The sequence below is a fragment of the Archocentrus centrarchus genome, chromosome 19 (genome assembly GCF_007364275.1).
Source record: "Archocentrus centrarchus isolate MPI-CPG fArcCen1 chromosome 19, fArcCen1, whole genome shotgun sequence".
Classification (NCBI taxonomy): Eukaryota; Metazoa; Chordata; class Actinopteri; order Cichliformes; family Cichlidae; genus Archocentrus; species Archocentrus centrarchus.
Genome location: NC_044364.1, coordinates 22,666,974 through 22,797,775, shown reverse-complemented (window position 1 = coordinate 22,797,775; position 130,802 = coordinate 22,666,974). Strand labels below are relative to the sequence as shown.

The following is a 130,802-nucleotide window of genomic DNA, read 5'->3' as shown; positions in this document are numbered from 1 at the left end:
AGTACCTGCTTTAAGGACCATGGTATCCCTGTTCTTAATTGGCCAGCAAACTCGCCTGACCTTAACCTCATAGAAAATCTATGGGCTATTATGAAGAGTAAGATGTGATACGCCAGACCCAACAATTCAGAAGAGCTGAAGGCCACTATCAGAGCAACCTGGGCTCTCATAACACCTGAGCACTGCCACAGACTGATCGACTCCATGTCACGCCACATTACTGCAGTAATCCAGGCAAAAGGAGCCCCAACTAAGTATTCAGTGCTGTACATGCTCATACTTTTCATGTTCATAGTTTTCAATTGGCCAGCATTTCTAAAAAATCCTGTTTTTGTATTGGTCTTAAGTAATATTCTAATTTTCTGAGATACTGAATTTGGTGTTTTCATTAGTTGTCAGTTATAATCATCAAAATTAAAAGAAATAAACATTTGAAATATATCAGTCTGTGCGTAATGAATGAATGTAATATACAAGTTTCACTTTTGAATGGAATTACTGAAATAAATCAACTTTTTCATGATATTCTAATTTTATGACCAGCACCTTTATTCTGAGTACAGTGGCTTGCACAAGTATTCATGCACCTTGAACTTTTCCATATTTTGTCACATTACAACAACAAACATAAGTATATTTCACTGGAATTTAATGTGAAAGACCAACACAAAGTGCTATACAATTGTGAAGTGGAAAGAAAATTATACATGATTCAAAACATTTTTTATGAATAAAAAACTGAAAAGTGCAGTGTGCAAAAGTATTCAGCCCCCTTTTCTCTGAGTGCAACCAATTGCATTCAGAAGTTGCCTGATGACTGCTAATGACTAAAAAGAGTCCACCTGTGTGTAATCTAATCTCAGTACAAATACAGCTGCTCCGTGACGGCCTCAGAGGTTGGTTAGAAGAATATTGGGGAGTAAACAGCATCATGAAATCCAAAGAACACAGCAGACAGGTCAGGAATAAGGTTGTGGAGAAGTTTAAAGCAGGCTTAGGCTATAAAAAGATTTCCCAAGCTTTGAACATCTCACGGAGCACCGTTCAATCCATTATCCAGAAATGGAAAGAGTATGGCACAACTGTAAACCTACCAAGACAAGGCCGTCCACCTAAACTTACAGGCCAAACAAGGAGAGCACTGATCAGAGATGCAGCCAAGAGATCCATGGTGACTCTGGACGAAATGCAGAGATCCACAGCTCAGGTGGGGGAATCTGTCCACAGGACAACTATTAGTCTTGCACTGCACAACTGTGGTCTTTATGGAAGAGTGGCAAGAAGAAAGCCATTGTTAAAAGAAAACCATTAAAAAGTCCCATTTGCAGTTTGCCAGAAGCCATGTTGGGGACACAGCAAACATGTGGAACAAGGTGCTTTGGTCAGATGAGACCAAAGTTGAACTTTTTGGCCAAAGTGCAAAATGCTGTGTGGCAGAGAATTAACACTGCACATCACTCTGAAGAGAGATTATTGACGAAAGATTGTGAAAACTACCTGCCAAAATTAACTTTGACCACTGGCAACCAACTTCCACATTCCTGTGGTATTACCAAGTTAGATTCCCCACGGACTTACCAGTGGCATTCGTGCGCGTGAAGCAGGTGTAGCCTCCTTTCCTAGATTGCAGATCTGGATAGAGATAATACAGTGAGTAACAATTATCAGTTGGTGCACTGTCTTTTGGAATAGAGAACAATTTAATCATACATCTAAGGCCTTCAGGATTATTAGTCAGGTTTAAAGGGAAGGGCGCAATAACCATATGAGGTCTAGCCACAGAACAAGCCACAAAGTTGGTTTTCTTCAGACGTTCAGCAGAGTAAAGCATCCATTCTAGCCATCTATTCCCTGGTGCCATGCCTGTTTCTAGAACAATACGGTCCTCTGAGGTCTGCAGATCTACATACTGAACCACATCTTTCCCCACAAGTGCAGTACTCTGGTTTGCTACAGTTCTAGACACTGGTGTACCTATTCTGGTGTTTCTCTTTGACACAATTACAGTAAACCTTCTCATCATATCAGCTTCAATTAGGTTTGTTCCTATATAATAGGTTCCTGAATCTGAACTTTTAAGGTTCCGTATGGTTACAGTTACATAGGCACATGAGGCTTGAAAACCAAATTCCACCACCGGCACATTTAGAGCTTCTAATTATGGAAAACCTGCTGTGTTTGGGATGTCGCAGCTAGGTCCATCCCAAGTCAAAGCGTGCAAACACATTTGTCCATTCGGGGTGGCTGTAGCTCAGGTAGTAGAGCAGGTCACCTACTGATCGGCAGGTCAGCGGTTCGAGTCCTGGCTACTCCAGGCTGCATGCCAGTGTATCCTTGGCAAGATACTTAACCCCAAGCTCTTCTCTGATGCAACTGTTGGAGTTTGAATGTTAGGTAATAAAAAGCACTTAGCTTAGATGGAAGTGCTTGTATGAATGGGGTAAATGTAAACATGTTGTGTAAGCGCTTTGAGTGCTCAGAAAGAGTAGAAAAGCGCTATATAAGAACTAGTCCATTTACCATTTGCAGGGTGGGTGACAGCGATACCAAGGTGTCTGATGTTTGTGTATGGGTTACTGTCAATTGCGCAAGCATCCATAGGTTTGAACTGAAATGTCACAGTTTCTCTTTTGGTTCTGAACAAGCTGACTGCTTTTTCACAATCTGAGCTGGTCTCTGTTGGAAAGTACATGAAAAGCAGGACACAAAGAAAAATTCCACGCCATTGTCCCTAACCGGTTCCCTAAAAGGCTTTTGGTATTGTGTACAATCTTCACTGGGTTGAGATGACTAGTCCCTATTGATTCTGACCCCCTTTGTCTCCAGACTTCTACCTCAGCCTAAGTGGGACCTTTTAACTCTCCCTGTCAGTGTGCGATTTTACAATGTGGCAGGTGTATCCAGGTGTTGTGCTCTGCTCCTACTAGGTGTTAAGAGAAGTACCTTGCCACCAGAAATCTGTCCAACCTTTCCTCTTTAGGATCTTGATGAAGACCCACTCTCCTGGTTTCACTGTGGTGGTTCTGGTTATCAAATCCTGCTGTGGAATAAGGTGACATGCAGCTACTTCTTTATTTGTCAACACCTTTTTCAGGTATTCCACAAGTTTTCCTTGAGTTTCTTAAACATCAGGATTTAAATCTCCTGACTGTGGAATCCTGTATGGTCTTTCCAAACACTATTTCAAAAGGGGTTAACTCTTTATGAGTTGGAGTGATTCTCATGTGCAGCATCATTAATGGAACACAGTCGACCCAAGGTTTTCCTGTTTCAGCCATAGTTTTCCACAGTTTTGCTTTTCCACAAGACCTGCCACCTGGGGGTGATAAGCACAATGATTTTTTAAATTTATTTTTAAATGTGCAGCCATGGGCTTTATTATTTCATTCACAAAATGTGTACCATTATCTGATTAAATATACTGTGAGATTCCAAATCTGGGAATATAACTCCCTATTGATATTTTTGCTACTGTCAATGCATCAAGGTGAGTGCATGGAAACGTTTCCACCCACTTAGAGTAAGCATCTATGATCACTAAACAGTGTTTCTTTCCTTGACATGCATTCAACTTAATGAAGTCCATGTGTATTTCAGACCATCCTTCTGCCACTGCGGTTTTCTCTATTTCTGATGCTTATTTTTTTGCATCTCGCAAAATGTTTTTGTTTAGTGCTAATTCTGTGAATGTGTTTAAATAATGACTGTGTGTGTGCTGTCTCTTCCTGTTGAGCTGCTGCCTTGGCTGCAACATCTGCTTTTCTATTTCCTGTGCTGACTGCTTCAGTTGCCATGGTGTGTGCAGTGCAGCCTTTTCTTTTATGAATAAAAAACATTTTACACCTCACATGTCAGAGACTTTGTTTTTTAGCTGATTATTAGGCTGTATACTATACAGGTAATACTATTCTTGAACTGTGATGTTTTAAAGGTGTTTTACTTTATGTTCTGACTTTATTGACTCAAACTTATAACGCACTTAGAAAAGGACGTGAAGGACATTTTTCTCAGAATGGTGGCTCAAATTCAGAGCAATCACACGGTCTCTCCAAACATGAACTCTGCTAACATTAGTGTACTTCTTAAACCAGGCAAAGACCCCACACTCCCATCCAGCTACAGGCCAATCTCTCTTATTAATATAGACCTTAAAATAATTTGATATGATCTTATTTCCCAAAGCTTCAGTCTGCAGAGAGGCACCAGACAGGGCTGCCCGCTTTCTTCTTCACTCTGTCATTTTCATTGAGCCACTAGCAGCAACAATCCGACAAAATGTAGATATTAAAGGAATTCAAACAGAAAACACAGACTATAAGATAAGCCTTTATGCTGATGATGTATTACTTTTCCTTGGGAACCCACAAACCTCTCTTCTAAAAACAATCACAATTATAGATAAGTTCTCATCTCTATCAGACTACTCCATTAATTGGATGGGGGAATCTGTCCACAGGACAACTATTAGTCGTGCACTGTACAACTGTGGTCTTTATGGAAGAGTGGCAAGAAGAAAGCCATTGTTAAAAGAAAACCATAAAAAGTCCCATTTGCAGTTTGCAAATTTCAGTTTTATATTTGCAGATGGTTGACAGAACACTATTAAAAGCCTAACTTAAATAATTTCTTAATACTTTACATAGTCACACTGAACATAATAATGTTAATGTCTAATGTTTCTTTAGGATAGAAACATTAGAGATAGTAGCTGTAGTCAAATGTTCTCAGTAGTTAATATGAGGTGGTCGTGGTGTTCTGAAAATTACAATTCAGAGGTAAAACGGTTGATTTACTCCAATTGATGGAGTAGTCTGATATAGATGAAAACCAAATCCAAATTTCATATATGTGATATAAATAAACATTGATGGAAGTTTTGTGTTTTGCCTCATTTGAATACCAAGGTATGACATTTGTATATTTATTATTAACCAATCATTTTTATCAGAAAATGTAACTCAGTTAAAAGTGTCATGTCTTGGGCCGTTGGCCCAGCGTTTTGTGTTGAGTTCATATTTCCTGAGTCTGTTTTCCCAGTATGTTTTGATCCTTGTTCCCTTTGTCCTTTTCTTCCCCTGTATTTAAGGTCTGCGTCTCTGTCCTGAGTCTGTGTGCCAGTTCCCCATGTTAAGTCAACGTGTACCTTGGTTTGTCACTTCCTGTTTTATTTTGACAGTTGGTTTTCCCTGTGCTTTGTGTTTGGTTTTGCTTCCCCTGTGTCATTAGTTTAATTTGTCTCACCTGCTGTGCCCTGCTGTTTCCTCTTACCCTGATTACCTGTTGTGTATTTAAGCCCTCAGTTTCCATGTGTTCTTTGTCGCGTCATTGATGTTACTGCCTCAAGTGTTCCCGTGTTCTGTGTGTCCCTGCACCCTGGGTTTTGTTATTAGTCCTGGCACCTGTCCAGCCCCAGTATATTTGAGTTTGGTTTTTCCTTTGTAAATAAATCCACCGTTTTTCATTACTACCTCTATCCGAGTCTGCATTTTGGGGTCCTCTCCTGCCACACACACCTCAGACATGACAAAGTCAGCTTCAGCTCCAGCTCCCGTCGCTCTGCCCCGCTCTCAGTCAGCTTCAGCTCCAGTCGCTCTCCCCTCAGTCCGCACTGTGTTTCAGTTAGCTCCTTAACCCCCTTGGTTCCTCCGGTCAGTTCAGTTTCAGTCCCAGTGCCCTCAGCTCCTCCTCCCTCTGTAGTTTTGGTCTCCTCATCTTCAGTCTCAGCTCCCTCTGTAATTTTGGTTCCCTTAGTTCCCCCAGGGTTAGCTTTCTCTCCACTTCAGTCAATGTTGTCAGCTTCCCCGCAGTCTGAGTCAGTTCCAGCAGCTCCCAAGCAAACTCAGTCAGAACCCACAGCGTCAGCCCCGGTAGCTCTGCCTCGCTCCACAGTGTCAGCTCCTGGTCAAGTCGCTGTGCCTCGCTCCTCAGTGTCAGCTCCTGGTCAAGTCGCTCTGCCTCGCTCCACAGTGTCAGCTCCTGGTCAAGTCGCTCTGCCTCGCTCCACAGTGTCAGCTCCTGGTCAAGTCCCTCTGCCCTCGCTCCACAGTGTCAGCTCCTGGTCAAGTCGCTCTGCCTTGCACTCAGTCAGCTCCTGCTCCTTCTGTACCTCTGGTCACGTCAGCTTCCCCAGTGTCAGCTCTCCCTAGATCTCAGTTAGCTTCCACGCAGTCAGAGTCCCCAGTGTCAGCATTACCAGGTACCTCACAGTCTTCAGCGTTAGCTGTTGCAGTCTCCCCTCAGTCTCGGTCAGCTGCAGCTACCCCTCAGCTTCTGCCAGCACCTCTTGTATCAGTCTCAGTAGCTTCCCTGTCTCAGCCCCAGTCTCTCTCCCGTCGGCTGCTGTAGAGTCTCTAGTCTCCCAGTCAGAGTCCCAGTCAGCTCCCCTGTCACCTTCATCCTCACCATCGGACTCACCCAAACAATGCCCTAAGCAGCCCCAGCCATCGGAGGAGACGACTGCGCGCCCTGCAAAGCAGCCCCAGCCTGCGCATCCAGAGCCCACGCTGGAGGGTCCCCGCTCAGTCCGAGCCTCCTCTCTTGTCTGTTCGTCACCGCCGCCATTGGAAGCACGGCCGGCCTCCAGTCCTGTCTCTTTCGTTGCCCCTGCCATTGGAAGCGCGGCCGGCCTCCAGTCCTGTCTCTTCGCCGCCGCCGCTGGGAGCGCGGTCGGCCTCCAGTCCTGTCTCTTCAAACGCCGCCGCTGGGTTTTGTTTTGATTTGGTTGGGGACGTCCGGGGCCGTCCCTTGAGGGGGAGGTACTGTCATGGACCCCGTGTGGTGTTGTTTGGCTTCATCTTGTCTGTTCTGTTTTGGGTTTCTTTTGGTTGTGAGGTTAATTGTTATTTCTAGTTTCTGGTGTTCTCTCTGTGTTCTGTGTCAGGTCTGCGTCTCTGTTCCATTGTCTTACTTCCTGTTTTATTTGATAGTCGTCCAGTCTCGGTCTCTTGTGTTTAGTTTTGCTTCCCCTGGTCTCATCATTATTATCAGCGTCACCTGTGTTACCACCTGTTTCCACCTCCCTCATTAGCCCTCCTGTGTATTTAAGTCTTGTGTTTCCAGTGCCTGTTGTTGCGTCGTGGTCCCGTATTCATCTCCCGCTGTGTGTCTTGTTCAGCCTTCGTATTTTTGGTCCGAATTTTGCCACTAGCTCTGCTAGTTTGGCCTTTTTGTTAAACACCTAAAAATAAATGAAGAGTTACTTTTTACCTGTGCCTGACGTGTCCTGCATTTGGGGTCCTCCTTCCTGTCTGCCACACAGACGATACATGACTATATATATATATATATATATATATATATATATATATATATATATATGTGTATGTGTGTGTATGTGTGTATATGTGTGTATATATATGTGTATGTGTGTATATATATATGTATATGTGTGTGTATCTCTCTATGTCTCTGTGTGTGTCTCTCTCTCTGTCTCTGTGTGTCTCTCTCTGTCTCTGTGTGTCTCTCTCTCTGTCTCTGTGTGTGTCTCTGTGTGTGTCTCTCTGTGTGTCTGTCTCTGTCTCTGTCTCTGTCTCTGTCTCTCTATCTCTCTGTCTCTCTCTCTCTCTGTCTCTCTGTGTCTGTCTCTCTCTGTGTCTGTCCATTCAGGTGTCCGTGGCCTCGTGGCCTTTGAGATATTAAGTGTTACAGATTTATGACATCCATGAAAACTGCAGGTGCAAAAACTGATGACAGAATGCTAAAAACATCAACTTTCTGGAGGCTGCGGTGAACGTTGCTGAGGATCATCTGGCAGTTCACCCATGGGAACTGCAACCAGGGACCCAAGCGGCCCATGTACAGGCTCCTCAATGATAACACCTCTCTGCACCAAGGTTATTATTCTTAACAAAAACAAACAAAATAACGAAAACTGAAATTGAAAAAACATTTTCGTTGACTGAAATAAATAAAAATGATAATTAAAAGGTTAACATAAAGATGCAGCTGGATTTGAGCTTTGACTCCTTCAAAGAGTTCAGTTTGCTTTTGTCAAACAATCTACTGCACTGACACTGAAGTTTATTATATAGTTTATTATAGGGTTTATTGGGTTTGGGAATTTCTGTTTTTCTTTGTTTCTCCCTTGTGAACAGGTTGTTGAATACAGTTTTTTTAAACAGTATCTTTTGTCAAGTTCTGATTACACAATTGTCACTCTTGAACCTTGAATCTTGCACTTGACAAAGTATGAAAAACTAAAACGTATACTAAAACTAACAAAAACTAAACTAAAACTAAGCATTAAACCAAAATAAAAAACTAACAAAAACAAGCAAAATGGGATTTCCGATTATGGCTACCTACAGTAGAAGCCACTCAAAGTTGCTGCTCCCAGCCGGCTGACCGCTGGTTGCCAGCCGGCTGGAAGTCCACCTCCTTCTTCTGGGCATATCTACTTCCCAGCATGACCACAGCCCTTTCCCTCAATTGCAGAGTGTCACCAAGAGATGGCGCTTTCTTCACAAAAACTTTGACTTCTGTCATTCACAAATGTTTTGTTAACATTTCATGCTGAAGTATTTTCACTGTCTAAAAACAAAGCTGCAACAAGTGGTGGAACAAGTTTGGAAAATCTAAAATAGATTGGTGAATTTTTAGTCAGTATGACCTTTCACACATTTTCCACTGCAAATCACCAAACATTCTTTTGATCAAATTATTTTTGTGAATCTAATAAATAAGTAAATAAATAAATTGGTTTTTTTTTCTTAAGTAGAGCTGCACTGAGCAATCTAAGCTTTCTCCCTTATCAGTCTCCTGTTAGACGTTCGGCACGAAGTTCCATGTTTATCAATTATAAAATTATTTTATAAGTTACCTACTAAAGGTAGCTTATAATATGCCATGGGTATTAATATGAACACCCACCGCTTCCTCCCGCTTCTGCTCCCTGGTGTCAAACCTGATTTGCATGACAGTATTGTCCCAGCTGTGATTTTTGGAATTTTTTTAAATGGCTCTTTAAAATAAACTATGAATTACTCAAAAATAGCACTTAACAATGGGTTTTATAGAGTTATGGGTTTTAGATATTGGTTTATAGAGAATGGGTTTTATTATTCAAATTATAATCGACATGTATGGGGGAGATCAGGAGTGAGGTGCAACAGTGAGCGTCTTCAGCTGTCTTTGAAACACAGTGGAGGTTTTCTCATGGTTTGGGGCTGCATTTCATCCACTGTTGCTGAGATCTTGTTAAAAAACTTTTATCAGAACAGAAAAGTCTCAGACATGCTGGCACTGAAGTAAAAGCATGCCTGAATAGAAAAACACACAATGGCTTTGACACGATGGATCACAACATTCTTTGGTTGAGACTTGAACATGTTGTTGGTCTTAAAGGCACAGTTTTGTCATGGTTCAGATCTTATCTGTCTTAGAGGTCTTTTTCTGTAGCCCTGGGGGAATATTCCTCTTTCTCAGCCAATATTTGTTGTGGTGTGCCTCAGGGGTTCATTTTGGGTCCAGTCTTGTTTTCATTTTATATGCTGCCTTTGGGAGAGATATTTAGGAAGTACAATATTCCCTTTCATTGTTATGCAGATGACATCCAAATTCATCTCCCCATTAAATTGGATGCTTCTGTCCTGCTGCAGCCTCTGTTTAACTGTCTTCATGATGTTAAAGACTGGTTAACAGAGAACTTTCTTAATTTAAATGAAAACAGGACAGAAACTATTGTGTTTGGAAGTCGTATCCCTGTGGATAAGCTAACTGATATCCTTGGCCCTTTTGCGTCTTACTGCTCCTTGGCTGTCAGAAACCTTGGAGTGTTTTTTGATAGTTCATTTAAATTAGATTGGACTACTGTAATTCTCTGTATTTGGGTCTCGAACTTTCATCTCTCCATCGTTTGCAGGTAGTCCAAAATGCTTCTGCACGTCTTTTAACAGGTACTAGAAAGCATGAACACATCACTGCAGTTTTAGCAGGTTTACACTGGCTCCCTGTCCAATCTCGTATTGATTTTAAGATTCTTTTACTTACTTTTAAAGTCTTAAATGGAACGGCCCCCAGCTATTTGGCTAAACTGTTCATACTTTATAACCCCAAGAGAGCACTGAGCTCATCTAGCCAGATGCTCTTAGTGCAACCGAGGTCTCATTTTAAACTTAGAGGGGATTGGGCTTTTGCAGTCGCAGCCTCTAGACTGTGGAATAATTTGCCACTTTATATTCGTACTGCAGAGTCCATACAGTCTTTTAAATCCTCTCTAAAAACTCACCTTTTTACCTTGGCTTTTAATTTGAGTTCAGTTTGAGTCCCATCAGGTTTTATGTTGTGGTGTCTCTTGTTTTAGTGTGTCAGTTTTAGTTTGTTTTATCGCATCATGTTTATTTTATTCCTTGTTTTTTATGTTCGTGTTTTATTCTATTTTATTCATCCATGGAAATTTCTTGCTTACTTTGTAGTTGATCTTGTAAAGCACTTTGGTCAACAATGTTGTTTTTAAATGTGCTCAAGAAATAAAATTGACACTGACATTGGAAAACTATCAGTCATGGATTGGCCTCCCCAGAGCCCAGACTTCAACATTACTGTAGCAGTGTGGGAGCATCCTGACAGCAAATGGAACAATAGGAAGAAACATCCAAAGAAGAGCTTTGGATGACCTTCAAGAAGCCTGAAGAACTGCTCCTGAAGACTACTTCAGAAATTACAGAAAGCTGCCTCAGAGAGATCAGACTGTGCTGAAGAATAAGGAGGTCATTATGACCTTATTCTTCAGCACAGTATCGGTATCTGATGGCTTTATGTCACCCATCACATACTGTTCCCCCTATAATAAAGTGGGGGAACAGTAACTGATGACCCAATGACAGCCATCACATGCCGCTTTTTGGCGCGTGGGCGGCGCGGCGTGGAGACCGTGGGGAAACAGTATCTGATGGGGAAACGCGACTCGACGGAACACCGGCCGCAGCGGTCCACGGTGGGGTGGGAGAGAGGGAGAATTCCTTCCACAGAAGAATCCTCTATAATGCTAATGACAGTCTGGGCTCTTACTTGTCTGCAAAGGTAGTTTCTGCGGACACTCTTTTGAGCGCCTCTGTCATGATGTTCAGGAAAAGGAAGGACCCAACTGCAGAGGCAGACGTAAAATGTTTCCAGTTTTTATTTTCACAAATCCAACAAAGTTTTGAGTGAGGAGGTCCGGGATTAAACAGGCTTGTCTCCAACACTCCGTCGGTCTGGCAGCACGTTTACTGACCCACAAAATTCTTGACTCACACCCCAACAGACCCCGGCTCAGCTCTGCACACAAACAGCAATTAATCCAGAAGGCAAAAAGAACGTTGGAACAACACCAAAATAAAGTGCTTAGTTTGGCTACCTGATAGAGGCAACGATCCGGCAAGGACTGAAGACTTCCTTTGGCTTAAATACCCAGCGAGTGAGCCTCAGGGAAAACAGGTGAGTAAACAGTGATTGAGATCAGGTGTGCCACACACGAGAGGGCGGACCATGACAGTACCCCCCCCTCAACGTGAGCCTCCCGGCGACCGCCCAGGCCTGTCTGGGTGCCCCCGACGGAACTCCCGGACCATGGAAGGGTCCAGGATCGCAGAACGAGGCACCCAAGTACGCTCTTCCGGACCATAACCCTCCCAATCCACCAGGTACTGAAGGCCACGACCCCGCCGGCGGACATCCAACAACCGACGGACGGTGTAAACAGGCTGGCCACCAACGACCCGGGTGGGCGGAGGGGGTTCGCCCGAAGGGCACAGGCGGCTAGATCTGACTGGCTTGATCTGCGAGACATGGAAAGAATTACAAATCCTCATGTGGCGAGGTAGGTTCAACCGGACGGAGACAGGATTAATGACAGAGCTGATCACAAAAGGGCCAATAAATGAAGGAGATAGTTTTTTTGATTCCGATCGGAGATTGATATGCTTAGTAGACAGCCAAACCTTCTGCCCGGGGGCATACGTGGGTGCAGGACGGCGGCGCCGGTCAGCCAGTCGTTTATTCCGGGCAGAAGTGCGAAGAAGGGCAGCTCGGGTAGATTTCCACGTCCGTCGACAACGACGAAGATGGTGCTGGACTGAGGGTACATTCAAGTCGATCTCCTGATTCGGGAACAAAGGGGGTTGATAACCCAAACTGGCTTCAAAGGGAGACAATCCGGTAGCCGAGGACGTCATGGTGTTATGGGCATATTCCACCCATGCCAGCTGAGTACTCCAAGTGGTCTGATTAGAGGAGGTCACACAACGGAGAGCCGCCTCCAGTTCCTGGTTCATACGTTCAGTCTGGCCGTTGGTTTGAGGATGAAAACCTGAAGATAGACTAACCCGAGCGCCAATGGCAGTACAGAACTCCCTCCAAACGTGAGACGTGAACTGGGGGCCGCGATCTGAAACGACATCCTGAGGAATCCCATGAAGACGGAAAACATGGTCCGTGAGCAGGCGGGCTGTTTCCAGGGCTGTCGGAAGCTTAGGCAGAGCAACAAGGTGAGCTGCTTTTGAGAAACGATCAATTATAGTCATGATAACAGTGTTACCTGAGGATGGGGGCAAGCCTGTGACAAAATCGAGGGAGATGTGGCTCCAAGGACGTCCAGGTACGGGCAAAGGTCTTAATAAGCCAGTGGAGGGAGACGAGGAGACCTTATTCCGGGCACAGACGGTGCAGGCGCCAATGTAGTCGCGGACATCTCGGGTTAATGAGGGCCACCAGAATGAGCGCTGAAGAAACGTGATTGTTCGGAACACACCAGGATGGCAGGTAAAGCGGGCAGTGTGAGCCCAATGCAGCACCTTGGACCGGACTGAGGTGGGTACGTACATTCGGTTGGCAGGACCGGTCCCGGGATCCGGTTCGTCCCTTTGCGCAGCTCGGATCAAAGACTCCAGTTCCCAGGTCAAAGCCCCAATCACCCGGGACACTGGAAGGATAGGTTCTTCTGGCCGAGGGAGCTCAGGATCAGAAAACAGACGAGAAAGGGCGTCAGGTTTGCCGTTACGGGAGCCAGGGCGGTAAGAGATGGTGAAGTTAAACCTGGTGAAGAACAGTGACCACCTAGCTTGGCGTGCATTTAATCTCTTGGCCTTTTGAATGTATGAGAGATTTTTATGGTCCGTCCAGACAATAAAGGGTTGTTCAGCTCCCTCCAATGACGCCATTCCTCCAGTGCTAGCTTCACAGCCAGGAGCTCCCGGTCACCAATATCATAGTTCCGCTCTGCAGGAGAAAGACGGCGAGAGAAGAAAGCACATGGATGCAATTTATCATTCTTTCGCTGGGATATTACAGCTCCTACCCCAGCATCTGAGGCATCCACCTCCACAATGAACGGTTGTGACAAATCCGGTTGTATCAGAATAGGGGCGGTAGCAAAGAGATCCTTGAGGTGGTCAAACGTCTCCTGAGCATGAGTCGTCCAGAGAAAGGGCTGCTTAGGGGAAGTGAGAGCGGTTAATGGGGACACAACACGACTATAGTCTCTGATGAATCGACGATAGAAATTGGCAAACCCTAAAAAACTCTGCAACTGTTTCCGGGTGGAAGGCGTGGGCCAGTCCACCACAGTTTTTACCTTAGTTGGGTCTGGTTGAATGCTGTCAGGCGCAATGACAACTCCCAGGAAAGACACCGTTTGGACATGGAACTCACATTTCTCCCCTTTAATGAATAACCGATTTTCCAGCAGTCTCTGCAGGACTTGGCGAACGTGTTCCTGGTGCTCTTGCGGGGTTCTTGAAAAAATTAAAATGTCATCCAGATATACAAATACAAAACGGTTCAGAAAATCTCGAAGAACATCATTTACCAATGCCTGAAAGACAGCTGGGGCATTGGTCAGACCAAACGGCATCACCAAATATTCAAAATGGCCGAGATGGGTGTTAAACGCCGTTTTCCACTCATCCCCCTCACGGATGCGGACTAGGTGGTAGGCATTTCGGAGATCTAGTTTTGTAAATACAGAGGCCCCCTGCAACAGTTCAAAGGCTGAGGAGAGTAGCGGTAAAGGATATTTGTTCCGCACCGTGATCTGGTTAAGCCCCCGAAAATCAATGCAAGGCCTAAGAGTCTTGTCCTTTTTCTCCACAAAAAAAAACCTGCAGCTAATGGAGAGGAGGAAGGACGGATTATCCCAGCTTTTAGAGAGTCATGAATATATGTCTCCATCGCTTCTCTTTCAGGTTTAGACAAACTGTATAGTCGACTCGCTGGGAGTGGAGCTCCAGGAAACAACTCTATCGCACAGTCGTAAGGGCGATGGGGAGGGAAGGATAATGCTAAGTCTTTGCGGAAAACATCTGCCAGATCATGGTAACAAACAGGTATATTAGAGAGATTGGGAACCTCAGAACCAGGGGTTTCAGACGGGGCAGAGGATGGAGGCTGGGCTGACAGAAGACACTGTTTGTGACAATCCTGGCTCCAGGTGGAAATTTTGTTGTGTGACCAATCGATCACGGGGTTGTGTTTTTGTAACCAGGGATGTCCCAGGACCAGAGGGCTCTGAGGAGAGTGGATGATGAAAAAGGAGAGGTACTCACGGTGATTGCCAGAAATGAGTAGTGAAATGGGTTCAGTTTGACACGTAACTTCCGCCAGCCAGCGACCATCAAGAGCTTTGACCTGCAGAGGATGTGGGAGGTGAATAAGAGGTAGTTTTAATTGTTGAGCAAGAGCTGAATCCAGAAAGTTTTGTTCAGCACCGGAGTCCACCAATGCCTGCAGGGTGAAATCATCATCATTAACAGACAGATTAACTGGCACCATTAGACGTGGTAGGGAGGAGGACTCACCCGCCAGCACCCCTACTTGGACTGACGGGCCCTGCCTTTTGGCCGCCGTGGGCAGGAGAAAAGAAAATGACCCATCTCACCACAGTAAAGGCACTCACCAGCTGCCAACCTGTGACTACGTTCTTCTGGGGTGAGGTGTGTGCGGCCCAGTTGCATGGCTTCCACTTCATTCCCAAAAGACGGGCCTGCGCCCATCAATTCATCAGAAGGAACAGGCTGAGCGTGAGGATTCTTGGGTCTGGGGCGAAATTGTTTGCGTCGCTCATGGACACGGTCATCTAATTTGGTGCACATTGCTACTAACTGATTCAGAGAAGATGGGAGCTCTTTAGTTGCCAGTTCATCATGGATGTAGTTCGCGAGACCGTTGAGGAAGGCCCCCTGTAAGGCTTTCACCCCCATCCTGTCTCCTCAGCAAGAATCCAGAAGTCAATGGCATAATCCGACACATGCCGTTTGCCCTGTCGTAGGTTAAACATGCACTGGGCTGCTTGGTCACAGCTATCCCTTTTTACAAACACGCACTTAAACTTGTTCAAAAACTCAGCATAAGAAAGATCATCATTAGCATTAATAACCGTCTGTGCCCAATGTAATGCCCTTCCTCTCATTAGTGTAGACATGTATGCAATCTTTGCACTGTCCGCAGCATATGTCCTCTGGAGCTGTTTAAACACAAGTGAACACTGCATCAGGAAGCCTGGAGCCTCTTCTAACTCACCGGAGAAGAGAGCAGGAGAGGGAAGAGCTCGTTCCGGGGGCTCCGGGGAACTTGAGGAAGCGGCAGCGCCCTCCGGGGAATGCACAGTGCCAGACTGCGAAGTGCTCTCTTCCAGAGGAGAAGCTGTAGGGGAGGCACGACTGGGTGAGCATAGCATTTGCAACACATTTCCAATTTCGTCCATCTTACGAGTCACCGCTGCTTGATCTGCCATCAGATGCCGGAGTACTTGATCGTGTTTCTGCAGCTGCTCTCCGAGAGATGAGAGCACTCCCTGCAGTGACGCTGCTTCTGCTGGGTCCAGCTGGCCGGATCGTTCTGTCATGATGTTCAGGAAAAGGAAGGACCCAACTGCAGAGGCAGACGTAAAATGTTTCCAGTTTTTATTTTCACAAATCCAACAAAGTTTTGAGTGAGAAGGTCCGGGATTAAACAGGCTTGTCTCCAACACTCCGTCGGTCTGGCAGCACGTTTACTGACCCACAAAATTCTTGACTCACACCCCAACAGCCCCCGGCTCAGCTCTGCACACAAACAGCAATTAATCCAGAAGGCAAAAAGAACGTTGGAACAACACCAAAATAAAGTGCTTAGTTTGGCTACCTGATAGAGGCAACGATCCGGCAAGGACTGAAGACTTCCTTTGGCTTAAATACCCAGCGAGTGAGCCTCAGGGAAAACAGGTGAGTAAACAGTGATTGAGATCAGGTGTGCCACACACGGCTGGAGGAGGCCGGCCAGAGGGTGGAGCAACTGTCGAGCCTGCCCAAAGAACAAAACACACCCATACAACACACTGCCGGCCCGGAGAGGGCGGGGACCATGACAGCCGCTTTCAGGGCGCGTGACTTTAATTTACAGAAAAAGACAAAGTGGTTTGTGGCAGGCAGTCTACTACATTTTAAAATTATGCAGTCTATAAATTATTTTTAAAACTGGTGATAGAACATCATGTAATTAGTGTGCTCATTTAGTGTGCCCTGTTCACTCTCTCCTACCTGTCAGCATACGCAGTTTTCGTACCTATAAATAAATACTGCACACTGTTGCGGAACATATGGCTGTTGTTGCATTTGGTCACTTTCACAGCGGCGTGACTGCAATCGTTGCCGCTGTGACTGTTAATTTGGAAAGCAGATTATAGGTCAACAAGTCATTTACAGCCGTTTAAATACAGGCAATAATTTTCTGGCAAATATCAGAAATAGATTTTTGGCAGACGATCACTTTTTGGCACAACACCCAACACTGCCCGAAAAGTGGGGTTTTCGACAGTTTCTTGCATGTAATATTGCCGCGCGCCTTGAGCTTTAGGGCTCTCAGCAGGAGGCTTTGGCCAGAACAGTAAACTGTAGGGAAACTGCCGTGGACTCTCTGTGTCAGTGCTCCCTCAGCTCCCCCCTCCTCAGGTCTAGGGCAGGCTCTCATATGTAAAGGAGGTTTCTGGGAGTCATAAAAATGCAAATCAAGTACTCACCAGTGGTCACCAATACTCGCCAGTGGTCTACCCCTCCCAACAGTTGTAAGCAGCATATTTTTATTTTGAGATATATATAATCAAATTTACATTATCATCTTTTAAGCCTTTTTCCATTTCAATGTGACTACACATAAATTATACAGTGAAACATTCAAACAAGACTAAACTCAGAAGAAATCATTCTAATTTATAAATCAGTATTATCTAGTTGGAAATATACTTTTGGACGTTTTCAGCTTTTGTCCCTTTTTCCAATAAGGCTGTGAGCTTCTGTCTGTGAGTTTCTGTCCGTGAGCCTTTGTCATGGTGTTTTTTGTGAACCCTGAACTTTAGTAGACTGAAGGAGATAAACAAAGGCTATAACTTGATTTTGGTGACACTACAAGCATTATTTTCATTGAAAAACATACTCAGTTTTCAGTCTAATTCACTGTAACAAAAAGTCTGTCACACCATCATCCTCTTCTGTGCAGTGGCTTCCCAGCTAGCATTGAACATTCAGACAACATCCCATGAACACTGCCATAAACGTTCAGTGAATGTTCACATGCATTAATGACATTAAAGACTACCAAGGCAGATGGAATAATAAAACATATAAACTTTTATTTTGCTATACATGGATGTACATAAGAGATATCAGCAAAACCTTCATGAGAAAAATGTAAAAAAAAAAAAAACGGACAGTGGATGTGTGTCTTCAATTCAATTCAATTCAATTCAATTTTATTTATATAGCGCCAAATCACAACAAACAGTCGCCTCAAGGCGCTTTAGGGGGTCGTCTTGATTGTTGGGTTTCTCTGTATTATTGTTGGGTCTTTCCCCACAATACAAAGCGCCTTGAGGCGACTGTTTGTTGTGATTTGGTGCTATATAAATAAAATTTAATTGAATTGAACTGAAATGAATTGAATTCCATGTGGCAGCTTCCTCGCCTGTGATTGGACAATACAGATCACGTGCAGGATCATGCTGAAGGTCTCGCAAGACCAAAGGAAATCAGTGCTTGCGTTCTCTTCCATTCAAACTGAATGGCGGTCTTTGTCTACGCTGCTTTCCTGGTACGACAATGGAGGTCGTCTATATTTTTAAACACCCCAGAAGCTCCTCGTGAAAGCGGGCCTCTCTACCCGGCCAGCTTCAGCCAGCCCCGCTGCAGACGAGAAGACACTGCTGGCTGCAATGAGTGGGTTATCTCGTCAGTTATTCAAGTTTCTACTAGCGCAGCTGAAAGACAAGATGGCGTCTATTGTGTAGAGACTCGATGCTCTGGACTCTAACAAAGCCTCACCTACAGAAGGACTCCAGAGGAAAGACGGCAGCACAATCCGAAAACTGCGGTAAGACTTGATCGTTTCTAAAACAAAAATACTAAGAGTGGCGGAATGGTCACAGTAAGCTGACAGACGTATTGTGATTTGGTTTCTTATTTTTATTTGGTTTCATCTTATAGGAAGCAGTTCGCGGCCTGCACAACTCCGAATCCAATAAAAGCCGGTATGATCCTCTGCAGAGTTAAGAATCAGAAACAAAGCAGCAGTATTCAATGTGTGGAGGAGAGAAGAACTTAAAATGTTTTTACTGTTATTTATTTTCACCTTTATTTTCCACAGACTGTGTTTGCCTCAGAACGCGAGTGTGAGTGTTCCTAATGTGTGGACCGTGATATAATTGTGTGTAAGTATCTATTGGTGTTGTTTGTGTGTTTTTTGCCTGGATATGTTTATGTATGCACTGTGTTTACACTCTTTATTTACAAAACGCATGTGTAAGGAAAAGGAAAAAGAAAATTTATACATTTCTTGATGAAAACGTGTGTGTAAAGAAAAGGAAAAACACTATATTTACATTTCTTGATGAAAACGCATGTATAAGGAAAAGGAAAAACAAGATATATACACTATATATATATTTCTGCTTTATTTCTGATTATGTCAGTTTTGGTCCTCCATAGCACACTGCGCTCTGGCATTACGTCCTTACGCATTACACACTTACCAGGTGGAAGACAAAGTAGTTCCCATCATCCCGTCTCATTTAAGCAAGATCTCAATAATTTAGTTACTTTCTAACATTTTCTTAATAAGATACATTATCTCAAATGACTGAAGTATTGAAAGTATTGATACTTGGATCTGAGAATCGATTTTAAAATATAAAGGTCAGGTATCGAAGTATCGATATTTCAGGATCGATCCGCACATCACTAGTGACAACCAAGTACGGCTCACAGTCACCTCCCACAAAGAGACAGCATGGGTATATTATACATTTCCTGAATCCTTAGAGTCCTGTGAGTACTGCAGTGGGTTGACTTTTGTGTCCCTGATGTCCCTGGATGCCACAGGGCTAAAAGAAGGTATTTAGTTTAGGTGAAAATTATGGGAAAATTTGTATTATTTGTGCCATGAGGGGTTCCCTTTAAAATGATACCAAACACTATATTCTAGACCTTTTTTTTTTTTTTTTTCCCCACTTTATTTATAAAAATTTTTCAAGATATCACAAAGTACACAAAGACATTAAACACACTGAACAATAACCAAACATAGGAACAGCTGACAAAAAAAGGAAACAAGGAGAGAAAGAGTAAAAAAAAAAAAAAAAAAAACTGGGGGCAAAATCCACCTTTACTGGAAAACTTTTAGGTAAACTGGTCAAATAACGGGAGCATCACTGGTTCTTCATATGCTCTAACACTGGGTTCCATATCCTAAAAAACTTGTGAGTGTTACCAGAAAGTTCATATCTCAGTCTTTCCACATGAAGGATACTTATGAGTTCGGTCAGCCAGGTTTCGAAACCCAGGGGGTAAGTCAGATTTCCACAGTTTCAAAATACACCTCTTTGCAATCATCATACAAAGATTAGAGCAATATGTGTGTTACAATCCAGGTTTTTCAGAGTATTAGAATATCCCAACAGAGCAATTCCAGGATCAGGCACAACAATGATATTAAAGACAGTAGAAACCATTGAAAAATAAGAGACCAAAAGTTATGTAATTTTGGGCAAACCAAAAAGATGTGCTAGTGTTCCTTCCGCTGCCTGACATCTGTTGCACAGTGAAGAGAGATTAGGGAAGATTTTACTTAATCTAATTTTTGAATAATGTAACCTATGAACTACCTTGTACTGAATCAGTTGAAGCCTAGCATTAATTGAACAGTGCTTGATGTTCGTTAATATTTCATCCCACGTTTCCTCATCGATCTTGATAGTAAGCTCACCTTCCCAGGCTAGTTTTATTTTAATCGTAGATGAGTCCAAGGTTTTTGAGAAAAAGCGGACCATCGTTGAGATCAAATGTTTTGCTTCAGGGGGACCTAGGAGGGATTTTAACAATGCATTAATTCTCCGACGGCAATTTGTACGACTTCATAGTCTGACGGATATAGTGTCTCAGTTTAAATACCTAAAAAACTGAGATTTTGAAATGGAGAATTTGGACTGCAACTGCTCAAAGAGCCCAGTTGTCCATCGATATAAAGGTCCACTAAGCTGACAACACCTGCACGGCTCCACTCCAAAAAGGCTGTGTCTGTAAGTGATGGTAAGAAATCATGGTTCTGCCAGATTGGAGCTTGAACCGACGTGTGTGGGAGTGCACAGTGTTTCCTAATTTGATCCAGATCCTCTGGGTGCTTGACAGAATGAAATGGTCCTTCCTATAGACCGCAGGGGGCCTTGGGGTCGAGAAGAGAAGCGCGGGGAGGGAAGTGTTATGGGCTAGCCCTTTTCGATGATTAGCCAAGGAGGCGGAGTGTGCCCATCTCCCCTCTCAAAGCCATATTGCCAGTACGTCAGAACTCTGACATTGGCAGCCCAGTAGTAATGCAAAAAACATGGCAAACCCAAACCCCCACTGTCTCTTGGTTTTTGGAGGTGGCTTTTGGCAATCTATGTATTTGTACCCCCAAACAAATGGCATGATAATAGAGTCTAAAAGCTTAAAAAAAGATTTAGGAATAAAGACAGGAATGTTCTGAAATAAATACAAAAATTGTGGCAATGAAACCATCTTAATAGCATTTACACGTCCAATCAGGGATAAAGGTAGTGTTCTCCATTTTTCTATATTCTCCTTGAGTTTGGTCAGTTTCTCTGTGAAATTTAATTTAAAAAGGTCACTTGCCTTTTTTGAAATTTTTATGCCCAAATATTTCACATAATCAGAAGTTATTTTAAAGGGTGTAGTTGTCATAAATAGTGGATCCAAGTCATTCGCCACTGGTATAAGTTCACTCTTCTGCCAATTAATGGTATAACCGGATACCTTTCCAAAGGAATTAACAAGCTGGAGCAAATGTGGTATTGACTTCTCTGGGTCAGAGACAAAAAGGGCCACATCATCTGCATATAAAGAAATTTTGTGATCAGCTCCCCCTAAAGTTATAGGTTTAATGAGGGCATGCTCTCTCACGCTAATTGCCAACGGTTCAATAGATAAAGCAAAAAGAAGTGGCGAGAGGGGGCACCCCTGTCGAGTCCCTCTTTTTAAAAAAAAGGAGGGAGACCTGTCTGAGTTTGTAATAACTGATGCTGTAGGCTGAGAATATACCATGCGCACCCAGGAGACAAAAGACGAACCAAGTCCAAATTTCTCCAATACCCTCAAAAGATACCGCCATTCCACCTGGTCGAAAGCCTTCTCTGCGTCCAAACACAGGATGGCTTGCTTAGAGGTTTTATCAAAGGGATAATACATAATATCCATCACACGTCTAACATTAAAAAAAGAAAATCGCTTTGGGATGAAGCCTGTCTGGTCAGTGTGAATAACCGATTCTATACATTTATTAACCTTTTTGCAAGTATTTTAGTGAATATCTTAAAATCTAAGTTAAGCATGGAAATTGGACGATATGATGAGGGCTCTGTTTCAATCCCTATCCGGTTTGAGTAGGAGCGAGATATTTGCATCATATAGGGTTGGAGGGAGATTTTCAGATCCCATTGAGTGTAAAAACATCCTGTGTACAATTGGGGTTAATTGATTTGCAAATTTCTTATAAAATTCAATGCCAATTCCGTCTGGTCCAGGGCTTTTTCCGCTTTGCAGTGATCTGATAGAATTCAGAACTTCTGTTGGGGATATTTCCGCATTGAGGGCTTCACGAGAAGCTTCATCTAGCTTCGGTATATTTAGATTTTTTAACCAGTTATCCACATCACCCGAGGAATTAGATCTGTAAAGCTCTTCATAATATTCTTTAAAGCGGGCATTTATCAGTTTTGGGTCCGTTAGGATTTCTCCTGAGCGAGACTTTATTTGTGGATGGCTCTACTGGCCTGTTGTCCCCTCAGTTGGCGAGCTAAGAGTGTATGAGGTTTGTCCCCAAGTTCAAAATACTGTCTCCTAAGTCGCAGGATCTGATCACTAACCTGGCGTGATAAAATTTTGTTATACTCGTATTTAAGGTTGAGAATATTTTGTAGTGTTTGAGAGTTGCCTGTGCTTCTATATAAAGGTTCTAGTGTGAGATCTGAGAGTTGATTTCCTCTAAAGGCGAATTTTGCTTGATTTTTTCAAAGCCGCCTCATATGCAATAATTTGGCCCCTCATAACAGCTTTAAGCGCTTCCCACAAGACTGAATCTGAGACATCTGAAGTATCATTAATCTCAAGATATTCTGTAATTTTTTTAGACATATGTCTACAAAATTTTCATCTGCCAAGAGAGATGGGCGGAAATGCCACGAGAAGTGCTGTCTGGGTTTGTTGAAATTGAGAGTCATGGCTGTGGGGGCGTGGGTCGGAGATCAAAATATTATGATATTTGGTATCTATAACATTTGGGTATAAGTTTGGCATCTAATAAGAAAAAATCAATACGAGAGTATGATTTGTGTTTACTAGAAAAAAAAGAGTATTCTCTGTCTGTTGGATGTTGGAGCCGCCAAATGTCAACTAAATTAGTAGTGGCGATAAGATTATTTAAAACCTTAGAAGCATTAGAGGGACTGAATGTTTACTAGCTGATCTGTCAAGATGGGGGTCGAGTATTACATTATGATCCCCGGCAACTATTAAGTTAGTAGCTGAAAGATCAAAAAGCCTTCCAAAGGTTTTTCTGAAAAATGTTGGGTCATCAATATTAGGCCCGTAGATATTCAACAGTGTTACATGAATCGAATAAAGATAACCTGTAACAATGATATACCGGCCGTTCGGGTCCGCTGATGTAGAAATGTGTTTAAAAGGTATGTTTTTCCGAATAACAATCGCAACCCCGCGAGCCTTGCTAGAAAATGTAGATTGATATATTTTGTCTGCCCAGCTGCAACGCAGAGACTTCTGTTCAGAAGGTCTAATGTGGGTCTCTTGAAGGAACAACACATCGGCTGTCAGAGATTTGAGGTGTGCAAAAACCTTAGCACGTTTAATTGAATGGCCTAGGCCACGAACATTCCAGCTGACCAAGTTGATGCCCCTATCCCTACCTATAAGTGACATAAGAAATTGAAAGTTGAATTATATGAGCGGTGACACAATGAATTGCCCAAGATATGAGTACAAGTACATAAAAAAAAAAATTAAAAAAAAAAAAAAATTAAAAAAAAAAAATTTAAAAAAAGAGAGGATTTAAGGAAAACACATAAAGCGAACTTACATTTACCCACCCCAATCTCCCACTTTCCAAAACGAAGCGAGAGACAGAGTCCTAACATTCTGTCCACAGGGGTCATATACTGGTTAAACCTAACCAGTGGTATCGCTAGTTATCCAACTTCTAACAAAACAAACCAAACAACAACAAAAAGTATATATAGCGTCCCTCCTGGTGACTGACCATAAGCGTTATTATTTCAACATTGCAGTGATGAAAATCAGGAGAATCCTGGTTTTGTTATAAGAACTAAAAAGAATAGTACAAATTGATTAACACCATACACATCTGACAATTATTATTATACCACACTAAAGAGGTAGGCATCTAAACAAATTAACCTCTGGCAGAGAAGGATAAAAAACGAAAGAAAAAAGAAAAAAAAAAAAAAAAAAAAAAAAAATGCTGGAGAGAAACCAATAACTTAATAACCCAGAACTCAACACCCCCAACAGTGCTATGCCTCTATAGTCGTAGCCAAGTGAAGGTCTATTAATCAAATTGTCTTACTAACATTTGGCCGATGCATACCAGACAGACCGGTGCTCAGCGATCATCACTCCCGGGTGGCCCGGTAACTGAGCAGAAAGCGATCAGCATCCTCTGGGGTGTTGAAAACCTTATCAATGTCGGCACCTTTGGTGACTCGGAGTCGCGCCGGGTAGAGGAAACCAGTACGCATCCCGGCTTCCTTGAATTTTTTCCTCACCTCTTCAAACGGTTGGCGCCGCTTCAGGGTCTCAGCCGGAAAGTCTGGAAATATGTGGATCCGTCTCCCGTCATATGTCAGAGGTGTGTTCTCACGTGCCAGCCGCAGTATTTTTTCCTTGACTCGAAAACTATGAATTCGGGCTATCATGACACGGGGACGCCCTCCGACATCAGATGGCTGTCCCAGTCTGTGAGCTCTGTCGACCTCTATCGGGGTAGGAAAGTGAGCAGGGCCCAGCAAATCACGCAGAAAACTGACACAAAAGTCTACAGGGTTGTTACCCTCAGCTTTTCTGGCAAGCCCACCACTTTTATATTTTGTCGCCGAGAGCGCGCCTCGAGGTCGATAACCTTGTGTTGGAGTAGTTTGTGGTTCTCCTCCAACTGCCGCCATTGTTGTTTTAGCTGGGTGAGCTTAGCATCATGGTTGCTGCCAGCTGCCTCCAAAGTAGAGATCCGATCATCGTGATCAGTCAGAGTAGCTTGCATAGTTTGCAGGGATGTCTCCAAGTTGTTGAATCGATCATCCATCTTCTTACTCAAATCGGTTATAGCGGCAAGTATGGCGGATGTTTCCGTGTTTGCCTCCATCTGCGGTGTCGGCTCTGGGGAGTTATCTGTGTCTTCGATGCTAATGCTAGCTTTAGCCTCTCGCCCCGAGTTTGCACAGAGAGCTTTCTTGTAGTTATTCTGCTGTTTTTGTTCTCTCCTGGTAGCCATAAGTGCATAAACACAATATGGACGTAATGCCCAACTTTCTAGCAGGTACAACTTAAACAGAAATGTTGTATTGCTTGAATAATAACGAACCAGGAGGGAGCTCAGAAAAAATGCGTCTATACCATAGCGTGCACTCTAGCGCCCCCCTATATTCTAGACCTTTGATAAATGTCTGTACCACAACCTTAAATTAGACATACACGGTGTCAAAAAATTACATTTTTCTTAAGGGGCTGTTAACTTCATGAGCTGATAACGGTGACTGAGCTACCACTTTGGAAGGGCTATCATACCAAAATATCCTCTACAGACATGTAGATGATATTTCAAAAATTATGATCAAGTTTGCAAACCCTGAGATGGACCAAAAAGTGGTCTGGCCCATGGACTAATAGAGATGGTGCCTGCTCCCAGACCACCAAAAAACAAACCATTTAAACATAAAAATTCAAGAACAAAAAATAATACAGCTTCATCAACTGCACCAAAGAATTAAACAGTTAAATGTGGATTATTAAACATTAGGTGTCTGTCTTCCAAGTCCCTGTTAGTAAATGATTTAATAATTGATCAACATATTGATTTATTGTGCCTTACAGAAACCTGGTTAGAGCAGGATGAATATGTTAATTTAAATGAAGCAACACCGCCGAGTCACATCAACTGTCAGAAAGCTCGAAGCACAGGTCGAGGAGGAGGATTAGCTGCAATCTTCCATTCCAGCTTAGTAATTATTAAAGACCCAGACAAAGTTTTAATTCTTTTGAAAGCCTGACTCTTAGTCTTGTCCATCCTAATTCAGAAATTCAAAAACCTGTTTTATTTGTTATTGTCTATCATCCACCTGGTCCTTACTCAGAGTTTCTGTCTGACTTTTTATCAGTTCAGATAAAATAATTATAGTGGGTAATTTCAACATGTAGATGCTGAAAATGACAGCCTCAACACTGCTTTTAATCTATTATTAGATTCAATTGGTTTCTCTCAAAATGTAAAAGAGCCCACCCACCATTTTAATCAAACTCTGGATCTTGTCCTGACATATGGCATTGAAACTGAAGACTTAACAGAGTAGTTGTAAAACAGCTAACTGCAGAGGAACGGTTTATTTGAAGAGTTTCAGTCAGGTTTCAGAATTCATCACAGTACAGAAACAGCATTAGTGAAGGTTACAAATGATCTTCTTACAGCCTCTGACAGTGGACTCATCTCTGTGCTTGTCCTGTTGGACCTCAGTGCAGCTTTTGATACTGTTGACCATAACATTTTATTACAGAGATTAGAGCTTGCTATAGGTATTAAAGCTACTGCACTGCAGTGGTTTGAATCATATTTATCTAATAGACTCCAATTTGTTCATGTAAATGGAGAGTCTTCTTCACATACTAAGGTTAATTATGGAGTTCCACAGGGTTCTGTGCTAGGACCAATTTTATTTACATTATACATGCTTCCCTTAGGCAGTATTATTAGAAAGCATTGCATCAATTTTCATTATGCAGATGATACTCAGCTTTACCTTTCAATTAGTTAAACTGTAGGAATGTCTTAAAGACATTAAGGCCTGGATGACCTCTAATTTCCTGCTTCTAAATTCAGATAAAACTGAAATTCTTGTTCTCGGCCCCACAAATCTTAGAAACATGGTGTCAAACCAGACACTTACTTAGTCTGATCTTGTCCTGACATATGGCATAGAAACTGAAACTGATCCCTCCCTTTTATTATTTTTAATATTTAAAATGGGTGTGGCAAATTAAAATGATGAATCTAGAGCACAACTGGAAGCCAGACAGTGGAATATTTAATCTTAGATCACCACTTAACATGATTGCATTAAATGCTGAGTGTCTTTATATTGTGTTACTGCAGAAGCCACACCCAGTTTAATGACTCAGCCTTATAGGCGTGATGTCACCGCATTCGAAATCACTCAACTCCAGTCCAAGAACCATCAGTTCACTAATGTTTTAATTCCATAGACTTTCTTACCTTCAGGCAGTGAGGAGCAGCTGTAGGTTCAGTCTCACTGTACAAACTTAGGGAACAAGAGAGGAAAAGAAGAAGGAGCCCGCTTCTGTCTGTGTGTCTCCCAGAACGAAGCTGCAGAAAAACTCGGGGAAAGAATGAAGGGAGGTGGTTATGAAAGTGAAAGTAAGAGAGATTTTGCTCCACTGCTATTGATGAGCAATGCAGGTCATATCACATAGCATTGCAGCCCATGAATAGGTTTAAAGTAAAAAATAAAATATTGTATAAACATTTCTATACTATAATAGAAATATATATGTATAATATATTATATAAAACTAGAGAATGCAATTCCTGAAGAAAATACGAGGTGAATGCTTTCACATGAAAAATGGTTTGAGTTGAATTGTTGTAATTGCTGAAATATTTAGGAAACCTGTTGAAGGTGCTGAAATACACTGAATCATTCTCCTAAAAATGAAGGAGAATGAAACTTCAGAATGTTTTAGGCAGAATGAATATAATACAATCAAATATTACAAATATTAAAAGCTTCAAAGTAGAAAACGAGATGAAAATCTTCAAATGTACATTAGAAGACAGCTCATTAATGTAAACATAAAATTCAGACAGGAGGATGCTGAATGTGTTGAAATTGTTGTATGTAACTTTATTTTGGTTGCTATGAATTGTCATAGCTTCTGTTTTTACAAGTTATTTGTTTTCTATGTTATATCGTTGTCCCTTTTATATTGATGGACACACACACACACATACGTGATTTATTCGTGTGAGCGAGTGATGTTGCAGCCTGAGCCTTGTGTAAACATATGTGATTTAATCATGTGAGTGAGTGAAATCAAACAGCTGCGAAGGAGGCCGTCCTTCGGAGATCTTTTCCTCTCTGTTCGGAGTGAGCTTAGAGGACGGTTTTCCCCTTGCTGCAAGTGAAAATAAGAGTTGTGTGCTTTGTTCCAAGTTTATAAAATGATCTGAACCTATCAGAATGAATAGTGTGTCACCGGCGGCTGCATGTGGCTGTGTGTCCTTGTGTGAGCTGCCTGACTGCCATCAACTGAGACCAACAGCACAGCTTCTCTTGCATGCTCAAGAGAAATCTACCAATCAGTTTAAGTTTAACCTGCTAATCAGAATGCTCCTATATATTTAAATCCACAACTGAAAACAAGTGCCCAAAGCTGTCGGGTGCACTGCATAACAGTTGAAATGCAATCACTCTGGACCATACCTGTCAAGTTTTGTATTTAAAAATACGGGAAATTTTCCGCTGCTTAAAATAGAGGTCACTATATGACGTCATCGCCTAATTTGCATCATTTGGATGTACTGTAGTTGCAATCGAGGCTGCAGGAGAGAGGAAAATCATCTTTGGATGACATCTGTGTGTCTCCCAGAATGAAGCAGCAGAAAAACTCGGGTAAAGAAAAGATTTAACATAAAAAAAGAAAAGTATGTTGATAGGTTCAGATCATTTTACTAAACTCAAGGAGCAAACACACAACTCTTTTTAACTTCCACTCAGCCGAGAGGCGGAAGTGATCTGTCTTTCACAGTAAAATCACGTGGGTTACACAGAACTCAGTTTACAACATGTAATAAACAACATTCTCTGCACCCTCCTTACCATATGGTAATAAGCGTACCATGGAATGCACATACGTAACATGGCGTATGTGAGATACGTATCTTATGTGTGTTCTGTATGGGATTAAATTTGTCTCAATATTATTCAAACAAAAAACTAATCTCAATCAAAAAAAAAAATTGTGGTCAAAACTTTCAGAATTGTAATGAAATATTTTTTTTGTAAAACTTTTTTTTATTCAAATTACAAAAGTTTTCTCTTAAAACTATTTTTTTTTTAATTTAAATGACTCCTTTTTTTCCATTAAAAAAAATTTATTTGCAAAACCTAAACTTTTATTTGCATGTCAGAAATCTTTGGTTACGATTCTCTAACTTTTGACGCTCCCTTTTTTTCGGTGAGGTGAGTGTTTTTTTAACTCTCGGAACGTGAACATCCTGGGGCGGGGCCTGAAGATGAACGATGTAACACATGTCGCTATTGGTTAGCGCTGACTAAAGCGGTAGACTCTGATCCCTCCCACCTGCCGAGAACTGCAGGGCCGTTTCTCAAACATCAAGTACGTACGAACTTGCGGACTTGACAAGTACGGGGGATTATTTCTCAATTGGAACACCAGTGTACTTGATGACATCACCTTCCAGCTTAAATTTACTGACTGCTTGGTTTTAAAAACTTCATCTCTGAATAAAAACATGTATACACAGCTCTGCTGCTTACTTTACAAAAACAGGTCAAATATTAAAATTATATTATTTTTATTCCAGAGCACTTCCACCACTTACATCAGACATTTGTTTAGAATACAGTCAAATAAATATTAACACTTTAAAACATCTAATTTGATCATTTCTGGAGCAGACTTGTCATCAGTCTTCACGATCTCCATGAACAGCATCAGCATGCCCATGCGATGTTCCATTCCTGGTGAAAAGGCTCTTGTGTTCCTTCCTGAGTAAAATATGACACCGTCCCAGAAGGCAACCTCCTCCGCTGCCCTGATCCTGAAATACGTTGACCCTCTGACCAGCTCTGTAACGTACTACACCCCCAGAGGGCGCTTCCTGCACACCCCCCCCCCCCCCCCCCCCCCCCCCCCCCCCCACCGGCCCTCGCTCCGACTGGGACAGCAACATCGGACACCCATGGTGGAAGGACCGCCACCGCGAGGTGGGCCTGCTGTCTGCTAAAACCAGGTGGATACGAGTCGTCAACACGCTGACATCGCAGGAGCAGCGGCTGGAGGTGAGCACATCACCCCAGGTGTACTGTGGGTAACTGTGCCCTCAGAATGTGGATACTGGTCCCAAAGGTGTTTTGTTACCCAGCAGTGTGCTTCCTGCTGCTCTCAGGTGTGCTCAGAGGAGAATCTGAATGAGATCCTCCAGCGTCACCTGCGCTGCAACTCCCATGCCCGCAGCATGGGAGTTGCAGCGCAGGTGACGCTGGAGGATCTACACCTGGAAATACCACGGCGCCATCCTGGACATGAACAAGACGTTGAGCGAGAACAACATCCCCGATGACGACCTCAAGCTCGAGCAGCTGCTCCTGGACTGAGACGCGCTCACCCCCACCATCCTCCTCCACTACAACGACGACCTCACTGAGGGCTGACCTTCGACCTCTGATCCTGAACCGCAGACTCCAGCATGGCAGATATTTTATTAAAGCTGTGCTAACAGCAAGTGGAGCTCACCGGAGTTTTAGAGCTTTGATCTGAGCGGCAGGTCAGTGTGGGCGGAGTCTCAGACACTGAGCCTGCCTCTTTCTTTGGCCTTTGTGCAGCTTTGACCTCCTGGTTGGTTTAAGCTCCTATCACCCAGAAAGTCATTGGTGACCCAACAGTTTTTTTTGTCACAGCCATGTCCTAATAAAGGAAACCCTGACTACAAGGTGTTACCATGACAATGGCTATTTTACTGCATAATGAGATTTGATGTTGGATTGTTGGTGTTGGTTGTGTTGTTAAGTAAAGTTGTTTTTAACCCCTTTCAAGTCATTTGTGTTTTGTTGCTTTTTCCAATCTGTTTCTGGTTGTTTTTTAAACTTTATTTTACACAGTCTTTATGGTCACTGAGCCCATGACCATATCAGTGTGGCCCCTCACATCTATAAACAAGCCTTTATCTAAGTTAGCATGTGTGGTAAAATAAGCTGCGGGGGCTAATTCTCAGGCTAAGTACTTAGGAATCACTCTGCTCTATTATGTATTGGTGGATGTTCTTAGCAACAAGGGAGAGATCGCTTACATGGTTTGAGTGCGTATTACATTTTTCATATGCAAATCTAATAATGACATCACTGCAAACTAATTTTAGTAGTGACATCACTGGTAGCCAATAAGACTCAATAATAAAACAGCAGCCCCTCTAATGTCCGGTTGAGGCTCCAGCAGTGAGTCCGTCCCATGTTAAAGTGTTACAACGTTACAGCAGAAATAACCATGTTTACCGTTGTTTAAATTAATAGCAGTCCAACATGACTAACAGATCCATAACTGTCTTTGGTAGAAATCATATTACTACATGAAAAATTATTTAGCTCCTGAGGCTGTGTAATGGAATAATTAATTACAGGGGCATGTTCAGAATAATAGCAGTGTGGAGGCCAATCAGTGAGGTCATTCACTATGAAAAAACAGCTGTCAATCAGGAGGTCCTTATTCAAAGATGAAGCCACACATGATATACAAAACTGAGTTGATTCAGACACTGTTCAGTTCTCTCTTCTAGACATACTGTTCTAACCATTACTTGATTTTTGCCACTTCCTGTACCTGTTGATGGTACCCATTAGTCAGTCAGAAACCCCTTTCTGTCTAGGAGTTAGATTTATTTTTGTTCTTTAATTTTAGTTTTTTAAATTTTTAAAAAAAAAATCCAAGTTACCCATTATTATGCATTCATTATGCATGAAAAAGAACAAGGAATCTTTGTCAGCATTTTGTTTCCTCATTGGCAGAATTCGTGACTGACAGCTTAGATGTCTGAGATGATAAGTGAGCTTTTGTGTCACCTGCCGAGATGCAGGAGGATCACTGTTGTCCCTCTGTCTTTCCATCTGACAGGTCATGTGATTTGTTTGTGACACCTGAAATACTTTAATTAAAAAATTGTGCCTATTCTATTAAAGAATCAGAGGAAATCACATGTAAATGTGGGCAAATCTTGTTGAGGGAGACACAGGCCTTCCCAGCCAGCTGCCTGTGCTCCCTCCACAGAATAGCACTGCTCTAGGCTAAAAAAACAATTTTATAGTACAAGCTCTATCAGTTCAAAAACAGATGGAGAGAGCTGTGGTTTAGACTTGGCCTTCGCAGATTGGTTCATTCAGTAGTTGGTTCTGGCATCATGGCACAAGCTTCTCCAATCAGCAATAAAAACTCCATAAAACTCCATAAAAACTCCATAAAAGACACACACACCTTCCCCTCTCACATGTTGCTAATCATGACTTGGCAATTTTATTCTCCTTAGCAACAGAGTATGTGACCTACACACACAGTTCCCTCTTTAGAAAATGATGCACATGTTTTGGCAAAACCTTTGTGGATAAGATAAACATATTCTTCTCTGAGACTGAGAAGGTCATAAATAAGATAAACATATCACTCGAAGCCCGTGAAGTTGGTCTGGAACTATCTATTTGTTGCTCTCTGTCTAATGTATTATTTAATTGTCTATTATGGTTTATTTAATTTATTTATGGTCTAATTGGTTCGCCCACTGGAGTTTACTTTCATTTTATTCATTGGGTAAAAAAAATCCCAAACAACTCCTTCCTTTTTCACACCAGCACACACTCTTATTATATAAATTCCTTCAATTGGTGACCCCGATGTAAATAAGGAGTGATTTTGGCCACCGATAATCGCCGCTTCGAGGTTCCGCGCAACAGTGCGGACTTCCAGACGCTATCAGTGACCAGGAGATCTCCACCTAAAGGTTGGCAGAGACCTTTTCTAAATATCTGCATATTGAATTGTATCAAATTATAATGGCCACTGGTGGTATGACAGGAGGAAGGTGTAATTCGAGCCATTTCACACAGGTGTAAAAGTTTGAATGAAAAAAAAAGTTTAAGAGAAAAAAAGAGTTAAAAAGAATAAAAGAGTTTAAAAGAGTAAAGAAAAATAGGCAAAACGAATGGCAGGTGATGAGTCCGGGTGGGATACTGGCCAACCCACTGAAAATACCTATTCATGGGTTTTTTTTTAGGTTTAGAGACCCTTTGGTTTTTCTGAAATCTAAAGCAGAACATTTGTCTTTTACTTATATCCTTTGGAAAGTTGAGCGGCGTAAACAGTAAACAGTGAAAAGTTGATAGAGTAAACACTTGTGGTCTTCGCGGTTCTTTTCACGAACCTTGATCTCAGAAATCCATAAACGCAACTAAAACCCTTTAAAAGCCTTAAAAGATAGTGAAAAATAAAGAGAATAAAGAAAAAGTAAAAGAATACAGAGAAATGAAGAAATAAAGAATAAAGAGAAAAAAAGAGTTTTTGTAATGAAAAATAAAATCCCTAAAAAATCCCTAAAAAATGGTATCTTGTTAACATTGTTTTTGTCAAGTAATCCCAAAATCTGATCACATGGGGGGGAAAAAAGGGTTTATAATAATAATCTCTAGAGAGAAATTGATAAATGTTGGTCGTTCTGTGTTTGTATTTGTTTGTTGTTTATGCTGGTGTGCGAAACTCAGACCTGCTGTCTGTGTTTGTGTGTAAGGAGGCCTCCATGTGTGTGTGTGACTCTGAGTACTGTTCTGTATTTGTATTGCCAAGTCTCAGTGAAGAACCAGAGCATATTAGAGGGTCAAAGGTCAAAGAACTCGCAGGCAGAAAGCAATTGATTTCAATGTTTTAATTTCAGTTATGCTATATTCAGTAGTATTACTCAACTACTATTGTAAGGCCACCCCTACAGGGGCCAGAATATTGTGGTTTCAAGAGTATAAGTTGTTTAATGCTTCCTCCAACACTAAATATTGTTCTCTTATAAATTCCCATGAGGCCTCAGGGGGACACGCCCTGATTTCAGTTTAGACGACCAAAGATGGCAAACCTGCAGTGAGCTGCATGTAAGGTCAACAAACGATGGTGTTGTGAGTATGACCTCTGACCCAAAACTATCTACGTTTTGACTAAAGACTGTCCATAACATTTTTATTTCTATTTTTGTTTGTTTTGTGGTGAAAATCCCACTGCAGGGGTTTAGATTTAAAAGTATAGAATTACACAAAATGAAAAGGAAAAAAAAATAGTTAAAGCCTTTATTTCACTGCCAAACGAGTAACAACTGCTGATGTTATTTTAGGTCAAAGTTATGCATTTTTCCCTTCACAATTTAGTAACTTGAGGTTTATGAAGCCATATTTTGTCTGACATAATTATGCTTTTTTGGGGGGTACAGACCCTTACAGAATAAATATAATTTTGAGTACAGTATAATACTTTTAAATGATTTTGATTTTTAATCCTTCTAAGATATTTTATTTCCCCAGATTTTCATGCCAAAGGAGTCAGAGTTGAACAGTAATTTTACAGGTACAGACAAACTTATCCAAGAGCTGTTTAAAACTAGAGAACATTAAAATAATTATTTTAGATATTTTGAGATTCATCCCATGTTTTGTTTTTTGTTTTCTTGTGTTCTTTTTGTTCCACTCTAGCTCACATAGAAGGTGTGTCAAATTTTAATTTAAGGACATTCATTTTGTATTTTGAATTTTGTGATGAGTTTGAGACCAAAATGCAAAAGTTAAGTGAAAAATGAGACAGCTAACACTGACCTTATAAAAAAAAAAACACAAACACTTGCAGTGAAGAAGCAGCTTACACACACTCACCCACTCATAGACAGACAGAAGCTCATATCAGTTTTTTGCTTAATCTGACATTTAACTCTAGGTGCATTAAATCAGGTTCACTTTTGGTGGATTGAAACCACTTAGTAAACTAGTGGTATACTAAAACTGTAGAATCATTTTCTCAGGTTGATAAACAAAAGAAAAGATTTATAACTAAAAGCCAATGAATAAATAGATCTTTAGAATATTTATGGGCATTTTGATGTCCTGTCTTAGTTTGTGCAAATTTAATTATTGACCCACAAGACCTGCAGTTCATGGTATTTTGTTTAATTGAAAAATTGGAACTTTCTTCACTGGACTTTTTCCACAGGTACCTGAGATCATACCTGAGACATTATGCGCCTTTAACAGGAAACTAACCAGGATGACGGTCATATGTGAACAGCTGATGTCTAAAGAGGTGCAGGAATGCATCTCAGGGGACGAGTGCTGATTACTGTGGTTTGAACATCCATGGCTTTGGTGAATATGAGCAGGCTATGCTGAAGGCTGAAAGAAGGCTGCATATATAACTATTACCTGTGCACTGATCAGTGATCATTTCTTTATGTTTGCAGTAAGATTTTCATCGACTGGAACTGGATTTGATCCTGAAGGGATGTAATCCACATTTTTTAAATGAATTTGAGGAAAATTATTACACAGTGACTGTTTCATGTTACTGTTTGTCATGTGGGCCAATTTATATGCAGAATTTACTTTGGACTGATTAAATTTAAATGCTAATCCACTTCACTAAACAACATTGACTTATGAAAGACTAATGCTTGTTGTCTTTTGTTTTTCAGGCCATAAGAAAGTATAGAAAGTAGGTACATCCATTATAAGTATGAGCATTAAACCCTGTCTTAATTCTGTGCTAAATTCACAATCACAATAGTATAAGATTAGTGGTGAAGTTGAGCTCAGAAATGTCTGAGATCAAAAGGGGGATTGTTGGAATATTCATGATATATGCCACATATATACCGTATTTTCCGGAGTATAAGTCGCACTTTTTTTCATAGTTTGGCTGGGGGTGCGACCTATACTCCGGAGCGACGTACGCTCGTCTACGGAGTGTACGGAATTGTTTAGAAGTGACACCGAGGATGAAGAATTCAATGGATTGATGGTTTGGTTAACTTGTTAGTATGTTCTTTATGCTATGGTTATCTGAATAACTTAATGTTACGTTAACATACCGAACACGTGTTCGTTGTGCGTCATGTAGCTGAATGTGCTACGTTAGCATAACGTAGGCGTAACCATGTTCGTCCTGTTCTTTAATCCATTATTATTTAAATTGCCGTTCAAGATGGAATTTCTGCTCTGGGTCTCGGATTATATCACACCCCCCCCTAAAAAAAAAGTGCGACTTATAGTCCAGTGCGACCTATATATGTTTTTTTCTTCTTTATTATGCATTTTTTGGCTGGTGCGACCTATACTCCGGAGCGACGTATAGTCCGAAAAATACGGTATCTTATGTACATTTACTTCTGACAGGTAAACAGGTTTTTTGTGAAGAAAGACACCTGAAACACTTTAATTAAAAAGTAAAACATTTAATATATTAAAGACTCACGAAAAATACACACATGCATGTGGGGACTCAGAAGAGACAGGCCTGGGTGTGCTCTCTCTCTGAGCCCGTTGTCCTGTCTAACCAAAACATTTTTATACTGTCAGCCTGTCTATACATAAACAATCTCTGGGCACTATGAGTTGACCTTCGTCACTCAGTCTTTTCCAAGCTGGTTTTCATGACTCATGATTCCTCAGCTGTGCAGTCATGAAGCACATCATCTTCCTGATGTTTTAATTGTGCGTCCTTGTGGCCGGACCTCAAGATAAGATGCACTGAAAGAGAGAAGTTAGTCTACTACTTTCTGATCAGTTGCTCTCTGTCTAATGTATTATTTAATTATTTATTATTCGGTTGATCCACTATTAATTAATTTACTGGAGTTTACCTTTAAACATCTGTTCTTTATTCACTGAGTAAAAAATAATCCCTAACAACTCCCTCCTTTTTTCACACCATCCATGGTGTGAAAATTTAACACCCCTATGGTCAATATCGTATTGATTAAAACTAAAAACATGATTATAATATATGTTAAAGCACAACAAATCATTACAAGCCAGAGTTGCCCTCAAATGATTTCTGTGAGCCACTGAGTTCTGTAATCACTGTTTATACTAAACAAGGTCACACACACACACACACACACACACACACACACACACACACACACACACACACACACACACACACACACACACACACACACACACACACACATTTGTTAGAGACAGAGGGAGAGAGCAGCTCTCTTTTTCAGCAAAGAATGGAAAAGCATATGAAAAGCATTCTAAGACATAATTATTATTAGCACTCTCATTTCCTAACATCACCCTCCTTTTCTATAAAGTAAGACCAAACAAACAAAAATGCCAAACAAGTGGACTAAAGACCCTTATGATCGTAACAGCAAGGGAACAGTTTACCCTGCCCAGGATAGGGTTACCTGGGCCCCACCCTGGAGCCAGGCCTGGGGAGGGAGCTCGAGGGAGAGTGTCTGGTGGCCGGGCATTAGCCCATGGTGCTCGGCCAGGCGCAGCCCGAAGAGGTTACATGGGCCCACCCTGCTGTAGGCCCACCACCCGCAGGAGGCGTCGTAGGGGTCAGGTGCAGTGTGTGTCGGGCGGTGGCCGATCGAAACTGGCTATTGGGACATGGAATGTCACCTCTCTGGTGGGGAAGGAGCCTGAGCTAGTGTGTGAGGTTGAAAGATACCAGCTAGATATAGTTGGGCTCACCTCAACGCATGGCCTGGGCTCTGGAACCAGTCTCCTGGAGAAGGGCTGGACTCTGTTCCAGTCTGGAGTTGCACTCGGTGAGAGGCGGCGAGCTGGGGTGGGTATTCTTGTATCCCCCCGGCTTGCTGCCTGTACGTCGGAGTTTACACCAGTGGACGAGAGGGTAGTTTCCCTGCACCTTCAGGCTGGGGAACAGGTCCTGACTGTTGTTTGCGCTTATGCGCCGAATGACAGTTCAGAGTACCCACCCTTTTTGGAGTCGCTGGGCGGGGTGCTGGAGAGTGCTCCATCTGGTGACTCCATATTCTTGCTGGGAGACTTCAACGCTCACGTGGGCAATGACAGTGAGACCTGGAGGGGCGTGATTGGGAGGAACGGCCTGCCCGATCTGAACCCGAATGGTGTTTTGTTATTGGACTTCTGTGCAAACCACAGTTTGTCCATAATGAACTTCATGTTCGAACATAAGGATGTCCATAAGTGCACATGGCACCAGGACACCCTAGGTCGCAGGTCGATGATCGATTTTGTAATCGTATCATCAGATCTGCAGCCGTATGTTCTGGACACTCGGGTGAAGAGAGGAGCTGAGCTGGCAACTGATCACCACCTGGTGGTGAGTTGGATCAGGTGGCAGGGGAAGATGCTGGACAGACCTGGCACACCTAAACGTATTGTGAGGGTGTGCTGGGAACGCCTGGCAGAAGCCCCAGTCCGGGAGATCTTCAACTCCCACCTCCGGCAGAACTTCGACAGCATTCCAAGGGAGGCTAAGGACATTGAGTCCGAATGGACCATGTTCCGCACCTCCATTGTTGAGGCTGCTGCTCAGAGCTGTGGCTGCAAGGTGGTTGGTGCCTGTCGTGGTGCTAACCCCCGAACCAGGTGTGGTCACCGGAGGTGAAGGGAGCCATCAAGCTGAAGAAAGAGTCCTATCAGGCTTGGTTAGCCTGTGGGACTCTACAGGCAGCTGACAGGTATCGGCAGGCCAAGCGGAATGCAGCTCGGGCAGTGGCCGAAGCAAAAACTCAGGTGTGGGAGACTTTCGGACTTTATAGTGTGGGTGGGGTGCTGCTGACTTCAACTGAGACTGTAGTTGAACGGTGGAAGGAATACTTCGAGGACCTCCTGAATCCCACTGACACGCCTTCTGTAGTGGAAGCAGAGTCTGGGGACGAGGGAGATGACTTGACCATCACTGGGGGTGAGGTCACTGAGGCAGTTAAACAACTCCTTGGTGGCAAGGCCCCTGGGGTGGACGAGATTCGCCCTGAGTTCCTGAAGGCTCTGGATGTTGTAGGGCTGTCTTGGTTGACATGCCTCTGCAACATGGAGATCTGGGGCAGTGCCATTGGATTGGCAGACCGGGGTGGTGGTCCCCATCTTTAAGAAGGGAGACCGGAGGGTGTACTCCAACTTTTGGGGGATCACACTCCTCAGCCTCCCCAGTAAGGTCTATGCCAGGGTGCTGGAAAGGAGGGTCCGTCCGTTAGTCAAACCTCAGATCCAGGAGGAACAATGTGGTTTTCGTCCTGGTCGTGGAACGCTGGACCAGCTCTTTATCCTCTCAAGGATATTCGAGTGTGCGTGGGAATTTGCCCAACGAGTCTACATGTGTTTTGTGGACTTGGAGAAGACTGTGTCCATCAGGGTGTCCTTTGGGAGGTCCTGCGGGAGTATGGGGTGTCTGGCCCGTTGTTGCGGGCCATTCAGTCTCTGTACAACCGCAGTGAGAGCTTGGTCCGTATAGCCGGTAATAAGTCGGATTCATTTCCTGTGGGTGTTGGGCTCTGTCAGGGCTGCCCTTTGTCACCGATTCTGTTCATAATTTTTATGGACAGAATTTCTAGGCATAGCCAGGTGGCGGAAGGCTTCTTCCTTGGTGGCCTCAGAGTCTCATATCTGCTTGTTGCAGATGATGCGGTCCTGTTGGCTTCATCAGGGGGTGGCCTCCAGCTCACAGTGGAACGGTTCGCAGCCGAGTGTGAAGCGGCCGGCATGAGAATCAGCACCTCTAAGTCTGAGGCCATGGTCCTCAGCCGGAAAAGGGTGGAGTGCCCTCTCCGGCTAAGGAACGAGTTCTTGCCCCAAGTGGAGGAGTTCAAGTATCTCGGGGTCTTGTTCACGAGTGACGGGAGAAGGGAGCGGGAGATCGACAGACGGATCGGGGCTGCTTCTGCAGTGATGTGGACGCTGCACCGGTCTGTCGTGGTGAAGAGAGAGCTTAGTGTAAAAGCGAAGCTCTCAATTTACTGGTCGATCTATGTTCCTACCCTCACCTATGGTCACGAGCTTTGGGTAGGCAGAAATGAGTTTCCTTCGAAGGGTGGCTGGCCTCTCCCTTAGAGATAAGGTGAGGAGTGCGGCCATCCGGGAGGGGCTCAGAGTAGAGCCGCTGCTCCTCCACATCGAAAGGAGCCAGTTGAGGTGGCTCGAGCATCTGATTAGGATGCCTCCTGGCCGCCTATTGGGTGAGGTGTTCCGGGCATGTCCCACCGGGAGGAGGCCCCGTGGTAGACCCAGGACATGCTGGAGGGATTATATCTCTCGGCTGGCCTGGGAACGCCTTGGGGTCCCTCTGGATGAACTGGAGGAGGTGGCTGGGGAGATGGAAGCCTGGGCTTCTTTCCTTAGGCTCCTGCCCCCACGACCCGGCCCCGGATAAGCGGGAGAGAATGGATGGATGGATGGATGGAAGTGGACTAAAGCACGAGACACAAGATCATGATCATTCTACAAACATATCCTCAGAATATATCTGCACATCACATAAACAAATATTTATTTTCACACTTTCATCAATTAGTATTTATTTGCCAAATAATTGATTCTGTCGTTACAGGTTCAGACCCCTTTTTTATGTCTTTTGGCAGGTGACTGATCCCTAGAAAAGGAGGAAAAGTTAGAATTTGTCCAACTGATTTCCCAAACCATTTTCCCATCATTAAAGATACAGGATTTATTTATTTATTTGAGTTCTCTACTAATTTTGACAATGCTCTGGAGAATTGAACTGCTATGGTTAAATATTGTTTAGACTGAGTAAACCACACAAGTAACATCTGTGTCATTTTATTCTGGTGTTAATGATGTTCAGGTCTGTCACTAAGTTTTCCAATCAGTCTCTGTAAGGTTAATCAACATCCCTGATTTAATATTATAATTAACCCAATCCAAGTTTTGTTTAATTTTGACCCAAAGGGATACAGTGACACAAACTGTGCTGCTGCTTAAATTTGTTAAGAACGCCACCAGGAACTCTTAGGCATAAAGAAGCCTTTCAGGCTGATTGTTTTATTACAACCTGGACTAATTCAGACACCATTCCATTTTCCCAAGGCTCCCATCCTCCACACGTCAGTCCTCTGTTTGGCAAACCAGGAATTTTTAATGCCATTTTATACTCGGATAATAGGCCATCACACTGAGATGTTCCCATCCACAGTGTGACGGACAGGTGTTTTAGTCCGAGGCAAAACATTCTCTGTAAAAAGCCACATTTCCTTATCAGGACACAACGGAGAGCAGTCATTGGCATCTATGAAAAACTAGTCCAGTTGTATTGTATTGATTTTTCCTACTGTCTTTAGTTTGAAAAATTGAGTCTTGAATTGCAGGCCTTTGGGGTCAACGTCTAAATCTGAATAGAACCTGTGGTCTGATCAGGTCTAACTAGTCAACACAATTCATTTTTCCCACTAAATGTAACACCCTGACTCAAAGACTATCAAATTAAAATTCACACACTACAATTTGCCAAGAGACATATTTAACAGCAGAAGTGTATGTTTGAAAGATCTATTATTCAGTGTCTTCATATTACAGATCTCTTGATTAGTTTAACCCAGTCTAAATTTTTCTATTCAAATAAAAAATAAAAAGGAATTAATGCTCTGAAATCAACACTTAACACAGATTTAGGTCAGAAACCAGGCAAAATAAATACATATGCTGAAGCTCACACAGTCTATGATTAGTCATCCTAGAATCCTACAGTTTAAATTTGCACATGGGTACATGTGTTATACCTATGGAATAAAATGAAAACAAAAACACTAAAGACTAAAGGTAGAAGCAAACATGAAGAAAAACAAACATATATAAAATTGTGACACCAAGATCCAACAACATTGCCTTTGGCACTTCAACAGGGAGTTTTTTGGAAAGGATCCAGTTTTGGATCTATTCTTTTCTTTTTCACTTAATTGATAAAATTATAAAGTTTTAGAGTAACTCCCTCCTTTTGGCCTCCAGAAACACCCAGTCAGCCAGGTTTAAGACTTTACTGGCCAATTCCGGCCCCCAAACCTTATATTTGACATTTCTGAATTCAGTCATTTATTTTCTCTTTTTTGTTGTTAAAATTGATTAAAAATAAAATACAAAAAAAAAAATCAAATAAAAATAAAACCAAAAGGCATTGCAAATGATATTTGTTTTCATTCACTCATTATTCGGTTATATTTCAATGAAAGCATTAGAATTTGAGTTCTCATTAAGCATGTTATTAAATGTCATTATAATGGAAAATTTGCCAAAATTAAAGATATTATTCTTGTCCTAATTGTTAAAAAGAAAAGGAAAACTAATTGGACTTAATTCTGTCTTACATCATACACAAACAGTCTGCCTTCTATTTTCTTTTCTCTCCTTTCATCCAGTGAACAAAGTTGTAATCAAGTGATTAATTCAATGTTGAATCAACTCAAAGGGTGGACTCACACCCAAAACATGAACCAGGGGTGCTGTTGGGACTTGCGTTTACTCCCTGGTTTTTAATCTTCTCACTTAATAAAGATTACAATGTTGCAAAGTGAAATCATTCAAATTATTTTGTAGTAAATCAATCAGTTGATCACTTTAAAAAACTGAATCAAGCAAGTGATTAAATTAAATGCATTTAGTAGCAAATAATAATTCAGCAGCTGACTCAAAACTCTAAAGGGCAGAGGGGAATTAAAAACCTGACCCAAACAACGATTGAACCAAATAACTAAGTAGTGTCTGAAGCAGTGGGTTAAAGAATTAAAATAAATTAGATAGAGACACAGAGAGCAGATAAAATGTGAAACCAAAAGTCAGAGTGTTCTCACAGCTATAAAAAGATGCATTAATCTCAGTGATCAGCCGTGAAAATATGTCCTGTATAAGAACCTTGATAAATTCAGACTTCAATGATGTAATAATCTTGTTGTTCACCTGTCATGATTTAAGAAACATCCTTGGTATGTAAGTCCCTGATAATTTTAGTGTTAGTGCGAGAACCCTTGATTATTTATTTGACAGGGGTGGCTGTAGCTCAGGAGGTAGTGCAGGTCACCCACTGATCATAAGGTTGGCGGTTCAATTCCTGGCTACTCCATACTGCAGGCCAATGTATCCTTGGGCAAGATACTTAACCCCAAGTTGCTCTCCGATGCATGCATTGGAGTGTGAATGTGTGTGAATGTTAGATAATAAAAAAAGCACTTAGCTTAGTTAATCATGGAAGTGTTTGTGTGAATAGGGTAAATGTAAAGGTGTTGCATAAGCACTTTGAGTTCTCAGACAGAGTAGAAAAGCACTATATAAGAACTAGTCCATTTACCATTTTACTTCCATAACTTCATTCATTTATTTATTTTGTATTTTGTGTATCTTTATTGGTATCTTTATTGGTCTTGCTCTGAATATAACACCATGTAGTGGTCAAAATCAAAGTCAGGTGAGTCTGAAATCTTGTAATTTCTCGGGTCAGAGGTCATACTCACACTTCCCTCCTTTGTCCATGTTTTACACAGAGCTCACAGCAAAATTGTTTTCTGTGATCATCTAAATGAAATCAGGACGTGTCCCTCCTTAGACCTCATGTCAAGAAAAAACAATAATTAGTGCTACAAGAAACAAAGCAGATTATATTCCTGTGGCCTTCCAATGATAAATTATCCAAACAAATTATGAGTCAGACTACCGAGAATGTTCAGACTGGAATTGAAACATTGCAGTCAGTTGTTATTTTTCCTGCAGTTCCTTGACCTTTGACCACTAACGCTCCCCATGTCGAAGAGATCTCCTGTTGATGACCCTCCTCCTGGGCTCAGACTTTACACAGAGGTCATGGGTCAAGGAACTTACAGTTCACCTGTTTGTCTGAAGTTGGGCCTTCTTATTGAGGGTCATGTGGAACCAGGAGCCTTTTCCTGAGTCTTTAGAGCTGTCAGTCTGTTCAGGAGAGCTTGGTATGATCTTGAACACCTCGATCTGCACCAGTTTCTTTATTGGTAGCTGATCAGTCCAGTCTCCTGCAGAACCCAGTGATGATGTTGTTCAGGCTCCTGTTACAATGAAACTGAGAAATCTTTATTAGTTAAATCTTTACTCTTCTCCCTCGTTTGAGACATAAACTCAATTTTTTGTCTCAATAATTTACCTTAATTTACCTTATTTATCTAAAGGGCATACTGATTTTAATATTATTAGCCTTTTGGATTTTCCCTAATGCTTGATTTAATATCAAATTGTTTAGACATTCAAAATTCAAATATTCTCTGCTTATCTCTTATAATAATAATAATAATATAATAATCATAGCTTTAAACAAATCTGCCAAATAAATAAATGTAAATGCACAAAAGAGTAATTATATGTTTTTAGAATGATTTTATTTTATCCTAAATTTTAATAAATAGGTTTTTTTAGTTCTCTATGATTTTGCTTTGTAACAGAGCGGCAGCTCAAGGTTTGGCACTTTGCTTTGTGTCTTTGATTCAACTGTGTCACAAAATATTCACACAGACTGTTTTATTTTCTCTAACTTTTCTTTTTAAGGTTTCACCAAAACTGTGTTCCTCATGGAAACTTTTTCTTGAAATTTAACTACAATTTAACATAATTTGTGATGATCAAGGCATTTGTCTGTTATATTGGCTTTTATTTTAGAAAAATCAATTAAGTTTAGCTTTTTTCCACTAATTGTCTCTAATCTGATAGTGTCAGGGACCCATGAGTGGGCTCCCCTTTAAAATAAAGAAATAAAATTTAAAGTGGAAAATTGAAGTCAAATAAAACAATCAAGAAGAAATAATTCAATAAATAAAATAAAAATATCTGCTTCTCAATGTTTCTAAGGGGTTTATCCCCTCCCCAAATTTCTCCCAAGATATTCAGGATTATTTATCAAACCACTCTGTTAAGCATGTGCAAATAAATAAATAAGAAGAAAAGAAATGAGGATGAAATAAAAATATTTTGCTCCCCAGGGCAACAAAAGAACTAAGCAAAACCCTAGACAACCCAAGAATTAAGAGAGAAAAAATAATGAAGGATGAAAATAAAACCAAAAATGCATTTTTTATTTTTTAATAAAATACATATGATGCCCTTATTATTTTCTGGATGTGGTAATGACACATAATTAAAATCAATTGAAAGCAATGAACTCCTGACTTTTTTTTTTATATTCAATTTTATCTAAAATAGCCCTGAGTCTATTCTACAAGCAAGTCATTATTTTAAGTCTAATCTGATTACAATGCCACCAGTCAGGCTTGACCTCTAGAACAGCTCTAATTACCGTAAATTCCAGACTACAGAGCGCACCTGATTAAAAGCCACATGCTCTAATTTTAGAAAGAAAATCAATTTTGTACTTGTACAGGCCGCACCGGATTTTAAGCCACAGGTGTCCCACCTTGTAATATGAGATAATTACACAGAAAGATATTACACATGAGGATTTTAAAATTTTTTTTGGTACCATAAATAAATACATACCGCAAATGCTTTTTTTTGAATAGTGCCTGTAACACGGCTAACTTTAAAAATGTAACACAAATTACGTTGCTTATGCTTTTTTACTGAACAGTGCACGAACAACATTCCAATATCTCCTCCTCTGGGATCTCGTCACTCACTTCAGCCTCTTCGTTGTCATTTGAGGGCATCCGGTCCTCTTCATCACGCAGAAGTCCAGCCTTTCAGAACCCGCTGGTGATGTTGGATGTTTTGACACGGCTCCACGCATTTAGGATCCACTGGCAGGCTTGAGTGAAAGATGCTCTTCGCATGCGGCCTGTTTTGGTGAAGGATTTCTCGCCGCTCGTCATCCAATCCTCCCACTCAAGGTGCAGTGCCACTTTAAATGCCTGGTTCACGCTGATGTCCAGTGGCTGCAAATACTTAGTGGTGCCCCCAGGAATCACAGCTGGAATTGAGTTTGTACTCTGATGGCAGCTTTCACTGAATCTGTTATATGGGCCCTCATGCTGTCCATAACGAGCAATGCTTTTTTTTGTGAAAAAATCCTCCAGGTCACTTGGCGTAGCACTCTCTGAGCCAATCCTTCATTAGGCTCTCCATCATTAAACCTTTCTTATTGACTTTCACCACGATTCCTTTGAGGAATTTTTCCTTTGGCATTGTCAGCTTCTTAAAAATCCCCATCGGTTGAAGCTTTAGTCCGGATGCTGTGCAGCTCAGAACACAGGTAAAATGCGTTCTCTCATGGCCACTTGTTTTCAGTGTGATGGACGAGTCACCTTTTTTATTAACAGTGCGAGTGAGAGGCAGGTCAAAGGTCAAAGGTACTTCATCCATATTTATATCATCTGGCCCGATGGAATTCTCTAACTTTGTTTGAGTGAACGTGCGAAAGTTAGCAAGTTTTTCGTCGTAGTCGGGAGGGAGCTGCTGACACAAAGTCGTGCGTGCCCTGACGGACAGGTGTTTTTGTCTCATAAATCTAAAACACCACGATGGCCCACCTCTGAAATCTTTGATTTTCATTTCGGTGGCGATTGCTTTAGCCTTCAGTCTGATCTGCACGGTGGAAACACCGCAGCCTCTTGCTCTCTGTGTATTAACCCAGTCTTCAAGAAAGTTTTCAAGTTCGGGCCATAAACTATGGTTACCTCTGAAAGCTTTTGTCATCTTTTTGCATTGACTCAGTTCTTCATGCTGGTGTCTCCACCATCTCACCATCGATTCATTTATGCCAAGATTACGTGCAGCAGCTCGATTTCCTTCTTCAACCACCAGATTGATCACCTTTAGCTTAAAAGATGCATCATATGCTTTTTTTCGAGTGTTTTTCCATGTTGATCAGGGTGAATACAAATGACAGATTTACAATACATTAAATTCTTTAAGTGCTCTTGTTTTATCGCACAATTTCATTGGACCGCTGTGACCTACTCATCAATTTGATTGGTCTACTGTTACGAGGCAAAATGTTTTTGGGGGCATGAAAAAAAAAGCATTAGCCACACCTCACTATAGGCCGCAGTGTTCAAAGTGTGGGAAAAAAGTAACAGCTTATAGTCCGAAATTTATGGTAATGTGATTTCAGCACGCCACCACTATGGCGCGACGTTAGCTATTGAGTCTTTAATCTGGTTACTCAAGCCACCGGTCGGGGCCCAAACATTTAGATTAGCTCTATTAATGTCCTAGTGATTCAAAAAATCAACAATACCCTCTAGAGTTTTCTGCACACACGTCACCACTCGTCATTTTTCATGTATAAAAGCCAATTCTCACACACCATTCTTCACGCTGTGGATATTAAGAGTTATCTCTATTGAGATACTGAGAAATTTGTTTTTGATTGGAAGAATAACATAACTGATTAAAAATACAGAAGCTTGTAATGTTCCAAGAACAATAACGGCATGATTATAATATATTTTAGAGCACAATAAGTAATTTCAACACAGACCTGCTCCAAACTGTGAACCACTGTGTTCTTGTTATCTGCAGTACAGTATGTTTATCCTACCAAGGTCAGCACACGTCACAGGGGGCAAACAGAGAATTTTACAGTTCTCCGTCTTTCTTTCTTTTTTTTTTTTTTGCAGTAAAGAATGTCAAAGCATATAAAAGCATTTAATAGCATAATTTTTATAAGCACTCACATTTTCCAAAATCACCCTTCTTCTCTATAAATTAAAACCAAAAAAACAAAAATGCCATCATTCGCCCCAGTTTTCCAGCTCCTTCTGGGGGATTCTGAGGTGTTCCCAGGCCAGATATAATCTCTCCAGCAGATTCTGAATCTGAGCCAGATTTTCTTCCCAAGGAGGGGAAACCTTCAAAGGGAGGTGTCCAGCGGCCATCCTAACCAGGTCCCTGAACCACCACAGTTGGTAAAAGCTCTACTCTGATCTCTCTTCAAATGTCTGATGTCAAACGTCCTCTCTCTAAGGCTGAGCCCAGCCACCCTTCAGAGGAAGCTAATTTCATCCTCTTGTATTTGCAGGTCATTACCCAGATTTCATATCGATAGTTGAGGGCTAGAATGGGCTGGTGAACTGAAATCTTCCCCTTTGACCTCAGCTCTGTGATCAGCTGTGTCCAGTACAATAAATTGCTGCATGTATTTCCTGTAAAACATAAAGAAATTAGAGATTTAGGCACTGTACTGTATAATGAGTGAACCACCAAATGAATGCGTATACGACCAGTGCTACCTTTATGGACATGGGGCAGGGAACAGGTAAATGTGACTGAGGCAGCAAACCTCATGGTGCTTTCCAGAAAACTGGAGAAGACTACCAATAAAATGGTGGTTAGACTACTGTGTGAATCCCTTAAATGTAAGGTTTTCCAATTTGATATTTGATTTTTGTTGGTGTATTTTTTGCTGTTGAAACAATTTTTCCTGAGGAGAGTCCATCCTCTCACTATCGCCCAAGTTAAGAAGAATGGTCTGAGTGTTGGAGGTTTCATGAATGCAGTCTGGAAATAGTTCTCAGAGCGGAGCCAAACTAAACAGGCATATTCTGACTTATCAGCAGGTGGAAATGATTTCTGCATATTTTTAAGTCACACTTTTTTATGAATTCAAAATGATGCCACAGAGTTTACAGATGTCTTAACACCAGTTTTATTAATATACTTTGGGTTGCATACTTTTTAAAACCAGATTTTAACAGTCATATTAATTCAGAAATTTCTACAGACATGCAAATATGGGAGGGGTGCTTCTTGTCTGGAGGAGGTTTCTTATTTCACACCTAATCACTGAGAGGTGAAAAAGTTTCACTGTGGTGCAAAATGATGTGTGACAGCTTAACAACAAGCACTAAAACAAAAAAAGCAAAAATCTCTCATTTTAATGTCATCCTGCAGTTTTAAAAAAATACAAACTGGACTGTTTTTTGACAGTGTTCTGTAAATACTGTCAGTTCCTACAAAGATGGACGTGTCCTCTGGCAGTGAATGATATCTGTCTTTCTGCAGAGGTGGGTGAGATGGAGAGCGCCTCACCTGCCACAGAAGAATCCTCTGTAATGCTAATAATAGTCTGGGCTCTCTTACCTGTGTGCAAAGGTAGTTTTTGCCTTCAAAATTACTGCAGCAATTTTACCAGAGATGTGCAGAAATAACTTACTTTTTTTTTTTTCAGATTTTTTTTTTCTGTGTAAAAGAATCACACAAAGTGGTTCGAGGCAGGCAGTTTACTGTATTTTAAAATTACACAGTCCATAAATTATTTGTAAAATTTGTGTTAACCTCTGTGTAACCCTTCATAAATCATGTTATTAATGTACTTATTTATGTATTCATTTATCGTTAGTCTTAAGAAAAACATTAAAAGCATCAGGAGGTTTCTGCATTTTAAGACTCACACACACTGTAATTAAAAATACCATAGAGTGATGTCCATTCTCATGTACTACTGGGAGGAGGCCCCAGGGCAGACCCAGAACACACTGGAGATGTTATACCTCTCAGCTGGCCTGGCAATGCCTTGCGGTCCCCCCCGGATATGCTAATGGAGGTGGCTGGGGAGAAGGAGGTCTGGGCTTTTCTGCTTCTGCTGCTGCCCCCACGATGCAGCCCCAAATAAGTGGAAGAAAATGAATGGATGGATGGATGGACATTTCTGAGGATTGCAATATTTCAAGGTGTGTTTTTTGAAAATGTGCCTAACACTGGCAGTGAGGTACTGCCTGCAACTACCAGTAATGTGAAGCTTCAAGCTTCAAAGTGAGGTGTGCTTGTGGGTGATTAATAGTGGTTTTAAAAGCCTTAACATGATATGAGGAAAAGAGAGGGTTTTATGCATTTGGTGAAAAAGGGGGAAGATCTTTTTAACAATGGGAAATATATCAGAAGAACCAGAAATAATTTTTTTTATTATTAAATGGATTAGTATTTACCTCACAGACACCAAATATAATGGGTCTAATTACGGACTGAGTATGCTGGAAATGTAAAACAGAACTCATGATGATGATAAATGCACAGGAATGTTTGAATGGCTGGATTGGTCTCCTTTTGGGGACAAAACTGTAGAGAAACAGTTTAGGTTCAGAGTATCAACATCTGGCTCATGAACCTGTACCCAGGTGGCTCTTAGATGATGGAGAGAGCTTCAGACTACCCTAAACATGTGGTGGGAACAAAAACCATGTGAAACAAAAAAAGGGGAAGAATGAAAACTTCTGGACACTAGTTTTTAACTCAGTAATGCCTCAGTGTTTGTTAGCCTGAAGGAGCATTTGGACCTGGAAATGGTTACTTCACCACCAAATGCCCACAATATTATTGTCATAAAATTCCTGCCCTTTATATGTCAGTATCTCTTTGATTCATTATTAAAAGTTTGATGTAACCTCCATGATGTCATTTGCATATGATTTGACTATGACCATGTTGGCTTTCTGGCCAGCCAGAAGTGATATTTGACATTTGAAGCTGAACCTAGCTAGCTTGGTTATAATCTGCATCCATAGACTGACTGTACCCGTGCACAAGTACCTGCTAATTAGTGCTAACATCCAAATAAAATTGTTGAATTTCACTCAGCAAAACTGGAGCTCAGTTAGCTGAGGTGAAGCCTAGCAGACAGCTAGCAGCTGCAGCTGCCTGTGTTGCCATCCACTTGTCAAAGAGGCCTTGCCCTCCAATAATGCCCCCCACCCCCCCACCCCCATACACACACCCCAATACCACCAACTGTTATGAAGAGGGAAATTTGCAACAGGGACCAAATCAGTTTATGTATCAGGCTGGAACGTGCTTATTTCTGCTGTAACATTTTAACATGGGTGCCTGTTGGACTGCAGAGGAACTGCAAGTTTTGAGACCTCATTGATGTTCTTTGTTGTTTTATTTCAGTTATTATATATCAAAATTGGAAAACATAAAAAAAATTGTATAAAAATGAAGCACAAGACAGAACTGACCCTATAACTGTGTGTGAAACATGTTTTACAGAAATATGAAAAGCTCGACAGAAAATATATACAGTCATGTAAATTTGAGATATATTTACATGGAGAGGCAACAGATTTTCAGATTCATCCAAAAAACAAGCCAAAAATGCAACTTTATGTAAAATGATACCAAAATCAAGCAAATCAGAGCAGGAATAATGTGTTTCACTGCTGGGTCCAGTCATTATTATTGAGGAACAACTAACTATGAAGCCTCACTTCTTCTGTCAGGCCTCATGGTTTTCAGCTCTTCCTGGTTGGTTGACTGAGTTCCCGAAGAAGACGTGCTCTCCTCAGCATCCTGTCCACAGCGCAATGCACGGGGTAACGCATCTACCAGAGCCTTCCTGAACATGGAGCTGGAGAAGACGTAAACAATGGGGTCCAGGGCTGAGTTCAAGAAGTTCAACCCCAGAGACACAATAGTGAGCTGAGTGAATGTGTAGAAGGCAGTACAGTCCCATGGGCGGTACGAGCGGATGACCCATACCCCGATGGTTGTCACTGTGGTAGGTAGGAAGCAGACCATGAATACCATGACGATGGCGGCACACACTCGCATTGCCTTGCGCATCTTGCCAGGTTTGCCCATCCGTCGCTCCTTCAGGAACATGGAGATCCGGATGGAGCAGAACAGCAGCATAGCCATGGGGAGGATGAACTCCATCACGGTGAGGATGCGGTGCATGCCTACCAGGATGATGATAGCTCGTGACGCCTCTTTGTAAGATGTGAAGAAGAAGCACTGGGTTTTGTTTTTACTGCCCTTGATGTGATTGTAAGCCAGCATGGGAACCCGGGGGGTGATCACCAGCAGCCAGACAAACACCGACACAAACACTGCCTGTCGCTTGGTCATGCGGTTGAAGCGGTGGTGAGGATGGACCACCTGGAATAAGAAAACATTGATGATGCAGTTCCTGTTTCATAAACTTCTACTTAAATACATTTATCTGGATAAAGTATTAACTATAGTTTATGGACAGAGTCTTAAACCTCTACTTCACCTTTTGGTCTCCAAGAATGCCTGCATACCAGCAAAAATGGTTTCATTCTTCCATCCTTCATTTGCATTTTTAAATTTATTTATAGAATGTAAATAAAGCTATTTATCAATTTACCTACCCTAGGCCCACCACCTGCAGGAGGCATCGTAGGGGCCAGGTGCAATGTGTGTTGGGTGGCAACCAAGGGCAGAGGCCCTGGCGGACCAATCCCCAGCTATTGAAGCTGGCTATGCTGGATATGAAATGTCACTTCTCCAGTGGAGAAGGAGTCTGAGCTTGCAGAACCACTCTCCTGGAGAGGGGCTGGAGTCTGTTCAATTCTGGAGTTGCCCTCAGTGAGAGGTGGTGAACTAGAGTGGGTATTCCTGTATCCCTTCAGCTTACAGCTATGCATTGCAATTTTCACCTATGGATGAGAGGATTGCTTCCCTGTACCTTCGGGCCAGGAAATGGGTCCTGACTGTCGTTTGCACTTACACGCAAAATGACAGTTCAGAGTAATTTCACGTATTGTGAAGGTGCATTGGGAATGCCTGGCAGAGGCCCTGTCAAGAACTCCCACCTCCAGCAAAACTTTGACAGCATTCTGAGGGAGGCTGAGGACACTGAATCCAAATGGAATATGTTCTGCACCTCAGTTTTTGAGGCTGCTGCTCAGAGCTGTGGCTCTTAGGTGGTTTGTGCCTGTCTTGGTGGTAATCCCTGAACCAGATGGTGGACACTGGTGGTGAAGGGACTCAACAAACTGAAGAAGGAGCCCCATTGGGTTTGGTTACCCTGTGGGACTACAGAAGCAAGCCAAGCGGACCTTGGCTCGGGCAATGGTCTGAGCAAAAACTTGGGTGTGGGCAGAGTGAAGCGAGGCCATGGAAAAAACTTTCAGGTGGCCTTAAGCAATTCTGCCAAACCATCAGGCAACTCAGGAGAGCTCTGGTGTGGTGCCACTGGATTGGCATACTGGGAAATGGACTAGTTCTTATATAGAGCTTTTCTATTCTATAGCATGCCTCATTCACGCACATTCATACAAGCACTTCTTTCTTTCAAAGTGTTTTCTATCTACCATTCACAGACATTCATACTCCTACAGTTGCATTGGAGAGCAACTCGGGGTTCAGTACCTTGCCCAAGGATACTTTGGTTTGCAGACTGGAGCAGCCAGGGATCGAACCACCAACCTTCCAATTATGAGGGGACCTACTCTACCTCCTGAGTTACAGCCACCCCACACTGGAGTGGTGGTCTGCCTTTGAGAAAGGAGAGTAGAGGGTGTGCTCCAACTACCGTGAAAACACACTCCTCAGTCTCCTCAGGACCCCAGAAGGTCTATGACAGGTTGCTGGAAAGGAGGGTACATCCATTAGATGAACAGAACAAGGCAGTTTTAGTAGTGGTCGTGGAACACTGGACCAGCTCATTATTCTCTCTAAGGTATTCAAGTGTACGTGGGAGTTTGCCCATCCAGTCTACATGTGTTTTGTGGACTTGGCAAAAGCATTTGACCCCATCCCTCGGGGTCCCTTGTGTGGGAGTATGGCGTGTCTGGCCCATTGTTACAGGCCATTCAGTCCATGTAAGAGCTTGGTCCATGTTGCCAGCAATAAGACAGACTTCTTTCCTGTGGTTGTTGGACTCCACCAGGGCTTGTCACCAATTATGTTCATAATTTTTTATGGACAGAATTTAGGTGGCTTTGTATTTGTTGGCTAGTATTGTTCTGTGTCCTGGGAATGGCCCACCGAGGTGTAAAAAAAAGTTTGGCATGTTAAGTGCTTTTACAAGTTCATCATCATAAGGATTCACTCACCTTAAAGTAGCGATAAATTGCCACCACAGTCATGAGTGCGATGCTCGCCGTGCGGTTGGAAAACATCAGGAACAGGTTGATTCGGCACATGCCATCTCCAAACACCCAGTGGCCCCTGAGCAATGCGTCAATCCTCAGCGGCAGACTCACTAGAGCAAGGAAATCTGCAATAACCAGGTTGAAGAGGAAGATGATGTTGGGGTTCCATGCCTTCAGTTTGAAGCAGAAGATCCACAGGGCCACCAGGTTTCCCACCAGCCCCAGAATGACATCAATGGTGAGGACCGGGGGCAGGATCACGCCTTCTAGCTGAATACCAACAGGTGGGCAGCCACCACCAGGAGAGGGGGTTGTGAAGTTTGGCTCTGAGACCATTTTTGTAAATGTAAATTAGGTAGAATAACCCTGAAAGTTTTGTGAGGACTATTTTTAAGTGCTGATGTAAAAAATATCTGTGGTTTTGGTGGTTGAATCAGGGAGAGGGGGAAAAATCTATGTGACCACACCAAGGAAAGTTTCCAAACTCTTGAAATTTGAAGCTTCCTCTTTTCACCTTGTTCCTCTTTGCTGCAGGAAGAAATCTGTTTTAAAAAAATAACAGAACTTTGATGTTTATTGATGACAACGTGTATCACTTTTCACTCTTTCACAAGTCTTCCGCTGAGGCATTTTGAAACACATTAAAACACAAAGCTAAAACAGAAGCAACACCACAAAAATGTTATAACTGAATAGAAATAGCTGATATTATTATACCACAGGATATTCATTTAATGTGAAGTTTTTATGCTAGGTTACAACTGAAGCTGAATATTTGTGACAAAGATATTCTGAGGTATAGAATTCAGTTATTAAATTGAAACAAAACAGACAACTCTATCATAATATCAGAGCCGTATCAGCAAAAATAAATCTTTTGTAAATGTGTCTAGTTAAAAATATTTTTAAAAACATGCATGGAAATATATATTTCTAAGCCTGTTTGTACATTTAAAAGAGTTTATATTGAAAATATATGTCAGCCTGCACAGATGAAACAGGACAGTGTATGTTTCCACATCTGAGACAGAGAATCAGATGAGATTAGATTCATCCAGTACTCACCAGTCAAAACAGAAGCCTTCCATTCATAAAATGCTTGAAGATGAATGACCTTTGTCGGGGTATTTATGTCTCCTATGGGAGGATGTTCCTCGTCAGGCTGTTGCCACACAGAGACTGGTACAGACTGCAAACGTGCAAAAGTGAGTGAAATCAGAGTAAAAATCCATTTCGCAACACACTTCACAAAGGGGCGGCCCAGAGGAAAACTACTCAGCCTGAATTCAGATACAGGCAAAAGTGCTGCCAGTAACATGAATTGCAACATAAAATAAGGAATCTTCTATTGAACAGCAACATTTAATTCAATATTTAATTAAATATTCTCGTTGTGATTTTAGTGTGAATCCTTTCAAGGCACCCAAGTCGCTTAAAACTTTACAACCTGTTTTACGGCTTTACTGCTCTTTACGGTTCTCTGGGATCCAACAGATCAGCTTTGCATGACACTGACCTCATAATAATGTCATTTAAAAAAGGTTTCTTTATAGGATAGTTTTATCAGTGTTTTGTACTCATAAACAGTGCAGGTTTGTTAATAATTTGTTTGGTTACCATGAAAGCAGGTAATGAACAAACCTCTGTGGTTTTAATTTGCATGTTTCTGGGTCAGAGGTTGTCACATTTACTGATATTCTCGCCAGCCGCCGCTTTGATGCGTCATTGCTGAGGACCTGCTAAAACTGGTGCTGGCACAGGAGTTATGAAATGTGGTTCCTTCTGTGGGGAAAACATGATGAAGAATGAGGAAGTGTTGACATCGTGGTATTACCGTTGTTTCTGTTGAGCTGCAGATTGTCAGACTCCACAGGTGTGGAGTTTTTCTAAAAATTTTTATTCTGGATTAAATTTCCTCTGACTCACAGAGATGAATATTAGAATTTATACATATCAAATAGAGCTAAAAATTTATGAATCAAACTACAAATACTCACGACTACTCAGATTCAAATGAAGAAAACCCTGAAAGATCAGGTCCATGCTGGCAGAACTGCAAATATTTTATACTGCATTAAACAAGCAACTGAATAAGACTCAGACTTTAACTGAAAGCGCTGATGATGCTGATCCACCCTGAGTCAGTCCAACAGCTCAGCTGCTGCTTAGACAAAAACATTAATGTTAATAAAACTATAAGATCACATATACATCAGGATGCTGATAGTTAAATCATTTGAAAGCCTCACGATTGAATCAAAGTGTCTACATAATAATAATAATAATAATACCTTTAATTTATAATGCACTTTATATTTTAAAAAACCTCAAAGTGCTACAAAACAAAAAACATAACAATCAGTAAAAGTATAAAACAAACTAAATAACAAACCATGGCGTAAATTAAAATACACCAGGGTGTAGATAAAATAGCTAAAGATTATGGACAAAGATTAAAAGCTCTTATAAAAAGAAAAGTCTTTAAGCCCTTTCTAAAACTGTCCAAAGTTTGAGGCGCTCTCAGTTCAGATGGAAGCGAGTTCCATAGACGAGGGGCAACCACACAGAAAGCCCGGTCACCCATAGTCCGTAAATTTGTCCTTGGTACGATGAGGAAGTTTGTGTGAGCCGATCTGGAAGAGCGTGGCGTACATTTTAAAGAAAGAAGTTCTTTAAGGTAGGAAGGGGCATTGCCATAAACGCATTGATAGGTAAGAAGAGCGACCTTATAGTCAATCCTGTAAGAAACAGGAAGCCAGTGGAGGGACTGAAGAGTTGGTGTAATATGATCATATTTGCGAACTCCCTTCAGTATCTGGGCCGCAGCGTTTTGAATGTACTGGAGTTTCTGAAGACTCTTGTTGGGGATGCTGACAAAGAGTGCATTACAGTAATCCAGTCTGGAAGAGACAAATGCATGGACCAGTTTCTCTGCATCTTGGAGAGTTAAGACAGGGCGGAGTTTTGCAATATTGCGAAGGTGGTAAAATGAGATTTTACTAAGGTGGTTTATATGGAGTTCCATGTTGAGTTGGGGATCCATCCTAACACCAAGATTGGTAACTGATGAGGAGAGAGGAATACTGTGTCCAAGAAAAGATAAACTAACGATGGGTGATGATTTGATCTGGTGGGGAGTACCAATCATGATTGCTTCTGTTTTAGAGCTGTTAAGCTGGAGAAAATTATCTTCCATCCGTCCCTTGACCTCCTCCAGACATTTAACAAGCCTTGGCAACGATGGAGACGGAGATAACAAAGGTGCAGGTGGAAGAGGCTCGTCAGCAGTGGCTTTAACATATAACTGCATGTCGTCAGCATAGCAGTGAAACGAAACACCATGTTTGTTTATGATCTGACCCAGAGGAAGCAGATAAAGGTTAAACAAAGCTGGTCCAAGCACAGATCCCTGGGGCACCCCACAGGTGACAATGTGGGGTTCCGATTTGGCATCGCCCAATGCAACACATTCAGATCGATTTGTGAGGTAGGAACTGAACCAATCAAGGGCTGGGCCGGAAAACCCAGCGGTGTATTGAAGCCTGTGTAATAGGATGTCATGATCAACCGTGTCGAATGTCGCTGATAGGTCCAGGAGGATGAGAACGGAGGGGGAACCATTATCGGCTGCCATCAACAGGTCATTCTTGATTCTCATGAGTGCTGTTTCTGTGCTGTGGGCAGTGCGAAATCCAGATTTAAATTTTTCGTAGAGATTATTGCAGCTAAGATGATTTTGGAGATGCGTTGCAACAACTTTTTCCAGAACTTTAGAAATAAATGAGAGGTTTGAGATTGAGAAATCTCAGATACAAACACCACAGACACAGAGGTCCTGAATTTAAATTAAGATTGTGAAGCTGTAAAACACTCATGTCTGTCCTTGATGAGCCAGGAAACAGCTCAGTCAGAAAGCAACGTTGGCCAAAATCCACTATAAGAACAAAGTTTAGGAAACTTTTACAACAGGAAATGCAAAGAAGGCCTGGCAAGAGCTGAACACCATGAGAAACATATTGGGCAGAAACCAGAGGCCAGCCTAAATTGCCTAAACTGCTCTGAGGTGGGATCAGAGCAGTTAAACATATTCTGTAGCACATTCAGCAACTCACAGCAGCCACTGAGAGACTGTAATCCCAGCAGCCCTGGCCCCTCACACACTCCAGTCACGATAGAGCATCCATGCCCAGATAAGTTGAATGGCATTCCTGAGGGAATGTGCCACTCAACTTGGAGATGTCGTAACCCAAATCTTCCAGCTGCTCCTGGACTCTGGCATTGTCCCACGTGCATGGAAAGAGTCCACCATCAACCCATACCTAAAATACAGACCAGCAGCACTGACATCTGTTCTTTGTAAATGCATGGAGCGGGTGGTGCGTGACCTGTTAACGTCACCGATGGTGGAACCACTCCAGTTTGCTTAAAAAGCTAAACACTGGGTCGAAGATGCTTGCCTGACATTTCTGGACACTGTAAGCACAAACTTGGACCACCCACACTCATGTGTTAGGATTTTATTTATGGACTTCTCTGCTTTCAGCACAGTCAACATAAACACTCTGCTTAACTGCCTCACTGAACTACACATCAACTCAGCGCTGGTTAAATGGATCACAGGTTTCCTACAGGAAAGAGCACATGTAACAGTCAACAGTAATAAATCCACTAACACTGATCTAAACACGGGGGTTCCACAGTGTTTTATCTCCTGTTTTAGTCTATGTTTACACAAACATAACCTATAATATGGATAATACGACACTCCTCAATACGGCCAACAAGTGGACTCACTCATCACCCTCATCGATGAGTGCTCCTTAGAGCTAAATGTTTCTAAAACCAAGGAGCTGTAAGAGAGTCACACCTGATGATGTGACCCACGCACTGTTTCATCCAGTGGAGATCAAAACGCAGATGGTGGAGCAGGTACTTCTGCACATTGAAGGCACAGCAGTGCCTCTTTCTGCAAAGAAAACTCAGGAGATTTAATGTAATGTTAAGAGTAATCTACAAATCAGTCAGAGTCCGTTCTTACAGCATCAAAGCAAATCAAACTGTCACATCAAAAGGACAAACTAACTAACTGGCACCACACCATCATCACTGTCAGATCTTCATACTTGGGCAGCTAGATGCTAAGACTAAAGTCATTAGCCAATGAGCTTAATATTTAAAAACCTATTTTTGAATCATGACAAAAATAGACTTTTTTATCCAACATGACTCAGAATGACTGAGCTCATAAACTCACCCAGAAAGACTTTCTGTCTGCAGAGAAACTCTTCAACTTCTACAGGACTGGAAGTCTTTTTCCACCCACAGCTATCACCATTTGTGGCCTTCAGATAGAGTGCAGTTTGAAACCACCTGGAAGCTAAGTCCATCTTTAATATTGTCAGTGCTTGGGCTATTCATCTGGGTAAGAGGAGGTCAAGGATCACGTCCTAAACTGGAGGTATGATTCACATGAGGATTTTATGGGCGGTGAATCATGCAGAGTTAGTTTTCTGGAGTTCAGCAAAAGAGACACAGAGCTGGAAATGAGACAATAAGTATCTCAGCATGCTGATAGCATGAATGTGCTCTGATCGATAGCTGCGGTTAGACGCTAAAGTCAGCAGGTTTTGGCATAAATTTGAGGTGTAACTTCAGGTGCACTGGTGTAGATACTTGAAACTCTTTGATAACATATGAACCAAATTAATGAGGAGACTTTGGTCAGCCCCTTTCTCTTTTGTCTTTCTTACAGTCTCAGGAGGTTAAATGTGAGTTTTAATGTCTGTGCTTACAGGTGATCTTTCCCCACAGAGGCTACATTTCAACACATTTAATCTCCTTTCCGTGTTTTTAACGCTCTCATCCTGCAGGGAAACGCAGCTTTTAAAGTTTAAAGTTTGGTGTGTGTGTGTGTGTGTGTGTGAGGGACGGGTATCAGCCCGGATTAGTGAGTAAAGGTAAGCGTGTCTCTCCCTGTCTAGGCGGATTTCCATTCCTCTCCTCTCTGCGCGGTCACACACACACCGACCTGGTTTGAACCACCGCCGCCGTCTCTTCTCATCCCATCTCCTCCTCTAAACCACCCGCTGCCGTCTCACTGCTGTTTTTCTCTTTGTGTGTGAGTGGTGTGTGTGTGTGTTTGTGTGAGATCTTCATTTTTTTGTCTGAGGCCATCGTGCGATGCCATTCCTTCCCCAGGAAGCTGAGCGGTTCGATGGGCTGTCTCTACTCTACTGGTAAGCTAATTCTTCCTCTGCTCCTCCTCCATCCTTTCTCTCGCTCTCTCTCTTTTTTTTTTTTTTTTAATGGAGAAACTTGTCTCCTGGAGATGCTTCACTGCATTTGTTTTTCTGCCTCATTCTCAATCTTTGTTCATGTGGGTCGCAGACTTCAGAGGTGAAGTAGGTTTACAGGCTTCTTGGCGGCAGATGCTTCGGAGTTTAAGTCCACATGCTTGTAAGCAGTTCTGGGTCAGAGACGCTTTAAAGGACAACACAACACTTACTGATCCGCACGTATTTCCTTTGTGATTCTATTCTTTTGCTTTCCACCATATTTTAGAGGCACAACTTGTACTTTTTTTTTTCACTCCAATACTATTATGTACTTACTTCGCATCTGGAGGTCATGACTTTCAAATCAAACAGAGATTAGTGCTGCTGTTGTCGGGTGGAAGAGCAAGCAAAATGAACTCTTCTTAGCTTACTCATATCAAAGTTGAGCTGCAAGTACAGATGATGTTTTAATCCTGTGAATATTCTCTGTTGTTGTTACTAAGCATGGCATCTCTTTCCATGTGTGTAAGCTCGTGATAGGTCAGTTTAAAACTGTCTAAGTTTAATGAAATGTGCAAACAGTCACACCAGAGAAGCTCAAACCAGAGAATTTATTATAAAATGACTGAAACCTGATCCATTTAAACCCACTAATACCTGGACAGACTCTGAGATCCGGGCTCCTTGATGAGGACATGTAATGGACCCAAAGATTCAGTCATGTCACTTGTTTTGTATCGCATTTGTGTTCAAACTGAGCACAAACTACCATCTCTTGAGTAATAGACCTGTGACTTAGACCTGTGCCCCCACCCCTCCAACATCCTAACAGCAACTTTGGAGGACAGCTGCTTGATTATGAGTGGAGTGGGGTGGGGGGTGGGAGGTCATATGAACAGTAGTTGTGGAAGCGTAATTTAAATTAAAAGCATTAAAAGTTGACGTAGGGTCAGGAATTAGTCCGGAGCTCCTGCCAGCCTACCTCCACAGTGGGGGTGAAGAGAGGTTCCTGGGATCAGCACACTCACGTGCCTCAGGATTGGTACTTATGTAATGTTTTTCTGCTCCATTGAGCACGCAAAGTTTATCTTACTACTTGCTTCACACACAATTATTTTTATACCTTGTCTATAACATTGAAGCCCCTGATGCATTCACGGTCACACTCCAATGAATGCATCAAGGGCAGCTCAGGGTTCAGTATATTGCCCAAAGACACTTTAACATATAGACTGGAGTATCCAGAGATCAAACCACAGCACATTCTACCTCCTGAGCCACAGTCGCCCTCAGGAGCTGACGGCAGAAAGCCAAAGCTGACAGCCAGACTGGGCAAGAAACTGTGAGTGATCCAGACACAAACTATTAATAATCCCCCCACAGGTTCACCTACAGAAACTTTCAGGATTTTACCTTCTCTAGAATCAAAGGCTCACTCGCCATTGTTGTAGCTGGAACTAAACCAAACAGCAAACAAGTTTTGGATGAACAGCTGTAAATGAAAAGGGTGCTGTGACATGATCCGGGGTTGGTCCTGTCATTAACACAAGCATGGATCTGGCCTGGTTAGAGCAGTTTGACTGACAGTATATAACAAGGATTTCCACATGGCACATTTATTTGGCAGAATTTAACAATGACCACACAATGTCAGGACTCCACAGCACTACATTCATTTGTCACACATGACAGTAAAATGTAACAACACAACCTGCACCACCTTGTTACAAAAAGCAGGTCTGTCATAAACATTCCTCTGAAAAAGAAGCTTCCTCTGACAAACTAAGTCCACCCCATGATTCAGCAGCATGTAAACCTTTAACAGCAATAACTTTGCCTTTATCAGTCTCTGACATCATTGAGGGAGGCGTTTTGGTTCATTCTTTTTTACAGCATTGCTTCAGCTTATTGAGGTTTGCTGCATTCATTCATTCATGCACAGCTCTCTGAAGGTCCCACCACAGCATTCAGTCAGGTAGAGGTCTGGACTCTGGGGCTTTGCAGCACCTTGATTCTTTTCTTTTTCAGCTGTTCTGTTGGAGATTTGCTGCTGTGCTTGGGATCATTGTCCTGCTGATGACCCAGTTTTATCCAAGCTTTAGCTGTTGGACAGATTGCCTCACATTTGACTTTAGGATACTTTGGTATACAGACGAGTTCATAGTCCGCTCAGTAACTGCAAGGTGCCCAAATCCTGAGCCCTCCCCCACTGTGCTGAGAGCTGGTCTGAGGTGCTTGTGCTGATGTGCTGTTTGGTTTCTTTCCTGCTTTCTTCAGGTGCAGTTTTGCAACCTGCCCTGTTCTTTTGAGAGAGGCTTCTCCTGCAACCCTTCCAAACCAGATATACTTGTTTAGTCTTTTTCTGATTGTACTGTTATGAACTTTAACCTCTAACATGCTAACTGAGGCCTGTAGAGTCTGAGATGCAGCTCTTGGGTTATTTGCACAGTCTAAGCTTGGGGTGATGTTGCTGGGACATCCACTCCTGTGAGGCTTGTGCCATTGTGCCTAACACACACCTGAATGCTCCAGACTAGCAAATTACCAAAATGTCTGCTTTTATAGAGGTGCTGATGATCAGTTAATCAAATGCATTTGATAAGCAGCATCTGGCTGCTACTGACCCTCAGTTAAGGGTGTACTTAGTTTTTCACAGGGGTGCACATAGTCCTGTGAAGACTTTATTTTTCACAGGACTTTGTTTGTCAGCTGGAGCACCTTTTAGCAGCTCAAATATACACTCACCAGGCACATTATTATGTACCCATGCTCACAACGGGTTTGACCTCCTTTAGCTTTCAGAGCTGCTTTAATTCTTATGGAACAAATTCAACAAGGTGCTGGAAACGTTAATCAGAGATTTTGGTCCACGTTGACATGTTCATTGTTTTGGTGTCGCCTTGTTTGCCCGGGAAGTGTTAGGATGATTCAGCAATGTTAATGGTGGGAAACAAAGCAGAAACTGCAATTTTCTCATTTTTTATAGTATACAGTATACAAAACATGAAGGACTCCTGGAAATCAAACAAACACACTTCATCATTTGCATTCATTACTTCCTTTTATGTATTGACCATGAAACAAATCAGACATGAAAGTGAAACATGAATCAGCAGCTCGTGTTTCCCACACAGCTTCCTGTGTCTGGTAATAATCCGTCAGCGTATGGATCCATTCGCATCACTCATCCCAGTGAACACATCTGCTGCGCTTCACCGCAGGGAGGCTCCTCTTTGTGTTCTCCCGCTCCTGCTTTTATTTGACACTTGAACATACAGGGAAAGACGGCAAACAGACAGGAGGAGATTAAATATGCAAACACCAAACAGTAATCCTCAGAGGGTGCAGCTCTCTGCACATTTGCATTGCTCACAGATCAACGTCTCATTTTCATCAGTTTGGAGTAAATAAAATAAGTTATCTCTTCATTTGTGTGTACAGATATTTAACACAATACTGAAAGCAAACATGCAAACCTGAACTCGCTTTGTTCTTTGCCTTTATTTTTATGCTATCCTCTCTGTGCTGGGAACATTTGAATGAAATTAAATCCTGGCATTGCTGTGGCTTGAAAGTTAATCCACAGTGAGGTTCTGATCTAGCAACAACCTGAAGGGCTGAAAAATGAATCCAGTGGGAAGAGCCAGAAACTGCTGTTCCTGTAATGTCCACTTGATTCTATGTCCAACTGAAGCTCTAACTGTGGGTCAGTCCCTGTAGATTCCCAGGTTAAAATGTCCAACTTTACAACAGAAACAACTGCACAACTATAATCCCCCAACTTCTAAACTTAACCCTTATTGTCCAAACAAGGTGGTAACTTTCACCAAAACAGTAATGCTGAGGGTCGGCTGATTTTATCTGGATGTTACTTTGCACTAATTTTCAGGTATCTGTGTCTGTATAATATAATCCTACAGTCTATGGATGCAGCTTGCTAAGAAGATGACAAAGAATTAGACAGTTTTTTTTAACTTTCACCTCAGCCTTCATTTGCCTTAAAGAATTAAAGAAGCATTTGGCTAATGATGTCTCACACAGGTGTGAGACCTGTCGGTGAACATCTGGTAACCTCCAGTCATGAGGGAAAAATGTGTGTTGTCCGAGAGGTTGCTGGCAGCTTTAATTCATTTTATTGTGTTTTAATCTACCGTCCACCTGGCCCAGGGACATCCTTCTTGAAGGAATTTAGTGACTTTTTGTCCTCCACATTGAAACTAGCAAGACTCCTTATTATTGGAGATTTTAACTTTCACGTTGATGATACTTCAGATAAACATGCTGAAAAATTTATCAATCTGATGGAATCTTTTAATCTGACCCAACATGTGTCTTGCCCTACACATAACAAAGGACATGTTTTAGATCTTGTTTTTACTCTTGGTTTAAATATTGATTCTCTTTATTCTGAAGATATTTTTATTTCTGATCATGTTTGTGTTCTTTTTAATTTGTCTCTTAATTTTGATTATCTATCTGTGCCTCATGTGTTTTGTTCACGCATTTTCAATCACCTTTCTGCAGATAAATTTACTGCTTGCTTTTAATCATGAGGAGGTTTCTACTTCAAATGATGTAAATCTTTTAGTAGACTCTTTAACCATCAGTGTCTCTCTATTTTAGATAGAATAGCTTCCTTTTAAAATGAGGAAGGCCACTTTTAGCAAATCCTCCCCTTGGATGAATGACAGTATTCGCTTTTGAAACGTAGCTGTCGGAAAGTGGAGCGTCTATGGAAATCAACAAAGCTCCAAGTCCACCTAATTCACTTAAAGGAACTTATATTTTCTTTTAATAACATGGTGAAGGATGCAAGAGCTGCTAATTTCTCTCGGCTGATTTCTAACAGTAGACGAAATCCAAAAATGCTATTTGACACAATCAAACAGATTGTTACACCTGCTTCTCCTACTTCACCCATTCAGTCTAATGAAGACTGTGAAAACTTTTTATCCTTTTTTATTGGTAAAGTTAACAATATAGAGCAAACATAAATCCCTCTGTATCTTCTTCTGCCTTACTTCCACTCGGCCTTCAATCCTGGAGAACTTTTCACCAATATCATTAAAAGATCTCCTAAGTGTGGTTGATAGCATGAAACCCTCCTCTAGCTCCATTGATGTTTTACCGACATTTTTATTTAAGAAAATTTTTTGCACCATTGGGCCATGTGTGTTAACAATAATTAACAGGTCACTGGTTACTGGCTCTGTCCCCCGATATTTTAAACAAGCTGTTATTCATCCCTATTGAAAAACCTGATGCTGATCCTTCACTTCCTCAAAGTTTAGACCAATTTCAAAGCCTTCTTTTGTATCAAAAGTCTTAGAAAAGTTGTGGTCAAACAGCTAAATGTTATGTTAGCTAAATATAACATACTCGATAAGTTCAGTCTGGATTTCGTAACCTGTACTCCACTGAACTGCTCTCCTAAGAGTCTCTAACGATATTCTAATGAAAAGGGATGCAGGTGAATACTCTGTTCTTGTACTCCTGGACTTATCGGCAGCATTTGACACAGTAGATCACAACATTTAATTGACAGGTTAAGGACATGGGTGGGCCATCTCTGGATCAGCCTTAGATTGGTTCCGCTCTTACCTCTCAGACAGAAGCTTCTCAGTGGCTGCTGATAGTTTTACATCCTCATCTGCTGCTCTGTCCTGTGGTGTGCCCCAAGGCTCTGTGTTGGGTCCTATCTTTTTCACTTTGTATTTACTACCTCTCAGAGACATTTTGGGCGCATTTAAAGAGGTCTCATATCATTGTTACGCTGATGATATTCAGCTGTATATCTCCTTTTCTCCACAGAATGTTAAAAAACTATCTATTCTTCAGAACTGTGTTGAGGCTGTAAGGAACTGGATGGCTGCTAACTACCTTTCACTTAATACCGGGAAAACTGAAGTTCTTGTCTGTGCACCCGATAGCTTTGTTCCCACTGTGATAAACAATCTTGGTTTTTTATCATCAATGGTTCAGTCAAATGTTCGAAACCTAGGAGTTACATTTGACCAAGCTCTTAGCTTTGAGAAACAATGTTAATAGCCTTGTGCGATCCTGCTTTTTTCATTTGCGAAATATTGCCCGCCTCAGTCGAATGGTGTCCAAGCCGGAATTGGAAATTATTGTTCATGCTTTTGTCTCCTCTCGGTTGGACTACTGTAATTCTTTATACATTGGTCTCAGCAAATCGTCTTTGAATCGCCTCCAGTTGGTCCAAAATGCTGCTGCCAGGCTACTTAAAGGATCCTCTAAGTGGTCTCATGTGACACCTATCTTGTCATCTCTGCACTGGCTTCCCATAAAGTTCAGATCCCAGTTTAAGATCTTGGTGATGACTTTCAGAGCTCTGCATGGTCAAATGCCTGAATACATTAGTGAGCTCTTACACCCATACATAACGCACAGACTGCTGAGGTCTTCTGACCAAAATCTGTTGGTGGTTCCTCGCTCTAGGCTAAAAACTAAGGGAGACTGTGCTTTCGAGGTTGCAGCTCCTAAATTGTGGAATGCACTACCATCACACCTGAGATCTGTGGACTCTATTGAATCATTTAAAGAACAGCTCAAGACTCATTTGTACAGGCTTGCTTTTAACTAGTGGTTTGTGTGTGTTTTATTGTGTATTATTGTTTTCTTTTAAATGCTGTAAAGCACTTTGTGATTTTATCTAGAAAAGTGCTATATAAATAAAATTTTACTTTACTTTACTTTAGTGTGTGTAAAACGAGTTGCAAAGAATATGGTGCTCCACTGAAAACCTCCTTGCGACTACTTTGGTCTCTAGCAGACTGCCAGTATCACCTGTGGCTTACATGGAAAACGTTGTCTGCAAATACTTGCACATGACAGCGGAAGTGAAACTGTGACACAAACCAGAAACCAGAAACTGAGAACATTCGCCATCCAGGTTGGTTGCAGTGGTAATGTTCTCTATTTCTGGTTTGCACTTTTTCAAGTTTCCATTTAGCTCAGAGTAAATGGAGAGATTTTGCAGAAAAGTCAACGTCTTCTATGAAAACTGCATGTAAGCACAGTAATCTGCCAGTTTTTGGTGCACAACCTCCTCTGCAACTGATTTCACCCAGTAGGACAGCCAGCAACCTCCTGCAGCCACTCGCCAACCACTCAGGGAATGCACACCTTTCCCTAGTAACCAGAGGTTTCCAGGTTTCCAACCTGATGATGACTGTGAAGGGCACCCTAGAAAACTCAGCAAAAATCTGCAATAAAGTTCTGTCATCTGTGCCAGTGGACAAAGAAAGTTCTTCAGCTGCTGAAACATCTGGAACATGTGTTCCACTTTAAAAATTACTCTAAAACAATCTGTCTCAAGCAGTGGTGGCTGGGGTGCTTTTAGATGTAATTTTAACATACTTGGAAGACAATGACTTTAAACCAGCATCATTAAACTGGGAGAGATTAAAAAAGGGCATTATTTCATTGAAACTCAGATCAAAGAAGTTACAGAAAAAGAACATTTTCCTTTGATGAAAACAGGAAGGGAAAACTGCATAATGGCACAGACCTTGGTAATATTATTCTGTTCTGTTGTGCCTGTTTGGTTCATCAATCCTACCGTTGAGGTAAACTGCAGGTTCTAGTGGAAAGTGTTTTCTTCTTCTGTGGTTAAAACAGTGAACCCAAAGCTGCAGATGACTGTAGGTGTAGGTGTAGGTGGTCCGATGGCTCTGGAGTGGTGTATGCGTGTCCTCGCTGGCACACAGCCTCTGTGTGATGTTAATCATTTGTGGCAGGTTGTGCAGATTATCAGGTATTAAGTGATCAGTTTAATTGCTCCCTTGTGTCCCAGCAGTTGGCTTCGCTGCACATTGTCCGCTGTTGTCGTCTGTTTGTGGGGCTTTGGGAGCTGCTGCTGCTGTCAGGTTATTGATGTGGAAAGGTACGTTTGTTTGCGTGCAGTACAACAAGATAAGCTCACGATAAGACGTTTCATTACTGAGCCGAAGGCAGGTGGAAGCCTGCAGATCTGAGAGCATCTTGTTTGTACTGATACAGGCTTGTAGTGTATGCATCAAGTACCTGAGTGAGTGAGCATTTAGATCAGATTTCATTTGTTTAATGAAATGTTTGACAGGACAGATTCTCATTGGCCAAAAGAGAAACAGAACTATAAATGAGTCACAGATTAAAAAGCTAAAAAGGAAACCTACTACTTGAATAAAATGATGCTCAGTGAACTTCATACCATATACTTGAAGTGATATAGTTACAGCAATGTCACTCATTGGTTTCTGGTATTTTGGATTCTACTAAGTTGTTTTGTAGGAGCCAGAAGTAACCATAACTTGGTTAACAGATGATTTTAGAGACTATGTGTGAGCATCACAAAGACTCAGACACCTGCTACTCAGTGCTAGTGTTAACATCCAAATAAAATCCTCAAATTTCTGTCATGGCCGGGGAGGAAACAGGCGAGGAATGGCTGACACGAAGGACTCCAGAAGTCAGCGTAACTTAAAAGGGATTTATTTAAGCAGGGGGAAAAACAAATACAAAATCTTGGAAGGGAGACGACGGGCAAACACAGGGAACACACGGGCACACAACATCACGACGCGACAAGAACACATGGAAACTGAGGGCTTAAATACACACTGGGTAATCAGGGCAAGAGGAAACAGCAGGAACAACAGGTGAGGCAAATGAAACTAATTACACAGGGGAAGCAAAGCTGAACACAAGCACAGGAAAACCAGACTGTCAAAATAAACAGGAAGTGACAAACCAAGGAACATACTGACTAAACAGGCACAGACTCAGGACAGAGACGCAGACATATCACAAACACATCAACCTACTGGGAGGACACACTCAGGAAATTAACACAAAACGCTGGGCCAACGGCCCAGGACATGACAGTACCCCCCCCCCTCAAAGGCCGGCTCCCGACGGCCAAAACAAGAACAAAACCAGACCAGGGCGGGAGGCGGGGGACAGGAGGAGGGCCCGAAACAAAAACAGACATGGAGCAAACAAAGTCAGGAACAAACCCAAAAACACAAGGAAGCACCGAGCAAGGTAGAGCACAAGGGCAAAAAACAATAAGCACAAGGAACCGAACAAAGAAAAGCAATGGCACAAGCTGAATACAGTCCACAAAAACCAGAGCAAAAACACGGGGATGAGAAACAAAAAAAAAAAAACAACCGGATGAAACAAAAGCGACGGCACAAGGCCGGAGAGCTCCAATGTCCCAAAACAGGGGTCGAAACAAGGAACAGTCCAGGAGCTATGACAAAACAAAAACAGCAGGGGAAAAAAACAGTCCACAGTTCAGGGGAGTCAGTGGGAAATCCAAAACAAAAAACACACAGTTCAGGAGGCCGCAGAGGCCAAGGGGCCACAAAGCAAAGTTCCAACGAGGGAGGCCGACCGCGCTCCCAGCGGCGGCGGCGGCGAGGACGAGAAGGAATCACTGGAGGCCGACCGCGCTCCCAGCAGCGGCGGCGACGACGAGGGGGAGTCACTGGAGGCCGACCCGCGCTCCCAGCGGCGGCGGCGACGACGAGGAGGAGTCACTGGAGGCCGACCGCGCTCCCAGCGGCGGCGGCGACGACGAGGAGGAGTCACTGGAGGCCGACCGCGCTCCCAGCGGCGGCGGCGACGACGAGGAGGAGTCACTGGAGGCCGACCGCGCTCCCAGCGGCGGCGGCGACGACGAGGAGGAGTCACTGGAGGCCGACCGCGCTCCCAGCGGCGGCGGCGACGGGGAGCAGCACCGGAGGCTGACCGTGCTTCCAGCGGCGGCGGCGGAGACGAGGAGAAGACACTGGAGGCCGACCGCGCGGCATGCGGCGGCGACGAGGAGGGGTCACTGGAGGCCGACCGTGCTCCCAGCGGCGGCGGCGACGAGGAGGGGTCACTGGAGGCCGACCGCGCTCCCAGCGGCGGCGGCGACGAGGAGGGGGTCACTGGAGGCTGACCGCGGGGCATGCGGCGGCGGCGACGGGGAGCAGACACTGGAGGCCGACCGCGGGGCATGCGGCGGCGGAGAAGGGCGACCCCGGGCTCTGGTGGGGAAACCCTCGGGTGACGTGGAGCGCTCGGACTGAGCAGAGACCCCCACCGGCTCGGACTGAGCGGGACCCCCTGGCTCGGAGCGCTCGGACTGAGCGGAGACCCCCATCGGCTCGGACTGAGCGGGACCCTCGTGCGCGGAGTGCTCGGACTGAGCGGGACCCTCTGGCGCGGAGCGCTCGGACTGAGCGGAGACCCCCATCGGCTCGGACTGAGCGGGACCCTCTGGCGCGGAGCGCTCGGACTGAGCGGAGACCCCCATCGGCTCGGACTGAGCGGGGACCCTCTGGCGCGGAGCGCTCGGACTGAGCGGAGACCCCCATCGGCTCGGACTGAGCGGGACCCTCTGGCGCGGAGCGCTCGGACTGAGCGGGACCCTCTGGCGCGGAGCGCTCGGACTGAGCGGGACCCCCCTAGCTCGGACTGAGCGGAGACCCCCCTTCGGCTCAGACTGAGCGGGACCCTCTGGCGCGGAGCGCTCGGACTGAGCGGAGACCCCATCGGCTCGGACTGAGCGGGACCCTCTGGCGCGGAGCGCTCGGACTGAGCGGGGCCCTCTGGCGCGGAGCGCTCGGATTGAGCGGGGCCTCTGGCGCGGAGCGCTCGGACTGAGCGGAGACCCCCATCGGCTCGGAGTGAGCGGAGACCCCCATCGGCTCGGAGTGAGCGGAGACCCCCCATCGGCTCGGAGTGAGCTGAGCCCATGGGCTGAACGGGGCCTACATAGTGAGGCACCGGATGCGTAGGCTGGGACCGCGGAACAGGGCACACTGCTGCTTTATTGAGCAGCAGGGGCTGCTCGGGGAATAGCCGAGGGGCAGGGGACTGCGTGGAAGCAGGCCGGGAGACGACTGGCTGCGTGGAAGCAGGCCGGGAGACGACTGGCTGCGTGGAAGCAGGCCGGGAGACGACTGGCTGCGTGGAAGCAGGCCGGGAGACGACTGGCTGCGTGGAAGCAGGCCGGGAGACGACTGGCTGCGTGGAAGCAGGCCGGGAGACGACTGGCTGCGTGGAAGCAGGCCGGGAGACGACTGGCTGCGTGGAAGCAGGCCGGGAGCCAGAGAGAGCGGGCTGTGAGCTAGGGAGATCTGGCTGCGTGGAAACAGACCGCGAGCTAGGGAGATCTGGCTGCGTGGAAACAGACCGCGAGCGAGAGAGAGCAGACTGCGTGGAAGCAGACCGAGAGCGAGAGAGAGCAGACTGCGTGGAAGCAGACCGAGAGCTAGGGAGATCTGGCTGCGTGGAAGCAGACCGAGCGCTAGGGGGATCTGGCTGCGTGGAAGCAGACCGAGCGCTAGGGAGATCTGGCTGCGTGGAAACAGACCGAGAGCTAGGGAGATCTGCTGCGTGGAACAGACCGAGAGCTAGGGAGATCTGGCTGCGTGGAAACAGACCGAGAGCTAGGGAGATCTGGCTGCGTGGAAACGGACCGAGAGCTAGGGAGATCTGGCTGCGTGGAAACAGACCGAAGCTAGGGAGATCTGGCTGCGTGGAAACAGACCGAGAGCTAGGTGACACGGGGCCTGAGAGGGAGCTGAACACTACAGAAGGAGCAGGAGCTGAGGGAACTGGGACCAGAACCGAAGGAACTAAGGACAGGGGCTGAGGGAACTGACTGAGAGGGCACTGAAACAGCTTGACACTGGGGACCGAGGAAGAGTTACTGGAGCTGACTGAAGGCGAGGGAGAGCGACTGGAGCTAGAGCTGACTGAGACCCTGCTGCTGCAGCTAACACAGAAAACCGATGCGAAGGCTTGGACCTGGCTGCCCCCACCCGCGGAACAGGTGCGAGTGCCGAGGTCAGCCCGTCCGTGCCGCCCCCAACCCGCGGAACAGGTGCGAGTGCCGAGGTCAGCCCGTCCGTGGCCGCCCCACCCGCGGAACATGTGGCGATTGCCGAGGTCAGCCCGTCCGTGGCCGCCCCCACCCCCGCGGAACAGGTACAGGTGCAGGGGAAGCTGGAGCTAAGGGAGCTGGAGCAGGGTGAACAGAGGTAGCTGGATCTAACTGAGGGGTCTGGGACTGCGACTGAGGAGGAGCTGGAGCTACATCTGACATGGAACACTGCGACTGAGGGGGAGCTGGAGCTCAGCTGACATGGAACACTGCGACTGAGGGGGGAGCTGGAGCTACAGCTGACATGGAACACTGCGACTGAGGGGGAGCTGGAGCTACAGCTGACATGGAACACTGCGACTGAGGGGGAGCTGGAGCTACAGCTGACTTGGAACACTGCGACTGAGGGGGAGCTGGAGCTACAGCTGACTGGGAAGACTGCGACTGAGGGGGAGCTGGAGCTACAGCTGACTGGGAAGACTGCGACTGAGGGGGAGCTGGAGCTACAGCTGACTGGAAGACTGCGACTGAGCAGGCGCTACAGCTGACTGAGGCGAGAGTGGCTGGGGAGGAGCACGGCGGAGGTGAGATGACCGGCTGCAGGAGAGGTGAATTAGTGATGGCTTGGAGGAAAAAGGTTGTGTCCTTGCCCTGGACAGGGCGACCAATATTATACAGTTTAGCTTGTAAGTTTTTCCGGAGCATGATTATGGAATGGGCAAGGGAGGCAGTGTCAGGATGGGTGAGGAGCCAAGTGGAGGAAGAAAAAGTCTGCAGCAGAAAATTGCCTGAATAATCTGACGGGGTTCATCAGTGGCATGAATGATGTTCCTGGAGAGATCTATGAGCTCCAAAATCACTTCCTCTTGCTCGGAGGGGCTCCTGGTATCCGCGGGGTCCATAGTCTGGTCGCGTCGTTCTGTCATGGCCGGGGAGGAAACAGGCGAGGAATGGCTGACACGAAGGACTCCAGAAGTCAGCGTAACTTAAAAGGGATTTATTTAAGCAGGGGGAAAAACAAATACAAAAATCTTGGAAGGGAGACGACGGGCAACACAGGGAACACACGGGCACACAACATCAACGACGCGACAAGGAACATGGAAACTGAGGGCTTAAATACACACTGGGTAATCAGGGCAAGAGGAAACAGCAGGGAACAACAGGTGAGGCAAATGAAACTAATTACACAGGGGAAGCAAAGCTGAACACAAAGCACAGGAAAACCAGACTGTCAAAATAAACAGGAAGTGACAAACCAAGGAACATACTGACTAAACAGGCACAGACTCAGGACAGAGACGCAGACATATCACAACACATCAACCTACTGGGAGGACACACTCAGGAAATTAACACAAAACGCTGGGCCAACGGCCCAGGACATGACAATTTCATTCAGCAAAACTTGAGCTCATACTTCTCGGACGTCTGTTTGTACAATTACCTGCATGGCAGCCATATTATGTAAAGTTGGACATTTTAACAAGGGGGTCTGTGGGAAATGACTCACATTTAGAGCCAGTCGGTGGTTTTTAGAGGAACTGCATTTTTGGGCACTTTTACATGGGTTAATTTTTCAGCCTCAGAGGTTGGTGCCTGCTGGCCACCTGATCTAATGTTAAAAGTGTGGCTGTAAGCACTGATTGGAAAGACATATGCTCAAATGACACTTCATTTTTGACAACCTCTGGATAGAATGCCGAGTCTATACACCAAGTTTAGTTTCAATTTATGAAACAGCTGCTGAGAAATTGCCTCAGTTTCTGTTTTGCTGTCTTTTAAAATTGGCTTCAAAAATGTAAAATCCATTTTTTGTCTGGCTTTGTGTTTAGATCAGATGTACTTTTTTTGTGAAGACGAGGGGAAAAATATTGTTCAGTGAGAAAGGTCTTGATGAGAATCCAGTATGGTTATAAATATGCCCTCAATTAACACCTTGCAAAATACACAAAAAGAGGAAGAACAAGCCAGATTTATTTGGGATAGAAAAGTGCCTGTAGTGTTTCTAATGTTTTGCTCAGTTTCTGTTTTAAATACAAAGTGTTGTCTATCAGTGATTGGCTGAGTCCATTTGGTTTTGCATGATTTCCTTTATTATCTGTTGCTGATTTATCATCTTGAAATGGAGTTTTCATTATGTTCACTTGTGTAGAACTTGTTATATCAGTAATCACTGGTTGCTTGACTGATGTTTGCTGCTTAGAAAAATGTCTAACTGTGGTATGTGTGTGTATTGAGTCTTCTTACAATATATTTGGTTGGTTGGTTTCTTAAGATGGATTATGATTTCACAATAATCCTCTTCACAGTGTGACCTTGACTTCGCTGTACATTATCCCTTACATAACACACAGTATATGTAGGCTTGTTGGAGAGCAGCGCTGCCTCACAGCTTCTGAAAAACTAAGATGATATCACAGCCCTCAAACCCCCAGAACTCCACAAAGTCCTTCTCAAAGGAAGTCTCAGCCCTTGGTAGATTTCTTGAAATGTTTCTGGGCATATATCAGGGCAGTTTTTTCAAATGTAATCTGCATTAACTATTTTTTTTTAATAATAAAAATTAAAAATTAAAAATATATTTTTTTTTTAATTAAAAAAAAAAATCTGCATTAACTTAATTACACATAATTCTCACCTTTCAACAATAAGCAACAGTGACTCTGTGCCACTAGAAGTCGTACATGCACCCTTATGACATCATTACCATGTTGTGTAGCAGATGTTGTGTAATTCTGATTGTGAGCTGTTCCAAACTTCCTTCACACTTTTTTCATCCTGTCATTCTGCTGGTTAGTTTTAGTTTCATCTGTCCAAACTGTTCAACAATTGCTCTGGTCTTTAGATGTTTTCTGGTAAATTCTAATCTGGGCTTTCTGTTCTTGTGGCAGATTGTTGGCAGCTGGGGGTACTCGTCTCTCATGAAGTCTTTGCTCTACAGTAGACTTCGAAAATGAAATAGTTCCTTCCTGGAGAGTGTTCTTCGCTTGGTTGGATGTAGGGAATGGGTTTCACTTGACCATGGAAAGGATCCTGTGATCATCCCCACGGTTGTCTGTTCTGGATGTCTGCTCCTTTTTATATTGCTGACTTTACCAGTGTGCTCTTTTGTCCCAGGATGTACTAACCTTATACTATTTGCACAGTTTTAGTCTGGACTGCTTCTTTTGCACTTTGAGCTCCTTTGATGGCAGGTTGTGGGTTCACAGCAACAGCTTCCAAAAGAAAGCGCCACTTTGGAATAATTGCCACAGTTATAAAGTTATAACAAACAATAACATATGTTCAATGAATTATTTGATTATGTTTGAGCCCCTTCATGCAATATTTTTTCTTCAACTGCCCAAATTAAAGCTGGAAGTAGAAACTCCAGCTGCATATTGAATTTTATTCTTCTGTGGTGGTGTAAAGACTCAACCAGTGAAAAGTGTGTCTCATTTCCAGACGTAGCTGAATGTGATGGAGACAGGTAACGATTACTGTGTATATAAAAATAAATAAATATAACTGCAAACAATGCACTTATAAAAAGCCTTCTGTTGCAGTTTGTTGGCAACTTATTGAAGTTTGAGAATTTAATAAAATAAAGAAGCACAATATTCCAAACCTCTGTTAACTGAAAAAAAAACTATCAAGCTAAAGTAGCAGAATTTATTTGGAACTTGTTTTGAATCCAGTGCATCTCTGATGACTTTGAGGTGGAGGTGATCGCTGTCAGTCCTCAAGGGGCAACATAGGACATACAAAATAAAACAAACAAAAAAAACCCCATGGCACCCCATGGATGGATGTGTGTCACTGAAGAGAGAGAGAAAAAAAGCAGCAGATGCACCATGTGACCTTTGATTTGCTATTTTTGGAAGTGGTCAGCATGATTATTTTGAGTGTTAGGTGAACCCAAATTAAAGGGATCAGCTCCCTCTTGTTGCTACTCTAAACAAAACTGACACAGCATCTGTTTTGGTGTCTTTGGTGGGCATTGAAGGGGGATTCAAATTGAGCTAGGAGCCCCCAAAAAAACCTCTGGGCCCAGCCGCGAGTATTCATGTCAGTCTGTCTGTGAGAGTATTTGCTGCCTCTACACAAACCCTCTGAAACACACACGCTCAGACGTCAGCATCTGAATCAAAGTGCTCGCTCCGGCTCTGCTCTGACTCTCAGCTGAGCTTCGCAACAGGACAAGTAGACAGCAGGATCATGTTAACCACGTCTGAGGAGTCTCTTCAGCTTTAATCTGAAACCTTCTCATCCGCAAATCTCTCTGCAGGAGCACATAATAACAGCTATGTAATGTTCCTTTGATTGTTTCTAATCACTGTTTGTGTCTGCTGGAGCCTCCTACCATCCAGGTCACCACATGGTTCAACCGCTGTGTCGTTTAAGAGGCGACAGATTTTATTGGTTGGACGTGGCTGGGTGGAGGTGGGAGGGAGGGAGACAATGACAAAATCCTGTGATGATTTGATTATTTTGTGCAGCGGAGCTCTGAGGAAACAGAGCGAGAGGGGCTTTGGCTGAGGCAGGATGTTGATATGTTTTTAAATCTGTTGTGTTTTTGCTTGTTGCCAGGACGATCATGGGCCCGCACGGCATCAGCCGAGCTGTACAGAGGCTGGAGTTCTGCGACTGCAAGAAGGGACTCGGTGAGCATCTTTCCCTTGACCTTACTGACCTCTGAATCTTTATTAACCACTCCTCTTTCTGCCACAGCTCAGCATATGAAAACACCATGATCACCTCACAGAAGTAGATGAAATAACTCCAATTTTTTTTTTTTTTTAACCAGAGCTCATCTATGTGTGTTCACAGGTGTTAAAATAATTGGGGGCTACAGGGAGCTGACGGGAGAGGAGTTTGGCATCTACATAAAGAGGGTGATTGTTGGTGGGCTGGCCGCTCTGGATGGTAGGCATTTGTTTGGTATTTTCTCTGAATCTGTTGAAACTAGAGACAGTTATTATAGTCACTGTTCCCTCACCTTATCTTCTGTCTGTCTGTCTGTCACTCTCTGTTCCAGGTCGGCTTAAGTCAGGTGACCTGATTTTGGACGTCAATAACATCAGCCTGATAGGGGTGACCAATGAGAGGTGAGTCTGACTGTTGAGGTATTTTAGAAAATACAGCACGGCGGTCTGACATCACTTGTTTATTTGCATTTAAAGCAGTTCAAGTTGTTGCAGCTCCTGGTTGGTGTCAGGTTTTTCTTTCATTGCACCAGATTTTACACGAATGCTACACATGAACTTTTGCACCCTCAACATCAGCTTTAACAGCATCAATATGTTAGCGTTTTTGAGTTAGTAATGACCATGTTTGGACAAATTATGGAGTGTTAAGTTATCAGCTTCTTTTTCTTACTGTATGTGAGCATCACACAGACACAGATACTTGCTAATTAGTGCACAGCAACATCCAAATGAAATCCTAGAAATTCACCAATCCTTGAGCTCAGCCTTCTTGGATGGTCTTAATAATTAACTGTGCAGCAGCCATATTATTGCTCAGATAATTACTTTAAAATGCTCCAAAAGGCTCCAACAGTTCAGGGACTCTGGTTAGGTGAGGTGAAGCAACGCAGACAGCTAGCAGCTACAGCCACCTGTGTCACTATCCACCTGTCAGTGGAGAGAGGCCACACCCCTAATAATACAAACTCTAAGCCTTATTATAATTTAAACAGGTGAGTTACAAAATATTCTCCCTCGCTACTTCTTTGGAATAAATGTGCAAGAAAGAAAGAAAGTCTGCCATTTTTTTTTTAATTCTTTTTTTTATGTAATGTTTGGTACTGTCTGGTTTTGATGCAGCGGTTTCCTGATCCAAGATAATTTTCTTCTATGCGACACAATAAAGTAACCTTAACTTAAAAACACTGCAGATTATTGATTTGCATTTTAAATTTTTAACTTTTAAATAGCAAGATCTGTAAATCCAGCCCTGTTGGTAGTCGGCCTACATGCTAAAGTATGTATTAACAGCAACGTCATAAATTCTGATGATAACCAAGTATCAAAACTCCATCGGTTGTAGATTGGACAAGTTTGAGAGCCAATCCCAGCTGCTGATCATCAGCCACACAACGAATGTCAAATCCTCCTTACACTTTAAATCCAGAGAATGTCCAAAATAATTACCAGCACAATTTATTACGGGACCTGTGCTGAGTTCACGGCGACCTTCTGAGTATTAATAAAGTGACTTGGGGGCTCTTTGGATTGGAGTCAGTTGGTTGTCAGCATCTAGTGGCTGTTGGTGGTGTTGCAGTTTAAGCTACTCCACCAGCTCCAGGCTCCAGATCAGGACGTTTACATTAGTTTTGCACATGGCCACTTTCTGTGTGCTCAGTATTCCATGTGTCAGAGGGCACGACACAGCTGTTAATGTTTACCACTCCGCTCTGCTTCCTGATAGGGCGGTGGTGGAGATCTTGAGGACAGCCTCGCTCTCCAATCACATGTCCCTGCTGATTGCCAGAGATGAGGAATCCAGGTAAGGAAGTGCCTTTTATTTTGAAATTATTTCTCTGTTCATGCCTTGAAGTTGAGGCACAGCTCGCTTCTCACTTTGGTTCAGCTAAAGCCAGATTTAGGTCAGACCAGTCATAAATAAAGTCAGGTTAACTGAGGACAATCCCTGCTTGTCTGATGGTGATGATCAGTTGAGTAGAGCTGATGTCATCTGAACAGTAAGAACATTTGAGGCTGAGCTGCAGGGGTTACTGTTCAGTCATGTGTGTTATGTTGGTAGTCTGGGTTGAAAGTTGGGGTTGTAGTGCTGCAGAGGGTGAACAGAAGCAGTGAGCATTAAAGTGAGCAGGGTTGCACTCCAACACAACGGTCACAAGTTCAGGTGTTCAGACACTTATTCAGTCATTTCTTGAATCACTGAATGGAGCCTTTAAGCTTCTTACACTCCCTCATTCAGTGTGCGTGGAAGAAAAGTCGGGGTTTAAGAAGAGCTCTTTCTAAAGAGGCTCTTTATGAAGATGGAATCTGTTTTTATTCTCACTTATCCTGAGACACCAGCTGACGTTCAGCAGCACTGAGGACAGGAAGGTTTTCATACCTCCAGCTTTCTGTGCTCATAGAAACGAGGTTTGTCAGTGGTTTGAGTTTGTCCTTGGAGTGACCTGTGAAGTGACTGTATGTGAGGCTGACAGACTGGAGGTAAACTGACCTGGCACTCTGCTGTCCCCTGTGCTTTTCCAAGTCAGCTCAAACACAGCCTGACACAATAGGGACACGGGGCTGTCTGTCCACAGGGTCTCTGCTCTGGAAAAGAGCTGCAGCTGTTCAACACAGAAACATGACCGGGGAGATCAGACTGACTCTGTTACATCCTGCAGGTTCACCAGGCGCTCGGCAGACTGCTGCCATTTTTTGTGGGGAGAAAGTTATGTAATGAAACTAGACCGCTCCGTGAAAGAAGAATATACACCAAAAGTATTGAAACAGTGAGGCCAATCCCTCATTTCTGCTGCAGACTGGAAACATTTGGGTTTGCAGTTAAAAAAAAAAATCTGAGACATATGAGACAAAAGATCAGCATCTCATCTTTTATTTCCAGGTATTTCCATCTGGATCTGATACACAGTTCAGAAGATAGCACCTTTGGTCTGAACCCACACATTTTTCTTGTGAGCAAAAATATTGGAACAGATACACTTAAAATAGATTAAAGTGAATAAGGCTTAATATTTAGTTGCAGATCCTTTGATTGCAATAACTGCATCAAGCCTGTGACCCACTGGCATCACTAAACTTTTGCATTCTTCTTCTGTGGTGCTTTTCCAGGCTTTCACTGCAACCTCTTTCAGTTGTTGTTTGCTCTGGGGGGGTTACTCCCTTCTGCCCCTCTTTAGCACGTAAAATGCTCTTTAGGATTTAAGTCTGGAGATTGACTAAGCCAGTCTAAAACCTTCCACTTCCTGCCCCAGATGAGCTGCTCTGTAGTGTTGGCTGCCATCATGCGTGACATCATCAATGAAGATTAATGAGGCTGTCCCAGAAGAAGCCATGCAAGCCCAAGCCATGACATCGCCTCCACCGTGCTTCACATATGAGCTTGTATGTTTGATCCTTTCTTTCTTCAAATGGTAGACTTTCCATCACCTTGGTAAAAGTTGATCTTTGTCTCATCAGTCCATAAAACACTGTCTGAGAGTTTTTGAGGATTGTCTCTGTACTTCTTGGCAAATTCCCTCCTGGCGTTCCAGCTCTTCTTGCTAATTAGTGGTTTGCATCTTCTGGTGAAGCCTCATGAAGTCTACTGGAAACAGTAGATTGTGATACCTTCACTCCTGCCCTCTGGAGGATGTTGCTGATGTTGCTAACAGTTGTTTTAGGGTCTTTCTTTTCAGCACTTTCAGTGTTTCTGTGATCTGCTGCTGTTGTTTTCCTTGGTCTACATGTTCCACAGTGAGGACCAGTGCAGTCTGACCAATAACATGGCTGCTGTGTGGTACTTAGCATTAATAGGCAGACATACAATACCAGTCAAACATTTGGACACACTCACCCATTGTGCAGTCTTCAAATAAAATTTTGTGCATCAAGAGACATGTTGCAAAGAGATGGTGATAAAATGTCAATAAGATGGAGTCAGTCTGCTGTTGGTCTGGAACTGGATGGGGTCAAATTGGCAATTACAGGCAAGGTATTTGTGATAATGCAGCAATAAAGTGTGATTAAATCAGTGAAAATCACAAGTCTGTTGCCATCTACATACACAGAAATTCTATCACCTGTGGCTCAGGAGATAGAACAGGTTTTCCACCCATCGGAAGGTTGGTAGTTTGATTCCCCCCGCTACTCCAGTCTGTATCCTTGGGCAAGAAAATGAACCCCGAGTTGCCCCTGATGCATCCATGGGAGTCTCAGCATGTGTGAATGTTAGAAAAGGCACTTAGATAAAGTGTAGAAAAAAGTACTTGTAGTAGAGGTGGCAAAAGTACAGACATTCTGTACTTAAGTGGGAGTACAGATACTTGTTTTGAAAATACTCTGGTAAAAGCTGAAGTACTGAATCAACTTCTTTACTCAAGTTAAAGTGAAAAAGTACAGACTCTGAAATGTAATCAAAGTAAGAAAGTAACATTAGCTCTTTGGAGGAGTTTCTACCTGCTATTTTGTGTAAACTAAACTGAACCTGCTATATTAACATAAAATAAAATACTATTACATGAGAATACAAAAGTCATTCTAATTTAAATTTTAGTTCTAATGAATGTACAGGTGCTGGTCATAAAATTAGAATATCATGAAAAAGTTGATTATTTCAGTAAATTCCATCCAAAAGTGAAACTTGTATATTATATTCATTCATTACACACAGACTGCTATATTTCAAATGTTTATTTCTTTTAATTTTGATGATTATAACTGGCAACTAATGAAACCCCCAAATTCAGTATCTCAGAAAATTAGAATATGTGAAAAGGTTCAATATTGAAGACACCTGGTGCCACACTCTAATCAGCTAATTAACTCAAAACACCTGCAAAGGCCTTTAAATGGTCTCTCAGTTCTGTAGCCTACACAATCATGGGGAAGACTGCTGACTTGAGTTGTCCAGAAGTCGACCTTTGCACGTTGCACAAGGAGGGCAAGACACAAAGGTCATTGCTAAAGAGACTGGCTGTTCCCAGAGCTCTGTGACCAAGCACATTATAGAGAGGCGAAGGGAAGGAAAAGATGTGGTAGAAAAAGTGTACAAGCAATAGGGATAACTGCACCCTGGAGAGGACTGTGAAACAAAACCCATTCAAAATGTGGGGGGAGATTCACAAAGAGTGGACTGCAGCTGGAGTCAGTGCTTCAAGAACCACCACACACAGATGTATGCAGACATGGGTTTCAGCTGTCGCAGTCCTCGTGTCGAGCCACTCTTGAACAAGAGACGGCGTCAGAAGCGTCTCGGCTGCACTAAAGACAAAAATGGCTGGACTGCTGCTGAGTGCTCCAAAGTTATGTTCTCTGATCAAAGTCAATTTTTTCCTTTGGAAATCAAGGTCCCAGAGTCTGGAGGAAGAGAGAGGAGAGGCACAGAATCCACGCTGCTTGAGGTCCAGTGTATACGTTTCCACAGTCAGTGATGGTTTGGGGTGCCATGTCATCTGCTGGTGTTGGTCCACTGTGTTTCCTGAGGTCCAAGGTCAACGCAGCCATCTACCAGGAAGTTTTAGAGCACTTCATGCTTCCTGCTGTTGACCAACTTTATGGAGATGCAGATTTCATTTTCCAACAGGACTTGGTGCCTTGCAATCAAAGGTGTTCACCCAGAGGTTGGGGATGTTGCACCCTCAACCTCTTTGTGACTAGATGGGCACTGCAACTTCTTTTAATCAGTCAGTGAATGCAAAAATCTGTGTAATCACAGGGCAACAACTGATTTTGCCTACTCACCAGGAGATTGCTTTCCTATTTGTACTCTAGTGTGTTTGAGCCATAAGCAGAATAAAGATCTCAATAAGAAGAAACACCACCCATCTGTCACTCTAAAATTGGTAGAGAGATTAGAAAAATTAAATTTAAAAAATTAGCTACAGAGACCACAGTAGTTTTTGCATCAGACTACAAACATGGTATTTCTGCTGTAAAGTTTTAACATGGGAAGTCTATGGGGACTGACTCTCTGCTGGAGCCTCTACTGAACTGCAGAGGAACTTCAGCTTCGGTGGTTCCACCTTAGACGTTTCTATCTGGTAACAAAGTCTGTGCAGGAGTGATGGAGGGTGGAATTGTGGGGTCCTCAGTTCTAAGCTCAGAGCAAAGCCAGTATATGTGGATAGATTAGCTGTTAAGTCTACAAATTAAGATTTCAATGAATAGTGATTTTTTTTTTTTGTGGTAAAATAAAACAAATGCCTTCTGTTGTACACTTTACTCACTTCTAATAATAAGATTGAACAACACTATTATTGAAAGATCAACAGCAGCATCTATAAAATTCTAAATACACATATTTGTGGTTTATAAACTGCTAAAAATGCCTTCATATAATACAGACATTATTCTGGGTTCACCTGATAGCAACTGTATACACCAGAGAAGGGATTACATTCATTTTAAATCCCCATAAAGGCCATACAGGCGGGTTAAAAGTCGTATCTTGGTGTCCTCGGTGAGGGTCAGAGCCTGTGGAGAAACAGAAGCTGATTTAAGGTTCAAAAAGAGATCAGCAGCTTACAGCAGCTGATAGGAAGTGACGTGTTGTTGTGACTGCAGAAGAAAGGTCGTCCCACCTCTGGCATAGAGAAGAGTCCTTTCATTTTCATCCCTATTGTTACGAAACCAAGCCGGCAGCCAGAGCCTGTGTGCGTGTGTATGTGCGTGTGCGTGCTTGTGTGTGCACACGTGTTTGAATGCAGCTTTGAGGCAACACATCAGAAACTCACCTCAGAGCTCGACCTCCATAGCTGCAGCCGTTTGTTTCACACTTAAAACAATTACGATGATTATCTGCAGCCACACAGCGGGATGCTGCTGAGGACACCATGATGCAATCGGGGTGTGTGTGGGGGGGGGGGGGGGGGGTTGTGTCCTCAAGGTTCAGTGGTGAAAAACAGAAAAACAAGTGTGGAGTTTAAGCTTGTTGATGGAGGCTAGAATTGGATCGGTTGGGTGGGGGGGGGGGTGGAAGATATTTTTAAGTGTTGTGCCAGACGTGAAACATTGTGGAGTGGGAGTGGATTCTCGGGGTGTTTCGGGGACAATTCATTTAAAATGATCACTGATCAGATGAGCGCCCTTCATCTCTTCCCTCTAACTTATTACTTTTTCATCTATTTTCATGCAGAAGTCTAGTTGTTGTTCACAGCAGCTGTAAATCTAACAGTCTGCAGCAGACAGACATCAGCGAGTCCTTGAGCCACCCTTACAGGAGCAGCTGAGAGCCGAATAATATGAAACTAACCTACTAACACCGATAAATCACTTGAGGAAAAATCTCAGCAGTCTTTCACAGCGCACACTGCGTGAGAGGGTGTTTATGTTACAGGCCCTTCACACACTGCAGATTGCTGGCTGTGTGTGTGAAAATGATGGCACTGATACTAGAACACAAAAGCAGGCACATCCATTTCATTGTTTCTGTTATATTCTGTAAGCAGTTCTACTTCCTCCTATTTGGAGTTTCCCTCCAGTTTCTTCACAAGCTTCCAGTCAGTTAAAAAATGTTCCCAGCGTGCACACTGCTGCAGTAGTCCTCATATTTCATTCCAGGTTTATGTATTTCCATCTTTTTTATGCCCCAGTTTGAATTTCTTGTGATTTTCATTTTTTCTTTCCTCGGACAGCATCCTGGTCTTTGTCCTTTACTTGATGCTCCCCTGGTTGGTTTGCCACGACTCCTGCCTATCTGCATTTGACCTCATCCTTTGATTAAAATTCCATCTTTGGACTATCTCCTGGTCTCCTGTGGCCTGTATTTTTGTCCTCATCCCACTGAAGCTATTACAGATACAAACGTTGGAGATGCCTGAATTATGTGCTCCATCAGAAGCATGTATGTGAAGCATTTGCTCATTTATTACACCACGACTGAGATCCAGATCACACATGACCGGCTGCTGGACAACTTATTTTCTGTCTTCAGTGTGTTTGTCTTAATGGGACTCATGTTGCCTGTTTTGGTTGGTTAGTGGTGTCAGGATTTTAGGGCTGCACTTCAAACTGCTGCCTTTAACACTTTTCGCGTATTTCTGTGGTTTTTCATAAATAAAAGCAAATTAAAGAATTCCAACTCTTCCAGTAACTGCTTGATTTAAAGAAAGGAAGTAGCTCAGCGCCTGAGACCACTGACGTCCAATCTTTTCTCAATGATCGTGCAGATCCCATTTAAAAGGCATTAACAGCTGATCGGATCAGGCTCAGATCAGACTGTGATGGTTGATGGTTTGAGTGAGACTGACCTCCGGTTTCCTCAGTGTCCATGTGAGGGAGACAAACTCTCACAGATCTCACAGCTGCTCTCCTCAAACCTCAAATGCCACACACCATCCAGCACAGGACGTGCAGGCAGACATGTATCTGCTGTGTCTGCAAGTTTGTGGATTTTTGGTTTTAGATCAATTCACAAGTGAAGGGCATAAAAAAATAATGGGTTTTAAACTACAGCTTTTTAGCAGAAACATCATTTAAATGAAGATGTAATGAAGCAGATCTTTAATGTCTGGCAGCTCACAGTCTCCAAGAATCACCCTTAACTGCTTTTCTTCATATTTCCAGGAATGTCTGATTCAGTCTGAGTTGTCGCTTATCATTCAATCAAATTCTTGGTGCTAGATATTCCTGGAATCTGCAGCTTGAGAAAAGCCGATGTTTAGGAACAAATGACAAACGGATATTTGTTTTTAAATCCAAGACCTGTGAAATAAACTGCAATCAGAAAAAAAATCCGTATTTCCTTTATGGATTATTTGGTTCAACATCTTGACTCTTAATCTTAACAACCAACAAAGAAACCCTCAGATTTTTTATTTCTTAAATGTAAATTAAAAGGCTCATTTTATGCACTGACACTTTAAATCAAAGAAGGAACCGCCGTACTCCTGTTCTCACAACATCTCGTACTATTGTGAGACCATAATTCAGTTTGTAGCGTATACAGTCACCAGTTTCCTTGAATCCGTACATTTTACCCTGAGACCTGGGCTTGAGTTTAGGGGAAGGATCTTTGTAAGCCTCCAGGAAATGAATGTGTGTAACACAGTCTGAAACATGACTGTGTGATGTGTTCATGTGTCCTTTCAGGAGGGAGTTTGCTGAGCTGATGGAGAAGTACGGCTCCAATCACATCACGGCTTCAGGACGAATCTCTCCCACGCAGCTCTCCACAGGTAAAACACACAATTCATAAACAGCATTCAACCCAAATCTTAACGCAAGCTTAAATATTGAACTTAGAAGAAGTCCAGATCCCTTAAAATACACAGTATGCTACAAAATCACTTTGTGATCACTTTCCAAATATGTCCCCAAGTTCCAAAAAGTAAATAATTTTCCAAAGGTGTTACCACTTTCCAAAAAAGTCCTGCCTCAAGTCAGTCTGGTCCCCACAGAGTAGAAATCTGAGTTTTCACAGTAATCAGTCCTAGTTGCTAAAATTGATCCCATGTTCCAGTTTTTCCCTCTCTGTCCCATCTTCCTCCACCTTCCTCCCACTCCCTTTCTATTTCTCTCTCTCTCCCACGTCTTCCTGCTCACCTCTCTTCACCTCTTCTTCTTCTCTTTTTTCTTTAAAGGGAAGCTGACAGACACGGCCTCCTCCTCCTCCTCCTCTCGCTCTGAGAGCCCCCAGCTCCTCAGTCCTAAAGAGGGGGTCACCGCCTACACTCACACCGCCCCTTACACCATGCACACACCTGCGCACGCCTTCAGGTAGGACCTAAATAACAAATGTGGAAGTCTTCACCTTCGTGTGAACTCTGAGAAAATCTGAGACTAAACTCTGAGACGGCCCCCTCCAGAAATAATCATATGCAGAGTTTAATTAAATTCAAAGTTTAGTTTTAGATAATTCCTAAATTTTGATTGATTCATTTCCACTTTTTAACTATTTGATTCCCACATTGTAACTGATTTATTCTGAATTTTAAGTAAAACCAACATAACCAGTCATTTCATCAGAAATCAATCCAGTGTCTAAAAGTAATGTAGAAAACAGTGAGTACAGTTTACAGGTGTGTGTGTAGCCCTGTGCTCTCAGATTGGTGGTGTTGTGTTAAAAGTGGCCTAAAAATGTTTGTATGCTGAAAACTGATTATAAAGTGGCAAAAGATGCATTTAGACTCTTTATTAAAAGTCATCATCCAAACTAAGTAACAGTGCAGTAGACTTAGCATCCAAATATATATATATATATCATAATTATTGATTCATTCATGTGTATATCAGTTTAATGTTGCAGGTTGATGGGATTTTAAGTACTTATATACAGCTGAGGAACTTTAGCTATAAAAATACAGAAGCACATGTCGATTTATACTACAAAATAAGAAGTAACTAAACTATGAAATACAAAGTACAGTATTGGTATCCATAATATATATATATATATATATATATATATATATGCAATACTTTAAATACCAGTACATTTAGTTACAGGTAGTTACAGTCTGAAAGTGTTTTTTCTGTTATTGGAAGGTGGTTACATAATAAAATATGATTCAGCTGCATGGAAACACCAGCAGCCACTAAAATAGTGAAAAGCATCTTCAGCAGTTTGAAGCCAGGAGGAGGAGGCGGAGGGGGGGGGGGGGGGGGGGGGGGGGGGGGGGGGGGGGTGGGGGGGGGGGGGGGTGGGGGGGGGGGGGGGGGGGGGGGGGGGGGGGGGGGGGGGGTGGGGGGGGGGGGTGTAGGAGATTATGACACAGTGTGGTTTTTAATCATACTCAGTGTCATACTGCTGCTCTCTCTCTCTGTGTCCTCAGTGACAGTGTCATTCAGTTGATATGTGTTGCAAGGGAACAGGCCTGGGGGCTCATCATCAAGGGCGGAGCCAACCGTGCTGAAGGACCTATGGTGTTCATTCAGGAAATAGTGCCTGGAGGAGACTGCCAGAAGGTCAGCGTTTAACATCAGGAGGGCAGATCTTTCGCGGTCTCACAGTCTTCTGCTGATCTAAAAACATTCTCGATCCAAAGAGTTCATTTTTGTTTTGGCTCACTGGGTGTAAAACCACCGACTCCTGTCCTTCACCCACTGAGCTGCCAATCAAACATAACAGACAGTGAAGCTAACTGGTCCTGATGAGCAGAGCCACAGCAGTGTGCAGCTCTTTTAAACAGTAATTATGTAAGTTCACTGTATTCACCTGTCAGTCTTCTTCCTGTATCACCATCACAAAATGAATGCTGACTGAACACCATCAGAAAAAAGTATCTAAGATGAGTAAAGATGTAGTTCAAACACACGAGACCACATGAAGCTAGTTGAAGCTTTACAAAGTGCTGCAGTGTATGTTTTTCAGCTGGTGTCCATTATGAGCACTCTGACCCTGTTTGTCAAGCTCTGCCAAATCTAAGAGTAGACTCAGCTTTTATAGAGGTCCTCACACTCACGTTCAGATAACAACAACATTGATTGTGTCAAATTATGTTGTTTGCATTGATAAATAAGTTTGCATCAGGTACACACACAGACTCATTTGACCTCTGGTGTCCCCAAGGCTCTATCTTCAGCCCCCTTTAGATACTATTTACATGAGTTCTGTATATAATTAATGGCTGTTATCAGTGACAATCATTCGCATAGATGATCCCAGTAGTCCGCCTCCTGTACCTACAGCAGTTAACATCTGTTCTTACTGGACAGTCAGTAGCTCAGTCTCTGGCTCTTCCAACATGTGCATGTCGAAATATCCTTGTGCAGAATACTGAACCCAGAGTTGTCCCTGATGCACTGAGTGTGTGAACATTAGTGTGAATGAAACTGAACACCTGGGTCTGATTGTTCCGTCTAATTGTGCTTTTGAAGGACGGCAGGCTGCAGGTTGGGGACCAGCTGGTGTCCATTAACAAAGAGTCCTTGATTGGAGTGACATATGAGGAAGCCAGGAGCATCCTGACACGTACCAAACTCAGGTACAGCACACCTGACACCTGCACACATTTTCCAAAACATGCATTAGGCAAATAACAATATGCTGCACAACAAACACACAGAGACAAAGTGCGTATCTCCAAAATAAGCAGCTCTTTGTCACTGCTGTAACTGTATTTTCAAATGCTTTTCAGTGGTACTGTATTATTTCATATTTAGAAATCTTAAGATGTAGTATTAGTAAATAATAAAACTGAATCAAAACATAAACCGGAGGGATAATGAGGTATAATAAATCTTTCTGTCTTTTTTTGACCAATTAAATCCAGATTCAGACACATTAAAAACAACTCTTGTTTTCTAGACCTGACCCGACAGTGGAAATTGCCTTCATTAGGCGGAGGTCGTCCTCCAGCTCCAGCAGCGGGCCACAGAGCCCCATCTCCCTTCAGGGGTCTGGCAGTGGAGGTGGATCCCAGATGAGAGCCCCGGTGCTGGGCACTGTGCCTCAGCAACCAGCCGTAGTTACCAAGATCACCTCCAGCCGAAACCCCGCCAGCGAGACCCTGCCGTCAGTCAATGTCACCCAGGTCTGATTTCAGCTGAGTCATGGACATTTCTCTTCTTTAAACCTAGATTCTTTTCTTTCTTGTTTTGTGTATCCTTTCAAACATGCACAATAATATGATTTTAAAGCTAAGAAATATGATTGCGTTAGTGTTTGTGTTATGAACCAGCCCTGTATGATATACATACAAAACACAGAAACATGAGGGCGGCAGAAATACACAAGGGGCTGATAACCAAAAATAATCTACAGACAAACACAGGACTGCAGGCACAAATAATGAAACAAATGAGGAACCAATATCAGACTTCAGAAGATAACACAAATCATACAAATACTCTCAACAGAAAACAATGACCATAAATCACCTCTCAAAACCAAAAACAAGATATGAGTCTAAACCACTAATATCAGCCTCATGGTGGTGCTGAGTATACAGTCAGTATAAAGTAGCAAGATTCTGTTAAATATTTTTTGCAGCCCTTAATCACCTGTTTGTGCAGGTATTTCAGTGTGAGCTGGGAGAGAATCTTTGCCATGTCTGCAGCTGAGAGGCAAAAAATTTTCAGATACATAAAGAAAATGATCATTGATCATTTAAATCAAATGCTATAAAAATGTCTTGAAGTCTGATTTGTGTTAAATAACCACCTTCGTGTCAGACATGAACACACCTGAGGTCTGACACACACAAACACAGTCTCATTAACAGTCATTAAGATGTTGTGTTAATGTGCTAATGCAGGTGCGAGTGTCTCCGAGCAGAACAGAGCAGACACGTGTGTCCTCGCCACCAGAGAGTCACAGCATCCCTGAAACAAACCCCGGTACGTGTCTACAGTGCGATAAACCATGAAATGGGTGAGAAAACAAATCCCATAAGAAACACAAGAGACTCAAACATCGGGACTGCGTGTGGTTTATTCACCAGCTAATTTATGATTGCTTTGACTGACCTGCAGCGAAGGCTGTGGCCACATGTGGCCAGCATTTAATAGCTGATGGAGAGAAGTATGCAGTAGTTTTAGGCCCCCAAAGTAACATGCGGATACTCAAAGTATTTGGTGTTTTCACTTCTTACAGGAGTTGCAGACATTCAACAGTTCTGATTTGCATAAGAAGCCTAAACCTCAACTTCATGCAATTGAAGAGTGGGCCCTCTCACACAAAGCAGCACTTTCAGAATGACAATAAATAATCCTCCATCCATCCATCCTGTTCAGGGTCGCGGGGGGGCTGGAGCCTATCCCAGCTGTCATAGGGCGAGAGGCAGGGCACACCCTGAACAGGTCACCAGCAACCTTTCGCACTCACACCTATGGGCAATTTAAAGTAGCCAATCAACCTAACCCCAGTAAATGCATGTCTTTGGAATGTGGGAGGAAACCCACACAAGCACAGGGAGAACATGCAAACTCCACACAGAGAGGGGGAGAGGCCTGGGCGGAATCGAACCCAGACCTTTCAGATGTTGTTCTAACTGTAAGGCGGGTAATGCTAACCACTGCGCCACTGTGCTGCCAATAAATAGTCCTGTTCAGTAGAAATTAGAACTACCCTTAACCTCAAAAATCCATCTGTGTTGCATCACTCACATCATGTGACGTCATTTCTACATGGATGCGTTGGCATCTTTGACGTAAGGAAGTCACACAGAGTGACAGCAGCACTGAGAAAATGTAAACATATGCAGGCGAATGCGTCTGCACAGATGAGCTGCGGTAAACTGTAAATCAAAGTCTGCAGGGGAGCGAGGGGCAGCAGATGGCGTGTGATTCACTTCCTCCTGTCACGGGAGGAATGAGGTGAGCAGGAGGTCTGGCCTACGACTGGCTGAAGAGTTGTGAAGCATCACCCCGTCCCTGTGTTTCAGGCATCCTGAGGTCTTTGTCCATATGGGAAATCATCCTGTTAGTCGTCACATTTAAAGCCTGAAATCCAGAACAGATGGAGGATGCTGAGGCCGTTTAAAAGAAGGGGACCTCCAGAGTCCACCCCAGTTGTCCCAGCACGACCAAACCAGTCGAACCTGCGGTGCCTCCATTGGAATATTGATGTTGAATAAATTCATGAACTGAGTGGGAAAACAGATGCTGTAAGAGTCACAGATTATCAGCTAACAGACCTGTAATGCCTCCCACACAGGAGGAAGGACCCACAGACACACAAAATGTTTGTTTCATTTTTTTATTTGGGATCTTTTGCATGTTTTTTGTGGTGATTTGTTTCTTAATGTAGTGATTTTTGTTTCTCCGGATTAGTTTGTGCTTGTTCTGTGGTTCTGTGGTAGTATGCATTTGGTTCTTGTACTCATTGTTGTCTATTAAATATTTTGGGTCCATTGTAGTTTTTTTCTCTCTTTGTTCTGATTTTGTGTTTTTGTGGTTACTTTGTGTCTTTTTTTTTTTTTCTTTTAGCTGTTTTGTATCTTTTGAAACAAGTTTTTTTTTTTGTTTTTGAACATTTTGTGGTTGTTGCATCTCTGTTATAGTTTGTAGTCTGTAGTTATTTTATGTCTCTGTGGTCATTTAGCATCATTTTGCAGTTGTTTTGTGTGTCTCTGTAGTGGATATTTTGTGTATCTTTGTTCTTTTGTTGTCTCTGTGGCATTTTCTTTCATCTCTTTCTTGTCATTTTGCCTTTGTTTTCTGTCTTTATTGACATTTTCCATCTTTTTGTTGCTGTTTTATCTTTAGCTTTATCTTTGTAGTTTTGTATCTGTGTAGTTGTCATCTGCCTCTTTGTGATTGCTTCACGTCGTTGTAGAAACAAGACAGGTGGGAACAATTGATCAGGAAGGGGGGGGAAGAAAAAGAGACAGGAAGTAAAAAAAAAATAAGATAAAGCTGGACTTCAAAATAAAACTGGAAGTAATTAAAAGACAAACACAGAACGCAGAAGGCAGGAAGAAACCTGGAAATTAAAAGCACAAAGGAGTGTAACCAGAGAATATAACCAATGTCTGTGTTCATTGACTTCCAGAGTCTCCAAGCAGTCAGCCTCCTCAGAGGAAATGCTCCCTCAGTGCCAGCTGCCGCCTCAAAATAGAAAGGTTGGAGCAGGTGAGTGTTTGTGATTCACATTTATCTGTGAGACAAGTACAGAGCTAATATCTGCCTCTGCTATCAGGTTTACATCTGGAACACTGTAGAAGTTAATTGTGTGGTTGAGCCCAGCTTTAAAACCAGCACGGTTAAACCAGAAGATGTTTGGGGAGCATTTTAAACTCATCAGGATAAACCAAAGCAAGAGGCAACAAAACACGACCAAATCTGCTCAGAGATCAGAGAAAAAGGCATCTAGAACTAAACTAGAACTAAAAGCTTTTTATTCAGTTTTGCAATGATCTGGTGATAATTTACTGATGGGAACACTATGAACAGGAGCTGCAAGTGGATAATTCACTTAAATGTGACTAAATGTGGTTCTCAATTCCAACTAACCTATAAAATCTAAGATGTGTAGTGAAGTATTTACTTATTTCATCAATATCCACCTTTGGGTCTAGTTTTTATTAAAAAACATCAACAATAAAATCAAAGTATTTAAAAATGTACTTTTGTAGGTCAGATTGAGCTTCAGGTCACAGAGAGGTCACGGGCTGAAAACCTGCATATTTTTAATCATTCAGACTGATTATATTCATCAGCTGCGAAAGCTCGTTACACATTTCATCTCCACAGTCATCTCAAACATGGAGCCGATACTCGGTTTTCATTGGTCTGTGGCTGTTTGTCAGCGTGTGTTTCTCCCCATGTGAGCAGTATGTATCGATCTGTGTGTGTGTGTGTGTGTGTGTGTCCAGGCTCTGGAGCTGATTGGTCTGAAGCCGACAGAGGCTCAGCGGCAGGCGCTCAGGTCCACACTACGAGCTGACCCAGCCGGGACGGTGGCCTTCACAGGTAAGACCTCAATGCTCAGCTCACCTGTCGCAGTCCTCAGGTTTCCCTTCATCCTTTGTGCAGTATGACATGTGGAGTGTAAGTTTAACAAGCTCGTATTTAAACCTGAGTATTTTAAATTTGTTCTACTTTCATATGTATTTAGCTCCTATTTTTTATAGATGAAAGTTTTACACACAAATATGAGATAAACTGATAAAATCTGATGCTGTGTTTTGATCATTTTGGCCTTTTTTTCTATTAAACCCTGTCAGTCAGGATGTTTCCTGTTAACATTACAGCATTAGCAGAAACAGAATGTATACAAAGCAGTTTCTCTCTGACATTACTGTGTTAATACAGCATTATTTGTGATTTGACATTTCCACTGTGAATGAACAAAAACTGAGCTCAGCCTTTGGACCAGCAGACGAGGTCCTACAGGGCAGCATCCATGGATCCACAGAGTCCACACTTTGGTCCTGGCTCAGAGTCAGTGTGTGGAAGCTTTGACTCGTTTATTGCAGCCCACGAGTTCCATAGTATTTGTCCTCAAGCTATAGTTTTTCTTTGGTGTAGATGCTGGGTCATCACCATTTACACACAAACAAGATCCATTAAGCTCGCTGCTCATGGAATAATAGAGGGGTGAATCTGATTCCTCGGTATGGCCCCTCTGCAGGTTCGGCGCAGGCATCCTGGGAGGATTTAAAGTTAAAATCAGTAAATTATACCACAGACTGATTAAAGGCTGTCACATGACTCACTGAGGGTTTAATTGATTGGTTCACTAACACGGCTCTATCAAAAACAAGTGCTCAGGGAAAAACAGTTCCATCACTGATAATGCATGACATGATTTGATTGATTGATATGCGTGGTATTTACAGCCGCTGCTAGAATCTGTTAGCGGTGCAGAGAAACACTCAGGCTGAGGTTTTAAAGGAGATCTGGTCTGAGCACCAGCATTGTGCCATCTGTTCCAACCTGCAGTTTTTATCAGTGATTCCTCAGAGAAGCTCCAGTTGGCATCTTTTGTCTCCTCATCATGAACAGAAGATCTTCTGCCTCCCGCTGAACACTCATGTGTTTTCTGTTTGCAGACTTTGAGAGCCTGATCAAGGAGCTATTCAAGCCTCAGCTGGCGGAGCTGGGTGTCACCCAGCCTGGCTCTAGCTTCACGTCTGATGACCTGTTCAGCTTGCTGGAGTCGCCCAGCAACCCACGGGTAGGAGTGTGCAGACATACCACAGCAGTCATGCTCACAAGATGATTTTTGTCCTTAAATTCCTTTTCAGTGAGCCTCCGACATAAATCTAAGACTCGTCCAGCTTAACATCGTGCAGTTACTGAACTTTAAAAAGCGTCTTTTTACTGTGGATTGCTTTGAGCGCCTCGTCACATTTAGGTGCCTTATGAAAACCATATGCAGGCCTCAGGAAAAGTACTTTGGAGGAGAACAGTGTAATATCAGGGTAATAAACACTGATCATCAGCTTTGCAGTGTAAAACAGTAACATACAGAATATTACAATATGGTATAGTATGTGGGGGTTGGGGGTGTCACCAGTGTCAGTCAGTCTCACAGCATGGAGACGGACTCTTTTCAGATTTTCCTGAGAAAGATGGAGGTCAGACTGTTATGAACAGGATGGGTGGAGGTGGTGATACTCAGCACAGCAACAGAGCAGCAAGCATGTGAAGATAGAGAGGTGCTTTTTATGAAGAGACATATTCTACTTCTGTTTATTTAATGTCATATAATTTCATTTTATGTTTTATTACATGTGGAAAAAAAAATCACTGTAATATTAAAACTGCTGCATTTAAATTGTCCTGACAAGGAAACTCTCCTTCCTGTTTTGCTTTTGTGCTAAGCAAGGTGATGGCGCTCTCCACAGCTGGGAGGGGGAGTCTACGTGGGCTCACAGACGGTGTATAAAACATAGATATGGCAAAAAGTCACCATATTTAAGGCCTCTTCACCATTTTTTACTACAGTTAACTGCACAGCAGCCAAATTGCAATGATAATTTCATTAAAAATGCTCCAAAAGGTGTAGCCCTTAAAGACCTATAATAGAACAAGTCCGCCAGACCATATCTTTACAGTTATACATGCTGTAGTATCATCTTGTGGAATATTTCAACTCACTATACATCAATAGAATCTTCAGAACCTTAATTATAATAATATGTATGAGGGAAATCCATAGTAACTACATAAGGTAGCTAAAATGTGCACTAACCCACAAAGAAATTTCTGTATCTACATATTATGCTAGATAGAGAAATGCCACAGCTGTACATGCTAATGCACATGATAAAGAGCACGGTGTACGTTTTGTTGTTAGTGCTTTCTACTTGATTTTTGCGAACCCATTAGAGGAAGGATACAGCACTCTGGGGCACGCTGAATGCATGATATGTAAGTGTAAATCCTCTGGTTTTATATGCAAAAACATGTGTCACATGTGGTTACAATTCTACTGGCATTTAAAAGCAGTTAGCAGTTGGGCACCAGCTAGCAGCTGCAGTCACCTGTATCGCCATTCCACCTGTTTGTCAAAGAGGCCACGCCCTTAATAATGCAAACTTAATCCAATTAAAACAGGTGAGTAATAAAACTATCCTCCCCGTACAGCTGTAATGAAGGGGTAAATTAGCTCTAGAGATCAAAGCAGTTTCTGTATCAGACTGTAAAAATGTTTACTTCTGCTGTAAACTTTTAACATGGGAGTCTATGGGGCCTGACTCACTGTGGTGCCTCTGCTGGACTGCAGAGGAACTGCAGGTGTACAGCTTTCAGCCTTGTTTTTAACACTCAATTTCACCTGATCATAAAGTTTTTTTAATATTATTGACTTGTCTTTTCTGAGCAGTAGTTGAACAAAAGGACCTTAAACAGCACAGAGTAGCCAACATCCAAATGTTTTTGACACTGACAGCATTTAGACGTGGAGCTGCAAAGCTCTGAACACTACAACCCGGCCATGCTGGGACCTTCAGCTGAATCTGGTGATGGTGCCTTCTGCTCTTCTTCCAGTCTGAGCTGTGTGGATTTTTCTGAGATCACCTGAACCTTTGTTCCAAAACCTTTGTCCCGTAACCTGGAATCACAAGGGCAAAGATCACCTGACCACCAATTGAAATATGGTTAAGTGTGTTTCTTCATCCCATCTGCAAGCTCCTGATGCTGGTTGGAAAGTAAAAACTGGGTTCTTAGCCACTTGCTGTCCTTTTTCTGGTGAGGGGAATCAACATGTGGAAGTCTTTAACCAGATTTCTAACTAACTCTATGCGTCCATGAATGAAAAACTTTCATTGGAAATGAATCAGGCACAGGACTCGGTGTCAGAATCATCCAGATTTAAGTGAACGGGAGCATGAAATAATTCCCATCATCGTCCTGCCCATGAGCTGCAGGTCATCCTCATATCAATGCAGATCTATCGGTCTGTTGATGCTCCGATTGAACAGGACGGTCCTATCAGCAGAGAGTAAAGATTTTAAGCACTACAGGGGCCACAAAAGATCACAGCAATGCGATCGACTGCAGCCTGAGAGCAGCAAGCAGCTGCATGTCTGACAGAATTCAGGACGGTGCTTCACCATCAGGTTATGATCACGAAGACCATCGGGGGGGGTGTCTGTGCTCAGAAAAGCTGCTTTAACTCCACTTAGTATTCCTGACTTATGCCAGTTTTAGCCTGAAACTAACTAACCTAAGGTGGATGTTAAGGAGACATCAGTGTAAATATGAATGCAGAGATCAGTTTTTGTTCCAGATGTTTCTGATGTGTTTTTGTGTGTTTGTGCAGCCGTCACTGTCGGACTCAGAGGACCTGGAGGAGATGGAGAGGCTAAGGAAGGAGCACATCGAGGCTCTGAGGGAGATCAAGAGGCTGCAGGTAAACTCACACCTGAGTCATTTTATAGAAGATCAATCATATCCAAAAGAAAAAGCTCCCACCCGACTCCCTCAGAATCAGCTGATTTTACATATGGTAGCTTTAGTACATGTAATTAAGCCATGCTGAATTTCACCTTCATACTGTGAATATTTTGAGTTACAGGCCCTCCATGTTCACAGGCGTGGGTCCAGAATTTGCACTTTTTAATTATTTTTCCAGAATTTTCCAGCATAAGCACAGGAGATATCCACACATTCAAGCTCTGTTTAAAAACTGCAACCAAATCAGTTTTGCACTAACCACAAGTGTCACAATCTAAAGATGAAATGTGGTTTCTGTTCTCTGAGCAGCTGTGAGCGTCAGTGTGGATCCATCACACTCCAAATAAACTGCATCAGTTTAATGGCGCTGGTATCTGGATGTTTGATCTGTTTCTGATAATTCACTGGAGACAATTTCAGGGTAAACGTTCAGGCTCGTGTCAGTATGTGGGATGGGTGGCAGCTCAGAACAAGTTAGACTATATGCAAGGTCCCCTTTTTACCTACATGTGATACCAGGCTCATCTTCTAGCTATGAAGGTCAAAAAATGCTGATTAAAAATGCCAAATTTCAATCCACCCATATGTACTTAAAGTTCCTGAAACTCTGAAGATATTTACAGTTACTGGGGGCCCAATGGCAGGCAAAGACCAATTTTGCATGAAATGACGCATCTGTATACTGACAGGCTGTGCTGAGCTGAGCCAAACAGAGAATAAGGGAGGAGGTTCACATCGTTACGAAAATGAACAAAATAATGAAAACTGAAATTGAAAAATATTTTTGCTAACTGAAATAAATAAAAATGATAACTAACTGGAACTATATTGTGGGTTTACAAAACTAACTAAAGTCCCAGCCTGCACCGCATATAAGACACCGGCACATGACCACAAGGTAATTAAGACACAAAATCCAGCTACACAAGCATATATGCAGACATGAAGTCGGCCACTTGCGTAGGTTGTGTACATCGGCCCCACTGAGACGCAGCGCTGAAGTCTAATTAGTGAGCATCTAACCAAGCTAGCTCTCTGAGCCGCTCCGACCAGCTTCATGTGGTGGATAACATCAGTTATTTGTTGGTTGTTGAATAAAAAATTTTAAATGGTATCTCTTGTTGAGTTTTTATTACACAGTAGTCACTCCTGCACCTTGACTCTTGCACATGACGAAGTATGAAAAACTAAAACTGACAAAAACTAAACTAAAACTAAGCATTAAACCTAAACTAAATGAGTGAAATCACTCTGAACACTAACTGAATTAGAGAAAAAAATTAAACTATAATGTAAAATCCAAACTGTAATAACCCTGGTTCAGTTATCTGGTTCAGAGGACCACAGTGATCCTTGATGACACTCTGACCTCCGGACAACTGTAACATCCTCTGTTCCTTTTCTTTTATTTACTGTCTGATTTTAATATTACACTCTAAGATATGTTCATCACTCCCCTGAACTGCAGGAGCAGCTGGTGGAGTCTCAGAGAGTTCACCATCAGATGGAGGAGGAGCTCAGCAAGGTCAAACAGGTGAGTGACACCTGCTGCACCAGAGCAGTTGTGTTAAAACAGGAAGTCATATAAAATGCATGAATCATGTTTTTGTGCTTTCCATTTTCAAATGGGGGGAGACGGTGCTGGAGGGGGTGCTCAGCCTGTCTGGGGAAAGTTTGTTTCAGGGTGCAGGGAGGCTCTGGCTGATGGTCTAATCTTAAATTCAGGAAGACCAGCTCTTTCAAGTCTGACCATCCAGTCTACAGGTGTTTGTATGCCTCAGCAGAACTGAACATATTTACACACTGTGTGTGTGTGTGTGTGTGTGTGTGTGTGTGTGTGTGTGTGTGTGTGTGTGTGTGTGTGTGAGAGTGACTGAGTGATGAGATGCCTCTTTTAAAAAAGATCAGCAGATGGAGCCCTTTATACGCGCACACACACACACACACACACACACACACACACACACACACACACACACACACACACACACACAGAGTAATACACCTGAGCACCAAATTTGAAGGAGACATATGTTTCTATTTTCTGTCACTGTCAAGATTTTACTGGAGAGAAAAACCAAAAATGGGACGCAGAAAGTAAACTGATAACAACACACACGATTTATTGGACAATAAAAATTTTAATCTAAATCAGGAGCACGAGAAATTAGGAAAACACATCAGATCTGATCTGGCAACAGGTGAGGGGAGAGGAGGAAACTATACACACTGAGCTAACCAAGGGGAGGCAAACACAGGTGGAAAGGATCAGAGAATCAGAGAAAGGAGGACAAAGACTGGAAGTCAGGGTGCAGGACTAAAGGAAATGCAATTGTAACAATATAACAGGAAGTGGAAACGAGAAAGAAATATGGGACACATTAGAGAAATATAAAATTAGAAAAACAAGCATTAAAACAAAACAAGGACCAGTAAGCACAGTAAAACACTGAGAAATAATAATATTAGAAAAACAAAATAAAATATGGAATGATGACCGTCAAATTCCAGTCAAAACCTACAGGGTAAATAAACAAAAACACAACACAAAACAAAAACAAAATGCATACATGTTCAGTGCTGTGAAAATTGCCACCCTTTATTAAATCATGAATTAACTGATTAACCACATTTTTTGGAAAGCTGAGTTCATTTTCACTGCCACACCCGGGCCTGATTACTGCAGACCTACTGAAAGATCTTAAAAAGCAGCACATCATGGCACAATCTAAAGAACCAGCTGAGAAACAAAGTTATTGACATCTATCAGTGTGGAAAGGGGTTAGCAAACCAATTCTAAGGTTTAGGGCTCCAGAGAACCACAGTGAGAGCCATTTTTCCCAAAGGGGAAAATCTGGAAGAGTGAGGAATCTTCCCAGGAGTGTCCGGCTACCAAATTACTCCAAGAGCAACTTATCCAGATCAACTTATCCAGAACAACATCTAAAGAACTGCAGGCCTCACTTGGCTCAGTTAAGGTTCAACATTAAGAAAGAGACTGGGCAAAAAAGGGAGAGTTCCAAGGAGAAAACCACTGCTGACCAAGAAAAACACAAAGGTTCATCTCACAATTGCCAACAAACATCTGGATGATCCCCAAGACTTTTTGGGAAAATGTTCTGTGGACTGATGAGACAAAAGCTGAACTTTCTGGAAGGTTTGAGTCCCGCTGCATCTGCAGAATACTAACATTTTATAAAAAGAACATCCAACAGGTGGAGTCCCCTCTCCAGCTCAGGGAAGAGTTCTTGCCCCAAGTGGAGGAGTTCAAGTATCTCAGGGTCTTGTTCACGAGTGATGGGAGAAGGGAGCAGGAGATCGACAGAGATAAGGTGAGCAGTGCTGCCATCCAGGAGGGGCTCAGGGTAGAGCCGCTGCTCCTCCACATTGAAAGGAGCCAGTTGAGATGGCTCGGGCATCTGATTAGGATGCCTCCTGGCCGCCTCTTGGGTGAGGTGTTCCAAGCATGTCCCACCCGGAGGAAGCCCCGTGGTAGACCCAGGACACCCTGGGGAAATTATATCTCTTGGCTGGCCTGGGGACGCCTTGGGGTCCCTCCAGATGAGCTGGAGGAGGTGGCTGGGGAGAGGGAAGCCTGGGCTTCTCTGCTTAGGTTCCTGACCCCGCAACCCAGCCCTGGATAATCGGAAGAGAATGGATGGATGGATGGATGAAACATCCAACAGATGGTGGTGGGAGTGTGAAAGTCTGGGGTTGCTTTGCTGCTTCAGGACAACTTGCTGTAATTGATGGAACCATGAGTTCTGCTCTACCAGAACATCATACGTGCGTGACGCTCACTTGGGTTATGCAGGAGGACAATGATCCCAAACACATCAGCAAGTCCACCTCTGAATAGCTTAATCAAAATTAAGGTTTTGTAGCGGCGTAGTCGTAGTTTGGACTTAAATCAGAATGAGATGCTTTGGTGTGACCTTAAGCAGGCCGTTCATGCTGAAAAACCCTCCAGTGTGGCAATTCAAACTGTTCTGCAAAGAAGAGTGGGCCAAAATTCCTCCACAGCGATGAGAGAGACTCACTGCCAGTTATCACAAACTCTTGATTGCTGTTCTTGCTGCTAAGAGCGGCACGGCCAGTTATTAGGTATAGAGGGCAGTTACTTTTTCACACAGGGCTAATAGGTTTGGATAGCTTTGTTCCCTTAAAATAAATAATCATTTAAAAGCTGCATTTTGTATTTGCTGCAGTTATCTTTGACTAAAATTAGTTTGATCTAAAATATGTAAGTGCGATGAGTGAGTAAATACATTTTCACGGCACTGTAGTTCACACAAATTTATATTATTGTGGTAGACTGAGTTGTTTGACAGATTCCTGGAAAGAAATGTTTATGACTAACAATCTTACAATGGCAAATAGGAATATGCGGCCACGGTCATAAATGACTGGACTGATTTGACAGTAACTGCTGGGGCCTCAGGTTGCATTATATTTGGTGGCTTTGTTGAACTCTAATTCATGTTTTCCTGTTGTAGATTTACCCTGTAATACAAATTTCATTTGGTGGAATATTGCTCTGGCTGGCAGCCTAATAAAAACAGAAATATATGAGCAGTCGGCTTATGGGGACTCGTTTTGTTCCAGAAATGGAAACAGGGTCCCCACCATATGAGTAACACAAGCACAAACACATATGTTCAGGTTTCATGATGAAGAGCTTCAAACCAAACTCAGCCTTCCTTCCTCCCAGTGTGTGTGTGTGTGTGTGTGTGTGTGTGTGTGTGTGTGTGTGCGTGTGTGTGTGTGTGTGTGTGTGTGAGTGGGAGGCTGAGGCATGCAGTGGGAGGACTGTGAGCCCCATGTTGAATCTTTTTTTATGTCGGGCTCTAAAATAGCTCCTCCTCCTCCCCGCGTTTTGTTTGTTGTGATTCAGAGCTGAAGGGTCTCGGCCTCTCTTGCTCCCACCCCGCTGCCTCTCAGCTACTGCTCTGTTGCATAAATCGATCGATATCTACATTTAGATGCAGCTGACAAGTGTACCATAACAGCAAAGGCTCGGCCGGTGCTTTTCCTTATCTGAGTTTCGGACCTGAGGAGCAGAAATGAGTAGGATGCAGTGCAGAGCTGCCCACTGAAGATTCACTTCATGTGCTTTGTGTGCTTTCTGCTCCAGTGCTTTCATATCCCGTGCCTCTTCTTTAGCTTCTCACTGAGTGTCAGCAGGTTTAGATACATTACTAAGGCTCTGAAACTCACCAAGTTTAGGTTTTGTCTAATCTTTGCTTTTTCATTCTTTTTATTCTTGGACTCTTCCAGAGCAGCTTTGCATGATCCCCAGTTCAGAATAACCCTTCTTTATCTGATACTGGGCCCAGGTGCAGCCTCTCAGTTCATTCTTCATCTTTAATAGACTGTTTTAGCCCCGCCCCTTGCAAACAAAATACAAGTGGGTGGGGCTTCCATATGCCTGAGATGACCATATTAAAGATATCCCCCCCTCTATGACATCATATGGGAAAAAACTCTGAAACTTCTGAAACTGAGTGTTTAGAGCAATCTGCAGCCTGAGCTTTTAGTACACAGGGATTACTCTACAAACAGCTTCATTATTAGAAACGTTGGCCAGATTAAACGAGCATCACAGTGGGAGATATGTGACGTGAAAAAGGCCCCTGCTGACCATTAGGAGAAATGCAAGTGTGAAATATTTCCACATTAACTCTATTGTAAACAGAGTCATTTGAGCCACTTAAGTGTGAACCTGAGGCCAAAAACAATGCACTGACGTGTCCTGCCTCACCTTCCAAACTCTAAAAACAGGACTTAAAATATTCAGATGTCTACTTTGAGTCAAACTGTCTCATTCTGTCAACTGTCCTGATATAAAAACAAGTTTTAAGCAACTTTTACCAGTTCAAATCCACCCTGGCTGCCTGTTGCGAGTCACATCAGGATGCAGATTACAGCTGCCCAACTGTCATCTTCAACAGTGTCTGCATATTTTATTAACCTGCACAGGTGAGTTAAGCTGACAGCTTTTAATCCTCTGATAGAGGGATTTTTTTGCCAGGCTGGAGTCATTTCTCTTTAACCTTCCAGGCTCTCACAAAGTCTAAATTCTAGTTGCACATGCAAATAAATGAGGAGAATTGCCTTAATGATTTTTTACTATTATTATTATTATTATTATTATTATTATTATTATTATTAATAATATTATGTAGTCTGATCCAGGTTCACCTGATCTGATACAGTTGAGGTGTGAGTTGCTCCTGAATAACCTGAAGTGCTTTTAATATGCTTTTCTCTGAGGGTGGCATTTTACCGGCACTGCTGCAGCTTTCAGTGGAGCCTCCAGCTTCAAGATGGAGACGTTATGTTATTATTACATAACAGTCAAACAAAGCAAGAAGCAGCCATCAGTGCAAATGTGTCATTTCTCAGGGAGCTGAGCACAAAAACCTTTCGTCTGGGCAGAAGTGGGACTGGCCGCTGCTCTTTTGTTCCATCTCTTGCTGCCAGGCTGTACAGCTTGTGCACAGCAAGGGATTTTTCCTTCCATTATGTTTCCTTTTCTGGAGAGCTGGCGGGTGGGCAGTGGACAAGAGCTGGCTGACATGCTCCTTCATTAGAGATGGAAGTCAGGCTTCAAGACAGGGGGCCTCTCAGAGCCCCTCGGGCCCCCCTGAAGCCACAGCTGGAGGGAAAAGACCACACACTGGGATCCATTAGTTTTCCAACCATACAGACACACACACACACACACACACACACTTCATCTCCACACTCAGTGGACTCTCGGCACTGGAAACCATCCATGAGTCTAATTTTACCACCAGTTTCAGCTGCTCACTGATGTTCAGATGTTAATGTACTGTATTGTTGTACAGTATGTAGTGCTGCCCTTAAACACAAGTAAGAGTAAAGGATTCCTTTTGAAGGCACAAAAGGCAGAAAGTGAAGGAAAGACCTTTAAATTAATTTTATTCAAGGGTAGATTAATGTTGAATTGATTAAATGAATGAGTAAAAGCATGTACAGTCAATTTAATTATGTAATTATACAGTAATTATGTCCTACATAACGAGGACAGTGGTACAATTATGAGTCAAGCATTGCCTGAATATATAAATGGCCTGCAACATTTTTTAAAAAATGTCCCTGCTTTCCATTAATGTCCTCACTCCATGGGTCTGAAAATGATTTCCATCCTTACACAGATAAAGTTTTAAAAGTGCTGTTTGTTTTCCTGACTTTTCATAATCTTATTTCAAAGGTCTAAAACTAAGAATTGTCCCCACAGAGATGGCCATGTTCTTCATTTGTTTGACAACAATACCCAGTAATGTCCAATCTTTCCTTTAACATCTTCACTGCATAAGTCTAAAGCTCAGATTGGTCCTCACACAGACAGACGTGTACACAGAGCCTCTTTTTCCAGGAAAGGTCCCTTCTTTTCAGAGACCAATCCCCAATTTTCAAAAAAATGTCCCCAGTCTCCATAAATGTCCTCACTCCAAAGGTTAAAACTGGAGACTGGTCCCCACAGAGCTAACTGGACATAGAACCTCATTCTTGAAACAGCAATTTGTAGAATTTTAACGTGCGTGCAGGCCTGCTGAGGTAACAGATGGAAGACGCTCAGTGTGTGTGCGTGTGTGTGTGTGTGTGTGTGTGTGTGTGCGTGTGTGTGTGTGTGTGTGTGTGTGTGTGTTCCCAATGTGTGATTTCCAAATCTTGTTCATAAATCAACATATTTTGCATTTGCTTCATGTGTGTCTTGTTAGCTTTCATTGCATATGATAGCAGCAGGAGGAAAGTCAGAGCTGCCAGGTTCACCCCAGACTGCTTCCTCTTTGCCTCGTGTGTGTGTGTGTGTGTGTGTGCGTGTGCATGCATGTGTGTGTGTGTGTGTGTGAGATCTCAATCACTCTGAGTTTGCATGTTCACCAGAGCTGCACAATCCCTCAATTAGAGGAAATTTGCACCCATTATATATATTTTTTGTCTACATCATTAACATTACATGGGGCGGGGGGGTTCTGGACCACACTGGCTCCACAGTGAACAGTTACTCCTGCTGTGAGTGGTGTTCTACACGTTCCACTGGTGCAATGGTGCAGACTCATATCTCTGTCAGCATTTACTTACGGGTTCATGTTGCATTGAGTAACATGACAATTCTCACCACTCATCTGTTAGTGCCACCAAAGATCAGTTTACTGTGTAATGTTTATTTATGCAGGGTTACAGTTACTGGCTCCCAGCATGTCAACAGTACTGGGAGTGGTTGCTTTCAGTTATGAGTGTCTAATTGTTGCTGGTGTCTGTTTCACTGCCCTGTAGCTTCCACTACAAAGCATGGCTCTCCCTCCTGGCCTCTGACTGTAGACAAACTTCATTAAAATCAGATGGAGCCAAAGCCCAACTGAGGCCCTAACACCAGCACATTTGATTTCACCCCAAAAGCAAATGTACATATTTCCTTCTGGCCTGTAGTATTATTTATCCATATCCATTTTCAGGTTTTAATATAATATATAATGTAATATAACTTTTAATATAATGGATATAAATGGCGCTCATGTTGTGGCTCTCAAAGAGCCAAAATTACATCTAAAAAAACTTTCAATCTGCAGCCTCTGGATCACAGTTTTGCTTTGTGCAGATAACGGGATACTGCTGGTTTTATTGAACAAGGATCTCCAAATTTCTCTTGGTTTGCAGCCATGTGTGAAGCAGACCCATAAGCCATGTGTGAAGCAGACCATGGCCTCAGACTTGCCCTCAAGTCTGAGGCCATGGTTGTCAATTGGAAGAGGCTGGAATGCCCACTCTGGATTGGGAATGAGTTGCTGATTTAAGTATCTCACGGTCTTGGGAGGGTGGAGCAGGACAGACATATTGGTGTGGTGTCTGCAGTGATGTGGATGCTGTGCTGGTCTATTGAGAACATAAGATCTCAGATACTAGCAGAAACGAGCTTCCTCTGAAGGGTGTCTGGGCTTTCACTTATACACATGGCGATTAGCTTGGATTTCCCATCATTCATCCTCTGATTTACAGTTTTGATTTGCAGAGAAGTGAAAAAGTATCCATTTATGCAGCATTTTAGAGCTCACTCTGGCCCGGTTAAAGGTGTATGTGTTGTATTTGTGTTGAATTTGTGTCCCTGATCCATAGAGCTTGATGTTGTTCAGTTTGACCTCAACTTTTCAGCTGCTACTGACTGAATTTGGCTTTGTTTTATCAGTGAGCTTACAGAGCTAAGATTGGGCACAGTGCCCACATTTGGTAGTTCAGCTCAAAAATAATTAGTCAGAAGTGAGATGAGGACACAGAGTAAGCTCTGTGCCTTGTTTTTATTCCACTGCTGTTATGCAAGAGGATGTCAGTCAGTCAGGCCTGGCTTCACTCTTAAAACACACAAACGCCCAACCAAACAATAAAAGCTCATTCCAAGAAAAAAAAAAAAGCACCAACAAAAACAACCTGCCAACCAAGAATGATGACCTGCTTCATTTTTTATTTTTAGCTCAAGCATTACTCATCTCATGCTGACTGTAAATGAGTCCAACATTTCCAAAGACAACCGTCTGATTTTTCACCATGACTGCAAAGCTCACTGAAATATTTCAGAAACCGATCAGCCATGAAGTTTTCTACTGATGTTTATGGTCCTCAGTAGATGAACTTGATTTGATGGTAGGTTTTCTAGGTCTACTGTATAGTAGACTTTATGGTTTGAAGAGAGACATCTCAACATGATGATCCATCAGGTCTTTTTTTTTTTTCTTTTTGGCCTATTGCGGCTTTATTCAATAGTGCGCAGAAAGAGAGAGATGAGGGAAGACCGGCAGTAAATGGTCACAGGTTGGGACATGAACTTTATGTGTAGGTGTTTAACCTCATTCTTTGCTCATCTGTTTCTCATTAACCAAAACTAATATGTGGTTCATACAGATGCAGCTCCCAGAATTATTAGCAACTTATAAACTACATATATGGGAAGTTAAATGGTCATAAGTGTCAGTAATTAATTCCATCCTCACTTCTAAACAACTGAGTGCATCAAGTGGGCATTAAAATCCATTTAAAGGCATTTAGAAACATTTTATGCAGTTGTTTTGTGCCTTTTCTGGTCCTTACTGTATGGTCCTAATCTTAAGTTCATCTGTTCCTGTTTATCCACTTATCTCCCTTTTTTGTGTGTTTTTAGTCTGACCTTTTTAATCAGTCTTTGTCAGGTTGTTGTTGAAACTCTTTCTATTGTTTCTGTTATTGTTGTTCTCCTGTTTCCTTGGTTTTCATGGCTTTTGGATTTTGGCACGATGTTGGATGTAGCTTTCAGATCTTAAAGTGAAGCCAATGCTGACATGCCTTAAGCTTGCATTATTTCTAATGCCCAGCAGGGTGCCGCTCCTCTGGTTGTAAACAGAAGCTATGTGAAATTGACCGTACTGCTCACCTCCTTTATGACCTCAGTAAACATATTCTTGATCTGATCAGTTAATGCAGTTTATGGTCTCTGTCGTAGTAAAAACTACATATATATATATATATATATATATATATATATATATATATATGAATGAAGAGAGCGAGATGGGGGGGGGGGGTTACAGTCTAAAAGTCCTGCAATCTTGTGCAAAAATTCATGCATCATACATAATCATTAACTGTTTTTGTAATCTTTGTCACACGACGGAGGATTTTTTTGAAAATAATAATGATGCTTTTCGACCGTAGGTGACCTTATCAAAGACAGAGGTATGCTGAGAGCTGACAGGCTTGGAGGGTCCTGCTGGGACTCAACTGCACAGCCTGCTGATTCAGAGAAACTGCCCCCGAGGCCACAGCAAAGAGCTTCATCACACAAACTCATCCTGACATCCTGAATCCCAAATCAGGATTTAAGCACCTGGGAAGAATTATGAGGGTTACAAAGCACTGAGCAGGGCCTGAAAGCATCACTAGAACTCTACTGAGTAATCTCTTATTTTCTTCTCTTTTTACCCTACCTTCCCCCTCTCCTCTTCCTCCATGCCCTGTGGCCTCTCTGACAGGAAGTAAAACACGGAGCAGAGGAGAGTCGAGCTCTGAGGACCCGGATCCAGCTGGCCGAGGCGGCCCAGAAGCAGGCCAGAGGGATGGAGATGGACTATGAGGAGGTAATCCACCTGCTAGAGGCTGAGATTGCAGAACTGAAGACTCAGAGAGTGGAGCACCAGGCGTTGACCAACAAGGTAACTCACATGGCTGGGTTCACTTCATAGAAACTAAGAAGAACCACCCCATAACAGACCAAATGTTAGATATTCTGGATCAGCTAAGTAGTTTTATTTTTGTAGAATATATTTGAAACAATTTTTGCCTTCATTTGATTGGAAAAGTTATAAGACAGGAAGCGGGAGAAAGCAGGAAGGCAACTAACTGCACCGTATAGTCTGGCCAGTCAGAGAACAAATCAAGAACTTGGTTCTGCCCACCTGACCAAGGTTTCAGTGGATGGTTGGTCACAAGAAGAGTTGTTGTAAGAGCCTCCTTACAGTTAATGCAAAAGATGGCCTTGTTTCTATATAGATATAAGTGTGTGATCATTTCAAGAGGGTAAAGGACAAGCCAAAGAACATGGCTTATCATTTAAAACATGTTAGGCACTTAGCGTGGTTGCAGGTTTTGCATCTGATAATGCCATATACAAGGTATAACCCAAAGGTTCTAAAAATTAGCCCTTTAAAATCAAAAACCTTACCTGAGTCAGGGTTAAATTTGATGGATCCCCTTTTTAAGTTCATCACCTTGTGCAACCTTGTGGACCACCTTCAACACAGCTGCTGTTTCTGATCACTCTCTGGGAGTCCAGCTCTGACCAGATGCACCCGTGCTTCTATCTACAATGTCCATGAACTTCTCTTTCGAAACCTGACTTTAATGTTGAGGTCCGTCACTGCTGACGAGAGCTGGGTCTCCAGCTGTGACCATGCAGTTTTAGCAGTTTGCAGGTGAAGAGCCCGTTTCCAGGCCAAAGGTGGAGCATAAGGTGAGACTGCAAAATTCTACAGTGACGTCCTGAAACAGTCCGAACTATGCAGCCAACACTGAGGCAATCTTTGTTTGCTACTTTCCTCACTGACCAAAGTTACCGTTCTTTGAGTTCAGATTTACTTTCTAAAAGTGAAAATCAAGTTGAAAGATCAACATTTTGAATCATCCATATTTTGGGGCTCATCGTGCAAGAAGAGGACTTCTACTGACATTAAAAATAGCAGATGCACTTGAAGCTGTCCAGACATGCACAATAAAGTGCTCTTAAGGGAGAGAATGGTGAAAATTTGGTAATTCACACACATAGTAATTACCCCAACTTTAACCATCTAATTTTTGATTCTTAACTCAGGCATCTCCCAACAACTCATTCTCTTGCAAAAGCAGCCTGTAAACAAGCCTTTCTCCTGATTGAATGACCCACCGGCCGGGTTTTGGTGCCTGAATAATTAATAATATCCACTCTTTCTGACATCATGCAGATCCAAAAGTTTTTGTTTTTTTTTAATGATAAGCTCAGTGTTTAGAGCAGTCTAAGCTTTTGTCTCTCAGGAGTTCCTGTGCATACACTGACCTCATTATTAGAAACTTTGACCATGTTTAGCATCTACTATGACATCTAATAATAATAATGAAAAGTGGCTCCCCCTTCTTCCCTCATCCTCGGGCCTGAATGTGGGTCAGATCTATTCCGTGCCAGAGCTACTTCCTTCTCTGACGTAAATTTTACAGAAATCCGCTCGGCGTTGTTTCTCTGTGCAAAAAACAGCTGTCTGAAATCTGTAGAAAGAAGAAAGCACCTCACACTGGAAACAAAGAGCTTTTGTCCAAACTCCAAACCTCTCAGAGCACAGTATGACTGCGTGTAAACACTCCTGCTTTTCATTAACAGTATTTACCCCTCATGAACCAAAGAAAAGTAAGTGAAATGCACTGTTTTTAAAGATATTTAACCTCTTACAGGTCCTGTTTTTGGTGCCTGGTTTAGTCTCTGTGAGCCACTTCATCAAATATTCTTCAAAGAACCTCAGTTAATCAAACACTAATTTACATAATGGTAGAGTCTTCAGTTAAATTCTCATCAGATTTCACACCGCTGCCATTAATTTAACATGTTTAAATTATCACTTTGATGATTAAAGTGCTGATAAAGGGAACTGAAATGGTTGGATGTGTAACAAACACTTTAACATGCAAAAGGACCGAAAAGCACAAATCAGAAACCAAAAATCAGCTTTTGGGTTTTACTGGGGTGAAGGTTTGTGTCAGCAGAAGGATCAGGCATCTGCACCAATGAGCAGCAGACTGAGGAAAACCAGCAAAAATAGCTAGGCCAAGAAATCTCACAAGGAATATGAATCTTTACAAAGATGAACAGGCAGAGAGGGGAAGAAGTAATGGGGACTGTACCTGACTGTGCTAGGTAATCACAGTGGGTCAGAAATCAGGACTATTTTCCTGAAAAGACACGATATGAGTATCAAAATAAAACAGGAAGTGTGTGAGACAAAACAGTCCGCTATTCCCACTGCTAATCAGGCCATCCAGAGTACACAGGTCACTTAGGAATCTCCAAACCAGAAAGAGCTGGAAGGTGGCACTCACAAGCAAAGGGTGCTACCCCTCTGGGCTTCCAGAAGCTGGCCAATCAGACCAAAGAGACAGGTGCTAGAATGGCTTCTTTCAGGCAGAGAATGAACAGAAGGGTTGCATAAAGAGCTAGTTATATTAGATAATTAAAGAGTCATTTTTAGGGGAGCATATGTTGCTCATGCAAAGCTACTCTAGTAGAGGATTAAAAATCTAGAGCCGGAAATGAGCCGAATAGGTACATGTCAAAGCTACAAACTTTTCTGTTGTAAATGGCCGGACACTGGAGAAGAAGATCCTGGACTCCTTAAAATCCTTTAATGTTGTTTTCACCTCAGGAGGAGACAGAGGAGCTGAAGAAGAGAGTGGCCGTCCTGGAGTGTCAGCTACGGAAGAGCGAAGCAGCCAAAAAGGGGTTTGAGATGTCAACAGGAAAACTGCTGAGTTTTGTGGAGGTAAATCTGAACTTTGACTCTGTATTTATTTGATGTTAACATATCTCAGTGTATTCTGAGCAGCTCTCATTACTACTAGAAGTTACAGTGGGTTTTACTTGAGCACCACTGTTTTCAAAAATCAAACTTGTACAAGAAGGAATAAAGTTAATCTATATAAAATGCCCCAAAATTCCAAAGCATCTGATCTGAGCTCCTGCTCGCAGCTCTATTTCATAATTTATCTGTATATTTAAAGGTGTATTTGAAGCTTCATATCTTCATTAGGCACCAGCGAGCTTTGAGTGGAGAGCCACGGATTAAAAAAGTAAGATTTGGTTTGGTTTGAAAGAGTGACTCTTTCTCAGTCTTAAAGGGGTTTTAATTCCTGTGGACAAAAAAAGAGACAAAAAAGAAAAAAAAGACAGAAAAGACTGAAAAATGTGACCTTCAGCAGGCCCTCCTACCTTCAACTGAGGAGGCATTTTACATGAAAGGATGCTTTCAGCAGGATCCTTTGTGATTGTGTAATAATTGTTGCAGCTGGACTCCAAAAAAAAAGAAAAGAAAAAAAGACAAAGAAAAATGAACGACCTTCAAAGATGTTTCATTTCCTTTTTTTGTTTCTGCAGAATGTTCAGGAGTTCCTGCTCGAAAGCCACGGCCCCCCGAAGAGCTACAGGTAGACTGTGTGTGTGTGTGTGTGTGTGTGTGTGTGTGTGTGTGTGTGTGTGTGTGTGTGTGTGTGTGTGTGTGTGTGTGTGTGTGTGTGTGTGTGTGTGTATACATGTTCTTCTAAACACATCCTTGTGAGAACCAAAGGGAACTTTTCACCTTGTGAGGTCCTGACTTTGAGTCAGGGCTTCAGAGGGGTTTAGGGTTCAGTGTTAGAACTCGGTAAATGTATTATAGCAACAGTACTGCAGGAAATTTATTGTACTAAATTTACTATAAGAGTACTGTAGTATATATACTGTATTAAATGTAATGCTATAAATATGCAGCTTTGAATATAAATGGGTGTCCACACAGGAATTGATTTACAGCAATGTGGTGACCAGAGACCATAGAGCGCCTGTGACAACAGCTGGCAAAGCAAAGTCAATGGGTGAACCTGGAGGCAAGCTGACAGATACAAGGAGGTGTTAAATATGTTAGAGGGTTACCTAAGCAACCAGAGCCTGGAATGTCCACTAATGGCAAACCATCAGCGACACAGCAATGGGCAAAGAGCTAATCACTTCCTGCGTGGACATCCCTTTACACTGGGAATGTATTATTATTATTATGGCTCATCAGGGTCCTCACAAAGATGATACAACCCCAATTCCAAAAATGTCAGGATGCTGTGTAATGATCTACAGATCTCATAAACCCATGTTTTATTCACAGTAGAACATAGAAAACATATCAAGTGTTTAAGCTGTGAAAATTAACCATTTTACGAAAAATATTTGCTCATTTTGAATTTGAAAAGTAGGAAAAGTAGGTGGTACTGGAAAGAAACAGCTGGAGGAACATTTTACAGCTAATCAGGTTAAATGGCAACAGGTCAGTCACATGACTGGTATAACAAGAGCATCTTAGAGGGGCAAAGTTTCTCAGAAGTAAAGATGAGCAGAGAATCACCAATCTACAGAAACGTTACAAATTATGGAACAATTTCAGATAAATGTTCCTCAATATAAAAGTCTTAAGACTGTGAATATCTCATCATTAATAATATCAAAAGATTCAGAGAATCTGGAGGAATCTCTGTGTGGAGGGATGAGGCTGTAAACCTCCGGCAGCACTGCAATAAAAACGGGCCTGATTCTGTCATGGAAATCATTGCATGGGCTCAGGAACACTTCCAACAATCACTGTCTGTGAGCACAGACAGATGTAGGTTAAAGAAGAAGCCATATGTGAATGTGATTGAGAAACAGCGCAGTTTTCTCTGAGCCAAAGCTCATTTAAAATGGACTGAGGCAAAGTGGACGCCATGTTCTCCAGACTAAAACACAGAGGGACCATCCTGCTTCTTATCAGCGGTCATTTCAAAGCCTACATCTTTAATGGTATGGGGGTGCATCGGTGGAACTGGAAGCTTCACATCTGGAAAGGCTTCATCAGTGCTGAAAGGTATATACAGGTTTTAGAGCAACATGTTTTCTTCAGGGAAGGCTTCATAGCAGAAGAGTCTGGGTGATGAAATGGCCTGCCTGCAGTCCAGACCATTCACCAGCTGAGAACATTTGGAGCATCTCGAACCCCAAAACAGGACAAAGCAGACCCCGGACTGCTGAGCAGCTGGAATCGTCCACCAGACAGAACATTCCTCTCCCAAAAGTCCAGCAGCTGCTCCCCTCAGTTCCCAGATGTTTACGGACATATGCCTTATATGTTCTATTGTGAATTAAATATGGGTTTATAACATTTGGCAATCATTGCTTTCAGTTTTTATCTACATTTCACACAGAATCCCAATTTTTTTTGGAATTGGCATTGTAGAAGCACAAATGATGTTCAGGTGTTCTTGTATGTTGTCTGTGTGGTTTGAAGGTTCAGGGTTGATTTTGGGATTTAGGTGCATGTTTAGTTTTGGGGTGAGGGACTGTGGGGGTGCAGGTAATGCATTGTTATGGTCCACTAAGGTTCCCACAAAGACAGTAGAAGCACAAACGTGTGTGTCAGACAGAATGATAATTGACAGTCTGCTGTGCATTAGCGACACGGTGGCCGTCTTAAGGACTCAGACTGCTCAGTGGGAGCTGGTAAAGTGGTCGCTATGGAAACAAGCAGCCTTCATCTGTATGCATTTTATTACTGTGTGTGAATTTACATCTGTGTGTGTGTGTGTGTGTGTGTGTGTGTGTGTGTGTGTGTGTGTGTGTGTGTGTGCGTGTGTGTGTGCGGTTTTCACAACATCCTTGCCTGAATAGGCTCATTCAGTCGAAGGAAAAAACTTGATGAACTCGACGATTCCTCTCAGAAAACATGCTCTGATCTTTATCAAAATGATTAATGCACGCACAAACAGCCTGAATAAACTCATAACACAGGAATTGTTGTAGTTTTTATGTCTTTATTAAGCACACTAAGTAATCAGGCACAGTTTCACCACTTTAACCCTCTTTAGCCCTCAACAACCCCATTAGACGTTTCCTGCAGGTGCCGATGAGACCTGCCTCCTCCTACAAACTGAGGTCATCCATATTTCTGACACTCTGGACTCAAACGCCTCTGTCAGCTCCTGTCTTCACTTTGAAACGAAAACTCAGAGCATATGTGGAAAACAGCTTTGTGTTTGTGCGTAATGTGTAAAAGTCTGTGTTTACAGGCTACAGAGTGTGTGTGTGTGTGTGTGTGTGTGTGTGCGTGTGTGTGTGTGTGTTTGTTTGTTTACAGCAATTGCAACCCCAACACCTCAGTGTATCACATAATGAGAGATCCAACTGAGACCGGAGCCCATTAGTCCAGGTTACACACACACACACACACACACACACACACACACACACACACACACACACACTCACTCAGTGGTCCAGCTTGACCCACTTCAGTCCAAGTAGGACAGCAGTTAGTTCCTGTTAATGGGCGCCTGCAGTGAGCAGTGGTGAGGTGACTGTGGTGGCGGCGTTACGAAATGCGGAGTGTGTGAGGTCAGTTTGTGCTCTTTATCAACAATCATCTGATCAAGTTTTACAAAGACACCAACAAACAAGAGCAGGTCGCATGTTATAGCATTTCCTGCTTTCTTCTTTTTTCACATCTTTTTTAATCCCTTTCCTTTTTTTTGTTTCCTTCTTTATTTGCTTTTATTCCCATTTTTTCTTCTTTAATTTTTCTGCTTTTCTCTTTTTACCTGTTTATCATCTTTTTAACCTTTGCTTTTCTTGACTTTCATCCTTCCTTGTGTTTCCTCTCTTCTTCTTCTCATTATCCTTCCTTTTATTTTTCTTTCCTTCTCACAGCATTATATTATTTTTTGCTGCACACATATCTTTTATCATCTTTTTCTGCTTTCTTCTCCTTTACATCTTTCCTTCCTTTACATCCTTTTATAAACAGCAGAAAAATAAGGAAATTTCTGTTTCTGTTATTTTTTTGTTGTAACGATACTTCTTGGCAATAAATTTCATACGTTAAGCATGTTTATTTCCTGTAAATAGTGCTGCATTTGCATTTGTGGGTTGAGCAGCAGAGTTGAGTATGTTGGCTGCATGTATGAAAAACCTTCTCTGCCAAACAGCCAAAGAAATAATCCACCAAACATAAATTTCCTCACTTTATGTTCTAAGTGTAGATCATTTTTTCCCTCAATTTACTTTACTTTTTTTGTACTTTTTTCAACCATTTTTTTTCTTTCTTAATTTTTCATCTTGTCTTTTCTGTTTCAGCTCACCTTCCTCATCATCTTTCCTTTTGATTTCGTTTTCTCCTTCCTGCAGATTTCTCCTCCTTTCGGTATATCTATCCATTTTTTCTCTTTCCATTTTTCTTTTCACTTTCTCCTCCCCTGGGCCTTATGGGTTTTTTCTCTTTCTTTTTCTTCCCATCCATGTCTTTTATTTCCTGACTTTCCTCTTTCTTTGTTTCTTACTTTTCTCGCTGATCTTTCTTCCTCATTTTTTTAACATCTTTTTCCTTCTGCCCTTCTATCCTTTATTTCTGTCAGTTCTTCTCTCATCTATGCTTAAATGCCCCCAGCCCTCCTTTATCAGTGTTTATTTGAATTCAGGGAGGTTCGCCTGCCTTCTCTTCTCTGTTTTCCTCTTATCGTCTCCTCATCGTGGCTTTCTCGTCTCCTTCTGGCTGCTTGTGTAACTCTGATTCAGTGAATCAGGTCACTCGGTCAGGTTATCAGCTCGAACACCCCTGCCTGCTTCCTTTTATTTCAGTCCAGGTCAGTGGGACACCTCAATTCATCTTTCATAACTGTGGGACGACCCCAGGTCCTGCCTTTCCTTTATATTCACCTGTTTGTTTCGGGGCCCCCGGCTGCTGAAATGTCAGCTGGCGTTTCTGTGACTCTGTTCAGAGATGCAGACATGAATTTTTCTTCCTCTTTGACAGAAATAAAGGGTTCATTCACGCCCACTCGGTGACTTTTTGAATTGTGAATATCAGTCTTATTAAAGCCATTAGTCATCAGCACTGTAAGAAGCGCAGGTTTCATACTGGAGGGAAACATTAGAGAGCTTTGTGATGGTGATGAAAACCACTCGGCACTGAATGTTCAGTCCATCTAAAGTTTGTAGCGTTTTAAGCTTTGATCACTTCAAAAAAATATAACGCAACCTTCATCTGGTTGTTTCGAACTTTGAGAGTTCAGTGAAGTGCACATGTGGTGTTTTTACTGGAGATGCACCAGTCGACCAGCCTGAACTGGAAACCGACCGATTTCCAGCTTTCCTGGTCCTGACTGGTCACCAGTCGGTAAATTATGAGTCGGTTTGTTTCATGCAAGTGTAACACACACATAGTGACTCAGGCAAACACTCACAACCACTCACTAACATGGTGTCAGCATGGAAGTTTCTCACTGTGAGTGAAGACACCAAGTTCCCCAAAGACCCTATGAGATGCTTCAGTCCCCTTCACCCATGCTAAATCTGCTCAGAGCCAGCCACGAGCCAGCAGCCTCAGTATGAGCAAAGGCTCAAAGCAGTTAGGAGGAAAATTGTGGAGAGGAAGGAGCAAAAAAGGGGGTTGATGTCCTGCTATCAAGTGAAGGTATACATTGGAGGAAAATGATGTAAGAACCACACACGTGTGTTATATAACTCTGCTGCACAGCTCTTTGTTTTCAGCTGTTTCAGTGAGAGGAGATCCTGAATCGTGCTGCAGTTTGAGGGAAATTGTTAACTTTAATTACTTCTTTTATTATGAAAATAATATTTTGCATTGAAGAAAAGTCCATTTTTGTTTGTATGAGCTGTCAGTCCATACTTTTTAGAAAGAAAATCAGAATCTGCAAAAATCTATCAGCAGGAAATTAGCCAAGAAAACTGCAATCGGTGCATCACAGCTGAGTAACTGGTTTAAACTCATCTTGCTTAACTCCAAGCTGCAGTTCTGCTCAGTCAATCACACATTAGTCATTTCACATATTGAAAGAAAATGGAGATCATTTCACCTTCAACTCAAGTAATCGGGTGTTTGCCGTCTAGAACAATGCTGTCCTCACCTTTGTATAAATGTAGTTGTTTCACAGCAAGGAAAATGTGGTTTGCCATCATCATGCACATGATACTTTAATCTGCTCAGCGGCTCCTGTTTGAGTCACGCTGTTGAGGAGACTCTCTGAGGAAGCTGCCTTTCTGAAGCTGCAGGCATCATTGTGAAGTTTAAAGTTGGTGTTGGAGTTAGGAAAGTATGTATACGTTCTTCAGTGTGGTGACATTATTTACATGCATGCCTCTTCTGCAATTTGTTATGAAGACTCTGAGTCAGTCTGGTTTCTGGGAATTCATTAGGAGAGAGCGTTGGTACATTTTTATTTACAAATCCATACAGACTAAATGCCCTTCTTCTTCTCCTCCTTCCTTCACTCAGAAACAGCTGCATTATTATAAAGGACACCGAGGGCTTTCAGAGCTGGTTAGAACAGCATTTTTCTTCAGCATGTTGGTGGTGGAATAACTAAGGTGCAGAGATCGTAGCTCTCACTTTATTAACTCTTGTTGGCTGTTGGACCATTTGTTGTTGATTTTGCTCGTATCTTTTATGGACAGAATTTCTAAGCAAAGCCAAGGGTTGGTGGGTGAGTGCTTCAGCGGTCTCAGGATCTCATCTTTGCTTCTTGCAGACGATGTGGTTCTTTTAGGTTTATTGAATGTTGATATGTGCAATGTGGCAGCCTGAGTGTGCTCTTTCGGTTGTGAGGAGTTTTTACTCGAGTGAAGGTGGCCAAAGTGAGAGAATACCAGCTAGATATAGCATGGCCTGGGCTCTGGAACCAGTCTCCTGGAGAGGGGCTGGACTCTGTTCCAGTCTGGAGTTGCACTCAGTGAGAGGCGGCAAGCTGGGGTGGGTATTCTTGTATCCCCCTGGATTGCTGCCTGCACGTTGGAGTTTTCACTGGTGGAAGAGAGGGTTGTTTCCCTGCACCTTCGGGCCGGGGAACGGGTCCTGACTGTTGTTTGCGCTTATGTGCTGAATGACTGGGCAGGGTGCTGGAGAGTGCTCCATCCGGTGACTCCATAGTCTTGCTGGGAGACTTCAGTGCTCACGTGGGCAATGACAGTGAGACCTGGAGGGGCGTGACTGGGAGGAACGGCCTCCCCAATCTGAACCCAAATGGTGTTTTGTTATTGGACTTCTATGCAAACCACAGTTTGTCCATAACGAACAACATGTTCGAACATAAGGATGTCCATAAGTGCACATGGCACCAGGACACCCTAGGTTGCAGGTCAGTGTTCAATTTTGTAATCATATCACCAGATCTGCGGCCGTATGCTCTGGAAACTCGGGTGAAGAGAGGAGCTAAGCTGCCAACTGATCACTACCTGGTGGTGAGTTGGATCAGGTGGTGGGGGAAGATGCTGGACAGACCTGGCACACCTAAACGTATTGTGAGGGTGCGCTGGGAATGCCTGGCAGAAGCCCCAGTCCAGGAGATGTTTGAATGTGTGTGGGAGTTTGGCCAACCAGTCTACATGTGCTTTGTGGACTTTGAGAAGGCATTCGACCATGTCCCTCAGGGTATCCTGTGGGAGGTCCATTCAGTCTCTGTACAACCGCAGTGAGAGCTTGGTCCGTATAGGCGGTAATAAGGATTAGTTTCCTGTGGGTGTTGGACTCTGTCAGGGCTGCCCTTTGTCACAGATTCTGTTCATAATTTTTATGGACAGAATTTCTAGGCATAGCCAGGTGGCAGAAGGCTTCTTCCTTGGTGGCCTCATAATCTCATCTCTGCTCTTTGCAGATGATGCGGTCCTGTTGGCTTCATCAGGGGGTGGCCTCCAGCTCGCAGTGGAACGGTTCGCAGCCGAGTGTGAAGCAGCTGGCATGAGAATCAGCACCTTTAAGTCTGAGGCCATGGTCCTCAGCTGGAAAAGGGTGGAGTGCCCTCTCTGGCTCAGGGAAAAGTTCTTGCCCCAAGTGGAGGAGTTCAAGTATCTCGGGGTCTTGTTCAGAAGTCATGGGAGAAGGGAGCGGGAGATCGACAGACAGATCGAGGCTGCTTCTGCAGTAATGCGGACGCTGCACCGGTCTGTCGTAGTGAAGAGGGAGCTTCGTGTAAAGACAAAGCTGTCGGTTTACCGGTCGATCAACATTCCTGCCCTCACCTATGGTCACGAGCTTTGGGTAGAATAAGATCACGAATACAAGAGGCAGAAATGAGTTTCCTTCGAAGGGTGGCTGGCCTCTCCCTTAGAGATAAGGTGAGCAGAGCGGCCATCCGGGAGGGGCTCAGAATAGAACCACTGCTCCTCCACATCGAAAGGAGCCAGTTGAGGTGGCTCGGGCATCTGATTAGGATGCCTCCTGGCCGCCTCTTGGGTGAGGTGTTCCGGGCATGTCCCACCAGGAGGAGGCCCTGTGGTAGACCCAGGACACCCTGGGGAGATTATATCTCTCGGCTGGCCTGGGAACGCCTTGGGGGGCCTCTGGATGAGCTGGAGGAGGTGGCTGGGGAGAGGGAGGCCTGGGCTTCTCTGCTTAGGCTCCTGCCCCCATGACCCGGCCCCGGATAATCTGAAAAGAATGGATGGATGGATGGTGGGTGAAGGAGTTCAAGTAGTTCAGGGTCTTGTGAGAGATCAACAGATGGATTGGTGTAGCGTCTGCAGAGGTGTGGATGCTGTTCTGCTCAGCTATTTCTTCTGTTTTATATGAAGAAATAGCTGAGCAGGAAAATAAAGGTGTCAGTTTTCCAGTTGGGCCGCCTCCCTATCCTCACCTATGACCGTAAGCTGTAGGTAGAGACCAAAAGAATGACAGCAAAGTGGACGTGAGCATCATCCAAAGGGTGTCTGGGCTGTCCTTTAGAGTGAGGAGTTTGGTCATTTGGGAGGAGTGCAGAGTAAAGCCAGTACTCCACCACATCAATAGGAGGCAGTTGAGGTGATTTGGTTATCTGCTTAGAATGCCTTCTGGATGCCTCTGAAGCGAGGCGCTTTCTCCAGCTGGAAGGAGACCCCAGGGCAGACTAACGGCACTCTGAGCTTGTTTGAGAACACCTCAGCATCCCCCCCAGAAGAACTGGAGGAGGTGCTGTGCCTACGCTGAACATTGTTTTATTTTTGTCTGGTTTTGTGGCACATTGTGGGCTTTGTTGTCCTGGTCTTGGTAGAAAAAGAGATTTTAATATAAAGGGACTTCCAGCTTAAATAATTTTTTAAATAATGATTTTTTGGTGAGTGAAGTCTTGATCCCAGACCCCAAAAGGTTCAGACGACCTCCTGAAGGTCCACTAGGACCTAGTTATTAGTTATTTTGTTACTTCACCTTTGACTTATCCTTGTTTCTGTTTGCAGCTCCGGAGATGTCAAAGTTGGGGCGTCATCTCAAGGCCTCGCTCCTCGCTACAAGAAAAGCCCATGGACAGCAGCCACACTCGCCCAGGAGGCAAAGGAGCTCACTCGGACTGTCAGAGCCATCCTGGAGGTCGACTGTAAGTGACCTGCTGCAGGTCTGCATGTCCTCCTCTTCCTCCTCCTCCTCCTCCTCCTTCTCTCTGTGTGCCGCCCTGCATGCAACTCCCACCGGATGAAGCTGAAACCAAACCGATCCCGCAAACCTGCCGCTGTGAGTGACTGTCCTCCCCGTTTCAGTGCTGACCTTCTAGACGACCCGACTGTAGGAGAACAAAGTCAGTGAGATGTCATCCGGACTTCACCAGCCAGCCGTGATCCCCACCGCTCTCTTCCCCCAACAGCTCCTCGTCTCCTCAGTTCCTGCCTAAAGGAGTCATGGTGTCAGAACTCTGCATGAAACAGTCTGCACACAGAACAGCAGCTTTGTTCCAGCGTTTTAACCTGTATCGACTGAAGAAAGGCTCCGATGTTTTATCTGGGAGCATCTCATGAGAGATTTTTGTACAGGTTAACTCACTTGAAGAAGGCGTCTGTAAAACTGAGGGACTACATGAATGTTTTCAAGTTAGGCCCATTTTAAATTTTGTAATGAGAGTAACAGCAGCAAAACCAGTAGGTCCAGATCCAGTTCACAAAAATTCCAAACAAAAATATATTTTTTTATTTATTTTTTGTTTTATCATTTGTGTACATCATTGAAAAATGCAGCTTTTCTCTGAAAATGACTTAAAGTGGCATTAACACTGACTGTATTCTTAATATATTTAAACTTTATTTAAATATAACTTTTCTTTGTCAAAGTGCAACTTTTTTCTTTTTTTTCAGAGTCTGTTATGAATCCCATTTTCAAGCCTCAATGCTACCATTATCCGCTAATTAGTGTTCAGTAACATCCAAATGAAATCCTAGAATTTTCCTCACTGAATACTTGGGCAGTCTGTTAGTACAATGAAGTGCACAGTAGCCATATTATTAGTCAGATAATTGCATTAAAAATCCTTCAAAAGGGTCCAACAGCACAAATGTGATCCAGAGGTCCAGTTCAGGGACTCCAGTTAGCTGAGATGAAGCCTAGCAAACAGCTAGCAGGTACAACCGCCTGTGTCACCATCCACCTGTCAGTCAGAGGCCACACCCCTAATAATGCAAACCTTAAGCCTTAATCCAATTTAAGCAGATGAGTTATAGAAACGTCCTCCCTCATACAGCTGTTATGAAGGGGGAACAGAGACCAAAGCAGTTTCAGTATCAGGCTGTAAACATGTTTGTTTCAGCTGTAAAGTTTTAACTGACCGCTACAGTGACTGACTCACTGTAGCACCTCTGCTGGACTGCAGAGGAACTGCAGCCCTTCAGGCTGCTGCGTGGATATGACTTTTTTTTTTAAATATATATCTATGCTGGCCTTTTCAGCTTGCATCTGACTGTTACAGAAATTTTATTTTTGAATATTTATGGCTGGAAAGTTGCAAAATTCAACATTAGCATGATCAGTGGATAAAGTCCCTAAAACATTCATGTAGTCCTTTGAATTTTACCCTGCCTCTCTCTCTGTATCAATAAATATCTTCATGTACCAAGCAATATAAAGCAATATAAACTTCTACATTACAGTATCAAAAGGTTGCCATGTACTGTAGCTGAGGCTCCTTCATGAGCAAGTTCAGTCTAGATAACTTACAGTAGTTTCTGTCTCATTACTCTCCGTTACATGCTCAGTGTTTAGCTTTGAATGCTCGTGTTTGTGCAGTAGATTAGCCAGCAAAACGAAGATGAGAAGCATCATTAAACAGAACTGGAGGAGAAACATGCAGCCATCGCGTTCAAATGGGAACTCTGGGATTAAAGAGCCCTTCAGAGGCTTTGATTGCAATTGAAGGTTTTTGCTGTTTGTGTTTTTCAGAGTAAATATACTGGAGCAAACTGCTGATCCTGAGCTGTTCTTTGTGAAAAAGGATCAGCTGTCTGAAGCTGCAGCTCTCTAACATATGGTTGTCACTTCTCTCTCTGAACAGCTGGGCTGCGACTGAGATGGATTAAAAAAATTATTAAAAAAGGGTTTATTTTTGATCTGAAATGCTGCAGCTTCAGGTGCTGCCAAATGAGGATTGTCTGAGAAGTAAGGATTGGCAGACATTTTAGTTTGAAGGTACAGTATGTAAAATTCCCACATTAAAATGGCTGAAAACAACCAAACTGTTGTTGTTGTTGTTATCTCAGATATTTCCAATAATGTTTAAACTCAAAGAAATCTGAAAATTGAATTCTCAATTTGGATGCATGTTATTAACATCATATCCACTTCACTCAGGCCACCTACCATACAAATGCAGTAACATTAACACAACAATGTGCAACTCATTTAACAAATTATTTTTATGCTGACTGCTTTAACAGCAGTGGGTTACCTCACGACTGAATTCCCCTTGTAACCTTAGTCACAGTACAAGTGCTCAACTCACGTGCTGGTGATTTAAAGAGTGATTATACTCTGCTGGAGACCACAGCAGGGAGTCAGTCCTAATCAGAGGTGGACAGTAACGAAGTACAAATACTTCGTTACTGTACTTAAGTAGATCTATCAGGTATCTGTTCTTGAGTATTTATTTTTCTGACAACTTTTTACTTTTACTCACTACATTTTTACACAAGTATCTGTACTTTCTGCTAACTACATTTTCAAAACAAGCTCGTTACTTTAGGTTTAATGACTCTGAGAAAGGAGCCGGCTTTTGATTGCGAGCGGTTTTCTTTTGGAAGTCGCAAGAACAGGGTGGGAGGGAGGGAACAGACACCCCACACAGTAGAGAGAGAGGCTCCTGCAACGCTCGTTCGGAGACCGTAAAAAGGCAGAGGAAGTTGCGCTTTATGTAGAGGCTGCACGACGGTGTTGTGCCAAAAAGTGATCGTCTGCCATGAAGTGATTTTCAATGTTTCTATGTACTTTTATGTGTAATGTCTTTGCTTATATTGGTGAATAGAGTGTAGTAAATAGGATTTATGAAGGGCTTAAATATAAAATGAAGAAATGACCTGTTTTTCAATTATGTTTATGACTCTGCATTATTGCACGTACATTATAATAAATCGAGTTCTCTTTGGTCACTTAAAATATCTTTATAGAGTGTAATGTTATATTTGTTCTGATTTCTGCTGCTCTCTTGGCCAGATTTCTCTTTAAAATCTGACGATCACAGTTTTTACCCTGATAAATAAAGAATATATAAAAGTCGCTGCCAAAAACTGATTGCAGCGTCTACCTTGTGACAGAAATGTTGTTTCTTACTCAAAATTACTTGATGTCATTGACGAGAGAAATGTTTGACATATTTTTCACAGATTATAGGTCAGCAAGTCATTTACACAGTTTAAATCATTTTCTGGCAGTCACTTTTTGGCAGACGATCACTTTTTGGCACAACACCGGAACGGTGAGGAAAATAAATGACTGAAAACGTAAAGGACAAAAAAAGTGTGCGCAGTTTGTCACAGTGTTTGCTAGCTACAAGAACAGCTGCTGTATTTTAAGGGAGAGCAAAGAATGAGCGATAACTTCACTCAGATGGAGAAAGATGTAAGAAAGAGGTAGAAACGTCCTCCAAAGAGCTACTTTTACTTTCTTACTTTGAGTAGGTTTCAGAGCCTGTACTTTATTACTTTTACTTGAGTACAGAAGTTGCACCAGTACTTCAACTTTTACCAGAGTAGTTTTTAACACAAGTACTTGTACTTCTACTTAAATACAGAATGTCAGTACTTTGGCCACCTCTGGTCCTAATATAGTTCTTTAAAGTCCACCTGAGGGGCGAACGTGTACTTGGTGTGTTGTAACATCTCCATGGGTGCGCCCACAGGTTCACATGACGACGACATTTACATCATTCAGACTCAAGTGGATTCTAGTAGACTTGCAGAGTGCGATAAGCTTGTGATCTCTTGCTTTTGAAACTGTGGTTTCAAAGATGGGACCATTCGCAATCAGTTGCCATCTTCAGAATGACCTTCAAGCATCAAGGAAACAATAAAATGGCAATAAGACAGAGTTGGTCTACCATTAGTTTGAGATTGAATGGTTGGAATACCTGTTTGTGATAATACAGCAATTAACTGCAATAAATCAGCAAATATTGCACAGGTGCTTCATATAGGCGCTCAGTTGCTATTATATAGGAATGTAATCAGAATACAACCAATTAGCAATCAGTTGAATCGAGTTTCCTGTTGCAGAAAGATACACTGCAGACAAGCTGCACTCAGCGGCATAGACTGACTTAGACTGAACGCAACGTGTTGGCAATCTGTCTGCATTTATAAACTAGCCTGCAGTTACTGTATCTGCAGACCTGCTCGAGTCTGAGAGTGATCGCAGTCAGTTCGAGTTAAACCCCAACTGTTTGGAGACCTAAGTAATCACAATCTAAAGTGGTCCTATTTTTACTTTGATTGAGACATTTGGCATCATGTTAGTTAACGTGTGACTAAAGATATTGATAGTTTAACATTGCCTCAATCACATGAGATTGAGAGCGATGATGATCCTGCATAGTTTAAGGGATTATGTACTTCACTTGGCCACAACAGTAGCTGATCCACAACTATACATATGCACAACTTTGACCCACAAAAGAAAATGCTCCTCAAATCCTGCTACACAGGCTGCACCCCTTTTCCTTCAGCTCAGGTGAAAGATGGTAGGAGGAGCCATCACAAACATATGGACCCACAGAGCGATCAAAGATTATTGTGATTAATTGCTCACGAAAGAGAAGAGAAAATAATTATAGCAGCATTGACCTGAGGGCTTTAAGCAGATCCACTGCTGCCTCAGTGTGTTTGTTCATGTGCTCGACGTCTGCTTTAACTGAGTGTGGTATTTGATGTATCTGCTAACCAATACATCACTGCGTCCACGCAAATGAAAACCTCAAAAACCTGACTGACTGACAGATCTGATCAAACCACAGCTTTGGTTATTGTTGTAGCTGAGAGACCTCCTAGTGGCAAAAACAGCAAACAGTGTAGTTAATGGGTGTTTGCCATTCATTTAAGTGACTCAGGCTTAATGAAAAAGCCTCATAAAGACTTTATAAAACAAGTGGTTAGAGGTCTCAGAGGACAAGAGTTTGTTACGAGTTTAAAATAACTTGATTTTTTAGAACAGTAACAAAAGTGCTACAAAGAGATGCTGAAGGACCACAAAAACTGAAAACCAACTAAAAAAACATTTAAAAAGTGACTAGGGGAAGAAAAGAAATGTGAAATTGCTTTAAAACAACCACAAAAGCATGCAGAGGAGACTCAAAATTACAAATTAAACACAAAGTCCCTCAGAGAGGCAACAGAAAGAAATCTCACAAAAACATGCAAAAACAACCACAGACAGACTCAAAATTGCCATAGGAACAACAGACATGTTCAATATGACAGGTTACTATAATAAAAACAATAAATCTAATCAATCATTTTTTGTTTTTTCTAGGTGAGCTTAAAATGAAAAGCATCCTTGAATGCACCACCAAGAAGAGTTTGTCACTGAGCAGGAACAAGGATGTGGTTCCCACAGGTGTTTTCAGGTGATACTAACAGGAACTGAAACCCATCAGCTTCAGAGAAGGAACTCAAAGCATGAAGTATAAAACCTGTTCGTATCCAAATAAGCAAATAAACCAAGCGATCAGGTACTTTCTGGTGCCAAAGAGAATGAAAGGTATTCAGGAAATACACCGAGGTGGTGTTTAGTGTCTGGGGGAATTTGAAGCATTTCCAAGCAAAACACAAAGATCTCTGTGGCTGTTCAAACCAGTATCACAGACTGTAGCATTCCCAGTAAACAGAATGAACTGTAAGATTTTCACAGGCCTTTCCAAGCAAACACTAATAACTCAGGGGAAGCACTGAGATACAGTACCAGTCAAAAGCTTGGACACACTCACCCATTCATATGAATCAGTGTCCAAACTTTTGACTGGTACTGCATTTCCAGAAAATACACAAGCCGATATGTAGCTGTAGAGTGCTTAATCCCAGCAACTGCACAGACCCAGGGTGCGGCTCACAAGGAATTCTGTAACAAGATTAAATTCAGATAGTTCAGGGAAAGGCGAGGTGAGCATTCTGTTCTCAGAAAAGCTGTGAACTAGTTAACCTCCTAAAGGGTCGACGCAGATCTCCCAGGGGTGTTTTATTTCCTCAAGCAGCTACAACAGAGCAGTTTGTGGCTCTGACTGACTTCCCAAAGACATGGATCTGATAGTCCAGGGGTGGGGCCACTGGGGGCTATCCATACTTAAATAAGCACATACATCACGGTGCACAGTATGAGAGTTAGATGGTTTAGGCAATGTTCCCACTTGCACCTGGTTTCTGAGTCTTTCCTTTGGTCCATTTTAAGGAGTCCTACAAAAAGAGGAGGAAACTTCAGTGCAGATCCTCAGAGCTGAGGTCGCTTTACCTTCTGTAGCTTTGACTTATTCTTTTTATTTGTAAGTTTTAATTTCATTGTTGAAATCTTGAAGTGAACTGAAAATTTCTTGTGGTGTCTTTGAGCATTTTTAGTAACCAGTGTCTGTTCGCAATGGTCATTGAGTGAAGGATTCTGGGTAACAGGCCTTTTTGTGTGCAGTCCTTCAGAAGATCAAGAGCAAGCAGCGACAGTTCTGCTGTATGTGTAGGTCAAAAGCTGAGCGATGGAAGTCCAGCACAGATGAGGAGCATGAACACGTAGACGGCGGTCTGCAGAGCTGCGCTCAGGATCAAAACACAATCACACCGCTTTCTTCAATGATCTGCTCTGCAGCAGTTCTATGAAGTGATAGTAGCAGCTGGATACGGAGCACCTGAAGGCATTTGAATGTTCTCCAGGTGCTCCGGCTTCCTCTCACAGTCCAAAGACAGCCATGTTAGCTTAGAGGGTGGTTCTAAATTGGCTGTAGGTATGAATGTGAGTGTGGATGGTTGTCTGTGTATTAGCCCTCTTAGAGACTGGAGACCTGTCCAGGTGTGACAGATAGGATAGGCTCCACCCCCACCCCTGAATGGGATAAGTGGAAGAAAATGGAAGGATGGACCGTTAATTGTGGCTTGAGTGATCAGTAAGACTAGAAAAGCAGTATATGAATGATATTTTCATGCAAACATACAGTAATCCATTCATTGTCCAATAATTCATCTTTGTGGATTTCAAACTGGCTGATGTGCTACCTTTTTATTTTTTCAGTCTAACAAGTTTTTACTTTGAAGCACGGCCTCTTTTCTTTTGTGAACAAGTTATTAATTTGAAGTACATTACTCTCTTGCTAACTTCATATAAAATCAAATAATCTTTTCCTTTGGTGTTTTATGAGAAGCCGTGGTCCATGTCCTAGAAACTATAAAACTGACAAAAACAGTTCAAATTGAAGGCAGGACGAGGGTTTTTGACACAGCCCCCTAATTCCCCTCCATCAGGGCGTGGGCGCGGTTACATAATTAACAGCCATGGATCACAGACGTCCTGCAGCATCCACGGCGTCCTGTTAGGGATAATCAGGACAGAATGTAGGTCAGTCTGATCCAGAGCTTCAGTGTGTTCATCATCACGCTCACCTGTAGCTCATTTTCATCACAGCGCTCGTTGCCTGGCAACCTGCTCGGCTTTAAAACTGCTGTCTGGACTTTGATTTCATTCATTTTATCACTTCAGAGGACGTCGCCTTAACTTCCTCCTGGAGACAAACCGTAAACCTGCAGAATGATATGTGACAATTTTTTGGTGGAAACTTCAACATCAACAGATTTACAGTGTGTAACACACACACACACACACACACACACACACACTTTTCCTGCCTGAGAAACAATCAGCAGACGCGTCCGCTTCATTCATCATTTGCAAGTGGCAACTCAGACTCTGTTACCATGACAACACTGCCTCCTATGGCTTGCAGTTATATTCACTCAGCTCTCCTCCCAAAAATGCATCTCTGTGACGTTCCTCCATGTTTCTCAACAAGTCCCAGCTTTCAGCAGCAGCTGCTCTCGCTCACCTGTAAAAGGAAAACCTTCCAGCCTTCCTGTATTAGGTCATCACCAGCTTCACACAGGTGGGATCCAAAGAATACAGAAAACAATAGTGCAGGGTGATAAATGCACTCGAATCCTAGATCCCAAAGTGTGGGCTGTGAACCTCGGTGAAGCCATGAAGGTACTGCAGGTGGGCCACAAGAAGTCTTTTACAAAAAAACAAAAAAGTTATTCCTCATTTTTGACCTATTTTTTGTCCCAAACTGGAGCAGGAAGGAACTCCAGTGGACCTGTGGCCATGAGGGGCTGGAAGTTGTTCATGAAGAAGCAGCCTTACTTTACTTCATCTTTGGCTTGTGTGATTGGTGGACCACAGAAGATGGTTGAAACCGTCTTTGGCTGAAGTGCTAGAGAGTTATTGTGCATTCAGAGCAAACACACACGGTGCAGCACAACAACACATAAAGTCAATGTCGACTTGCAAACTGACAAGTTTGTGGACAGTCTTCGCTTGATGCCGTGTCACGACAGCCTATCAGCTGAGACTTTCCTGCAGACAGACACCACCAACAATCATAAATGTCTTCTTTAATCTGGAGAACGTGCTGACTGAGTTTGGTGTTACTCACGCAGGAAAACTACTGTCACCATCTGATGTTCTCACAAACAGTGTTAATGATTTCTTAAAAGGATAAAACTGAGCTGAGAGTCAAGCTTTAAACCACTGGATTATTGTTAAATTTGATGGTTAAATATGAAAATTACCATCCATCCACCACATGGGCCTACTGTAATCTGAACGAACCTTCTGAACTCTGCTGCTGCTGGACATTAAAAATTAATAACCCACAGTGATGCACAGGCAGCACAGCTGAATTAGAGGGAACTGTTCACAGACACAGTGAAATAAATCAAGGCAAAATATTCATATCATCATCTGATCATTTTATACTCTCCTTTCAAGGCTTTTCCACCAGCTTTAATATACTCCAACTTTGTCATGTTTTCAAGGCTGTAATTTCTTTATTTGTTTACTATTTTATCCTTGAATTGAGCCTGTATCAGGAGTAGGATATGAAGTATTTCAGTGTAAATAAAGTTCTTCCTCAGTCTGTGGTGAGACTCTTCTTCCTTTCATCATTTTTGTTCCCTAATCTTCACCTTAAAGCCTCCTCCCTGGCAACATACATGCCCTAATAAATCTGCACCAATCCAGCAAATCTCCAAAATTTTAAACCCAAGAGTTTCGTAACAAATGATGATTTCCAGTTCACAATTACTCTCCCATCATCATCTTTTAAAGTGGCACCACCGGCTGAATCACAGCTGGTCCCAGTTTTTCATTCACAGATATCTGTAAATGAGAAGCGGCAGGTTAGCTGATGGATCTCTACACTCCTGCAGGAGCGTCTGTGATGAGGGCAGTTTGCTCCTTGATGTCTAAGCAGATGAGGTGTGTTCTTAGATCTTAGTTCTTAGATCAGGTCCATAAATTAAAACCTTGATTTAAATTTGGATGCGCTCTCTTTCAAAGCATCTCCTTGTGCACTTCTGGACCATTTTCTATATTAGCGTATTTTTACATCTCCTGTCCTGTTGTGTTTCTTTGTCCTTGTTCCAATGTGATCTCCTGAATCTCCACGGGATCCAAAATGTGATCCTTTGATTGGTTTTTCATTTTTTAAAAGTGGACAAAATCACAAGGATCTGGTGATTTGGTTCGTGTGGTGTGTGAATATTGTTTTGGTGCAGCCAAAAAACTAGCACCACAGTTCAGATGTTTTCCTCAAATGCAGAACTCTGCAGTTAATGCTCACCCTCTCGAATGCCAGCACAGCAGCAAAATTTTGTAACCTGGTGCATGTGGCCATGTGAATCACTCACAGCGACTCTTGGAGACACAAGTATGTGATGAACAAGTCTGTTCCTAGATGGCACAGACAGACATGCTGCAACAGCTGGAAAAGATGGAGAAATACACTGTAATTGTTTTGTTTCCTGTTATGGCACCTATTTCCTGTTGCAGCACCCATCACTCGGAAGAAAACTGCAGAGAACGCAAGTGTAAATGATTACAAGGCCTCACTTATAGTCACCAACCAACATGGCAACCATAAATGAGGCTTAAGTGTATTTCAAGTGTAAGACCCTGTAAAGAAACACAAAGATCATGGTTCTGATGTGCTGCATGAAATCTGCTTGGTCGTAACTGCAGACTCGGCTGGCCTCAGCAGCGATGATGCTGTTTGAAACAGAAACTGGCCTGTTAGCTGTGTGCTGAAGTTTAAGGTAAGGTGGGTAAGGTCGAATTTGAAATCGCAATCAGAGCAGGACTGAAAACAGCAGCTGCATTTGGGGACGTCCAGAGGTGCTCAAGCGGAAATTGAACTTTGTTATTACTAGTGGCAAGTTTCTGAAAGCTTTGATGGCACTTTGTGTGTGTGTGTGTGTGTGTGTGTGTGTGTGTGTGTGTGTGTGTGTGTGTGTGTGTGTGTGTGTGTGTGTGTGTGTGTGTGTGTGTGTGTGTGTGTGTGTGTGTAAACAGGGTGATCAGAATGTTTTGGCAAATGTTCATTTGTTACAGACGTGGCCGTCACACGGTCTGGGTAGTTTCTGGAGTGCCTCCTGTTTTTGGATTGTTTACACAGGATGGAGCAGATAGGCGCAAAGCTAGAAGCCCGCCTTGCTAAAAATGTGTCTCCTCATCCTTCTTGTGGTGCAGTCTCAAGATTCAGGGTGATTTTATTGTTGTGAGATTTCTCAAACTTCTCTGGGTTCTCCAACTGTGCACAGACGGAACTGGA

General features: G+C 42.8%; 3 protein-coding genes and 1 pseudogene across 3 annotated transcripts in view; 3 read left to right on the top strand and 1 right to left on the bottom strand.

The window, feature by feature from the left end:
- Nucleotides 1-29,556: 29,556 nt before the first annotated feature.
- Nucleotides 29,557-30,211, top strand: LOC115798485 (cytochrome b5 domain-containing protein 1-like; annotated as a pseudogene).
- A 20,202-nt stretch (nt 30,212-50,413) lies between these two features.
- On the bottom strand, nt 50,414-54,509 carry LOC115797826 (hydroxycarboxylic acid receptor 2-like). Its single transcript, XM_030754347.1, has 3 exons — nt 54,391-54,509; nt 53,287-53,867; nt 50,414-51,361 (listed from the first exon to the last, which is right to left on the bottom strand). Exons 2-3 carry the CDS (start codon nt 53,659-53,661, stop codon nt 50,678-50,680), a joined length of 1,059 nt encoding a protein of 352 aa, XP_030610207.1. The 5' UTR covers nt 53,662-53,867; nt 54,391-54,509; the 3' UTR covers nt 50,414-50,677.
- Nucleotides 54,510-59,328: 4,819 nt separating this feature from the next.
- stxbp4 (syntaxin binding protein 4) lies at nt 59,329-122,173 on the top strand. Its single transcript, XM_030754352.1, has 21 exons — nt 59,329-59,561; nt 76,054-76,127; nt 76,294-76,389; nt 76,502-76,571; nt 77,896-77,973; nt 85,236-85,321; nt 85,727-85,862; nt 86,918-87,050; nt 87,963-88,069; nt 88,393-88,618; nt 89,342-89,423; nt 91,579-91,658; nt 92,402-92,498; nt 93,581-93,705; nt 96,298-96,387; nt 97,900-97,965; nt 107,459-107,638; nt 110,369-110,485; nt 111,097-111,146; nt 119,938-120,074; nt 120,235-122,173. The coding sequence occupies exons 1-21, from the start codon at nt 59,506-59,508 to the stop codon at nt 120,246-120,248; spliced, it is 2,100 nt and encodes a 699-aa protein (XP_030610212.1). The 5' UTR covers nt 59,329-59,505; the 3' UTR covers nt 120,249-122,173.
- Nucleotides 122,174-125,505: 3,332 nt separating this feature from the next.
- LOC115797829 (transcriptional coactivator YAP1-A-like) overlaps nt 125,506-130,802 on the top strand; it is a 10,512-nt gene continuing 5,215 nt past the window's right edge. Inside the window, exon 1 of the mRNA XM_030754351.1 lies at nt 125,506-125,570. Coding sequence (XP_030610211.1) covers nt 125,546-125,570 — 25 coding nt within the window. The 5' untranslated portion in view covers nt 125,506-125,545. The remainder of the gene's footprint in view (nt 125,571-130,802) is intronic.

Bases quoted from the DNA above. Each gene is read 5' to 3' on its own strand.
- stxbp4 (XM_030754352.1), top strand. From the start codon at position 59,506: ATGCCATTCCTTCCCCAGGAAGCTGAGCGGTTCGATGGGCTGTCTCTA. The intron at 89,424-91,578 runs GTACGTGTCTAC...ATTGACTTCCAG, and splicing joins CATCCCTGAAACAAACCCCG to AGTCTCCAAGCAGTCAGCCT. The intron at 97,966-107,458 runs GTGAGTGACACC...CCTCTCTGACAG, and splicing joins AGCTCAGCAAGGTCAAACAG to GAAGTAAAACACGGAGCAGA.
- LOC115797826 (XM_030754347.1), bottom strand. From the start codon at position 53,661: ATGGTCTCAGAGCCAAACTTCACAACCCCCTCTCCTGGTGGTGGCTGC. The intron at 51,362-53,286 runs GTGAGTGAATCC...TTCTTATTCCAG, and splicing joins CAATTTATCGCTACTTTAAG to GTGGTCCATCCTCACCACCG.